This window comes from Mesoplodon mirus, assembly GCF_964341445.2.
Source record: "Mesoplodon mirus genome assembly, chromosome: 9".
Taxonomy (NCBI): Eukaryota; Metazoa; Chordata; class Mammalia; order Artiodactyla; family Ziphiidae; genus Mesoplodon; species Mesoplodon mirus.
In genome coordinates, this window is record NC_138985.1 from 85918481 (window position 1) to 86040376 (window position 121896).

Genomic DNA, 121896 nt, shown 5'->3' on the forward strand with positions numbered 1-121896 from the left:
GGTTAAAGGGCTCCTTATTGAAAATAATGCTTCAGTGATATTTCACATTACAGAAGTGTATGTATCTTTCTACAAGAAATAGAAAATGCTGTCAGAATTCTGTTCCCTCTTTTTGAAAACATCCTAAACATAGATAATCTATGACATTGGTGAGGTTTTGTCCTGTTCAGCTTTCCAGAGGAATAAGATGCCCAAAATATAGCCTAAATATTGAACGTGTGTAGGCAAAGATAAGGAATCAGTACAGGCAATTTACTGGAAATACTTCTCTCTTTATCTCTCCCTCAGCTTGTGAAAACCAAGAGATACTGATTTTGAAACTTTCATTTAGGTTTTTATGCCCCCTAGTGGGTATTTGGTATTTCTGCAGTTGTAAAATAATGCTGGGATTTTCACAGCATTTCCTTTGTGCAGTGTGTGTTCAAACTGTTTATACTGACAAAGTGATATGTCCTTAAATATTCAAACTATACATTTTAAACATTATTTGGACCATTACACTTTCAATAATTTTATAAAAGGTCTGACAACCTTCAGGAAAATGCCTATGAAGACAGAAACTATCATAGAGTTCCCTGATCCACCTGAATTTTACTCATGAATTCCTTAAGAATCCAGGGACTCCTGGCTAGGAACCTCAAATTATGGGAATAAGGGCTTACTCTAGCTGCCCCTTTCATTTAGTGGATGCTAAGATTATTAATGTTGTGAACAGTGGAAAAAGTAAAAACAAAAAATACACTTTAAAAAATTAGCTCAAAATTTGGTTTAGATTTAAAGAAACAGGAGAAGACACAGAATACTCTAACTAACTATATATGTTAGATAATCCAAAAAAAAAGGTCAAATTTTCCACACAGCTGGGATAGTATAGTGACCGATCCTGCAGGAAAAGAGGTGGAAACAAAATCAAGTCAGCTTTTTAGGCAAACATTGATTTTACCGTGTCAAAGTTTGCCAGGGCCCCTCTGGCAAACAAGTTCTGTACCATAACCAGGTGTCATATAGCAACACTTCTTAAAAAGCTGTTTGCTATTTGCAAACATTGCAGCTACTATAAAAATTATCCATCAAGCTGTGATCCTTCTAGAATACTAAGTTGACGGCAGAAAAATTCATGAATAACATAGCTACCGAGACCCTAAGGGGTAGAATTATTAATTGAGAAGAGATCCAGCTTACAGGTCAGAAGAAATTATTTCTCAGACTTCTCTGACTAGCAGTCAGGTCTAGGATAAAAATTCAAACACACACACACACACACACACACACATACACACACACACACAATCAGCTAATTGCTTTTGCCAGGATGTTATTATACATATCCCTTACCTTTATCTAATTATTTAATTAGATGTCTTAGTCCATTTGGGCTGTTATAACAAAATATCACAGATTAGGTAGTTTATAAGCAACAAAAATGTATTTCTCAGAATCCTGGAGGCCGAGAAGTCCAAGGTTATGGCGCCAGCAGATTCTATGTGGTGGCGGTTGAGGCCCATTTCCTGGTTCACAGACTGCCCTTCTCTCTGTGTCTTCACATGTCAGAAGGGGCTAGGGAGCTTTGTGGGGTCTCTTTTTACAAAAGCATGAAGCCCATTCGTGAGAGCTCCACCCTCATGACCTAACCATCTCCCAAAGGCCGCCCCCGGAAGCCCCCCCCCCACCTCCTAACATCATCACAGGGGGCACCAGGATTTCAACTTATGAATTGTGTATGGGGGTGAGGGAGCATGTAAACATATCATAATCATAGCAGATACCTAGTTTTCAAATACTTCTACCCCCAAATCCTGATTTATGTCCCATCCAAAGCTGTTGGGTTTTTTTTAATACTAACGTAGTAGCTGAAATATAGTATTTATTGAACTAGCACCTGCTGGATACAACGTACAGGATGTCCTGGACTTCAGTGCAACTGCACAGAATCCATTCACTCTGTCCCTTATACCTAGCAATTTAAGACTTTTTCATTGTAAAAAAGAAAAAGGGAGAGCAGGAGATTGAATTACAGTAAGCATCAAGGTTTATTTTCAAATCAGCATTTCCTTCCTGTTATACGAAGGTCTTTTCTACCTTTATAATTATTCTTAAAATTTCTGGGTTTTGTTTTCTTTCTTGGTATCCATGGGAAATAGTTTCACAGATGGAAAAGTCATACCTTAGCTGGGGAGGTTTGCCTTATATAACATTTCTCCTTTATCCAATGAGCCTACATTTATACTCTTCAAATAAAAAGAGAAGAAAAAATAGAACTGTATGAATAGGACTAGGAAGCTAGCAGTATTGTGTTCACACTGTTAAAAAATTCAAGGAAATTGTTCTCCATTTGAGATCTAAATGTTTTTAGCCATATGATTTCTGGAGACATGCCAAAAATGGAAAATTTGAGTAGATATTAGTAGAATTTGGTTTACACCATATTATGCTTAAAAATTATTTAGACTTTCTATCCTATTTCAGTATTACTTGATAAATTGGGAAGATGGATAGTTAGATTGATAGGTGGATGATATATTCATTCTATCTGATTGTCTGAATTAACCAGATTTACCACTTTTTGGCATTGAATGCATGCCAGAATTCAAGTACTTAGCATGAAACTTTTGGATAATATTAAGAGATTAAAATCTTCAGGAATCAACAATTGAAACTCTTCTTGAGAAATTGGTCCTCCACTCTATATGATCTTTAACATATGGCAAAATATGTAATTTTAACCAAGTATTTTGGGGCAGTAAGTACACATTTAGAATCAACATTTTTATGTGAATGACACCTCCATATTGTACCTTTTAACTGACCTAAGGAGGAAAGGGAGCAATAAACATAAAGTTTGGCAGATGTTCAGGGTGAAAAAGGAGTAGAAAGAAACTGGAGTGACTCTATATGGTGAATGTGGGAGAAAGAAGGAAAAGTTAGAAGAAGCAGAGGAAAGTAGAAGTATGGGGAAAGCCTCCCTTCCATTAACAAAGTTCAAGTCTACTCATTTTTCATTACGTAAAACTACTTGGTAGTGTTTCTTTTATATTATGCTATCCTCTCTACTGTTTTCTTCTAAATTTTAAGAATTCAAGATTTATCTTATTTGACTTTAGAGGCCCCTTATACTCTGAGTCAATTTTATTTAAATATAGAAAAAAAATGTCTCTGGAAACAAAACCACATCTATGTAATGTTGTAGTGTAACTCTTTTTGGAAAATGGATTTTTTTTTTTTTTTTCTTTTTGCGGTATGCGGGCCTCTCACTGTTGTGGCCTCTCCCGTTGCGGAGCACAGGCTCCGGATGCGCAGGCCCAGCGGCCATGGCTCACGGGCCCAGCCGCTCCGCGGCATATGGGATCCTCCCAGACCGGGGCACGAACCCGTATCCCCTGCATCGGCAGGCGGACTCTCAACCACTGCGCCACCAGGGAGGCCCCTGGAAAATGGATTTTTGAAGACTTGAGGCATAATATTAAATTCTGAAGAAAACAAGAAAGAATAGAATATATAATACTGCTGGGCTTAGCATAAATTTAAGAATAAGGAGTTGGGAAAAGTGAGGTGTGTTTTTATATGATAAATAAAATACCAACCAGTAAACGAGTTGCCTAGGGTAAGAATAATCATTAAAAGATGGCAGTACTGTAGGCAATATGTAAACTTTAAAATGATCATTTGGCCACGATAAGTGTCACTTCGCATGATGAACTTTTCTATTCTATGCCTTTCCTCCACTGAATTTCAGAGATATGATTCCTGAGGTCTGTAAGGCTATTTTGCTTCTTACTACGAGTTGGAGTTTGAATACTAGTTAAAAGATCCTTTGTTGAACAAAGGAAAGCACCTGGTTTGCCAGAGAGGTATTTCCCATCCCTAGCAGATTCTGTGCTCCGTTACAAGATTGCAGGTAAAAAATTACCCATTTCGATTCTCAAGGTCATTCCCAAGTGAGAAGAAAGACCAAATGGACAATGTAGGAACAGATACAAATCACACTGTGCATTTTCCATGATTCTCCAACAGAGTCAAATGAATGAAATGTGCTTCAAATATTACAAATATCAACAGCAGTTTAATCTTAATAAGGACAGGGGGCCACAGAGAAGAGCAGAGAGGGTAGTAGATTCAGTACCAAGGGGTGTACGGAAGGGGGCAGCAGGTGCTCCTTTGGAATCAGCCAAGCCTTGGGCTGTCCTTGCATGAGTAATCACAGGGCAGCCTGGACTACCTTAGTATCCTGCTGGTTCTGCTCCCTTGTACTTTCACCATCTCCCTCGGCTTTGGCTACCACCCTAATTTCCTGTAATGTGTGAAAGATCTGTCTTTCCACCCAAGAGTAGAAAGATGAGAGATATTCCCACCAATGGGCACTGTACTCTCACTGTCTCTTCCCACCATAATCATTGTGCTACTTGTCAGTCATCTCAAACGTTCACTTATACTTTCTTGATTGTGAAGGAAATTTGGTTTACAAAACAAACATGACAAAGGTAAATAACAGGTATAACTGTATTTGATGCAGATTAGCATGGCTATATGACATTAAACCACCCTTTTGTATCTGTTATCTCTTTCCCCTTATGGATCCTTCTAGATAGGAATTTGCTGCCTTTCAGCAAGCTGGTTTATATCCTTACTTTCTCCCCTTTTGTTACAACACGAACAAGATATTTCATTTTACCCATTTTTCCCCCCTCTGAGTAATGAGTTCAGTTTCTGCTTTATTTATTCAAATTATAATCTGGTTATATTCAAAAAGGATTTACAGTGATTATCTTTCTAGTTGAATTCCAGGCACCTCATCAAAAATTGCTTTCTCAGGGAAACTTGCTTTATCAATTGGCCCAGAATCCCTTTGACTGAATCCCTCAGAATCTATTTTCTCCCTTCTTCTTTTAGGCGTGGCCTTTTGAAGGGCATGATTACCCGCCTCCCTATCACCACCACCACCTGCCATCTGAGTTTACCAATCTCTCTTCTTAAAGCCTTACTGAACTTTGGGTTCGGTTTAGCCCTTAATTTTTTCTAATAATCACAAGTATGCTGACCTTGCCCACTGGATGACAGAGTGAGCCTAAAATACAAAAAGTAGTTAATAAATAGTAATTTTTAAAAATCTCTTAGAAAGAGGCAGGAAAAACTATATGATGGATTCATTTAGCTATTTTAATTTATTTTAAAAGGTTTACTTTAATTGTCGATACATGGACTTAATGCTTATCTTCTCTGGCTATAACAAATAGTTGAGTTTTATTTACTTTCCTTTTTGAGAGACACTTTCTAGATCCTAACTGTTAAATATTAAAATCAAATCTCTTTTTTGAAAAGCTGTTTTTAAGTATGCATGTACATATGGGGGGTATGTGTGTTATAGATTTCTTCAGAGCTCATGCATAGTCAGTGCAAAAGGAAAGAAGATATTTATAAATTCTCGCCGGGCACTCATGAACTGTGGTGAACATGGTAATTGTCTCATGTGCACAGCGTTGTATAAAAAGTTGATCTTCCACTGACCTACCCTTATGGTAAGAAGGACCTCAAGCCTTTTACGCTCACCTTGTAATTTCCTTCAGTTTTGACTGTTTCCTCACTAACATAATCTTCAGATTATGATTTAGCTTCCCCGATGGACTATGGAAAGAGACCCTGTTTCATATGGATGCAGCATTACAGTTCTTAGGTTGTTGTTGGTTTTTTTTTTTACCGTAAATTAATACTGTCATTCTGATGCCAGAACTGTGTGGGAATTTTAGTTACAGTGAATTAGCTCAACTGCTGATCAAACACTGACATGAGTGAGTCACTGAGCCTTCAAAGCAGAGGACTAGAGCCTGGAACAGGGTCACAGAATGAAGTGCTAGTCAGTACAACCTTCTGTCACTCTCAGCAGCCTTTCCTGGGCCAATTCTGCTGCAACTTCCATCTCCATATTGACATATAAATGTGTTCTCACAAAAAACAATGTTAATTAGAATGATCGTTTCCTAGATCACCCTTCAAGGTACAGTGTATCCCCAATACTACCAAACTCCCTAAGTCTGGATTCCAATATCTGTGCCCTGTTTGTAAGGACTAAACTCTCAGTACACTGAGCACCCTGGAGCCCTGAAGCAAGCAGGGAGTAGCTGGAGCTCCAGAGGTGCAGCTGGGCAACTTCTGCAATACTATGATCAGAAGATCTCCTTCTTGAAACTAATAGAATGTTATATGTCACTTATATCTCAATTAAAAATGCATATATCAAATCATTATGTTGTCCACCTGAAACTAATATGTTATATGTCACTTATTTTTCAATAAAAAAAGACCTCCTCCTTGCCCCCCTCTCTGGGAATGAACTCTTAGAAGAACTCTATATCAATAAGGTAGAGAAAATATATTCATTGAACTAATATTTATTAAGAACTTGCTTTGTGCTAGTGAGTTACAAAGTAGAACAGCTCCAGCTTTATCAAGGTTATATTCTCATGTCAGCAGGGCATGTGGGGAGCCAAAGAATAAACACATTAACAAATTAGGAAGTTTCATGTGTTAATAAGTCCTGTGAAGATAGTCAAATGGGAAGGTGTTATACAGAAAGACTGGGGGAAAAAAATACCACTAAGGGGAAGATGACCAGAAAATAACTTCTGGAATGGAGACAATGGAGTCTCAACCTGAATAATGATGATCTAGGGGCTGCACATGTGATAGAAATTCAGATGGCCAGTGTGGCCAGAGGATGGGGAGCCTGGTGGAAGATGGTGTGAAATATAGCCAGAGGCTAAAGGATGTAAGCCAGTGGAGACAAAAGTGAGGAGTTTGGATTTATTTTAGTTTCAGGTTTATTAGAAGGTTTAAGCAAAGTAACAAGAGCCCAATCTCCATTTTAAAAACTATAACTCTGGCTGTTATATTGGTATGAATTCTAACAAGGTAAATGTAGAAACAAATGTTCAAGTAAGAAGCAACATCCATGGCTCTGGGAAGCAATGATGATGTCTTAGGTTATTGTAAAATGGAGGTTGAGGAAAGAGACCTGGATGGAATATAGTTTGGTTTGGTCAGAGGCAGCAAGACTAGCTGAGAAATGAGATGCAGGGACGAAAGATGTGTGGCTCTTTCTGTGTTGATATATAAGCAACTGGGTGGTTTGTGGTTCCATTTAATTAGAGGTGGTAGACGATGAGAGGAACAGATTTGAGGGGGCTGGAGGAAGCTAGGGAAATAAGAGTTCCTTTTTGGCTAATTTAAGTCTTAATTGGTTCTTAAACGTCTAGCGGTAGGAATAATCAGAGCAGAGCCCACTGTCTGATTTTCAAGATAGACATGGGGTGTCGATGTAAATTAGTGTATCGGCAGCATGTAGATAGTTCTAAGCTTTGGGACTGGATAAAATCACATAGGAAGAGGGTTTATACGGAGAAGATAAGAGGCTGAGACCTAAATTACTCCAAAATTTAGAAATCAGATAAGGGAAAGGAGCCAGAAAAGAAGATGGAGAAGAAGCAACCAATGAGGTAGAAGGCCACTAAGGAAATTTGCTAACGTTGAAGCCAACAGAAAGTATTTTAAGGAGAGAGAAAACCAATCAAATACAAATAAGAGATTGAGTAAGATCATCATGGAGAAATGGCCATTGGATTTCACAAGTGAAGGTTAATGGGACCTTGGAAAGTTCACTTTTTTAAGATATTATATCTGATGACAGGAATATGATGTACCGCTTTTTCTATTTAAATTTCATAACCAGTCCAATGTTGAAAAAAATTAAGTGGGAAAAAAAGTGTTATCTAGACTATAAAATTCAGCATGGAAATGTTGACTATAAATAAATGTAAAGAACAATGCCATGTGATATAAAGGACAAATTAAACAGTTCTCATTACATCATCTAGCTTAAAATATTTTCCAGTCAAAGCAATTTGTAAATGTTAGAGTCAATTTCTGCAAAGTTGAAAGGTAATTTTTATACTCAGATATTCATAATGTCTAGTTTATTGAAGTCTTAAGCCATGTATATTTTAGCCATGAAGTAAAGATACATTGGTCCAAAAAATCATTTGAGTTAAAGCTGAAAACTATTTGTAGCAGATAGAAATAACTTTCTATGACTTAATATATTTTTTTCTCTAACCCAAGGTATGGTGACATGGTACCAAAAACCATAGCAGGGAAGATTTTCGGATCCATCTGTTCGCTGAGCGGGGTCTTGGTCATTGCTCTGCCTGTCCCAGTGATTGTATCCAACTTCAGTCGAATCTACCACCAAAATCAACGAGCAGACAAACGGAGAGCACAAAAGGTGTGTATTCAGTTCTGTGCAACCACGATTTAGTGTCTCCCATTTTGTATAGTAAGCTTTAAAATCCCCTACTGGCTATTCAGTGTTGTGGATTTGGTCGATAGTTGCATCAGTCAGCACAAGCTAAATTATACTATAGTAAAAAAGAACCTTAATACCTTAGTGGCTTAAAGCAACAAGGAGTATTTCTTAATCATGTTACAGATTGGTCTGGTGATAGAAACTCCATCTTGACAATGTGCATCTGCAATCATTCAAGCAGGGGTAAAAGGACATGATGAATCACACACTGACTCCTAAAACTTCCTCCTAGAAGTGGGCCAAATCACTCCCATCTCTACTGCCTTAACCAAATAAGTCACATAGCCGTGTGTGACTTCAAAACAGGCAGGAAAAGACAATCCTCCTGTGCAGCCAGAGACAGAAGGAAAGAAATATTTGGTGAACAGCACTAATGATAGTGGTAAAATCAAAGATAGATTCTTGGCAAATTTTATTAGAATCAGATTTCTTGATCTGATTCATTTAGTCTCTGTCCATCAGGGATCAAGCTGGTTCCAGTAGACAGGGGCTATTAAAGGGCACCAAAATATGTCTCAGATATCCAACATAGTTGACACAGGAAGTAGGAGAAATTTGATCATTAGTAGCTGAGTTTTATTTTTGGCCCAGCAGTTTACTGTTTCTCTGAACTTCACATCAATGAACTAATCTCAGAGTAAACAGGTTGTATACTCATTTGTGAAAGCAGGAAAACAATCCCTATATCGCAATAAGATTAAGATTATATGTAACTGTATATAAATATATATAAGCATATCATAATATTAACAAGATTTAACATTTACTGGTGGCTTACTATGTGCCAGGTATTTGTTTGATTTTTTAAAATAATTCATATAGTCTTCTCAACAAGCCTAGAAGTTAGTTACCATTATTATTCCTATTTTGTAGATGAGAATTCTAAACTACCCAGGATTTGAGAAATTCTAAGGTTGCATACCTAAAAAATTGGAGAACTCTCACTCAATCCAATCTGGCTTCCAGGTTCATACACTTGAACACTAAGATAGATGCCTCTCAGAAAAACTGACTACAAGAGGGAGAGGATATGGGGATATATGTATACTACAGCTGATTCACTTTGTTATACAGCAAAAACTAACACACCATTGTAAAGCAATTATACTCCAATAAAGATGTTAAAAAAAAGAAAAACTGACTAAATGTCAGCACACTTTCCCTCCCCATTCTTTGTCAAAATAATCACCTTGAGAGTCAGGGCCCTTGTTACTTAAAAATAATTATGGAAATCTCTTTTACAGTTTCCTTAAGGCTATGGTGCTAGATTTCCAGGATTCTTCATGGATACTGTATCATGTCCTTTAAGAATAGATTTATTTTTTTAATATCAAAAAAACAATCATAACCATGACTAAAGTGGATGTACAGTACAGGTATAACTCTAAAATATCATGAGAGATTTTGGTACAGTTCATAACTGGCTTTGTATGTAGTTCTAGAACAGGATTTTAAACATGCTTTCAAACAATGTTGATCTCTTTAGTAAAGCAAAAAGTATACTTTATACTTCATACAGTATAAAATATAAAACCTCATAAAGTAACTCTTTGGAAAGTTCAGGTTAATCAACGTGGTCACACAGCATGTTGTCCCGAGAATTTGTTGACATCCATTGTCAGAGGTCTGCTTCCTTTAGCAAAGAATCACTCTTTTAGCCTTGTAGTTTCTTGCTTTATGGAATGCCCCATTTTTGGACAAGTATCCAGCCTTTAACTAATTATTGTAGAGAATAATAATAAATAAAACTGATAATCCAATAAACAAGGCACCCTCTGGGCAGTTGTAGTCTCAGGCGGGGCACACTTTCACAAGCAGAGATGGAGGAATTTTGGCCACAGTTGGCCTCCATCAGGGCTTGTCATGTACCACAGCTGTGGCTCTGCCCACACACTACAGTCTCTCTACTGGGTACACACAAGTGCATTGTTTAAAAATAACAGAAATCCTACAAAAAGCATAGCTCTCCAGCATCCATCCTTCTCCAGTCTAGAAACTTCTTCTTTAATATGAGCCACCTATCATTCATTTTCTCAATGCCAAAAAAAAAAAAAAAGCTACCTGCATGAAAACTGTTCAAAGTACAAATCTGATTTTCAAATAAACCAGTCTTCAAAATATCTGTTCTTTTTTTAAATTTTTTCATCTGCCACAAGCAAATCAATATAGAAAATCTTAGAATGTTTTAGAAGCTTCTTTGTCTAAATAAATTTAGAATGCAAAAATAAATAAATATGATATTTAAAAAGTACACTAAATTGAAAAGCATGTTTTATGAATTTTTTATCTTTAAAGTATCTCCTGTATTCTAAGTTTCTGCCATAATGCAATGAATTTTAATATTGTGACTACTAGTATATAGAAAGCCAAATATAATAACCTAATGTGATATGTCCAGTAAATAGCCTGTGACCAAAAACTGAACATAGCCATCTAAGAAAGAAAGGTAGGTATGGAAATAAATAAGTTACTTACCGAGGGATATTTTCTATTTTCCTTCCCAAGAAATTTTTTTAAAAAACAATAAACATTTGTTAGGCTAAGATAGTTTCGATTTATCTGGAAATGGGCGATTTGACAAATATCAGAGTTATGCAAAAATAACCAGTTAATTCAGTCAAGCAAGATGTCCATTCAGTAAAAGTGTCAGTCAAGCTGAATAATAAATATTACAAAATGCTTTTTTAGACCAGAATTGTTTATGTTTAGTCCCATTGACAGCACCAAGCTCAAGCAAAACCTTATACACAATTAAAATAAGACAGTCTTGCATATCTGCACTTGCTCTTTTCAATTAAAATAGCAAGTGTTCAGTATCTGAAGAAAAATCCTCTTCTACACATGCACATGCACACACACACACACACACACAAACACACACACCAGAATATAATGGCAGAATATGGAGACATTTAGTCTCTTTTCTTACTCTCTTCAAATTTCTGAATCTTATGTCCCAAGTCCTGCATCCTCAATGTGACTTTCCCTTGACAGACCAACTCATAGTCATTTCTCTCTTCCTCCCAAATCTTACATCACTTGCTATCTCTATTCTCTATTTGGCAATTCTGTTAGACTTTATTTTGACTTTTATCTTTTTATGAGTATTATCTTCTTAGCCAAAGCCTAATATATCTTGAGAGCATTACCATGTCTCGCATTTTAATGCCTTATACTTATTTCCATTTTTTAATCTACTATTTCTGGTATTCTGGTTGAAGGCCAGCATTCAGCAGACATTTGGCATGGTGTGCCACAAGACCAAGTAAACCAATGAACTCATATAGTATTGTAGTAAAATGGAAGAAAAGCCGTGAATGAAACTGAGATGGGAGGTTCTTTTTCTAACACAGTACATGACTTAGCAAAATGGCTATTCTGTCTCTAAAACAACTGTTTCTTTTTCCCTAAACTTAGAACTACTTCTATGGTAGTGGTTGCCATAATATGTAGGTTTTCCATTATGGAAAATATGTCATTTTCCTTTGTTGGACAGTATTTTTCGGTAATGTACGTGTCTCATTTATGAAAGAAAGTAATATTTCCTAATACTGAGGCTAAATGCTTGGAGAATAACATAGGTGAGACTAGTAACTCTGATATAGGCAATATAATTACATGCAGTGGTTGCAAAAAAAAAAGAAAAAGAAAGAGGAGGGGGGGGGAGGAGGGAAGGTTGAGGGAGGAAGGGAACCAAAAAAGACATTGAATGTTCCAGGAGCCCAGTGAGACTTTAAGACTGAAGTTTCAACAATACCCCTTTCTGGAAACCAAATGTATATTTATATTACTTATTTCTGAATTATTACGTCAATTCTAAGTCATTTCCAAATGTGCTTGTCACTTCCCGTTGTTTTATTGAGTCTGTTCTGAAATCCTGGCTGCACCATACAGCTTGAAGTTAAGCATTTTCTACCTTCCAACTTCATTCTCCAGTACTGTCTCAGTATTTTGAGTCACCTAAACACTATCGTGCCAAACAAGAGTGAAATTTGTCTATTTTTCCCATCACTTATAAATATGATCTTTGTACAGAGTTTTATTTTAACCTGGAATCAGCACACACGAAGAAGAAATTCACAGAGGAAGAGAGAAGGGATGGGATTGAAGCCAGATGATATCTTAATGCTATTCTGAGTCCTTCCAACTCTCTGTGCTACTGTCAAATGCTGTGGGTGTGGGTAAAAGGGCACCTTGGTACAACTGTGGAGGGAAGTTTGGTAAAACCTTTCAAACAAAACAAACACACACGCCCTTTGATCCAGGAATAATGCTGCTTCTAGAAATTTGTCTTGCAGATCGGCTCATCATGATGTTCCAGGCAGGCAACATTGCTTGTAGTAGCAAAAAATGCCTTAAAAATTAATTGTGGTTGGCCTGATAGCTAAATGATGCTTCTCATTCCTACAATGGTATATTACACAACCCTAAATAAATGAGGTGGCTTTATGTAGATATGGGAGGAGTCCCACTTGTACTAAATGAAAACAGCTGAGTGCAGAAGAGTGTGCAGCATATTCTCCCGAGTAAAAATGTATGCGTATATACATAGGAATATATATTTGCTTTTATATGTCTAGAATATTTCTGGTAAGATTCTCTAGAAATATTGCCAGTGGTTGACTCTGAAGAACAGGAGTAGGTAAGTCCAGAGAGACTTACTTGTTTTTCATGTACTATTGTAGTCTCAAAATTTTTGTCATATGTATATATTCATTTTCCATTTAAAAAATCTAGATAATTAAAATTGTTTTATTAAAAAGAAGATTCCAGGGGCTTCCCTGGTGGCGCAGTGGTTGAGAGTCCGCCTGCCAATTCAGGGGACACAGGTTCGTGCCCCGGTCCAGGAGGATCCCACATGCTGCGGAGCGGCTGGGCCCATGAGCCATGGCCGCTGAGCCTGCATGTCCGGAGCCTGTGCTCCACAACAGGAGGGGCCACAACAGTGAGAGGCCTGCGTACCGTAAAAAAAAAAGAATATTTCAGGGCTAGAGACTGAGATAGTCTTCCTCTGGGTTGTTTAGAAAGGGGAAAGACGGAGTCATTACAAGTAAGTTCTTACCCAAGCCACTCCAGTTTCTTCCTTACATACACTTGTTATATGTGTCACACGAACAGAATGGTCACCAAAATAGTGCTTCCCAGGAAATGAAAACCAGACTCATACCATGACAGTCTGGGGCAGATATACAACAGCAGTTTTAAAGTAGAACAGAATATCAGAAGTCCAACCAGTAGACAAAGTGGATAAATTTAGGGTAGTGGTAATTTTTTTTTTTTTTAGAGAGCACATGGTATACAGCGTCTACACTGGCCAATTTAACAAAAGAATTGCAAAAAAACAGAATTTGATATTTGAGGATGCAGATACAACTGAATAGTTTTCTTTAAAGGAAGGCCTGAAGGAAGGGAGAGGGGAAGGAAGGAAGGAGAGCGGGAGGGAGGCAGGTAAGAAATAGAGAGGAGAGGGGAGGGGAGGGGTAGGGAAGAGAGGAGGAAAGAGAAAAAAAAAGAAAGGCAGTAGGTTCCTGGAACTTAATTACTAAATTTAAAAAGAACATTAGTTTAAATGAAAAGAAGTTGGCTGTTGGTTTGCTGGGTCTTCATTTCATTAAGTTACTCAGATTGGGATAAGTGAAAATATAAGCCTTACTGCTATTTTTCTCTTGATACAATTGACAGAAACAACACTGAAATAACGTGATCTTACTGTAAACACTTAATTACAATTCTTAAACGTATAACCCAACTCCAGAGTAGTTCATCAATCTCACTGATAAACGTTAACTAAAATAAAGCACTTAAATGGTGAAAGTTTACTTTTCAGTAGTTACATGTGAGAAGCTGGCATGCTTTTAAAAATGTGTATGCTGACAGTAGGATTATATAAGAATGCACTCAGTGTTTTAAGAAATCCAGTCATAGATCTTAATAGGACATTGCTTCTTTTTCTCTTACAGAAAGCCAGACTGGCCAGGATCCGGGCAGCCAAAAGCGGAAGTGCAAACGCTTATATGCAGAGCAAACGGAATGGCTTACTCAGTAACCAACTGCAGGTACAAGTCAAACATTTCTTTTCCTTTAATGTTCAAATTATTGGTGCAATATTGATTTAGTTCTACTTAACCATATAATTTTATTGTGGGTAATTGCGAAAATGGCTATGAAACAACAAAAGTGTCATCTTTTAATAACCTGGCCCTGTAACATCTTTTCTCTTTTTTTTTTAAGAGGAAAAAAATGTGTCTTTACTAGAACTATCCACGAAAATTGTTTTCTAACAGTGGCATCCCAGGTGGAATACAATGACTACGTATGTTTAGTATACATATTATGGTTTATAATACCATATTTCCACAAAAACAAACCAGGACTCCTTGGAAAAATAGCCAATTCCATGCCTGTCACCCTGGACCATCTTACTGGCTGGAGGCTAGAAGCTGGGCTATGAAATATTGCCAGTGAATCATGATTCCCATTCATGGTTGGGCAATATTTCTGCACTATCTCACAGAAACTTGGGAAAAGTCAAAAATTCTCAACGACTCAAATACCTAGTTTTTTTTTTTTATTTCAAAATTATGTACGCTCCTTAAAGTTCATTTGAGTGGCGATGTGGCGGCGGGAGGGTTGACATCCTGTCTTGTTTTACTTCTTACTGAAGAGGGAACACCATTCTGTGTTATAAAGTTCACATGGTATGAAATAGAATTTGAGAAACTTTACTTTTACCTCAAAACTCTCTTTTAATTTGTAGGATTCCAATCATCTTTACTTACATAATAGCTTTTGTGTAGGTAAGCATGATGGTGGTTTCAGGATTATCTAAGTACTAGATTAAATATAATTATCCCAGGCTTTCCAAGGTAGCTGGGAGATGAATGAGTAAAAGAAAATTAAATTTTCAGTTCATGGAGGCAAGTCTAAAAGGCCAGATCGCTAATTTGATGAAAACGTAAATGCTGATTATCAAACTCAAAAGCAACTCTTCATTTGATCCATTTTAGTTAAAAAAAAATAAAATGCTGCCATTTAATCTCAGGAAATGGGCAAGATCTCTCTGTGGAAATATGTGGCCGAGGTTCTCATTGTTTGCAAATAAAATAGAAAGCCCTTTCTTCTCCCTGTTAACAGTCCTCTGAGGATGAGCAAGCCTTTGTTAGCAAATCCGGCTCCAGCTTTGAAACCCAGCACCACCACCTGCTTCACTGCCTGGAAAAAACCACGGTAAGGAAAAGGCAGAACTGCCTGCCCCTGCAGCTCAGAGAGTAATCCCGCTGGTTTTTGTGAATATTTAATACATCCAAGCACAATTTCACCATCTGCATTACTGCAAAATATACTAAAAACCAAAAAAATCCACAATGATTGAAATTACTTTGAAAGACTGTAGTGACATTTCAACTTAGAAAGTATTTTAGAGACATTAAAATGTTTTCATCCTTGGTGGTAATCTTAACCCTAGGCTGAAATATCAGTTTAATGCAGATGGAAAATTGTCTTCCAATAGCTGACTGCAAGTCCTATAAAATATCTTCTCCTGATTCTTAAAATGCTGATTAAACAGAAATAAAAATAATGAAGTTTAAGTGTTCCTGACATCTGGATAAAGAGAATAGCAATAGCAATAGCAATAACAAAATAGAGAATAACTGAATATAAGCATTGCTTTCATTCACAGGTATAATAAACAGAGATTGATAATAAAAACTATCTGTTCTCATAAGAAAAATGACGCATTTAATTACTGGCATACCCCTTGGGGCTGAGGATTCAGTCTGCATTTCTCCACTTGTAAGCTCCCAGTTGGACCGCCTCTTTAACAAAGGCATCTGTTTCCTAGCTAGCTTGTCAAAAGGGATCACAGCCTGTGACCACAGAGCAGAATAAAACTTTCACCGTATTTGAATCAAGTCTGCTTGTTCACTCACCAGAGACACACATATGTATTCTCAATTCTGACATACTGTCCATCCACTTATTCATATACTTATATAGTCTTTCAACCAACATGTACTACTTGCCTATTATGTGCCAGACAGTGAGCCAGGCCCAAGATACACCGTGAAGTCAGGTATGGCCTCTGCCCCCCTTGAGCTGCAAGTTTGGGACAAAACATGGATGTTACTGGAGAAGGACAACTAGCAGGGGAAGCAAAAATGGGGCCCCAGTGGACTGGGGGCAAAGAGGGTGGAGCCAGAGGGTACCAGATCAGGCAAAGCTTCCTGGTGGAACTTGAGTTAAGAACCACAGGACGATTATGAGTTAGTTAGGCAAAGAAATGAAGGGGCTAAAAGTTGATGTAAGCACCTGAGGAAGACTGGAACTTGGCCTAAGAGGAAGTAAAAGAACTTGAGGGTGGTCAGAGGAAAGAGGGTACCATGGCACAAGCAGAGGAGCAGAGGAAGGCACTGGCCAGATTACCTTGTGTTTTGGAGGCACGTAAAGAATTTTGATCTTTATCTCGTAATAAATGGAAAATTATTTGAGGGCTTTAAACAGATTATATTAGTATCTTAAATAAAGATCTATACTTTATTAGGATAACTCTTTGAAAGTTAAATGATAACAATAATCAGATGTAGGTATCCCTATCTTTTTGTTTCTATTTTCATTTTTTGACTATTTTACCTTTTAGGGCTTTTTTCATTAAAAATTATTTAATACTAATTAATATAGTTTAAATTGAGCTACCTGCAAAAATATACGTTAACCAGCCACAGAATGACTTCTTCCCTTTCAATCACTGATGAGATAAATTAGAATGTCATGCCTTATGACTTGTATTATGTATGTGAAATGTGCATTGTAAAAGAAGAAAACAGATTGTGACTCCATTGTGAGCTATATTTTTTTCTATAGAGTTTAATATTTAACATGAAATTCTGTCTTAGCTGATCATATTATCCTCTGGACTCTAAACAGAATGTTAAATTTCATTTACTTCAAAATGCTTGTCTCAGCAAAGAAATGGCAAAATGAGTAACTAAAACAATATTTTTCCCATTAGCCAGTAAATTCCTTCAGTTGTTTTACTAATATTTTAGGATGAGAGATGGTTAAGTGAAATTTGGCATGAACAAAGCCTTCCATTATAAGACTATTCCCAGCCACACAAAGAAAAAAAATAGTAATTGAAGATATTCTTAGTAGTTCAGACCAAAAATGTTTTCCCTTATGTTTCTGAGGTAAGAGTATGGCATAGGCAATTTAGGAAGCAATTCTTTATTAAATATTTTAAAAGCAAATTTTACACTGTGTTTCACTAAGATGTGGTATGTGAAATGATGTCCACCACTGTTGGCTTCTGGGTTAGAGGAACATAGACAGAGATCATGGGTCCAGCCAGTGAGGTATCACAAAGATAAGAATGGAGACCTTAAAAGTTCAGTGCTAACCCATTCTGGGTCAAATATAAAGTGATGCATTCTGATAAATTTATTTTACTTATTGAATAAGTCTTATTTTACTTATTTAATAAGTCATTTTTCTATACACTGGGAATTTTAGAGGAGCATCTAAAGGAATGGGAATTGTCTTAGTTATCTCATTTTCTAATTAAAAAATATTTTCAATCCCATGTGAAAATATTTGCTAATATATAACAGACAATCTAACTTGGAACATTCTATTAAAATAATCTCTTTCTCATAACTTCACTCTGTCAGTTTGTTTAAAAATAAAGTACATGTGAATTTACACATTCCCCATGGGTATTATCTATATTCATTTTTGAGGGTTTCTAATATTTAGTTGATAACTTCCAGATTTTATATTTAACTTAATAAATGATATTTCAAGGTAAAGTTAGTCTATAAACGGATACTAAATCAGTCTGTGTATATCAATCTCAGGGTCTAACTAGAGGGATATTATTTTCACACAAAGGCCAACAAGAAGCTTTGATATTCTAATTATTATGAAAATGATTTTTTTTTTACCCATAAGATCGTGTAAATGTACGTGGGCATATCTCATTTCTAAAAAGAAAACTATTCACATCTTTTTTTCAGAGGTAAAATGCGATAATACTGTAAGTCAACCATACTTCAGGAAAAACAATAAATACATTTTTTTAAGTTAAAATGTGTTTCTGTGCTCTCTTCACATTTCTTACCACTATGGAACAGAATCACGAGTTTGTGGATGAACAAGTCTTTGAAGAAAGCTGCATGGAAGTTGCAACAGTTAATCGTCCTTCAAGTCACAGTCCCTCTGTCTCTTCACAACAAGGCGTCACCAGCACTTGCTGTTCAAGACGACACAAAAAAACTTTCCGCATTCCAAACGCCAACATATCAGGAAGCCACCGAGGCAGTGTGCAAGAACTCAGCACGATTCAGATTAGATGTGTGGAGAGAACCCCACTATCTAACAGGTACCTGAGATTAATCTGTGTGCATAACATGCCTGTGCTGCTTCTCAGAGCACATCTCCACCTACTGTCATGTTGCCTCTGTGGCAATTAAATCCTAGTTCCTCAGGTCTAGAATGAGACAAAACTGGTCTGAAACAAGTAGGAAAATTAATCTACTGTAATATTCATTAAGAGTCAAAGGTAGTAGCTGAATCAGTACTAGAAGAATAGAAAGAAGATAAGAAGGTCAGGCACACACAAATGTATTCTTACCTCTTCAACCTCACAACTTTTTCTTGAGCAGATACCTCTACACTCAGGAGTCCCCTAAGTCAACACACATGGCCTGAAATGATAGTCAACACAAGCAAAAGAGACAAATTAAATTGACATTGATATGAATGAAAGGTATTCAACGGCACCCAAAAATATTCAACGTAGTCAATGTCACAGTGAAAAATAAAACTATGCCCAAAGGAATCTTTTGAATCAGTATACAGTTTTGATCATAAAGGTATTTGGGGCCTCAACAAACACAAAACTCAATCCAGTATCAAAAAAAAGATAAGCAAAATGCTGAAATTGTTTACCTCTGGTGAGTTTGTGGACAATTTAAGTGAAATTTTTCTATTGGTATTTTCCCTTTGCTTCTGTTTACGTGCTGCTTGTTTTGACCAAAATCATACATGTGTAATAATAAGTATCAATAGTACATTTCAACTAGATAAATCATTATAAAGATGAATTTCTGTCCAAAGAATTTTCCTTTGTTCTTAAAATTAAAAAGCTTATCTTTTCAGATTAGCAATCTATTAATTCAGTGCTACTTCTTTGTGGGCATCCAACAACCTTTGTGGAAAAAAATCAGATGTCTCTGGGATTAAATGGAATATTATTATTCCATTATTATTTCATTGCTCCAATATTAAATGTTGGAGCAATGAAAGATTTCTGTCTCTAAGATATTCTACCTGTATGTTGTTTTACATTTATTCCAAAACAAAGTAGAAAATGAAGAAGTGTTTATAAAGAAAATCTTAGGACAAACATTTTAATTAAGTTTTCTATGGAAAAAAAGTAGTTTAAAGCTCCTATGTCTACCCTCCTTACTCCTACCCTCTTTCCCCCTCCCTACACACAGTATATAACTCATGCAAGAATACCACTTGGGAAAATGTTTAAGTATTAGTAATGACAAACTTGAGTTCTTAACATTTGGTTGTCACTAAGCTGAGAGCCTAAGGGCCTCATATATCCCAAAGAGACAAGGTAGTAAAGAGATTCTGTGGTCAAAAGAATCGAGGTTTATCCACAGGGTATGCCCCTTTCATGATGGTATCTCAAACCTCTCAGAGGTCCTGTCTGAAAGAAAACTGTTTTACTTTGCTCAACCTAGGCTTTCCAAAGCTCACCTGCTCCTCTTTTTTGCATTTTTGTAGAAAACACTTTGAGAAACACTGATTGAACCAAATTCAGCTGGCTTTTAGACATTTATTCGATGTTAATGCCCTAATGTTCACGTTAATTTATCTTAAGGTTTGGTGTTTCATTTTTTTAAACCTTGGTGATTGTTCTTAGCCATTTAAAATGTTACTTATAAACATGAAAACATGTAATCCTCCGTTATTGGGGAAAAAAATTAAGTAAACAACTCACTTTCTTAAATCTATTTTTTCCTCATCAGCCGATCCAGTTTAAATGCCAAAATGGAAGAGTGTGTTAAACTAAACTGTGAACAACCTTATGTGACTACAGCAATAATCAGCATCCCAACACCTCCAGTAACCACCCCCGAAGGAGATGACAGGCCAGAGTCTCCTGAGTACTCAGGGGGCAACATTGTTAGAGTGTCTGCTCTGTAAGACAATTGGAATCAGGTCCAAGAGAATTTGAGCCCTGGCTGTGGAAAGAATCCCAATGTGGAAGAAAGAAGAAACAATAAACGTTTCGCAGGTGAAAACGACAAAGCAAGGAGGTTGGTAGTGAAACAAAGACAAAGTTTCCAAACTTGAGGATGGAAATAAAACCACCAAATGGCATTTCTAGATGGAGTCTAACCTGTCAAACTGAGAAATAGTCTGTGGCCCTTTGACTTTGTGAATGAGCACAATGAAATGCCGCCTATTGATGCTTCTTATGACCAGAACTCTTTTTTAATAAAATAAATAAAATAAATCTTTGAACATAATGTTCCAGTTGAATGCAAAACAAAAAAATACGGAAAACATTTTGATAAAAATTTTTCCTGTTAAAACCATGAACATTGGCTATGATGAAGATTATTACACATTAAAAAAAAAACCTCATACAACACGTTTGTATTGACTAAAGGAAACCATCATAATGCATGCTAGAATTCTTTGGAGCCGTGATCTCAGTTTCCTTACGTTGTCTTCAGAATCGGCATGATAAACTATAATTGTAGAAAGAGGGAATTTCTGTGTACTTACAACAAGCTGATTGTTCATGTTCCATGGTGGGCTGTGCAAATAAACTCCTTTTAGAACTGCAGTATTTCTCATGGGGATGCTCACTAGTAAATCTAAAGTGTTCAGATAGTTCAGTATTAATTATTGTTTTACCTTGCACCTAGATACTGTTACAACTGCAATAATTCATTGTACACCTGTTGTATCAGGAATCAGGATTTTTTGTTGTTGTATTTCCAGATCTTCTTAGATACAGTGAGACCCACATTCCATAGAAAAACTTCTCGTGTCGCCAGGTTTTAGATACCTTTTTAATCCAAAACCCTTGTGCCGTAAATGTTTTTCTGTAATATTCTTTGGTCCACTGTATTCCTGTGACAGTGCATTATTTGTTCCTGTATTCCTATAGCACCTTTCTCTTAGATTTATCATCATCAGCTGGACTAATGTTTTGTAGTTCAAAGGACTTTCCTACTTTTGTATTCTCCAACAAGTTATCTTATAAGTAGATTATCATCATCATCAATCCCCTTGTCAAAAATCAGGAAAAAAAGGAGTTGACATCTATGAATTATCTCTAACCTTTCTGCTGTTATGGAAAAGCCCAGATACTGGATATATCATTGTATGTTTCATGAAAAGAATTGGCTGGGATTAGTATCACAGGATCAGTGATCCCAGAATCTCACTGGATGTATTATTTATTTTGCTTTAGATATTGAATACATTTTGAGAATAACTAGCGTGAATTGAAATGCAGAGATAATCTGGAGTGCTTTATGCAGCAATATTTGTTGAAAGCATGCTTTCTACGCCACTGGGGAAGGCAGCACAGATTTGTCTCAGAAAGGTTCCTGCATATTGCAAGGAGCAATTTTCTCCTCTAAATCAGGAGGACAGGAGTTTGATGATGCAAAATTGAGCTCTATGTACATTTAACTGAAAAGTCTTGATATCTTTTCACCTTTAAAATATATCAGCAGACATGTCTGCACGTGACAGTGTAAAAAAGTTTTATGTCCAGTGAAAAGTTTTGTTCATTCCAAACCACCACTGTAAGGAATAAAGTTTAGCTTCAATACATGGAAAGAGTTAATAATTATCCCTCTACTATAGAGATTTTAAAATGCTTGTCATAATTTATCATAAAAAGGAAATAATCCAACCATTTTCAAGTAAAGCCAGAAATTCTTGCTTCCCCTTTCTAGACTAGCTTCCAGAACAATGCTGTGCACACAGTAGATTTATAAACACTTGCTGAGTGAAAGTCAGATAAACTCTACTATCTCACGGCAAGAACTGGCTTTATTCCTAGTATGTCTTTTTAAAAGTTACTAATCTTCCTAAAGCGTGAATATTAATAATTATATTAACACCTGCCTCATGTCACTTTATGCTTCTAGGGCAAATATATAGTGAAACTTCTTTGATGGCATTTGTTGAAAAACTTTTTTAAAAGTAGGCTAAAGAAAACTCAATCAGGAATACTTAGGTCTTTTGATTCCCAATGAAAAGTTCTATTTTCATGTTCTTAATATTACATTTAAAAATGCAGTTAGATTATTTCTGTTGCAATTCTGCCTCCTTTTCAACTTATCATTTATCCAAAACTATTAATTTCTTTAGACTTTCGGAAAAGAAAAAAAATTTTTGGTGTTTTAGGTGATTTAAAAATATACTGTGTTGGTGGTGAATGACTACTGATGACTGTGCTAAGTGCATCTGTATTGTAAGTGAAATGTAATTATTTCTGTGTGCCATATGGAGTAACCAAGGTCATTGTTTTTGACAATTTTGTTTGAAATTCGTATATCTTATTTCAAAGGATAGCATAATATCTGCATTATGCTGGAAAAAATAGACCTTTGGAAAATACTTAAATAAAACATGTGCATGCTTGAACAGGACAGGGTTGACTGTTGCCCTTTTTTTTGTAGACTTCCTTCCTTTCCAAAATCTAGGGTGTACTACACTCTTCATGCATATTTTGGAGAAGCCTGTAACTTGGACAGACTCAAAGAACCCATCCATCGTGTGTGACACAAATCTACTCTAAATGGTGGAGATAATAATTTTCTGCCAACAATGGGAATTTAGGCAGAGACTTCAATAAGGAAGTTAATATCATTTAAAGATAAAAGAGTGCCACTGCTTTAAATAGTCATTTTTGGAAATATCTTGGCAACTACACCTCCATAGCTACTAACTATGATAATATAAAGTGTATTGCAAGGTTTTACTGGTTATTAAAAAAAGATAGTTGGGTTAAAATCAGTTGTTTTTTATATACGATATTTTCAAGTAGAATGCCTTCTTCAATGTGTGACCCACAGTTATTAGCCTGTACCCTAAACGCCGCTTGCCTCTTGCACAGTGTCGACCAGAGAGAAGTAAGGCTGATACCTGAAACTTACACACTTCTTGATCACCACTGCTTGAGTTAAGCGAAGAGAAGCTCTGGGGTAATAACTTTGGTCAGAACCCAATTAGATTCTTAGTCAAAGACTCTTTTCTATCTACGGAAACAGGCGATTTATTTGTCTAGCTATATGTGTGTGTGTGTGTGTGTGTGTGCGTGTGTATATTTATTTATTTATATTTATACACATACACAGATTTTTTATTCTTTTTTAAAAAATATACACATACTGATGGTTTATCTTCAACAGGGCACCAAAAGCAAGAAAATGTTAAGAGATTATTAGAAGAAGGAGAAAGAGTAAGTCATTTAGTTAGTACAGAGAGTGCTTTTAACTAGTGATAACTAGTGAGTCTCTTGAGTGGATAGTCTCCATTTTTTTCTTATTAATTATTTTCCTTTACAGTCCTTGATTTATTGAGATGCCAATCTTGCATTAAAAAGGTTCAACACACCTCCCTATTCCTTCAACTTTGTTATAGAGTTGACCTGAAAGTAGCCTCCAGGGAGTTATATCAATGACTGCCGACAACATTGCTCAAAAGAATAAAAAGGGTTCTTGATAGATGACTCCTCTGAGTTTTATAAGAAAGCCAATTCCTCTTCCCTAGGGTGTTATTAAAGTGTTTGATTAACTCACAGGTACAAGAATGGTTATTGGTCAGCACTGTGTAAACTTCATCAGAACTGTCAACACAATCATGTAGGTGACTGTAATTTTTTGAAAAAATAAGAGTTTAAATTATCCATCTGAGCTGGCTGTGTTTAGGGTGGTAAAACAGTCTCCCAAAAGTAAGAGAATTGTGACTTTTGAATACCACATTTGCTTAAGACAGTTATAATATATATATATATATGTAGCAAAAAGCTTTTAGAGGAAATAATATTAGATCCATAATGTACCTTCTAATCCTGTGTTCCTTACTGCCCACCTTATCTTTTACCTTCTTTCTCTTCAAGCACTAATCATTCTTTTACTAGATTATTCTCCCTCTTCCCTAATCATTTTCCTTTCTGGTTTTTCTATGGAAATCCAATAAGTAACTAATGTTCATTCTATTTATAACTCTAGTTATTGAGTGCATAGGATGGACTAGAGATTGTGATAGGTGCTAGAGAAATAGCACTCAGGAATCCAGACCAAATCCTCCTCAAGGACTTATGTAGGGGAAAGCAGCTTGAAGTACTCTCTGCTTCACTTTGCTATTCAGAATCCTACACGACAGGTATTCTCCCTTCTGTCATATTGACAGTCATTTTTTTACTTAATCTCCTGAAGGTATCTCTTCAACAGAGTTTACATCAGATGGTGTTCTTTGAAGTACTTTCTAAAATCTCCCCATCATGTCATTAAAATCCTCGTTCTGTAAGCTATGGTCCTCTTTCTATGGGGGGGAGGAGGAGCAGAAAAAGAGCACATGAGTATTTCTAAAGAATCGAAAGCAAGACAAGACAAAGCAAAAAGAAAAGGAGGTAGAACTTCACGTTAATGATTTGAGCATTGTAAAAACACAGCCTTTTCCAAGTATCCACTCTGCTCTTCCTACCATAGTTTCAAAAGGTGTGAAGAAAGCTACTAAAACAGTTTTACAGGAAGAGTACCACACAGTGCTGCTGTGAATCCTAACACCACACCTCAAATTAGTTCATCTGACTATTCCCATTGAGATGTGTGTGAGAATGGCACAACAGAGCAGTAAGTCTAGAAAGAAAGGGAAGTTTATAATTAGTGGCACTCACCAAAAAGGTGGGCCAAGCTGGTCTATGTTAGTTCCAAAACATGGGGCTGGCTGAAGAAGGGTATTAAAGGGTGGGACCAAAGATGTAGACAGAGATTTGGAGGAACCCTAGAAGACAAGGGTTGGGGGCATTGACAAGGGCTACAAGGTGATAGAGCAGCATCCTTAGGTTTTGATTCTAATTGACAATCCAACATTTTTTGGGTTTGATCAAGTTAATTCCTTTGTTAGAGCTACACATTACAACACCAAAAGGTATTTATCTTAACCTATTATCAGTTTCTAATATTTAAACATTGATAAATTGCTCAGAGATCTCCCAAGCTCCCTGTACAACAGAGAATGAAACCCTCAAATAGCAGAGTAAGGAACTGATACTAAGAAATGGGAGAGCTAAAAGAGCCGAAGCATGGACCTTGACCTTGGATAGATGAATCTGTTCGATTTCCTTATCAGAGGAACTGGATATAAAAATTTCAAAAGTAAAAATGTCACACACAACATTACATAGGGCTTAATGTGGACTTAATGTGCTTTATTTTTATTCTCAGCCAACCTCATAAGAAATCAATGTACAAACCATAGAGGAAAAATTCTAATGCATTCTTTTCAATATACAGGTTCTTTCTTCTATAGATTCAAAATGGGCACTAAATAGCAATGATTATAACAACCATGAAAAGATAACAATAATAATGACTGATAATTTTTATTTAGTCCTAAATATATGCCAGTCACTGTGCTAATCACTTTACATGCATCAATCCATTAATTACATGTATTAATCTAAGCTCTGTATTGGCCACATTCTGGTTGAGAAAACTTTAACACTGAAAACTGATGGATCTGGGTTTTCCTAGTTCAAATAATATAAAATTTTAAACTAAAGCACAGAGTTCTATTTTGTAGAAATATTGATGCTATTTCTTTTCCTAGAGTAAAAGAGAAATTTTTTTAAATGGAGGTAGGAGGAAGTCTAATTATATCCCTGCTCTAATGGCTATAATGTCATTATCAAAGATGATCAATTTTTCTTTCCATTTTCTTTGATCTAAGTTTTTTTTCTTATCTTGAAAAATGTGCTATTAGTAAATATTCCTGATTGACTCTTGGTGAATTAAAATAAAAATGGAACCCAGGTGGGAAATATAGTGCTGTCCTAGTTGACAAAGATTTTCTAACAACTCCGTATCAGCATAGCAAACATATTGAGTTAATTTTCCAGGAACAGAGAGACTTATGTGTTAGAGCATACATCATCTCTTGCTCACTCCCCTTCTTGAACAAGGCTTGCCAAAATTCTCAAGGTTGTTGATCAGGGCTGTAGTTACATGTGCAGCATCTAATTGGCCCATAGTCCACATCCCAGAGGCTTATAATAACAGAACATTTTAGAATTACGGTCAAAACCACAATTCCCACCCTTCAATATCTTTTGTATCTTCCTCAAATTCCTGCAGGCAAAAATTCTGGAGGACGATAATGAAATGCCTATTGGCATTTAATACCACATACAAAATAAGGCACAGAAATATTCAGATAGGCAAAGTGATGGCATAAATCAGTATTCCAAGTTAATATGATACGATTAAAAATATTTTTGGATTTTTCCATCCTCACAAAGAATTCCAAACTTTTTCTGTAGGTAGTTGATAGCTTTTATTTTCTCCTAATAAAATAGAAAGCTTTAGGAAAGGAGTAAACACGGACATTTGATTTATATTGAACTGTAGAAAATTTACTGTACCTTTTAAAATGGTACTTGGGATATTAAAATGGTACTTGGGATATAACTGTTTGTCATAAAACTTCTTTGGGTTTCATCGTTTGCATGTTTTATGTTCCAAAATAACACTGGCCTATTAATAATTTCTTTTTACCTTCCACTTCAATCTTTCCTTTCCTATTTCTCAAAAGGTAAATATTATTACTCCCTGGGAGTATTAATGTTGTGTCCAAAACTTTCTTTACATGAAAAATTAATGTGCAATTATTATTAAAAAGAAAAGTATAGGAATATTAATATTACACATGGCCTATCATTTTCAAATCCTACTGAACATGATAAATTATAAAAATTTGCTTCCATGAAATAGTAAAATTTCTCCAAATTGTCTTACAGGAGGATAAAAATTCTCATTTCTGTTTTTTCCAAAGTAGGAATATATAGCAGGTGAACTCAAATATAAAAGTCAAGCTATATTTTGAAAAGGAGACATATATATAGTATCAGACAGCTCCACTAGTATCTAAAACAAAATGCATTTATTCATCCAAGTGTGCACGAGCCCACTAATGAGAGACTAAGAAAGAAATGGGGCCATGAGTGACTGAGGAACCTGAAACTGTATATGGTTTGAAAGATATAGAGTTTGAAAGACCAGAAGAATTCAACGCCATGTCAGTTTCTTTCACTATCTTACCTAGAATTCAGGTCATTGGCAACGATTCTGAGAATTCAGTTCAATTACACTGCAGTTATTTACTATTAGATATAGACTATCAGTTTTGTAGGATTATTTGAAATTAATTCAAGACATTTCCCCCATCATTTATAGCCTCAAGTTATAATAAGTATCTCAAGCAAAATTTAGAATGAATGCAAAAATGATTATAATAAACTCAATTTAGGAGAAAAATGTTAAGGCCATAAGTCAAAAAGTGAGGTTATCAATGCTTCAGTTTATAGTGTCTGAGTGTCTCTGATTCTGATTAAATATGTTTTTATAATAATCCCTGACCATAGTCAAAATTTAAATACAAATGAACTTCAGAGTGACTATCGTTCATTTTTAATGAGCTGTACTTCCCTTCTCCTAATAGAGAAAAATTATGTTATTTCTTCTCATAACAGAGAAAAATATATTCAACGACCAAAATACACTTTAGAGCACAGCCTCAACAAACAGTTTTTCACAATATACGGGAAAGTCAAACAAATAAGTTAACTTAAGCATCCAGTGCATTTCTCATAATAGAAACATGTAAAGTAATATGAAAATATAAGTTCTTAGGAAATTTCTTATATATACATTTCTATTTTTAATCAATTTATGTAGTGGTTTTCTTATGAAATTTATGTAGTGGTTTTCTTATGAAATCTTTTATGTCTCAGATAAAACTCAGGAGAGAAAATGTGGGAGGGAGAGAGTGAGCACACACACACATACACACACACACACACAGGCAGAATGTGGAGTTCCATTTATTTTACTACCTGATGTATTTTAATGAAATGTGGAAGGAAACTTTTTCTTGACAGTAATCATTTCTTCAGGTATTTTTTTCTCTGTTGATTGTAGAAATTATAGTGTAGTAATGTCTAGGCTTTTTAAATGAATCTTCCTGAAAAGAACAACCAAAGAAACATTCTTAGGATTACCAAACAACATTGTTTTTTTCTAAAGCTTCAATGCATAAAATGCCTGAAACTGCAGGTTAGCTAGAACAGGGGGAAAATAAGATAGCAGATTTTGAGTATACACATGAAAAAGAGAAACTCCTCGCTTATTAACTTGCAAATGTATTGAGAATCTGTCCCTTTTTAGGTTACTTTAAAGTAAAGCAATAGATGGTTTTTTTTTTTAATGTTTTAATTCATTTCTTAGCTAAATTTATTTTAAACTTTAAGTAATTATGTCTGATATTGAGGTTGTGAAAAGCAAACTATCCTTCTATTGTATTACCATGAAATTAAAAAGGACACTAAGAACTTCAAATTCTTGTTTTCAAAATGTATCTATGAGCTCCTGCCTTATTCTTCCTACTTTTCAAGGGGCTAAGCCACTTTCTCTGGGCTTTATAATTTATAAGGTTCACAGATGTACACACATGCCCACATTCTCCAGTCCACGTTAGTCATTGTATATGACACTATGTGGAGAACTGTGGACACACCCAGAGGAAGGAAGAAAAGTCCCCTCACTCAAAGGGAATGTTAATGCATCCTGAATATTAAGCAGTGAAGATGCAACTCAAGAAAGTTGTGTGAAGCCCACTTAATGCATAGTATGCATAGTTTAATGGCCATAGCTTCAAATGATATAAATTATAAGAGATTTTCTAACAAAGAAGTGGGTTTTTTAAGGAATGATTCTTGCATTATACTTCAGCTATGGCAAAAACAGTTCTGCAAGGAGGCATAATGACTCTCAGGCTATCGAGGTAGCCATTCTATTCATTCATTTTCTTTGGGAGCACACAGTACGTTCCAGACAGAGTGTTAGGTGCTGGGATAAAACAATGACAAGATCCTGTTCTTCTTGGTATTGTAGGGATGGAAAAATCATTTCCCTCTACCCTTCTGAGTTCTTGGCTGAGACCCCTTGTAACAAAACATAGAGTAACAAGAGAAAAGCAAGCAAAGAAAAATAAAGAAGTTTCTTAACAGTATACCTCATGTATATATGTGAGATACTCAGAGAAAATGAGTAAACCCCCTACGTGGCCTAGAATTCAGGATTAAATACCATCTTAATAGGGAAAGCGGGGAGTGGGATGTAGGCCTCTTAGGGGACAGTAGACGATTTTTAGGAAAGATAAATGGGCCCTTAGAAGAATAGATGGAAGTGGTGATCGTTTATGACAAAGTGTGTCTGGATGTGGGGCAGACTTCTAGTCTCCTCTTCTGTGACAAGACTCAGTCCCCCCGGTTGAAGAAATGCCCAGGGAGGAGAAATGATGACAATTGAGTTGCTTTTGGAGGCTCTATCTTTTTTTTTTTTTTTTTTGCGGTACGCGGGCCTCTCACTGTTGTGGCCTCTCCCGTTGCGGAGCACAGGCTCCGGACGTGCCGCCTCTGCGGCCATGGCTCACGGGCCCAGCCGCTCCGCAGCATGTGGGATCTTCCCGGACCGGGGCACGAACCCGCGTCACCTACATCGGCAGGACTCTCAACCACTGCGCCACCAGGGAAGCCCCAAGAACCTATCTATTTGATTTCAGTAAAATTCATGAGTTTTAATTTTTCCCTTCTACTGCCTGTTATTTCAGGCCTTTATATGATCCCGGAGTGAAATTTTTCTGGGTATTTTAAAGAAATCAACAGTTTATCATTCTTGGTTCCTATTTCTTTTCCTTTCATAGTTAAGTGCCAAAATAAAGGTCTTTCAGTGAAAATGACAGCTAATATTTATTCATGAAGCAGGCAACATGAGCCATTCACTTCCTTTCAAGTCTCTGCAACAGCTTTGGAGTTGGAGTTAGGAAAAACATTTTCTAAGCAAGGAAACTAACTAGGCCTGGGCCACAGCACCAGTGAATGACTAAGATGGAACTAAACCCAGGTCGGCTACAAAGCCCGTGCACGTCCCCGCTCCAACAGAGTCTCTCCTTTTGTTAACAGTAAAATTAAATAGTATCAAATCTGCATGTAACACACAATTCTGGATTTCATCACTTAAAGGCAACCGATCTAGGAACAGCTTATGACTTGCTTATCTCTGCATTGTGTTTTCATCCCTGAAATGAAGAAGTACTTGCATCAGCCGTAGTTCATTCATTCACTTCATTAATTCAACAGATACTGATTAAGCACTGCTGTGCTAGACACTTGAAATAAGACAACGGACAAGACAAATATGATTCCCATCATCACAGTGTTTGCATCTAGTTGAAAAGACTATCATTAAGCAAATAAAGACACAGATAATATATAATTGCAAATTGTTAAGATTCAAGGTCCAGAAAAGTCCTCTTTGAGGACATATCTACTGGGGCTCAAAAGAGAGAAGTGGGAATTATCCAAAAAATGGGAGAAAAACATTCCAGGCAGTCCCTAGAAGCAAACTTGAAATGCACAAGAGAGTAAAGCTCTTGAAACATTTGAAAACCCGTTAGAAGGGCTGTGTGGATGAGCCACAGTGAGTGACAGGGAGTGATCACAGGTTGGCAAGCGGACATGGCAGAAGACATGTCTGAATTTATAGGCCCTTCCACTTAAGGATTCTGGATTTTGTTTTCCATCCAATGGGAAATCATGAAGAATTCTGAGCAGAAGAGTGACAGGATCCACTTTGTGCTTTTTAAAGATCACTCTAGTTGCTGTGTGCTGAAGAATCATTTGGAGAAGAGGGCAGGAAAGAAGCAGGAAGACCAATTAGGAACACATTTCAATAACTCAAGTGACAGACGAGGTGTGGCTGATTTAGAGTGGTGTCTGAGAGAACTGGACGACTTAAGGAACATTTTGGAGTTAATGTCAAAGAGACCTGGGACTTCCCTGGACGTCCAGTGGTTAAGACTTCGCCTTCCAGTGCAGGGGGTGCGGGTTTGATCCCTGGTTGGGGAGCTAAGATCCCACATGCCTCGAGGCCAAAAAACCAAAACATAAAATAGAAGCAATATTGTAACAAATTCAATAAAGACTTTAAAAAAATGGTCCACATCAAAAAAAAAATCTAAAAAAAAAGTCAAGGAGACTTGCAAATAACTGGTGTCAGCATGAGAAAATTCTAAGAAAGCTGTCAATTTCTGATTTAAGTAACTGAGTGGAAGAAAGTGTCATTTGCTGAGACAATCAGGAGTTTTGCTTTGAACATGTTATGAATCATGTAAGGAGCAGTAGAAATAATAGCAGTCAGAAGGAGAATTGGTAAATATTATTAAATGTTTACTATATGCCAGGCACAGTTTTTAAGTGCTTTAAATGTATTTATTTATTTATCATCAGAAAAGCCCTATAAAGTATATATAGACAAAAAAGCAGAGGCCCAGAATGGTCGCAAACTTATGCAGAGTCACATAGCAAATAAACTGAGAGATTGGGACTGAACCCCAGCTTTCTGACTCCGACTCTGAAGCCTGAACAACTCCAGGGATCTCTCTCTTTGCTCTTTAAGTAAGCAGTCAGATAGCAGAGTACACCCCACAATAGAGAATTCACTGCAGAGTTATTCACTGGGGAATCAACATCACAGAGGAGGTATTTAAATTCAAGGGGATGGAACAAAGTGTAGAATAAGAGAGGGATCCCTGGATTGATCCAGGAGGAGCTACAAAGTAGTCTGACAAAGAGCAGCCTGAGAGACAGGAGGAAGCTGGCTGAGTGTAGAGGGATTTCAAGAAGAAAAGAAGACTCAACTCACTGAATGCTGCTGGAATGTCTAGGAAGGTAAGAGGAGAAAGAGTTTGGGTGATCTGGCACCACAGTGGGCATCACTGAACTGAACAAAAGTACATGATGTGACATGGTGAGAGTAAAACGTAGACTGCGTTAGAGACTGGAACTGGAGAAAACATTCTGGAACTGCTTGGCTCCAAAGCACAGCTCAGAGATGAAGAGATTTCTAAGAGGAATATGGGGTAAAAGGAGGTGTTTTTTTAATTTTCTCAGCTTAAATGGATATAATACATGTTCCAGTCTTGGTAAGAAATATCTAGTAGATAGGAAAATAAAGGTTGAAGTTGCAGGAAAGAGAGGAAAAATGTAAAGAGTGAGGAAAGACCCTGGATGGGAGCAGGATGGCTTCCTCTGGGGCACCAATGGGCACCTCTCTGAAAGTTCCCCTGGGTGCCCATGGGTGACAGACACGGAATAGTGATGGAAAATGCTCCCTTGCTGTCCTCTTCTTGTGGACCCCAAGGAATTGCTGTGTCTCGTGGGAACAAGCTTGCCCTTCCATTGTTCTGAATAAAAGGAGGAATGACTTTCTAAAGAGCACCCAGAAATCTCTGAAGCACAAAACCATACCAGGCATGCATAGCACTCAGCAAAATTTGGGAACAACTGACTTTTGCATTGTTCTTTTTTTTTTTTTTTTCTATATTCCTTCTCTGTGCTCTCTTTCATTCCCCAGAGTGGCCCAGTTCTACAGATGAGAAGGAATCCCTGTGATCCAGGGAGATAATTCAGGAGATGTCACCTGAGTCAGCAAACCACCCACCCACCACCCAAGGGTCCCTGGGTCTCCTTTTCTGAGACCCCTGCACTCAGTCTTACCTCTGGCCGTTGTCAGCAAGTGCTGGGTGGAACACAGTCTAATTAATCATAACTCACAAGAAGATACAGATGATGGATGCAACTCCCAGGATATTTGCAATTGAAAAGAAACCACTTAAACTTAATGTATCTCTAGAGAAATATTAATATTGAGAGAGAAGATATCTGTGATCCCTGAGTTTTCTCAAGGGAGCCGTCTATTCTGCCTAATCTGTCTATCAGTCAAGATGGCCCCATATACACCAGACACACCACATACACACATGAAGGCGCACACACACAGAGACATGCATGTACGTATACTCAGACACACACTAAGACACATTTCCAGACACGCACTAACATATCGAGATACACATACATTATACACACCCACAGAGCATGCACACAAACACACATATACACACACAAACACAAATACAGATGCCCACAGTGTATGCTGACATACCTGGGTATGTGTATGGTGTATGGTGTATGTACTGTGTATGGTGAAGACCTGTGTGGCTGGCTAGTAGGCAGAGACAAGAAAATGTAGAAAATTCTAAGTCAGAGCAAACACTTTGGGTTTGTCATTCTAAGTGGAATAGAAAGCCATTGTAAGAGTTTTAAATGCAGGCGTGACAAGAACTGATTTTATTTTCAAAATACCACCATGGCTGGACTCCAGAGAATACTTACAAGGATCAGAGAAGAAGCAGAGAAACCTCTTAGGAGGCCATTGCAGTGGTCCAGGTGAGAAGAGAGCTATCTCAGACTAGAGTGGGAACAGTGGAGATGGAGAAAGTGGTAGATCCAGGAAAGACCCTGAAGGAAGTGCTGGCAGGACTTGCTGAGGGCTTAGACATGAGACAGGGAAAAGCTTAAACAACTGGGTGGATTTACTGAAAACGGGGAGGCTGGGAGAGAACTCTGAAAGCAAGACTTCTGTTAGCCATGGTACGTTTTAAACTCTTGGGATCATTGTGGAAATGTGAAGGAGGAGCTGGATATATAAAACCCGAACTACCAGGAGAGATCAGGGCTGAAGACAGAAACGTAAGAATTTTGAGAATAGGGATGGGGTTTGGAGCGTGGTACTAGAGGATGGTGGGAAGGTGAGCGTGCACGGAAAGCAGAGCTCTGAGTAGCTGGGGACCGTCCAGCGTTTTAAGGCAAACAGAGAAGGAGGGGCAGCAAAGAAAGGAGAAGAAACTCTCAGGGAAGGATGAGAGTTTCATCCTGGGTGAGTTTTCTCGCTCATTCTCACTCTCTCTCAGGCCACTTGCCCTGAAGCAAGCTGGCTGCTGTGCTGTGAGGTGACTGACATAGAGAGGACAGTGGACAGCTGGTCTCAACCTGCCAGTCATTTAAGTAAACCTACCTGGAATTAGATACTTTGTTCCCAGTCGAACCTCCAAATAACTGCTTTGTCATCCAATGTCTTCATGAGAGACCCTGAGCTAGACCCACCCGGTTGAGCAGCTCTCAGAAATTGTGAGATAATAAATATTTGTTGTTTTAAGCCACTACGTTTTTTTTTTTTTTGGAATTTTTTTTTTTTTTTTTTTTTTTTTTTTTTTGCGGTATGCAGGCCTCTCACTGTTGTGGCCTCTCCCATTGCGGAGCACAGGCTCCGGACGCGCAGGCTCAGCGGCCATGGCTCACGGGCCCAGCTGCTCTGCGTCATGTGTGATCTTCCCGGACCAGAGCACGAACCCGTGTGCCCTGCATCGGCAGGCGGACTCTCAACCACTGCGCCACCAGGGAAGCCCCCACTACGTTTTTTTAAAATTGAGGTATAGTTGATTTACAGTCTTGTTTTAGTTTCTGCAAAGTGATTCCGTTTTATATATATTCTTTTTCAGATTCTTTCCCCCTATAGGTTATTACAAACTATTGAGTAGAGTTCCCTGTGCTATATAGTAGGTCCTTGTTGGTTATCTATTTTGTATGTAGTAGTGTGTATATGTTAATCCCAAACCCCTAATTTATCCCTCCCCCACTTTCCCCTTTGGTAACTAAACCACTGACTGAGTTTTGTGCTTAGCATGTTAGGAAACAATAGTTAACTAATTCCTCAGCATAGAAGACAGAAAATGCTGTGTAACTGTGTGTAATAAGCTTCCCCTCTACTGTTCTTACTGCTTTACTCTGAAGAGAAAAAAAAAAATCATATCTGCTAAGCGTATTTGGAGGGACCAGAATTGATAACATCTTTTATCCACACAGAAATGAACCCTTGTGGCATGGATCCATGTGTGGGCAACATCTTCCACCTTCAGCTATTTTTGGTCAAAGTACTACCTACCTGAATCAGTATTTCTGGTGATGAAACACAACCCCATAGGGTCAATATACTGTGTTTCATAAAGGATTCCCAAAAGGAATTGCTTTAAACGTTTCCCAATCTCCCTAAAATTGGAAGGTGAAGACCAAGAAAACACGGAAAGAGTAAGGAGAGTGAAGAGTCGGGGAGATGGAAAGGAAAAACCCAGAAGCCCAGACTCTACCACCACCCGGCTGTGAGACCTGGGAAATGTATCCAGCCTTTGCGTCTCAATGTGTACATCTCTGAAATGAACTTCTGCCCAGAGAGGTGAGAGGATTAAATAAAATAAAATAAGTGCAAAGCCCTTTCAAATGACAAGGTTTTAGGACAATCCTGTCTACTCCCTCTGTTAGTGGTGCGTTGATAAAAATAGCTGATTAGAGGTCAGTGGTTTGTTTGAGGATAGAATACATTTATTCAGGTGACCCTGAATGTTCCTCTTTCAAATTGTTCATAATTGTATGAGCTCAGCACATTTTACTCCAAAGCACACACTTCTACCGAAGTGTCTCCATGTAGCTTCATGCACCTGATTCAGATATTCTTCTATTTTTCTTTTATAAATGATTATTAGAAGCTTTGTTCTTTCTGAGACTCTTTGATAATTCTTGGTCTGAACTATTTTTATCGAATTAAAGACACAGAAAATCTCAGGGAAGGGATGTCGGTTCCGAGTCGGGTTAACTAGAGTTTTCAGCATCAGTTTCTACTCCCATTTCTCTCTGTTAAAATCATCAAAAAAATCATAGTAATCATAGCAGTCAGTGGTAAGCAGATGATTGTATTAAAGGCCACTTACACATAAAACCCACACTTTGAGATGAAATGTGTATAAGCAAAATATATGTGCTCATGCTTGGTTATTGAGATAACTGTGGCGTTGGACTTAAATTTTTCTTTTTTATTAGCTTCTTCCTTTCCTAACCTTTAATATAAAGGAAAAAGGCATTCCTAGGAGAAGCTGCTGATCTCCAAGAATGAATGAATAAAGCCATCATAATGGCAAGATTGATCCATCTAACTAATCAAAGAAACATGGAGAATTAGCATTTCTTCATAAAAAATTTTAAAGTAGAACATAAATTTCATCTATTTTTGTCTTTGTCTTCTTAGTAAGTTAATTTTTTTGTAATCAATTCTTTTTAAGGGCCTTTATTTTAAGAATCACTTTTCCAAAACCCCTGTGATGTGATCTGTGCTACAAACGTGTTGACTTGCAACCGTTGGCTTCATCTTGATTGTTTGAGATTTTAGAATATTTTTAATATGAAATATTTTTAAAACACTGAAAAATAGGAAGAGTAAACAAACACTTGTGTTCTCACCACTAAGACCCAACAAATGCTAATGTTTTGCCTTGTTTGGTTCAGATATTTTTAAGAAATGAAGCATTAAAATGACAGGTGAAGCATTTCAGATTCCAATTTCCTCCTTCCCTTTTCAGGCACAAAACTTACCTGTGATTTCTAAGTTACACTGTCCCTTTACATATCAATAGTTTTTCTACATATATATATATATATATATATATATACACACACACACACACACACACACACACACACACACACACACAAATTAAATGAAGTTGAGATGCCAAAATGCCTTTGGTATATTGTAGATAGACACACTCAAATGCTTAGGGAAGCAGGAATTTGGAGTGAATTTGTCATGTGTGTCCCTTTCACCAACCCAATAAGTCTAGTGCAAGGGAGTGTTCAGAAAATACTACATTTACCAATGCATGGAGAAATATACTGGTAAGGAAAGGACCAACATCCTAAAAAGCTCAGGGTGCTTTAAGCCAGCGATGATGTTGAGAGATGCTCTCTTTGAAATGGGCTCCCTGATTCACAGTCTTAAGGGACAGCTGGAGGTGGCGATCCACCTGGGCAGCAGGATTAGAGAGCAGTCATCAAAATAGTTTAAACCATAGAGATCTTTGGTAGTGGCTAATTGATCTCCGCTTAAGCCACAGAGATCTTTGGTGTTCCTAGAACAAATATATTTGGACACTGTATAATATAAGAAAAACATTTTTAATCTTTAATTCTTGTGAGCAGAGTCTTGACTTTCGCTGACACCATGGAGAATCACAATTTGTCACTCAGTTCCCAGATTTGAGCCATTTGGTAAATGTGGCCCCATAATGAAAGGAGAACCGGATTCCCTTAAGGATCCCCCTTGCCCCATTACCACAAGAAAGTTGTGTAAATCTTCTTCCTTGAGTTTCCCAAAGGTACCTGCAGTCATTTACTAGTGTGGCTGTGCACTGGGGAAAGAGGAATACCAGACTCTTCAGAGATTATTGAACTGGCTCTGAGCTAACGCTAATCTGGGGAGATCCTATGCATCCCAGTACTCAAGAGGAGGGGCTTATGGAAGTCAGTGACCTACATTAAATGGGTTATAATACAGAGAAAGGAATGCAAAAGTCAGAGTGCATCTCACAGTGGACCAAGTGGGTGTGTGAACTCACCTGTGCTTACCTATGCAGCTTCTGCATGTAAATCGTGCTTCAACAACAGAAAATATATCCACTGTAGCTCTTTGATCCAAGGAGTAAGGACTGTAAAGCAGGAAGGATCAAATGACAGTGGTTGGAATAGTCCCTCCCTTCAAAAGTCACCAATAATATGTCAGAGTTGAGTGCCACTATCAAATTTGATAGTGTCCTCTCCATTTAATTCACCTACATGGCCTATGCCAAAGACACATGGATCTTGTAGACTTACGTGGACTTTTATAATCAAGTAGTGTTGCCTCTCGCACTGTTGGTCAAAATGTGATTAATAGCACGTTGATATTAAATCTGCTAAATGCTTTTTCTCTAGACCAATTAGTAAAGACCAAAGAAGCAATTTGCTTTTATATGGCAGGGTAGTACTATAGATTCAATTTATTAATTCAGGGCTTTGAAGACTCTGGCTTCTCTGTGGTAATCAAGTTCCAGGGATCTTGATCATCGGTTTGTCCAACCAAACATTATGCTGGCCTGCTATTTTGGTAATATCATTCTCATTAACCCTGTAATTAAATGTGTGGGAATACTAATACAGGGAAACTGAATTCCTTCAAGTTGTCCTTCACCTTGACAAATATGACCATTTTCTCAGCATGCAATCCCTTTTCTTTACTTTTTCCCTTTACCTGATTAAAAGAAAAATCACGTCTCTCCTCACAATTTTTCCTTAAGTAGCCTCTCTTACAAAATGTGTTCATTTTTTTCTTAATTTCCTGACCATTGCTTCTCTGTGTCTTTCACTGGTTGTTCTTCTCCAACATACACATAAATACTGCTCAGTCTCTGTCATTGCTCATAATCTCCTCACGTGGAATGTGCTTTTGTGTCAGAATTTATGAGGAAAGAGGACTCCCGTTCAGAAATTTTGAGTAGAAAAGGATTTAAGACAGGGAATTAGAAGCCTACCCAACTTGAGGGCTAGAGGAAGCAGAAGTAAGGCCAGAAGGTGGCCAGAAGTCTAGAAGTGATTGCTTACAGCAATGAGGCCACCAGTGAGAAGTCAAACTACAGCTGCCACAGGTGTAAGTGAAGACTAAGCTTTCTGAACATCATAAAAATAGCTCTCATTGGAATAATCTACCCAGAAGCCATATAAGAAGGAAATTTTGAGGAATGATCTCCAGACTTATTTCCTATGAAACATAGGAGAATGAGGAAACAGAGACGCTGCTGAGTTGACAGAAGATAATCCAGCTGTTTCCAAGGCTCTAAGCTCATCACTAATAAACATCTATCTCTAATTGGAGCTTCTCCTTTAAGAACCTGTATCATCCTGACTTTGCCATGACAATCTCAAGCTTGAATCCAAAACAAAATCTTTTTTACATCAGTTCCACCTTCGAGTTTTCTCTTCTGTCTCTGGGACAGTATTCTCCTGAATTTTTGACTTGCATGTCAGGAAGTCAAATTTTATTTCTTCTTCACAATTTGTGAGTTTCATTGTTTTCTACTTTCCATGACTGGTTTCTTTTTTCTCAACGATGCTGGACACATAATACTGCAAGGTGTCATTACCCAGTTTCTATATTTCTACATTCAGTTCTCCCACCCTTCAGAGTACTTTTCTTTCCATCTATCCTCCATGCTATATAAATGCAGATTTCAAAAATAAGGCTCTGCTGATAAATACCCATGTGGGGTTCTCCATGTCCTCAGAATCTTCAGAATACAGTCCAAAATTTGTACAAGGCCCTCCGTTATCTGACCCCAACCTACTTCTGTGTTTTTATCTTCTCCAGTCATAAAGGGCTTCTCTCTGTGGTGGACACACACGATGCTAACACCCATCTCTTTGATTTCCTTCTAATGACCCTAACCTGAAATATCCTTCTCATTTTTTTCTCGTTAAAATTTGCCTCATCACAAGTACAATTTTTCCATGATGTGCCAAAACTTCAGCCTACTTTGATGTCTTGTTATTTCTGAAATCCTGTATCTGTACCACACACTTTGCATTTAGCCTTACACTATTTTTCAGGGGTTTTAATTCAATTCACACATTAATGAGTACCTTCAGTTGCCAGGAACTGTACCAGGCACTGGTTAACTATTCCATGTCCATTTGCCTATCTCTCACTTAAACTGTGCATTCCTTGAGGCAGGGATTATAACTTATTTTGTTTTTCTGATCTTCACAGTGTCCAGTGCAACTTATTCTACATAGCAGATGTTCAATGGATCTCACTATAATTGAATTGAATTGGTCTCAAACTTGGCAAGAGAAAAATGAGAAGATGAATTCCAAAGAAAACAAGGAGAGAATAGAAGGAAATTAGGAACCATCATTAGACATCTGATTGTCAGATTGATTCATACTGAACCTCAAGCAGAATAATAGCACATTATACCTTCATCACAGCAATTTTCTTCAATTTTGCCAGAGCACAGCTTTCCAGAGGGAAATAGATTTCTAAGCTATGCATGTGTGGAGAACTTAACAACACAAGGGCAGTTAAATTCTCGCACACTTAGTCCATAATATATAAAAGGTAATAGCCCAAGGCTTAATTTTTAATTCTGGAAAATGCATCTATTTTTTCCCCTTTAGCTGTTCGAGCTACAGGACCCTGACCTTTGACAAGCATTTAAACAATGAATTCTAAAACAGGGGGAACTTTCTCCTTCCTCAGTAAGTAACAGATGCTTTCTGTCTTTCTTTACTAGATCAATCAAAGATCTTTATTTATAGGCCTATTTTTGTTAAACCTTCTTTTAAGTATAAGAAAAAGAATATATTCTGAGAGCACCATAGAAATGTTCTGGGCTGGAGCATAATGAAATCCCTGAGGAATGGAAGAGATGCTGCATCTGATTGCCTAGCTTGTTGCTGAATCATTGCAAGGTCCTAACTGGCCAAGCTTAAGAGCAGGCTCAACATTTGATTTACTCAGCTCTGTCCAGGCAAAGTTACCTTGAAGTAAGGCAGGAGAAAATATGCAAAATTCTAATAAACTATTAATGACTAGACACTAGTTTTCATAAATTGCTCAAATGGTTAACAAAGAAAATGTCAGCAAAACTCAGGGCAGGACTGAGAACATCCAGTTCAAGTAGGAGAAAGGTAAGAAGTGAACGACAGTCCAAACAGGCCAGTAGAGACGGAGTCTATGGGAAATGGGGTTCAAACACTGTCAGAGCTTAAGACACCTCCTAAATTTCCTAGCATCCCCATGACAGTTTCCTCATGCCCATTTTTATTCCCTCCCTCCATACCCTCTCAAAAGCAACCACTGATCTGCTTTTGTCACTACAGATTAATTTGCATTTTCTAGAGTTTTATATAAATTGAATCTCATAGTATGCACTATTTATAGTTTGGCCTCTTTCACTCAGAATAATTTGTTTGATCATTACCGATATTGTTTTGAATATCCATAGGTACACATTAGGAAAAGGAATATGCTTTGGTACCATATCTAAGAAATTGCCTGATCTGGGGTTACGAATTTTTTCTATATTTTCTTTTAGAAGTATCGTTTTAGTTGTATATTTATGTTTGTGATCAATTTTGAATTACTTCTGTTCATAGTCTGAGGTATGGAACAAAGTTGAAGGGTTGGGGGGAGGTTTTTTTTGTTTTTGTGTATGGATACCTAAATTTTTCAGTGCTATTTTTTGAAAGGAAGGACTATCCTTTTACCACTAAACTGTCTTTGCCACTAAATTGTCTTTGCACTTTGTCACTGAATTGCCTTTACACTTTTGTCAGAAATTAGCTGTTCTTATATGTAGGGTTTATTTCCGGACTTTTCATTCTGTTTCATTGCTCTATTTGTCTGTTTTGACATGAGTACCACATAGTCTTGATAGCATTATAATATTTTTTGAAATCCGGTACTATTCATCCTCGAACTTTGTTCTTATGTGTCAACTTCTAAAAAATATTTTAATTCTTTTGCATTTTCATATGAATTTGAGAAGTAGCTTGTCAATTTCTACAAAAGCACCTTCTAGGCTATTGATGGAGATTATATTGAATCAAGAGACCAATTGAGGGCAAATTATCATCTTAACAATAATAATAAGTCTTCTGATTCATGAACGTGCTATATATCTTCATTTACTTAGGTATTCTTTAATTTCTCTCAGAAATGTTTTATAGTTTTCAATGTATAGGTCTTTCACATCATTTTTTATTCCAAGGAATATCTTTAACTTTTAGTATTTTAATGTAATTGTAAATGGTACTTTTAAATTTCAATTTCTGTATGTAGTATATAGAAAACAATTTAGCTTTTCATATTGACTTTGTATTTTGCATTCTTACTAAAATTGCTTATTAGTTCTAAGTAATTCTTTTGTAGATTACATTGGATTTTCTACAGAGACAATCATGTGGTCAGCAAATAAAGAGAGTCTGGATTTCTTTTATTTCTTTTTCTTGCCTTGTATAATAAGAAAAAATTCTTATATATTTACTCACACAGTAGGCCCTCTATTATCCTTTGACATTTCTTGTAGTATGGTCTTCAGGCAATGGATTTTTTCAGTTTCCGTACGTCTGAAAAAGTCTTCATTTTATCACCATTGAAAAGATATTTTTTATGGGTAAAGAGTTCTAGTTTGATGATGTTTTCTTTCAACACCAGATATTGTTCCACTGCCATCTTGCATACATTGTTTTGTCAAGAACTTGACTGTCATGCTGATGCTTGTTCTTCTCTACATAAGACTGTTTACCTCTGGCTCCTTTCAAGATTTCCTATGTATCACTGGTTTCGAGCAAATTGATTATATTGTGCCTTGGTGTATTTTTTTTTCATGTTTTGGTTGAATATCAAGGTTGGGTCCTTTGATATTCTTGGATCTTTTAAAATCAAACTTGGGAATTTTTCTAACATTATTTCTTCAAATCCTGCTTTTGCCCCTTTCCTTTGAGGATGCCAGTTACATGTATGTTAGACCATTTGAACCGGTCACAGCTTGATGATGCACTTTTCACTGTTTCTGATTTTTTTTCCTCTGTCTGGCTTCCTTTTGGTGTAATTTATATTGCTATGTCTTGAAATGCATTCGTCTTTTCTTCTGCAGTGGCTAATCTGATGTTAGTTCTAGCCAACATATCTTTCATGTCACACTTATAGTTTTCATCTCTATAAATTTGTCTTTATTAAAAATATCTTCCCTAGCTCCATGTAATTTTTTAACACATGGACTACCACAATAATTATTCTTTTAATATCTTTGCTAACTTTAACATATATTCTGGATCTATTTCAATTTATGTTTTTCTCTTCATCAAGGGTCACATTTTCTTGCTTTTTAGCTGATAATCTTTGATTAGATATCAGATTTTATGAATGTTCCCTTGTTGAGTGCTCCATCAAGGAAACGTTTACATTTCCTTAAATATTCTTGAGCTTTGTTTTAGATGTAGTTATATTACGTGGAAAAAATATGATAATCCAGGGTCTTACTTTTTTAGTGTGTTTGGTGCCAGTAGAGCCATATTTATTCGAAGGCTAATTATTCTCCACTACTGAGGTGAGACTTTCTGAGTACTCCACCCACTTCACTGTGAATTATGAGGCTTTCTAGTCTGCTGGTGAAACAGCACAATTCCCAGTCCTATGTGGGCACCAGGCACCATTTACTCTAATTCTTTTGAATATGCTAAGCAGTACTCTTCTGAACACTCAAAGGGGACAGTCTACATATCCATTGGGCTTTTTGTTTGTGCATCTCTCTCTCTTCCATCACCCTGTCCTCCACACTCTTACTGCCCTGGTCTCCTGGTATTCTGAGCTCCACCTTTTCTCATTATGGACTTCTCTAGGCTCTACTTAGATTCTCCCTTCTTTCACCGCATCTTGGAAGCTCTCTCAAGGCAACGAGTTGGGAAAACCACAGCACTCACCTCATTTGTTACCAGTCTCTTATAGATCACTATCCTTTATTGCTTGATGTCCAGCGTTTTAAAAACCGTGTTTCAAATATTTCATTATTGTTATTTATTTCAGGCAGGAGGGTAAATTTGGTCCCTGTTATTCTATCTTGACTGGAAGTAGAAGTCTAATTTTGCACTCTTAATGTTGATAGGGTTAGACTAAAGAATCTCTTTTCTTATAGAAACAAAGACAGGGTGTATACCTTCCAAATTTTTAAACTAAAATAAAATTTTAATTAAATACATTTAAAGGACTCTAGCTTGTCCTTTAGATAATATCTATCAAAAAAGAATGTGTCAGGACTTCCTTGGTGGCACAGTGGTTAAGAATCTGCCTGCCAATGTAGGGGACACAGGTTCGATCCCTGGTCCAGGAAGGTCCCACACGCCGTAGCGCAACTAAGCCCGTGTGCCACAACTACTGAGCCTGTGCTCTAGAGCCTGCAAGCCACAACTACTGAGCCCCCCGTGCCACAACTACTGAAGTCTGCGAGCTAAGGCTCGTGCTCTGCAACAAGAGAAGCCACCGCAATGAGAAGCCCGCACACCACAACAAAGAGTAACCTCCACTTGACGCAACTAAAGAAAGTCTGTGCACAGCATTGAAGACCCAATGCAGCCAAAAATAAATAAAAATATTTTAGAAATGAATGTGTCACAAACATACGAAACAAATGAGTATAAATTTTGAATATACACAGGAAATCAGGAAGAAGTACAAGTTAGTAAAATCCAGCAATATATTAAACTGACAATATGTCATGACCAAGAAATTAAAAATAATTTAGGAAATTTGTTAATACAATAGCTCTCTTGTAAAGTAGTTAAGAGCATGGACTCTGAATTTATACAAACCTGTTAAAATCTCAGCAATCACTTACTGGTTATATTGCGTTGGCCAAAAATGTCGTTCAGTTTTTTCCGTAACATCTTACCCAGACGAACTTTTTGGCCAACCCATTATAATTCTGGGCATGTTCTTTAACATTGCTGATCCATACTTACCTTACCTTTATTATAAACCTGACTTCCTTGGAATTACGAGAAGAATAAATGAAACACTTTGACCCACTCAGCAAAAAAGTTTTGGATACCACATATTGTTTTAAAGTTACTTCCTGGAATTTGCATGGAAATTGCAACATTAGTAGTGATCTGCTCCAATCTCCAACTCTCCAGAGATTTCTTCAGGGAGGTGTACTCAGCTTTTACTCTGTACACTCCCAGTTAAACAAATGTAGATTTAAAAGTTCAAGGATTGCGGGTTAGGTATAAAAGCATTTTATAAATCTAAGACACTATTATATTATTAGGCCCCAGGTACAATTTAATAGTTCACTCAGATATTTATAAGACTTGGCCAAGCTCTAAATGCATTCTGCATATCTAATCTACATCCATTTATAGCTAAAAAGTACTTAGCCTTTGATAACCCGGTGTCCTATCTCACTCAAGAACAGGTGACCTCCTTTAGAGCAGTTCCTCCTTCTTGGAATCATTTTGGACAATAGCTTTTGATTCATTTAACCAACTCACAATTCATGCATATATTAAGTCGTATACACAGTGAATAGATTTATAACATACATAAGAAACACTGTCTGGGATTATGCAAAATGCTGAGTGAGATATGAAATGGCATAATATTTTCTCTCAAGAGAGACCAGAAGTATAAAGATAAAATACTAATACTATAAATGAAAAATAATAGAAAATAGAAAATGCAAGGACCAAACTAGCAACAAATAAATACTGAGCTCAGAGGAGGGCAGGTTGGTGTGGGGTGAAGTGGTAGAGGAAACCTTCACATAGAAAGTAGCTGCTGAGCTAGGACCTAAAAGGTTGAGTGCAAGGTAAACTTGTGGAGATGAAGGCATGTCAGGGAAGCACCACAATGCAAGCAAAATCAAGGAGGCACGGGATGTGTGGGATGATGGAGGCAATGAGTGAACCATGGTTGGCTCATCTGGCGGTGTATAGTGACAACTGGGAAAGTTTTAGGGGATAGGTTTGGAAGAATAAGTTCAAGTGGAAGATTTTATCCTGCAGGTAATTAGGAATGCAGCAGAGATTGCTGGTTGACACAAATACCCACTTTCCCCTCTTTCTATTGTCATCAAATTTCCTGGTTTAATGGGTTACATGGGTATCTGGAACACAGACTATTTCCCACCCACCCCTCCATCTATGAGATGTGAATGAAAGCCGTGTATGCTTCTGCTTCTGGGTATGTCCTCAAAGGGAAGAGGCATGCCTCTTCCCCTTTCACTTTCCACTTTTCTCCAGCCTGCTGCCTGAACTGTGAAAGTAGAATGTGCCACCTGAGACCAGGTGAATAAGGAGAACACTGTGGCACAGCCGAGTAGCCAGAGAGGAGTCTGAGTCCTTGACACCCTCAGGCAACTAAGACTTGGGCTACTCACACACGTATGTTTTATTAAATATAAAGTCACTTCTATGTTGTGTAAGTCACTGTATATTACAGCCAACCCTGTGTGCTGAACTATTGCTTCCCTGTAGTCCTCCCCCAGCCAGGCAAGACCTAGGCTGGCCAGTCACCTCTGACCTTCATGTATCCGGTGTGTTATAGAAATGACTTCTAGGGCTTCCCTGGTGGCGCAGTGGTTGAGAGTCCGCCTGCCGATGCAGGGGACATGGGTTCGTGCCCCGGTCCAGGAAGATCCCACATGCTGCGGAGCGGCTGGGCCCGTAAGCCACGGCCGCTGAGCCTGCGCGTCCGGAGCCTGTGCTCCACAACGGAAGAGGCCACAACAGTGAGAGGCCAGCGTACTGCCAAAAAAAAAAAAAAGAAGTGACTTCTACACTAAGGAATTGGGAAGCTCTGTCTTAGTTAAAACAGGGAACCCCTGGAAGAGTCTGAGTAAGGAAGTGACTTGCTAAAACTTGTGTTTTACAAGAATTAATTTGAGTAACATATAGCAGATCAGTGCTGCCTGGGGCTAGAGGTGGGGATTGGAAGAATTTATAGCAAAGGGGCATGATGGAACTTTTTGAGATGATGAAATGTGCTATATCTTGATTGTGGTTTTGGTTATGAGTATATATATATATATATATATATATATATATATATATATATATATTTGTCAAAACTAACTAATACTTAAAATAGGTTATATATATGTGTGTGTGTGTGTATATATATATATATATATATATATATATATATCTCCTCAATAAAATTTTTTAAAGACCTTAAGTTGGCTGTGTGTGCAAAATAGGTCAATAGGAGGAGACAAGAGGTAGGGAGAACAAGTTATGACTTCAAACAAACCTTTAGATCGTTTAGACTTGTTCTGGGGAAATAGTGGGAAGAATGAAATTAATAGACAAAAGACTCATTTTGAGGGAAGAAGTAGCAGAATTTGGAGACAAATTTGCCCTGGAAATATTGATTCACATGTGGGAGGATCTGGCTTTTCTATGTAAGGCATGAGCTTAGCCTCCCCACAGGCTGGTGAAGATGCCACATCACAAAATGGAGAGGGAGGAAGATTGAGCCCACTTACTAGTTAAATATACTTCCTCAGTCTCTCCAAGTCCCTCTTTTTCATTTGTAAAATGAGGTTAATGATGCCTATAGATTGCAAAAAAATGTTGTGAAGAACATAGAAAAAAATGTGTAGGCACCCTGAATGCAAGAGATAAAGAATGGTTGTAATCACACATTATAATAGAAAATAAATGAGCTTCCAAGATGATATCAAAGACTCTTCCATTGTGGTTCTAGGAGGTGCTCGGACGTGAGACAATAACTCAGTTAATAGGAAAGACAAATCCACTTGTAAATCATGGGATGATAGGAAGGGGCGTCAGGTGAGGCAACATGGCAGTTGGCAGTATTTTTTCTACAGGAGGAGGCTCCTTCTGCCACAGAAGTTTCAGTGGTGTATTCATTTCTCTTTACCTCCCTTGACTCACCTCCAGGAGTGGGAGTTGAGACGAAAAGAAGCTCTTGTAGCATGCTGCTTAAGATTCCCCTCATGTAAGATTTGGTTCTCAGCCCATTTTCTGTCAGGCTTCCTGAGATCTGAAAGCAATGCATAAAAATTCTCAGGCTCGACAGTGAACTCTCCTGAGCTCCAGACTGGAATTTACAGCCGCCTGTACACACCTCCGTCTGCACGTCCTGCAGGCATGTCCAACCCAGCATGTCCCAAACCAAATTAATTACCCTCCCACACACCCACTCCCCCTCCAGTCTTCTGTCCAGGTTAATATCATTGCCAATTTCCCAGGTACAAAATCTAGACATTTCAGTTCTTTTGCTTCTCATCTCACACTCCCCAAGATCAATCTGCTGTCAATTTTTGTGGATTCATCTGTGCTCTGCACTGTTTTTGACTTGCGTTGCGCTGGTGAGGATTCGTCCCTCTCCCGGACCACAGCAATAGCGATCTAGCCAGTCCCCCTCCAGAAGCTCCAATGTCCTGTAACTACAGAGCGCTCCTTACCTAGACTAGCCAAAGGATGGCCCACCCTGAAGAGCTGTGTAATGGATGTACCTGTCCCCATGCCCCCAGCTTCTCACTTGGCTAATCCAGATAAATTTCAGAAACACAAATCACTTCCCTTTCTGAAAATACTTCAGTGACTCAACATTGAATTTACGGAACAAAATCTCCAAAGCCAAATTTCACTCATTTCCTTTCCCATGGTATCTCTTCAAGCCTTCTATGCTCTGTCTAACCACCTTGAATGGCAGGACTTGCTCCCCAAATAATGTAACTTTTTAACCTCAGAGTCAGTGGCTCATGGAATACTCTGCACAAGCTAGCTAAGCTCTTCCTGACTCAGGTCTCCTCGATGTACCTACCTTCATTCCACTGTCCTCCATCTCATATTCCTAGGCTGAGTGTTCCTATACTAATCTCATCAGTGGATAGCACAAGTATCTCTCAATCAGATTTTACAGTGCAGGAGGACAAACACCATCTCCTGTTGTCATATCTGAATCTCCAAGGCCCTTTGAATTGACTGAGTCAATTATTTTCACCAGTCTGAAAATAATTTCTTACTTTAAGAAATGGTGATTTTTACAAAAGAAAGCTTTTAAAAATAGCAAAGAAACAGTTATTTGTTTGCAATGTATCCAAAGAGTGAATTCCCTCAACTCTACTATATTAAATACACTTTTTAAAATCCCTTGCAGTTTTATTATTCCAGGTGCACTGATACTATAAGAGGCCTTTGTATTCCACTGCTATAAATGTCATTTGTTCCCATTAAGCAAGCGTATAAGTGTATAAGATGGTTGTCTAAATTAATGTTGACTATTTTAGACAGTATTAAGTCAGGTAATATATCAAACATGTAGAAATTTATGGGCAACACCAGAAAATCTAGAAACAACAAATGCTGAAGAGGGTGTGGAGAAACGGGAAGCCTCTTGCACTGTTGGTGGGAATGTAAATTGATACAGCCACTATGGAGAACAGTATGCAGGTTCCTTAAAAAACTAAAAATAGAATAAGCATATGACCCAGCAATCCCACTACTGGGCATATACCCAAAGAAAACCATAATTCAAAAAGACACATGCACCCCAATGTTCATTGCAGCACTATTTACAATAGCCAGGTCATGGAAGCAGCCTAAATGCCCATCGACAGATGAATGGATAAAGAAGTTGTGGTACATATATACAATGGAGTATTACTCAGCCATAAAAAGGAACAAAATGGGTCATTTGTAGAGACGTGGATGGACCTAGAGACTGTCATACAGAGTGAAGTAAGTCAGAAAGAGAAAACCAAATATTGTATATTAACGCATATATGTGGAATCTAGAAAAATGGTACAGATGAACCGGTTTGCAAGGCAGAAATGGAGACACAGATGTAGAGAACAAACGTATGGACCCCAAGGGGGGAAAGCAAGGGGGGGGATGAATTGGGAGATTGGGATTGACATATATACACTAATATGTATAAAATAGATAACTAATAAGAATCTGTTGTATAAAAATAAATAAAATAAAATTTAAAAAATGTAGACATTATTTATAATTTGGGCTTTTTTTTTTTTTTTACTGAGCTCAATACAGTATATGCTTGTTCTTTCTGTGACTATAAGATATGTCAAAAGAGAAGCAGCCAAATTTGACTAATTATCCAAATAATTCAAATAATACTCACACCTGTCTTAATTACTTGGGCATTTTAGGTGAAATTATGGGAAGTTGAGTTGTTAAGGAAATTAGAAAAAGAGATGCTTTTGGTTCTGATTGAGCAAGTTATCTACTCAATTTTTATTTAAATTATGGAAGAGATGAAATCTAGCAGTTGATTTCAAATATTGTATTCCTTACACTCATTTTCTTTTAAAAATTACTTTAAGAAACTGGGATATGAAAACATTGAGAAGATAAATTGACATAAATGGGCATATGTTTATATTGTATCAGACAGCTACATTATCAATTAGCTCAAAAACCAAACTTGAAATGTAAATGGGCACCCCTTTGTCATTTCTCAGTGAAGGCACATACTCTTATAGATTACTTTTGGATTTTGGAAATAGTTATTATTACTTTATTCAATCATTTCTTCTCATATGTTCCCCCTTGCTAATATTTTTGAATGGTGAAAGTGCTTACAATGTATAAAAATTAGACACAAAGTTTTACTCTCTAGAAAATATTTATTGACACGTTTTAATTTTCTTTTCATTTTCTGAGAAATAAACATAATACACAAAATACAGTAAAATGCACTTTTCCCATTTCAAATAAATATAGTTTACTCTTATAAAAAATTTAATAATCTGTGTAATTCACCATAGTATCTTAATCAGTGAAATAAGGCAAAGAAAATCTCTATCTAAATTGTCACTTATTTTTATGATTCTCTCAACTTTTTGCTGGGGAAAAGGAAAACTATTCTCTGTAGAATTATATTGAGACTTGGAGACTGCCACTTCTTGTTTGGAGAAAGCAAAGATAAGTTCCTTTACAAAGTGTTTAGTGTCAAAAAGAGTCTCAGTTTGGCAGAAAGATAATATCCAGGTCTTTGCTGAATGAACTAAGTTATATGTAAACTTTTTTGTTAATACTTTCTAGAGACCAGACTACATTCTGAATTATAATGATTCCTTTGCATCACACTAGTCATTTTTCAAAATTAGTGGTTAAGTACTTAAATTAGCAGTTATGTATGTAATATAAACCCAAGACAGAATTTTAAAGCTCTATTAACAGGAAAGGTTAAAAACAATGCTTCTATACAGGACTATTGTATCCATTTCACAATTGTTATGCTTAAAGTTATAAGAACTGAAATCTACTGAATTATACAGACTTAACACAGACTCATATACACATATATCCCTGATCAGTTTAAGACAATGTTTAAGTTTGCTCTTGTAAGTAGTAAGAATATTTTTATTAACCAGCAAAAATCACGTTTAGGTAGTCACCAGTCTTCAGAGTGTACTTATGTATAGTCTATTTACCCTCAAAAGAATATATCACCAAGTAATAAAAGTCATTAGTATTGTCTAACTTCCTATGTTAGCAGTTATTTGGAACTTTATATACTAGCAAGCTTATGGAAGTGAATCAAATTTACTGTAGCTCCAATCCCACAATAACATGGCTCGTTTACATGGATGCAGAAATGCTGGTCGAACTATGCCAAAGCATAAACCTCAAATCATAACTGTGTCCAGTAAAAATCTTACACAGGTTATAAAGTGGGTATTAGATCAGTCCTCAGCATTATAAAGGGCATCAACTACTGTCCAGGTGGTGCCTTATAATATATATATACTTTTCCCACTTTCTTTTAAAGGCTGGAACATTATGTGCTTGGGTATCCTTTTATGGCAACATTTTTATTTCTACACATTTCTGAAACAGTTAAGTGTGTGCTCAAAAAATTCACAAGTCCAATAAAATAAATTTGTGGTTTCCTTCTTTGACAGTCCCTATAATTCCTCCATTTCAAAGTGTGTGTTGAAGCTGTTTGCCATGGATGTGTGTTCAAAGATCCTTGACAGGCTTGGTTTCAACAGTTCCACTGAGTGACAAGGCAGGTGCTGAGTGGTGTCATTCTTCAGGGCCGTCATTTGGTCTGTCCCAGGCTCCCTTCTATCATAGTAGAGAGCCCAGAGCAGAGTAATGGTGAGAATCATGGCCAGGATCTGTGTCACTCCAATGGAGATCCCCAGAAACCTGAGCACCTGCAGTTGTTTGGTTCCTCTCAAAAAAGAATACATCTTCTTCCCACAACCCTGTAAAAGAAATAACACAGTCAATGGTACTTTGGATGTGTTACAGAGGGTCAAAATAGTGAAAGCAAATCATCTGTATCAGTTAGTGGAACCGAACGACTTGAGTTATAAACTTGAAGACAGTGACTCTCAACAGGGAACCCCTATGAGCAGCTGGAGGAGAGATAGAGGTGTGCACTCTTTGAAAAGCCTGCCCATGTGATTCTGAAGAATCTATTCCTTCTGCTGGCTTCCTCACAATCTGAAATTGAGAACCACTGGTATAAAATACAACATCTAGGGCAGGGGTTGGCAAACTTCTTTTTGTAAAAGGCCAGACAGAAAATCTTTTAGGCTGTGCAGGGCACACGGTCTCTACTGCTATCACTCGTCTCTGCCACTGTCACAGGACACAGCTATAGACAGTATGTAAATGGATGGATGTGCCTTGGTTCCATTGAAACTTCACAGATAAAAAGACAGTAGGCCAGGGCTTCCCTGGTGGCGCAGTGGTTGGGAGTCCGCCTGCCGATGCAGGGGACACGGGTTCGTGCCCCGGTCCGGGAAGATCCCACATGCCGCGGAGCGGCTGGGCCCGTGAGCCACGGCCGCTGAGCCTGCACGTCCGGAGCCTGTGCTCCGCAACGGGAGAGGCCACAACAGTGAGAGGCACGCATACCGCTTAAAAAAAAAAAAAAAAAAGACAGTAGGCCAGATTTGGGGCTTAGGCCATATAGATGGCTGACCCCCTGATACAGACTGATCTGAAATTTTTGAAAATAATGTGTCGTTATTATTATTATTTGTATTCACTGTTTGATTATAGCTCATTTGGTCAGAGAATTTTTCCTCAAAGATCAAGAATGTTTCCCCAGTCTGTTGCTGAAACTTGCCAGTGAGTGGAAATCAATCAGTTGCCTTCCTTCTACTGCACATGTGTGCACACACTTCTGTCCACTGCCTGTAGAAGAAATACACATGGGGGAATTTCTGTCATGACACCAAGTTTTAATTCTACCAGGTAGGGGTTTGAAAGGTATCTTTAGCTCCCCTTCAGGCTAGAGACAGCTGACTTCAAAAGATTAGCAAGGTTTCTGTTTGTGCTTAGTTTTAAGTACAAATGCTAAGGAGTGCCTATGGTAGATATAGAAGAGAATTCTGAAAGAAGAGGAGAGGAGGGGAAAAAAAGTAAGAGAAAGAAGAGCCATGACTGAGGAAAATGTGGGGCAGGAGGAAGCAAAGAAAAGAAGGTAGAATGGGACTAACAATTGTCATAAGTTACCTATTAGGTGGCCAATGCATAGGATACTTGCCCTGTCTCTAGTGAGCCCACATCATAGAAAAGATAATTCACCCTTCAAAAGGGAAGCTGATTCTAAATTAAAGTGAAAATCTAGAAAAAGTTAAAATTATAATAAAATTCACGAACTTTGTAGATTCTGAGATTTTTCTCTATTTGGATGATAACAAATTAGCCTGCCACAGTTTCATGGATGCTGCAGAAGACAGAGACAAAGGGCTTTATTACTTATAGCAATAGCAATAGCCAGGGTACATGTCAGTTCCTCAAGTCCCAAGGGCAACATGAAGAAGGCCAGATGATGCCTGCACACACAGAGGATTACATTATGGGAAAGGAACTCCAAGCTTAGGGAACCCTAATATTTTATAATGGGCAGTAAGTGCACCTGCTCCTTATATTGGAGAGACACATTATCTTCATTAGACTAGACAGTAAACAAACCTGCCCTCTTCTCTGAAGGGAGACACTGTCTATCTTCAAGGCTTTTTTCTATGCAAACACCCTTGAAAAGACAGTCCAGAACAAAGGCAGCCAGTGTCTCTGCTTGTAAGACACACAGAAATGCAAGAGACCCATGGAAAATTATCTCCCAACAAGAACTCGATGTTTTGAAGCTTTTATTCTGAGTTTGGGGTAAAAGTGACTCAGTGCTTACTTACCCTGCTGAAGCAGTCACATGAATAAAAAGAAATTGACAATTATTGAAATAACTGCCTCCTTGTTTTATTCCCCAGATTCCATAAGTAACTAAATCTAGGAAAGCAAGACTATTGACTCAGTTGCTAATTTGTGCATTATACTGGAGGAGAGGAATGAATAATATGTAATTCTTAGATTTCCAAAGACACTGATCAGTAAGTGTACCCTAATAAGCCATTACTCTCAAGAAATAAAAATCATGTAGAATTAGTCACAGACCCATTTCAATAACTACCTTTTTTGGTATACTATGTAATGCAAATTAACAGCAAAACATTAACAAAGTTTTATCAATTTCACCAAAAAGGAAGTTAAGATATTTATAATTAATACTACTTAACACTGGTTTAATAAAATCACTTCTCTGGTCTTCATACCTATTTAAAACATACACACGTGTGTGCATGGATGCGTGCACACATGCGTGTGTGCACACATACACACACACACACACACACACACACTGTGGGAAACCAAAATAGATGTCACAATCTCCGAAATTCAAATATTTTTCAAAGAGATCCACTCAGGTAGTCTCTCAGAGCCCATTCACTCTTATGCTTATGTGTAATTCCAACAAGCATCCTTATAGGACACCATATAGATCATGACCTGCAGAGTCAGAATTGTGAATTCAGATCCATCCTCTGCTACTTATAAACTATGTGACTTTGGGAATATTACTTAATCTCTCTGTGCTTCAGTTTTCTCATCTGAAAACATGAATGATAATAGTGCCTACCTGTTTGGGATGTTGGGAGAATTAAATGAACAAGCACATTTAAACATTTAGAATGTGATCTCATATATGGTAAGAGCTCTAGGAATCATATGTAACTGGTACGTCAGCCCACAGAAGATTAGAAAGCACACATTAAAAGAGATGCAAAATCTATGAAAAGCAGGTATTAATGGACAAGGAGTACAACACCTTTTTAGAGTATAAAATACCAAAAGCACAGCATTGTGTCACCACCGAGTATTAATGAAACAGTCCTTGCCCACAAGAGCCAAGGTGGCAGTCACTGTTTCTCAAGACAGTGACGGAACTATCCAAAATGATTTTTGCCACTGAGATGATAGATCATGAGCCTCGTCATGAAGCAGAGAAATCTTTAACATAGTTTGAAAAGAGGCAACCAAAAATACTTAATTAAAAGGGTTTAGCTTCAAACATTTGGGAAATTAATTTATATTAACTTATCATTTAACATCGTTGCTAAGTAATGCAGCACCAGATCATCAAATCCATCTTTAAAGAAATTGATATAAAATGGCTTTGCATTGTTTAGTTGATTACTTAACTATGTTTTCAGTATTTATTACAAAGATGGTTCTTTAATGGATAAAGAATCAGCATGGGCATACCAATATGTTGGTAATAATAATAATAATAAATTCCACAATTAAAGCTAAACTACTCATGAAATACATATGCTAATGATTGAACCCTGTGAAATCCTGTAAGTCAATTATTGTTTGATTTCTACCTTTTCAGTAGTCCCTGGTGCTTAAATTTTACCCATATAGTTCTTCCTATTGGTATAAGATCTCCCACCCCTTTAGACTAATTCACTCTAAGTTGAATGTGCAGAAAAGGTAATATTTTTTTTAATCTGTGACTAAAACAAAGCAGAGATTGATAACTAAGCTACAGTCTACTGTATTTCATATTTTGGCATCAGGTAAAGTCTCTTTCAATTTTATTTTAAACAATCACGTTTACCCAAAATAAAGGCACAGTAAATAATATCATCTAGGATGGTTTGGGAATGTGATATATTAGATAACACTGAATGTTCTAGAGTGGGAGGGGAACTTGGAAGTCAATAATTCAACTTTCTAACTTGTAAAAATATGGCTAAAAAGCACTTCTACAGTGCCATCCACAAAACTGGCAGAGAAATGACCTCTGAATAGTCTCTCCCCTACATAAACAGTGAAAGCACTAGCAAAAATTGTAAGAATCAACATTTTTAGAACTCTGGAAATTATCCAAACACTTGCAGCAATCTGGGGAGCATTTATTCAAGAAAAGCACCTGAACCTCAGTAAGAACAGCAAGCTTTGTGGCATTTTAATTTGCCTTACTCCCATCTCCCCTCCCCAGCTCTGCAGGAGCCTTGAAAATAAACAGCCGACGATTATGGTAAAAACCCGTGGTCTGGCAGCCACCAAAGGCAACAGAGTAGGGTTGGAGCTCCTTCAAAGCCCCATTCTCAGAGAATTGTCATTATTTGTCCTATCTGGTGGTTCCCTGGAAGAGCTCACTTGCAAGGCTGTCTTTATTCGACTTGACTTGCAGCTCAACCAGGGCGACAGCCTTTTCCCCTGGGAATATTTGTCAAAAGCATTTAGAGGTAACTGTTCAACACTGAGGCTGCCTGAGGTAGTGGATAAGAGTTGCACACAATGGGCTAGTCAAAAGTTTAAAAGGAAAAACTGGAGAATGTGAAATCCATAGGGGGTTTGGCAGAGCTCTCACATATTTGTGGGGGTCTAGAAAGTTACACATGTGAGTAGAGCTCTGCTCAAGCCCAGGGCTGTGCACAGGCTCAGGAAAGACCTAAAAAGGCCCTAAGATCTCACTTCTGGTTAACCTTGAGGCTCTGTACACCCTTGGCAAAGGCTGGGAGACTTACTGGTTCCAGGTATCTAAAGGAAACTTCAGTTCATTCATTAAGTGACCACTAAGCTAAGTGAGCCAAGATTTCAGTGGCCACACAGGACAGAGAGTACAGACTTTACAGAATTAGTTCAGAAAAGTAACTAATGAGCAAACAACAAACTTTGGGGAGAGGGGAGAATCTGATTTCCAAAGTTGCCACATTATATATATATATATATATATATATATATATTTTTTTTTTTTTTTTTTTTTTCGGTACGCGGGCTTCTCACTGTTGTGGCCTCTCCCGTTGTGGAGCACAGGCTCCGGATGCGCAGGCTCAGCGGCCATGGCTCACGGGCCCAGCCGCTCTGCGGCATGTGGGATCTTCCTGCACCAGGGCACGAACCCATGTCCCCTGAATCGGCAGGCGGACTCTCAACCACTGCACCACCAGGGAAGCCCCACATTATATTATTTTAAATGTCCAGTTATCAACAACAACAAGAATTATAACACATACAAAGAAACAAAAATGTATGGCGCACACACACACACACACACACACACACAAAAGCCATCAAAAAAAAAAAAAGCTCTTCTAAAGAAAAGGACTCCCTGCTTCACTAGACAGCCCTTTCCACACGTGGACAACACTAATTCTTAACAAGCATTTCCCTGTTGAAAACTGTCTTCCTAATAAGGATGCACTAGTCCTAATTCTGCTCTTAAGTGACTGGTTTTCCATAAGGTAGAGAGCCATATTTGAAGTGTCATCACTTTCCCTTTAACCACTCACTTCCCTAGGCTAAATATTCCTAGCTCTTTCATGTTTTCCAAATATATACACTTCATCATCCTGATGATCTCTTTCTGGATGGTGTTGATTTTGTCAATGTTTCTTTGAAAATAAAACTGATTTCTAACTCTAAGAAACTAGAAAATGCAATGAAATATTAAGACAATCCAGGCTGTTGTGAATGGGTTTGGATGCCAGTGAAAAAATTTTTTCAGTTCCACCAGAAGGGTGGATGTGGGATTGTATCAATATTGCTCAGCAGGACCTGGCCTCCTTAGAGATCACTGGGCCTGAAGATTGCCTCCCTGTTGAGGTGGGCAAGGGTCATTTATTCAAAGCAAAGGTTATAGTTAGGCTCCTCAGTGTTTATAAATAAGTCAGTCTTATTCTTTCCTCAGTTAGTTTACAAAGATCACCCCCAAACAAGACAGAATTTTAGTATTTAGTTTAGTACTAAGTTTGTTATCAGAATTCATTACATTATATTTTATTATTCTCCATCAAGAACTCCTCAGAAAGAGGTGTTATCTACAGATTATTTAAAATAAATGAAATAAATTGATGTCTCTAGGTACTCTAAATTATATCCAAATGTCAAACCAGACCACCAAATTCTGCCACGCTGGAATGTATTAACCTGTGCCCTTGCATATTATTTTCCACTGAAGTGTATTTTAATGTTACTGAAGAACACCATAAGAAATTTCTCTACAAAATTTGTGGAAAATAATATTGAAGATATTTTCCTAGATAACTTAGAGTTGTAGATATAAAATCCCACTTGAAAAAAATATTTTTGGATTTTGCTCCCTTTGAAAAATTAGAATACTTGCCCTCCAAACATTAAAAATGATGCTGGTGATTATGTGTCATTTCACCTGGGCTTTCAGAAAGCTCAGGGGCAAATACGAAAGTCAACCACAGTTATCCCATTTGCCTTCACATTAAGCATGTCTAATTACTCTTTCCTTAATCCTGACTTTCCATTGCTCTTTATGTAGCTTTCCCTTCCAGTTTTATCCAGCTATAATTGACACACAGCACTGTATAAGTTTAGGGTGTACAGCATAATAATTTGACTTACATATATCATGAAATGATTATCACAATAAGTTTAGTGAGCATCCATCATCTCATATAGATACAAAATAAAAGAAAAAGAGGAAACATTTTTTCCTTGTGATGAGAACCCTTAGGATTACTCTCTTCACAACTTTCATATATAGCATACAGCAGCATTAATTATATTAATCATGTTGTACATTACATCCTTAGTACTTATTTATCTTATCCAGTGCTACTTATTTGTATTATTCATCCATTGTATCCTTTTGTTGTATGTTGCATTAAATCCTTTAATAAAAACAGATACAAAGTATAAATATATAAATAAAAGCACAAATCTCTCTACACGGCACACAATTTGATATTTCTTTGGTGACTTAGGAGGCACTGTAGAAACTTGCAGCATACTAAGTATCATGCTGAATTCCAATGAACTATTTACACAATTACTTAAAGTTAAGGATTAACTTTCCAAAAGAATATTCCTCTTCCTGAGAAGACAGTATTTTTCCAGATTTCTGTGTATAAAATAATTGTCTGCCTCAGCCACTCTTTAAATTCTTCGTAGAAGCAGCTCCAGGGTTTACTGTCCATTCTGCATCACCCTCTTTGAAGTAATTCAGTCTGAACACAAGTTGTGAGCTTATTTTGAGCCAGTCAAATAATCATGCATAATGTTTACACTTTTCACTGTAAACTCGGAAGTTTTTGTTGAAAAGCAAGACACTAAGTCTAGAGAAGAAAAAATGGAAATATGTCTCTGTAATCTATTGTACTGTTCATAGATATTTAGTTGCATAAACAAACATTTCTGTTGAGCGGGTCAAAAGGGGAAATAGAAATGTTAGAGTTCAAAACTGCATTCCATTTCACAAAGGTTTTTTAATTCAAAATAGGAAGGAACAGAATTGCATTTATTTGCTTTTCTCAAAATAAAATACTCTGAGTTGATTTATCCTGAATATGTTTTCTTCCTAGATAAAGCCACATTAATAACCTCAGATAATTCAAAGGTATGAATAAGACAAGTTAGCTAGTCTACTTTACTTGCTGCAATATTAAAATTCTGGTCAACTGTAAATAACAACACTACCTTTTTATCAGAGAAAAATCACTAAACCCCATATTTCCTGGAATCTATTTGAAGGCATGTCAGGATGCCTCATTTCACTTGAGGAAATTATACACTTGAAATTATGCTCTGATCTGTCTCCAAAATGAGTTTCTAAAATTAGAAGAACCCCCGTGGCTTTTCGGTACTCAATATTCACAAGCCACATCAAAAAATTAGGCAGACTTCTAATGTGCTTATGAAGATAAAGTATAAACAAAATCTAGGTGCCAATACATGCCAGTATTGATATTCCTGTCATTGATTTTTCATAATAAACATAACTTCCAAGTTTGAAATGACTGTGTTAATTATCAGGTACAAATATATAATATTCAGACCTATTTATTTTAAAATTGATAGCAGTTCATGAATTCATGAGCTTTAAAGAGGTTGGAACAAAAGTTCTCCACTGATAATCATAAGCTCTGCAGGGAAATAAATCCTTCCTTAAAAAAGAAAAATTCAACAGCAAGTAATAAAATTCACTACAGGATTTTCTGTTCTCTTAAGAGTAAAGTTAGCCAAACCCATACATAGGAAATGCAGTAGAAAAAGTCTTCATGTATCTCAAAAAACAACAGGCCTTCACATCTCATTTGATCCTCACAAGTTCCCCATTAGAGAAGCACGATCCTCAAGTTTAAATGACTGTGTTTATTGAACATTTGTCATTTTCACCAAAGATATGTGGTTATAAAGAAACTAGCTTCAGCAAACTCAGAAGGTGGTATTCTCCCTAGGGAGGTGAGGTCCAGGGGCAGGCATTCCCTGACTCACTGAGCAGAACATGTACAAAGTCCTCATCAGAGGTCTCTCACTGGGCCCTTCTGTCCCCTAAATATTTGTCCTTAAGAAGTGGGAAGGTGTGAAAACAAGCAAAGTGGGAAACCACATGAAGTCCCCAAAACCTTGACCTAAATTCTACCTTCAGCCAACACAAATAGAACTAGAAAATGTGTATTTTCCTGTATTACTAGCAAATTTCTGGGCAGTTTGGTTAGTTAAGAATCTAATCATAGATCACTAATTTTTCTATTTACTCTAATAAATATGTTAATAAGTTCCTGTTATTGTCATTAGCTATCACCATGCATTGAAGATTTGTGTTTATTATGTGCCTAGTGGTTTGCTAAGGGTTTCTTAAGTAGCTCTATTTATTTTTATAAAACCATAATGAGGTAGGTACTATTATTATCTCATTTAATAGACAAGAAAATTGAGGTTTAGAAGTGAAAAAAAATCTATAAACACTCAGCTTGCTTCTCACCATGTGCTCCACATCTTGAAATTTTAGTACCTAACTGAAGTATGGGCTTTGAAATCAAATAGATCTGAGTTTAGACACTTACTAGCTCTATGAAATTGGACTAGGTCACCGAGCCTTTCTGTGCCTCACATTTCTCATCTGTAAAATGGAAATAATAATACTGTACCTTCATAGAAATGTTTTAGGGCTGAAAGGATGTAATGTATGTAAAATGCTGCTCACAGAGCTGTGTATATGTCTCCTATTTGAGAAATCCAATGTGTACTTTTCAATCCCTAATTTACTTTAACTCTCAGCTATTACTGTAGTAGACACTACAAGCCCGCACTATTCTAAGGGTTGTAAACATGCTAATTCACTCACCAAACAACCTGACATGGGTACTCTGGTTATCCTCACTTTACAGGTAATAAAAATGAAGCAGAGAGGTTTAAAACTTGCCCGAGGTCACACACCTAATGAGTAGAGGGAAAGTTTAACCCAAAGAGTCTAGTTTTTGGAACCTAGCCTTAACGTCTGAACCACGTTTCCTCACTAAGGAAAACTCATTCTTAGAATCCTCTCCTTCTTTGACTTTCAGGACACTGCTTTCCATTCCTTCTCTACCTACAATAGGTGCCTTCTCCACTGCCCTTACGGGTTTCCATTTTCCAACTTCTGTCCTCAGCTGCATACCTTACACCATCTCTTTGTGTGGTCTTACCTCCTCCTGTGCATGTATAGCCTCGTACACACTGATAACACCTGTAAACTGACAGTTCCCCCACCTGCTCTAGGCTGTTCTCTACTCTTCACGGTAGGTAGCATTTTCTAGGGGAACACAGCCTCCTAGCCAGAGGCCACGTTTCCCAGCCTCTCTTGCAGCTAAGCACAGCCATGTGAGCCAAGAGAATGTGAGCAGAGGTGCTGAGGGCAGAGCTTCAGGCACTGGATGTTCTCCTTCCTACTTCCTCCTCCTCCCAATTGACTGGAACTGGAGGAAAACAGGGGAGACTTTGGAAAAGACAGGTGTCATAAAAGGTGACGCTATCTCACCCCTGGGTCCCTGGGTGAACTTGTGCAGCAGGGCTGCCTGGCAGCCTGGACCAGCTGAGTGGTGCATGAGAGAGAAATAGAGTCCTACCTCATCCAAGCCATTGTATCTGGAGTTAGCACTTTCCTAAGTAGTGCACACAAACCCCAGATCTCTGGTCGAGTTCTGTCTCCTGAGCTTCATACTTCCTACTGGTTTTCTGCACATGGAGGACTTGACAGGAACCCTAAACCCAGCATTTTCAAAATGGAACTAATCAAATCCTATCACTCCCCTCAATGAACAGCTTTCTCATCTCTCTAGGGTCCAAGTCAATGTCAGGTGTCCTTGTCCTTGTACCTTCCCTGTCACTCACTCCCCACACCCACCCCAATCATCATTCAGTTCATTCTCCCTCTTAAATATCTTTCATATTCATCTCCTCCTTGCCTTCCTCAGTGGCACACCTGAATTCCAGCCCTTACAATCCCTCACAGTGAATTACCTGCACAGTTTCCCACCTGATTTCCCCCCGTCAAGACCCAATTCTCACCTCAGCTTATGCTCCACAGTGCCGACCTAATGATTTTTTAAGCACAGATCTAGAATTGTTACTTTGTGCAGTACTTTTTCAGGTCAAAACATTATAATGGCTTTCATATCAGTACCTTCTAAAGGCAAAGTTTGCAAGTCTCTACTAATAAAGCACAAGAGGAAAAGTTGCTTGAATACTGAATAGGTAACAGGAAGCTCACAACTGAACTATGTTGAGAAAGAGAATGAAAGAAAAGAAGAAGGCGTTTGTATACCTGAAGCAAAACTGGCAGAATAGTTCAAGGCCTGATTAGATCAAGTGAAGCTTGAATATAAAAGGGATTCATCCCCCCTCCACCAAGACCAAACTCATCCTACAGGGCTTCAGATGATAAAACAGATATCACCCCAAGTCCGAGTCAACCTGATCCCTGCCAGCAGTTACGGGGGAGATAATGAAATCAGCAGAGAGGCACGAGGGAGGGTCTTTGCCTTTATACAAAAGAACCCTGAGAATGGAACTTCTTAGGTATATTCCATCTAAATAACCGCTGGGCTTGAAAGCTGCCTATGGTTCACTATCTGGGCAGGAGATTCTTTGTGTGTTTATCTGAGAATGGAGCTTCATTATTAATAAATCAGAATCCCATGACAACTCTGTTCTCAGTTTTACTTTCCTAACAATGTCTCAAATTTGTGAACCTGTTTGTCGCTTCATTCGGCAACTACTCACAGACTTCAGGATAAAATGCGTGTGTTAGCAGGACATACAGGGCTCTTCATAAGCCAGCGTCTGCCCTGTCCAGCCCTCCTCAGGCCTGTGCTCTTGCTGTGCTGTCTTGCTGCCAGCTCTAACTCTGCACCGTTGCCTCTGCCTGAAGTGCCCTTTTGGGCCCCATAACCCCCCAAATGATTTCTGCAACTGGCTAACACCTGCTTAGCTTTAAGATTGGAGGCCCAGTGAACTACTACCCACTCTGTGTGCTTTCACTGCACATCTCAATCGCAAAGACAGTGGCAATGAAGGACTGCCCACCCAGTGTCAGGCTCCTTCCTGTGTCCCAGTCAAGATCACCTCATGCCTACCTCTTCTTTTAGCCACTGATGTGAGGATCATTTCTATGCAGATGTGACCAACCTCATATCAGTGCAACTGGATGGTACCTGGCCAGGGGCCTAAGCTGTTACCTCTTGCTTCTTGCCTTGGGCTTCTCTTTCAACACTTGCCCCTAATTTTGTTTGTTTGGGGTGTGGAAATCTACTTGGTCCCAAGAAGAATCTCACTAGCAGCTTAAGAGCAGGATTCTCTGGGAGAAAAATAATCCATCCCACAACTAGGTAGACATTGCCATAAGGCCACACCCCCATTTCCCCACCATGTCCTTTTGTACCCACAATACTCTGTCATGTTTCTTCCTCTGGCTCAGAAGTGCTGAGATAATATTTCTACATGTAGGATGTTGTGAGTGAAAATTATAAAATAAAAGTTGTTTCTATTAGTCAAAGCAGACATATAGTACTGACTCACCTTTCTAATTCTAACAAAGATGTTGACAGGGGAAAAGTGTTAATAAAAAGTGTTGAGGGCTGAGATACTCCCCCCCCCAGATTGTACATGGATTATAAAACAAATATCATTTGCCAAGGACAGCAGCATGCAAAGGAGATGGGTGAAGAAGGACCTCCAACCTGGGTGAAGGCTGAATTCTTAACTCTCAGCTCACAGAAAGGTTGATACACAACTGAGAGAATAAAAACCTCAGACAAGCCATCCCACATGGTCACCATGAGCTGCCCCCAGCTTTAACCTGGGGGAGCACCCCTGCATGTCCATTTACTATCTGTGAGCATTGGAGACCTATACACTCCATCATCATCTGGGTTCTTCATCCGGGAAGTCAGGACTCAGAGAGATCACATCCCCTTCACATTCATACCCCTGCCCTGTTTCATCTCTTTATTTGTAACGTAGAGGTTTTCTGTTACTTAGAAAAGAAATAAACAACCTTCTAAAGAGGCAGAAATGGTGTGGAGCAAAATCATTTGCCGCAAAGGAAATTATTAAGAGTATTTGATATTCAAACCCAATACGCCATGGAACATATCAAGACTAAGCATCCAAAGAAAAAGTGTCCCAAAGGCACACAGCTTCGTAGAAACCATCTTTCTGACCGGCCCTTACATAACCTCTGTGAATAACTATTCTGAAGAAGCAGTCAATCTCTTTTAACAGTAGTTTTTCTCCTAACTACAAAACAAAGAAATGTGGTTTTGGAAGTATATTTTACTTGACTCTCTCCCTCTTGGTTTTACATTTTGAGTTGGTCCATTTGAAGTAGGGCCTGTTGTGAGCTTGTTTACATCCATTTATTTTTCTTGAGGTGGCATACAGAGGAGGAAAGTGCCATTTCAGTTTCTTTGAGGAGGTGTTTTTGCTTCATTTCCTATCTGAGAGCAAACACTGCAACTATTCCCTACAACTGTGGTTCTTCACACTTTTAGGTATGGAGCCCCAAGAAAAGCTGATGAAAGCTATGGATCCCACTCACTGAAAAATGCATATAAAACATCAAAAACAATTTCAACAATACCACTTTTCTCTTGAAGCCCATCCAAGAACACAGGTCCATGGGCAAGGGGTTAGAAGTCCCTGTTCTACCAAAACTTTTTTTCTACCAGGCTTCTTTATTCTTTCTCTCTTTTTATTCTCCAATCAAGTCTAGAACTTCAGTAACTGATAGGATGGAAAACTCGGCAGGTGAAAGAAGGAAGAGACGCATCTCAGTCCTGTATTTTACCAACTTAAACTCTGAGTCTGAGGTTTTGCTGAAGCCAAGTCTCACACCCACTATTTAGAGAGTGTGGTTACACAAACAGTCCCAAATTGCAGGGTAGGAAGCAGTCAGGAATCATTGGTCCAGGCCACCTCCAGGGGGGCTTTTACGCTGCAGTTCCCTAGGCTAAAAAAAACACTCTTCAGTGGATCTTTGCATGGCTGGATCCTTCTCACCAACTGGTCTCGGTTCAAATGTCACCTCCTAAGACAGCCTGTTCCTAAACATCCTATCTTAAATAATTCCCTCACCAGTAAAGCCATTCTTTAGCACATGACCCTGTTCAGAGTCTTCAAAGTGCTTACCGCCACCTGAAATGATTTTTTATTGCTGTTTTTTTTTTCTTGTTAAATGTCTATATCCCTAACTAGAACATAAGTTATACTGGAGGAGAGTTTTTTTGTCTGAAATATTTTCCATGGTATCTTCAGCGTTCACAATAGCACTTGGAACCCAGTAGGTACTCAAAACTGTTTGAATGAATGAATGGGATAGAACTAAATTGAGGGTCAGAGATAGTTTTATCTGTGGAGTTTTAAATCTATACTTTTATACGAGATTTTATACAATTTATACTTTTAAATCTATACTTTTATACAAGTGGATAGCTCATTATGGATATTTGAGGAGCTGTGTGCCAAACCCAACAATACCACTGATGGAAATGTTTTTAAAATGTGCGATTGTTGCTATATTTCCGCTCTGTCATTTTTCACAGATTTCAAATATGTCATAAAATATGACATATGGGTCAGGGACCATGCAGGCCACCAGATGGTTGAGAATGATTTATTTCCTTGATTTCAGACTACTGAAGAAAGACTACAGGAAGAAAGTCAGTTCTTATCTCTAAGCTTACAGAATATGAAAGATAAAAGGGACCTTGAAGTTCATCTAGTCCAGATTCACTCTTAATTTAAAAATCCATTCTACCCACCAATGACATAGTTATCTGACCTTGACTTTAATATTTTTAGAGATGAGACACTCACGATTTTACAAGAGAACCTTTCTCACAACTGGACGGATTTTGATGAGCAAGGTCTTCCGTCTATTGATTCAAAATTTCCTTCCTGTAACTTCTGGCCCTTGGAGCAACAATGAATAAGTCTAGTTCCTGTTCGGAATGATGAACTTTGAAATTTTTGAAGACCTCTAAAATATCTCCTTTCAGTACTTGTTACTTCAGAATAAATTTCCCAAATACCAACAGCTGTCCCTCACTTGTTCACCCTTTCAAACCCCTCATCTTTCAGGTGGATGATCTCTGGGCACACTGCAATGAGGAAACGTATGTTCTCCTGGGCAAAGTGGAATTAAGTCTTATTTTTAATGATAGATTTAATTGTACTTTTGCCATAAAGCTACTAAGTGATCCACTTTTGTAAGTCAGCTATGCACATAATTATGCACTATGTTACCAATATCAGCATCTGTTATTAATTGTAAAATGCAAAAGCATATTACTCTGATATAATGAACCTCTGTCTCTGCTGGAAGTCTGTCTAAAGAACATCTCATAACTGATAATGTCAGCTTGCTTTTCAAAGTCTTTTGATGAAAATATGAGAAAACTTTTAAGATAATATGGGCCATCAATTTGCACTTGCACAATAGTGTGGTTTCTTTTAATCTTAAAATTCATGTAACAAGCAATTATAGAATCCTGAAATTAAAGTGTCTCATTATGAATACTACTAGCAAAAGTGAATTGCATTTTTAAACAAAAAAATTTTATTAAATGTTTAATTGACTGCTTTTCAACTAAATAATAAAACTGAAGTGAATCTGTCCATACTCAGACTTTGTGGGAAGATACGGTAAATTCATTCATGTTTTGTCATTCTCAGGATCAATATTGGTTATAATCATGTTACCAGTATGAATCACTAAAGAAAGTAGAAATTATTATATATGTAACCCAATAATTCCCCATATTGACTTGCCACTCCTAAAAACTAACAAACGGATTAAAGTTCACACTAGGAAAGTAGACAGGTTTCAATTCACATGTCTACACTTACATCTATACTGTAATCCTCTGGGGTTTTTTGGTTTTGGATTTTTCTGCAAAATGGTTTACTATCCCAGGAGGAGGTTCTCCCTGGGGCTTACATCTTAATAAATAAATGTCTGTCTGTAATCATCTGTTTTTTAAAACCTAGTGGTAAGTTATAATGTATTTGAATATCCACAATTACATCTGCATCTAATATTATCTTAGAAATATTAAGCTTGATTTCCTGTTTTATGAAATCAATAGGACTTTAACTGGTGAACTTGTTAGGTAACCATCCCTACTACAGACACCAACCAATATTTACCTTTCACTCAGAAAAAAAACTATAACATAATCACTGAGGAACTCAGAGACACTGACTCAATAATTCTTCATTTAATATACAATATCTTGTATATTTCTTTTCATTCAAAGCCAGAATGCTACTAAGCATAATATGTTTTAAATGATAACATCCAAACACAATACTTCCCAGTAGTGTGAGGCATGACTATAAGTATTTTGATTGTCTTTTAAAGTAAACACCTGAGTTATTCAGTTGCTTCAACAATTCTTATGAGATCAATTTCATCCCCTCTAAATTCATATGTTAAGTCCCTAATCTCCAGTACCTCAGAATGTGATCTTATTTGGAAATAGAATCCTTGCAGATATAATTAGTAAAGATGAGGTCATACTGGAGAAGGGTGGGCCCCTAGTCTAATATGACTGGTGTCCTTATGAAAAAGGGAAATTTGGAGACAGATGCAAACAGGGAGAATGGCATGTATAGACAAAGGCAGAGATCTGGGTGATGCTTCTACAAGCCAAGGAACACCAATGATTCCCAGCAAACCACCAGAAGCTGAGGGAGAGGCATAGGCATAGATTCTTCCTCATATGCCTCAGAAGGAACCAACCTTGCTGACACCTTGATCTCAGACTTACAGCCTTTAGAACTGTGAGACAATAAATATCTGTTGTTTAAGTTACTCACTTTGTGGTCCTTTCCTGCCCTAGAAAGACTAACACAATTCTGAATCTCTTAAAGATTTTTGGCACTCCTCTTTGTGGCCTGCCTTCAGAGCCCAAAGCACTTTATTTTGGGTATCCATAAATGTGGCAAAGGCTTGTCCTCTAAGATGAATTTTTTAACAGTCAAAAGTTATTCATCTCTAAGACATGAATGAAATGAAACATTTGTGTGGGTAATCCAGCATCTTTTTCAAATTCATTAATTTACACTATAAATTAATAAAACTGATTTTCGTGCATCTCTACAACTGACTTTGGCAGACAGCCTAAAAGATGTTTTGAACAATAACAGTATTTCTAGGGAAAAACAGATGTGTGTGTGTGTGTATGTGTGTATTATATTATGAATGGTGTAAATTGTTACTTTATGTGAATATGATTTGTGGTACCCAGATACTTGACTGGTGATGTATCTGGGAAATGATCCCAGCCCATCAGCCTGAGCAGCTTTCCTTCCACCTGATTTACATTTTGAGCTTCCATTCTAGATCAAGACTACAATAAAGCCTTCTATAAAGATGGAACTGTCTTATATCTGTGTTGGCCTACACAAGAACTGCTAGTCCCAAGTGGCTGTTGAGCCCTTAAAATGTGGCTAGTGCAACTGAGGAAATGCAATTTTTATTTTATTTTATTTTAATTGAAATAGCCACTTGTAGCTATTGGCTACTCTACTGGAATGGTGTAGTTCTAGATTTTAATTTGAAAATAGGATTCCTCTGCTAACAAAGTTTGAAAATCACCATTAAAAATGAAGGAATAGGAAAACTTCTGCTAACAAAGGAATAACGGATGATTCTGATGAATTCTCCCCGAAAACATAAATATGCAAGTTTCTTAGCCATTTGATAACTGACTTTAATCCCACTGAGCATCTAACTTCATTAAATCAGCTAAAACTAACATCACTGATCATTAGCCAGCAGGGGGACCTGAAGAGACGAGGACAGCATTTTCTCTGGAGAGTAGAAGGGTTTTTTGGGGTTTTTTGGGTTTTGTTTTTTTTGGGTTTTTTGTCCACCCCCCACCCCCATGTTTTAGTCTATATGGAAGCCCTAAATACACATTCTGCTCAAGAACTGCAAACCTTGTCTTCCCGAATGTCCAGAGTTAGTCACACACTCTGCATGTCTGTTTTTAAAGCGCTCTTAGGAAGTGGCAATAGAGCTTGGTTCTAGACAATACAGTTCAAAATCCAATTAATTCTAAAACCTAGTCTTTCCAAAGTTACTTTGTTAAAATGTGATTAGTATTCAGATTTTTATATTAACTTTTAGCTTTGTCCTCTTTCTCCACATTTCAGAGGAAAAAAGTTTTCGGATCCCTCATATTTAGACAGAAGAGGAAAATTGCATTGGCATGTTGTTGATTCTTTACTTCCATGATAAGTTAATGACATATGGCCTTACCTCTTGATAAAGGTCACTGAGATCTTCCTGGTGGGCCTGTTTGGAACATCCTGGGAATTCCCTAACACAACAGGAATCTGGGGGCCAGTCCATTTCTGTCATTTCCAGCCAGTCGGTGAAATAGACAACTCCACAGCACTTGAACTGCAAAAGAATGACTGGTCAGGCTCAGAAACAACAAAAATATTTTCTTAACTTATGGGAGACTGAACGTTAGATTTCTTAAATATTTGTACCCAGAGCTAAAGTCACTTCTGTCATCACCTAATGATATGTGCACATTTTATGTTGACAACAGAAATGTAATAGAGGACTCCATAATGGAACAATTCTGAACAATAATGCCCATAACACATGAAGACAGATCAGGCATGACTGAGTCTTACCTCCCCCCAAATGTAAAATCCTCTACAAGTGATCATATAGCAGCAAAGTTAATACACACTAACAAAACAAATAGCTGAAATCTTATATTTAACACTAAACCTCTAGCTACTAGGGAATAGTTGATCAATCTATTTGCATATTGCCTAGTTACCAACTTAACTGCTTAACAAATTCAAATATTATATTAAAACTTTCCGTAATCTCTGTAGAGAGATTTTTGGCCAACAGCCCACATCACAGAGATTACCCAACTCGATTCATTAATCAGTAAATTTACAAAAATTTCTGAGATGTAAACATAGGTTTGGTCAACAAATTTTTATTCAACTGAGTGAGAATCTTGAAAAAAAACTGTCATATTCTATCACCATAATCTCAGAAGAAATGATGTGTCTTTAGTGTCAGTAAAGTTGGATTTAAGACAAATTATGTTGTCTTTGTTTCTTTTCAGTCTCATTTCACCAACTATTAACAAAAACCTTCTCTGGTCAAAGTTTAGAAACCCTGCTTAAGGACATATGTAGATTAGATTCAGAGTAATTAACTATGAAAACTTTCTGTCCTTGGGTAGAGGGCGGTTACTCTCCCATACAGTCAAAAAAAAGCGTTATGTACAGGCAGTCAAGAAGAAGAATTTTGCCAGGAGTGACTGGCTTTGCAAATTATGTAGCCCAACAAATCAACCTGTGCTCAGGATTAACACTGTATTGTAAAATATCACAAGCCACCATTTCAAAATTTCAACTAAAATAAACTAAAGAATTCTGAACTTCTTATGTAAAATGAAACAAGGAAATACAGAAAATGATTTTACATTTTTTCACTTGCTTAAATATCTAATTTTTAAAGAGAAAAAAAAATGGTCGTGAAGAACCTAAGGGAGAGACGGGAATAAAGACACAGACCTACTAGAGAATGGACTTGAGGATATGGGGAGGGGGAAGGGTAAGCTGGGACGAAGTGAGAGAGTGGCATGGACATATATACACTACCAAACATAAAATAGACAGTTAGTGGGAAGCAGCCACATAGCACAGGGAGATCAGCTCGGTGCTTTGTGACCATCTGGAGGTGTGGGATAGGGATGGTGGGAGGGAGGGAGATGCAAGAGGGAAGAGATATGGGGATATATGTATATGTATAACTGATTCACTTTGTTATAAAGCAGAAAATAACACACCATTGTAAAGCAATTATACTCCAATAAAGATGTTAAAAAATAATAATAATAAAATAAAAATAAATAAATAAAGAGGAAAAGATCATCTTGAGTACTATAAATGATGAAATACTGATGCTATGAGTAATACTAAGATTTTCCAAGAAATTTAAAAAAGAAGTTTAGTATTTCCCTCTTATAAATTTGTTCTAAAATCCACAAATATACCACAAACATCACCAATTAAGTCAAATATAAGTTAACTTCATGTATTTTATTTTATTTATTTATTTTTTTGTTGTTGTTATCTAAATTAATAGATTTTTTTTTTTGAGCAGTTTTAGTTTTACAGAAAAACTGAGCAGAAAATACAGAGTTCCCCTGTACTTACCCCCGGCACCCCCCACCAGTTTCCCCTATTATTAACATCTTTCATTATTGTGGTACATGTGTGATAATAGATGAGCCAATATTGATAATTATTATTATTTTTTTAACATCTTTATCGGAGTATAATTGCTTTACAATGGTGTGTTAGTTTCTGCTCTATAACAAAGTGAATCAGTTATACATATACATATGTTCCCATATCTCTTCCCTCTTGCATCTCCCTCCCTCCCACCCTCCCTATCCCACCCCTCTAGGTGGTCACAAAAGCACTGAGCTGATCTCCCTGTGCTATGCGGCTGCTTCCCACTAGCTATCTATTTTACGTTTGGTAGTGTATATATGTCCATGCCACTCTCTCACTTTGTCACAAATTACCCTTCCCCCTCCCCATATCCTCAAGTCCATTCTCTAGTAGGTCTGTGTCTTTATTCCTGTCTTACCCCTAGGTCCTTCATGACATTTTTTTTCTTAAATTCCATATATATGTGTTAGCATATGGTATTTGTCTTTCTCTTTCTGACTTACTTCACTCTGTATGACAGACTCTAGGTCCATCCACCTCATTACAAATAGCTCAATTTCATTCCTTTTTATGGCTGAGTAATATTCCATTGTATATATGTGCCACATCTTCTTTATCCATTCATCCGATGATGGGCACTTAGGTTGTTTCCATCTCCTGGCTATTGTAAATAGAGCTGCAATGACCATTTTGGTACATGACTCTTTTTGAATTATGGTTTTCTCAGGGTATATGCTCAGTAGTGGGATTGCTGGGTCATATGGTAGTTCTATTTGTAGTTTTTTTTTTTTTTTTTTTTTTTTTTTTCTTTTTGCGGTATGCGGGCCTCTCACTGCTGCGGCCTCCCCCGTTGCGGAGCACAGGCTCCGGACACGCAGGCCCAGCGGCCATGGCTCACGGGCCCAGCCGCTCCGCGGCATATGGGATCCTCCCAGACCGGGGCACGAACCCGTATCCCCTGCATCGGCAGGCGGACTCCCAACCACTTGCGCCACCAGGGAGGCCCTATTTGTAGTTTTTTAAGGAACCTCCATACTGTTCTCCATAGTGGCTGTACCAATTCACATTCCCACCAGCAGTGTAAAAGTGTTCCCTTTTCTCCACACCCTCTCCAGCATTTATTGTTTGTAGATTTTTTGATGATGGCCATCCTGACTGGTGTGAGACGATATCTCATTGTAGTTTTGATTTGCATTTCTCTAATGATTAAAGATGTTGAGCATTCTTTCTTGTGTTTGTTGGCAGACTGTATATCTTCTTTGGAGAAATGTCCATTTAGGTCTTCTGCCCATTTTTGGATTGGGTTGTTTGTTTTTTTGTTATTGAGCTGCATGAACTGCTTGTAAATTTTGGAGATTAATCCTTTGTCAGTTGCTTCATTTGCAAATATTTTCTCCCATTCTGAGGGTTGTCTTTTGGTCTTGTTTATGGTTTCCTTTGCTGTGCAAAAGCTTTGAAGTTTCATTAGGTCCCATTTGTTTATTTTTAACATCATGTATCTTACATAAGTCATTGAGTATCCATAAAAAATACATGTAGTAAAATGACCACTTTCTAAAAATCATGAACTACTACCTTTCCAAGTCAGTCTTTTTAAATCCTTGCACGCAGAAGAAACCTACTTCTCATTTTCTAATGTCATGTGTTTTTCTGTGTTGCTGACCGGAGGACAGTTCTTGGAACACGCTCACTCCGTCCACAATAGAACAGCCCATTTATCTGGCCTTCTCAGGAAGTGAGGTGCTCCACACAAATGACTTTTCCAAATAACTTATGCATAGCATGTTCTGTGCCAAATGCTTTTTTTTATTTTAATAAGTCACTGAGATATTGTTGTTTTTTACATAGTTGTTTTTCTTCATCAATAGAAGATATTGAATTGATACTGAAAATTTTCCTGGAAACTCCCTTAAGCAAACCCATTCTTAAGCCACACATGACTATGGTCTACATCTCCTTGGAGCCTTGCTGCCTCTTTTAGGGCCACATTGTGAGATGGGGCCACTCTTCTAACATGCTGTCAAACCGGAAAATTCCACCACCATTTTACATAAGCAGAACCTGAGGCTCTAAGGAACAGGACAAGTAAGTTGCCAAGATCACAGACCAGCCGGCAGTGGAGCCTATTTGTTCTCAAGCCTATACTCCAACCTCTATGTTAGAATCAATAAATAAATACAGTTTTTAGCATCAGTTTTTTTAAAGGTATTAGATAAACATCACTAGGGCTTAAGTGAGAGTCCACTAAAGTGAAGTACATGCCCAGAACTGCACTGAACGAGGAGTCAGGAAAACTGCAGCCTGACAAGGTTGCTCTACAATTTATTTTGGGAGAAGGTGGTTAGCTGAATTGTGTCTTTCCATCCCACCAACAAAATTCACGGTGAGGTTCTAACCTCCAGAATGTGACCATATTTGGGAAGAAGGTCTTTACAGAAGGAATTAAAATAAGGTCATAAGAGTGGTCCTAATCCCATCTGACCTATACCCTTATAAGAAGAGGAAATTTAAACACAGACACAGAGGTTAGATGACGTGAAGACACAGGGAGACGACTTCGGCTGTCTACAAGCCCAGGAGAGAGGCCTCAGGAAAAAAGCAATCCTGCCGACGCCTTGATCTCAGACGTCCAGCCTCCAGAGTTGTGAGACAATAAATTTCTGTTGTTTAAGCCACCCAGCCTGTGGTACTTTGTTATGGCCGCAGCCCTAGCAAACTAATACAAGGGGCTTTTAAAAACTCTTTCAGGAGGCCCGGAGGTCTTCACCACCTCCTCTGGAGTGAAATAAGCCTATGACGTAAAGGAGGGAACTTACCATACAACAAAGCTAAAAATATGTGTTATCATTTGTAGCGCTGTACATTGTCTCCCTAGGGTGGCGCCTTCTTTGTACCATTAGAAAAAAAACTCGTTTTGCTTTTTAACCTGGATTATCATGGTCCACATCACAATTGTCAGAAAATAAAGAGCTCTAGGAAGCTTCCACTCCAGGCAGGAGCTGAACACAGCTTATTATAAATTCCCTAACGCTTCAGTTATTTTCCCTTCACGTTGTTTTTAGTACAAATGAAGAGTAAACAAACAAAGTCAGGAAGCAGTTAAATAAACAGGAAATCTGTGCTGCAATGATAATTTTCACCATCTCAACAACTGTAACACAAAGAGCCAGATTTGGAGATTACCCTGGACTTGAACCTCTGCCTGTATCCAAGACAGAATAACTGAGCAGGGAGCAGGACATCTCTTGTCCAAACCCTGATTCTCAAATGCTTTGGAGTCCAGCTTTAAATGCCAGTAAAAGAAAGAGATAGACTTGGTCATCTGGGAATGTCACTGCAATCGCAAGGAAACTGCTTGGGAGAAGAACTTAGTTTGAATCAATGGTTAACTTCAAGTCACCAGATTTTAAACATCTAAATATAGTCCCTGTTTGAGAGGATAATGGGATGCAGTGCTATATGGAAGGTAGGTAAGAAAAGCTAAAAGCACTTAACTTTGTAATGTTACTGTTAATAATAACCATAAGCTAAATGAGGTCAAACTTATGATCCCATTTAATCTTCTCAGCACCTGGAGGAGATAGGTACCTTTATTATCCCCATCTTATAGATGAGGAGACTGAAGCTTAAGGAAGTTAAGTAAATTACAGAAGCTCATGTATTAGTAAGCAGCAGAGCCAGAATTTGAATGAAGGTCTTTCTGATTAGAAAGTTCATGCTTTTAATGATATACTGAGTCCTAATTTCCAAATGAGACCCATTATTTTAAATTTTCAAATGATGTTTAAATTACAGATAGCTCTAAAAGTCATGAAAAATTATCCATTCAAATAGAGCTTGGGTAATTATCAAGGAATTCTCATTAAAAAAGGAAAATTTAGCTTAGCAAAAGGGCTTTTAAAAGATTCTAAAATATATGTGAACCATGGGAAATGAAGTGGAAATGGTGGAAGAAAAGCAGGGCATAGAGCTACTTGAAGTATTTCTCAATAAAGAATTACACCAGTGGTAACTGAATCATCAGTTTAACTTTTCAGCACAGGGAAAATGATCAAAGCCAAAGCTTTGAACACTTGTTTTGAAAGTGTGCCATTTATTCCATACCCTCTACCTCAGAAAAGGTAGCACTTACCTCTCTCTGAAAAAAATTCCAAGCATGAGTAAGCCACCGGTATCTCGGTAAGCCATAATTTGTCATTCTGGCTTTCAAAGTGACCATGTCTGACCACTGTACTGGAACCTAGAGATAGAAAAAGACAAAGTATCAACAACTATAATGTGCAAACAGCCACATTCAGACACACATACATTCACAGATTCACACAAACACAACCACTCATAGACTCATCCACATACTCACACTTGGAATGTACTGCCATTGCCAAACACTACCTTAAATTTGTATTTGTTTGTGGCTTAAATTAAGCTCAGGGTTATTAAATACTTATCAAACAATCTCTACTTGTAGATTTTTGTATTAAATGAGGAAGTACTTCATATTAAGCAAAATAATGCAAAATCACTTAATGCCGATATCAAGTTTAAGGAAATCACAAACAAGTAAGCTATATGTTCTATAGATACACCTGAAGAGCTCCTCATAACAAGTGATCCCTGCTGCAAAATGCCCATTCATTTGATTTCGTAATGCTATGAAATGGTTCTCTGAAGTGATTGCAGATTATGGTACTAAAATAAAGGGAGAAGAATTAAGGGAATGAGTTCAGCTCAAGCCAAGGCTCACTCTAGAATAAGTCTGTAAACTTTTCAAAAATTGGATTTTAGAGGCATGTTAGAATTCTAGAAAAATTGTTCTGAAATTAAAGCATTTTTTTGTGCTCTGCCTCTCAAGGCACCTAGCACCATGTCCCTGAGCAGTGTTTAATCATGACAGAGCTTCAGGTACACAACACAACAGTTGGCAAGAAATCTAATCAGCATATCATGCTATGTTTTATGTACAGTGCTACAGGGGAAATGGGGTCACACAAATCCTAGTCTCTCCACACGTGCGGTATTAAAGTCACTCTTGGGAAACTAGACAGACATCCACACCTGATCTATGGAGCAATACTGACTGGGCTAAGTCAAGCAAATTTGACACGAACTCAAGATTCATATTATTTTGAAATCTTATTTTTAAAAATAGTAATATCAATAGTAGTTTAAAAATTCCTGGCCACAGAAAGTCTTCATTTTGTTCCTTTGTTAATTTTCTTTTTTATTACTTGGAAATGTACAATACAAAAGAAAACACCCCAACACCTGGGCACACAACTTTGTTCCCTAAATAATGGGCTGACTGGGTATACTGTGTGTTCATCTGGTTTCAACAAAGTTCAGAGAACTAACCAAAGTTCAAGCTATTCACTATAAATTCTTATTATCTCATATCCTTTTGAACATAAAATAGAAGTGAAATAAATTCTCTAGAAATTTATAATCTGAAACAGTTAACATTATTGACAGATTTCATCTAGAGAAGAAATGATGAATGGGAGGTGAACATGTATAAAAAAACAGAAATAATGGGAAAATAGGCTGCCTGATGCCCAATCTCTTGATTTGGTTATTAGAACAGACTTATTTTTAATTTATTTTCCAAAATAAATATAAGTTGTTTCCCACTTGTGACCACAATTGATCTGAAACCAAATATAACAAGAAACACAGGCGGTCACTGAGGTTCGGGCACAAAATACAGTGCTCTGGCCATAAAGGAAAACACACATGTATTGGCTCCTTGCATGGAACAGAGAAGAGCACAAAGCCCATTCTACGCAAAGGCTGGGTTCTGCAAAATTTCGCAGCTCATAAACTTTAAGGTCACTTTTCATTCACACTATTAGTGCAAAGGCAATAAAAAAAAAATCTGACAAACGTTTTTCCTAAAGGACTACTTTCCACATTTCACTTTTAAACAGCCCTTGTTTTATCCTGCTGACTTAATGGGAGAAGATTTACACAAGCAAAACAATGATGTATGCTTTCAGCGGGCACGGCAGTGTACACCCATCTAGTACCACTGTGATACGAAAAAAGTACTTGCAGATCACCCCTTCACAGAATAGAAGCAAGTATCTAAAAAGTATCAATTTCTTTCTGTTTCCTCAAGTTCCTTAGAATTATATTAGAGTCAAAATATTTCCTTTCAAATACCTTAAATTAATTCATTTCAAACTTGTTATAATTTAGGAAATTTATCAAATATTAGTATGATATAAACACTGTTCAAGGCATTTTTTAAATCCACTAGAAAGTAAACTCATTTTTAAAAACCTTTTAATTACCAAAAAGAACACAAAAGCTGAGATGAGGAGATCAAGAATTAATTATACAATTTACTACTCATTGCTTGAATGTTAAGGAGATCCATGTGTTTTTTGAAATTAGAAAAAATTAATAAGACACCGAAACTGAGTCCCTGGAATCAATCACTTTTTCATTCCCTTAATATACCAAGTTTCTAGGGATGGTGTGAAAATATGATTCTCAAAGACAACAAGAGCATTCCTATTGTAATAGGAGATTTTGTTTTGAAGATAGTGTTTAACTTTATATTAAACTAGTTAGAACCTGCCCTGACTTTTCAATTTTTAATAGAGAAAAAAATAACCATAAATTCTCTCTTCTTACTGAGAGTTGTCACACATTGAAAGCATGAGTGTTTTCAGAGGGGTTCAGCTGTGTAGCAGTGCCAAAGCATCGTTTACATGTAAATTGAAGTATGTAGAGTACCCACTATTCTGTAATTACCACTTAGTATTCAAAACAGTGTCACAGTACAGTAGCAGATTCACCATAGAATCTTTAATAACTGCATCAGTACCAGAGATGTCTTCAATTGTCTTACACAACTGCCAAAATGCCTCTCAGAAACAAATGTAAAAGAATCTGCTTCATGGGTGGTGGTGATGTGATGAATTGGGAGATTTTGATTGACATATATACACTAATATGTATAAAATAGATAACTAATAAGAACCTGCTGTATACAAAATAAATTAAATTAAATTAAAAAAGAAAAAAAAAGAATCTTCTTCGCTTCTTAAGAGCTCTTAAATTTTAAAATGTTGAAGACTGACCTGGGGAACTTGCCACAAATGCAAATACCCAGTCCCTGCCTTTTCCTCTATTCCGATCTAGGAGCTCTGGCCTAGAGCCCTATAATGTGCATTTTAAAGAATCACCCCGGTGGACTCCTGCTGTAGACAGTCCAAAGACTACATGTTGGGGGAAAAGAAACCATCATCTTCCTGAAACAGAATTACTCTACGAAGCTCACAGTGGAAAAATCTGACCTGCCACCACAAAAACAGCCAGACTTCACAGACATGCAAAGGTGCTCAACCTCATTGATAATCAATGCACCAATTTTCACCAAGGAAGTGAGCAAACATTAAATAAGTAATAATGTCCAATAGAGCAGAGGTGAAGTGTGAGTGGTATACCGAACATGACTGGTAAAATCTTAAGGTTAAGAAACTCTTATTCTCATTCATTCTAACACACACTTCTTAATTTGGAGCATGGTTCAGCTTGCTGCAAACAGAAGGTACATGTTTCCTAGCCATCAGTGTACAGCTGCAGTCAGCATTTTGTAAGGTTTTCATGTAGATTTTCAACTTTTCTCAAGTCCTGTTGCAAATGTGAATATTTCCTATTATACACTCAGAAGATGGTAACATTATTTTAGAACATATATTATTTTTAGTCTATTATATCCATGTTTAAGCAATCTGTGGAATTAAAGATATATATAGGCATAGAGGAAATGAAAAATTACAAATTATGCTTTGGAACTATGCTTTAGACACAGAAAAGAAAATGCTACATTTCAGAAGTATTGGGAATATTCATTGTTACCAGAGAGCATGAACATTCAAATTAATAATCATGTGCCTAACAACTCCAGAGTATCTGATTTAAAAGGCTGAATGAATATTGTTTCAGATTGTTGTTATATTCCATTTTGAACTCACCATAATTTCCTGCTCATATGTCCAAACACCACAAGCCAGTTCTACGCAGAAAATGACAAGTAAACTTCCAAAATACTGTAGAAGAACAGAAAATGAATGCTGTTAGGATAGAATCAAAGTAAAATATGGTCATCAGAGACAAGCTAAATATTATTCAGTGTTGCTTATTCCAAGGACAAGAAAACGGAGGCACATATTCAAGAAGCTCCCTCCCTTGGGAGCAGATGGGGAAAATTTCAGCAAATTTTGAGACATCGGCAGACAACATTCAATACTCACCTAAGTGGGTCATTTGGATAGTGCTCCATTTATCAAATGCTTTCATAATTAATTCACTCAATGGATAAGACTACCTCATTTTACAAATGAAGAAATTAATGTGAAAAGTATACAATATGACTTGCTTAAGAATGTGCATAATAAAATAAATTTTAGAGCCCTAAAGTGACCACTGCAGCCATGTTCTTTGTGCTCTTCCTTGCCACTTCTCCAGTTGTGGAGGTCACTTTACAGAAGTAAACAGTAAAAGGGTGAGAAAGAATAGGCTCTCTGAAAGTCCACCAATTTCAGCAGAATTAAAACAACTCCACTGCTGTCATGAATCCTCCACTCCATTTATGGTGCCAGTCAGGGTGGGAGGATCGGGTAGTGATGATTATTGATTATTCCTCTTCACTGGAATGACAGCTCTATCAAGGGCAGAAATTTACTGTGTTCCTTGTCACAAAGTAGGTGCTCAATAAATTTTTTTTACATAATATATGAATAGATAAGAATATGTGAAAACAAACCAGAATGAGGCGTGGAGAAAAAGGAACCCTCCTACACTGTTGTGGGAATGTAAATTGGTGCATCTACTATGGAGAACAGTATGGAGCTTCCTTCAGAAACTAAAAATAGAGTTGCCATATGATCCTTCAATCCCATTCCTGGGCACATATCCGGAGAAAACCATAATTTGAAAAGGTACATGCACCCCAATGTTCATAGCAGTACTATTTACAATAGCCAAGACATGGAAGTAACCTAAACTTCCATCGACAGATAAATGGATAAAGAAATGTGATATATACATACAATGGAATATTAGCCACAAAAAAGAATGAAATAATTACATTTGCAGCAACATGGGTGGACCTAGAGATTATCATACTAAGTGAAGTAAGTCAGAAGTGAAGTATTTGTCTAAAGACAAATATCATACACTTATATGTGGATTCTAAAAAAAAAATGATACAAATGAACTTATTTGCAAAACAGAACTAGACTTAGAGACATATTAAACAAACATGTGGTTATCAAAGGGGAAAGAGAGGGAGGGATAAATTAGGAGTTTGGGGTTAAAATATACACACTACTATATATAAAATAGATAATCAACAAGGACCTACTATATAGTACAGGGAACTCTACTCAATATTTTGTAATAACCTATAAGGGAAAAGAATCTGAAAAAGGATAGCTATATATACATATATATGTATAACTGAATCACTTTGCTGTACACCTGAAACTAACACAGCATTGTAAATCAACTATATTTCAATAAAAAACTTAAAAAATAAAAGTTTAAAAAAAAAGCAGAGTGATACAATGGAAAGAGACTGGGAGCTGCCTTGGACTGGGTGATCAGGAAAGGCTTCCTTATGAAGGTGACCTTTAAGATGACTCAATAGCGTCAAGAGAAGGCAAAGCTGATAAGATTTGTGGCAAAGCAATCCAGGAAAAGGAAAGATCAAGACCAAGGCCACCTATCAGGTGAGCTAGTTAATTTAAGAACTCAGTGGTAATGGAAATGCAGAAGCGGGTGGGATGGGGACAGGGGGTGAAGCACATGACACTGAGAGGTACAAAGAGCTAGATCTTCGTGGGCCAGAGAAAGGCTTTTGGATTTTATTCTAAGTGTATTCTACATGAAATTCATTAGCAAGTGACATGGTGTGAGGTACATTATGAAAACATAACTCTGGCTGTTTTGTGGAAAATCACCTGTAGGAAAGCAAGGGTGTGATCAGTGCAACTAAATAAAAGACTGCTGAATTAGGATGGTAGCAGGGAAATGGGAAAAAATGGACTGATTTAGGATTGTGAGCCATCAAGACTTGAATGTTGTTTCTTTGCTCATAATTTTTGCCAAAGAAGGGGAGGGAAAAATAAAAGAGACAGAAATTTGAGCTGATTTTCTACTACTTCCATGATATATCCCTTCTGATTTAAAAACATAAATTACTGTTATTAGTTTTAATATGCTTCCTTCATATAAAAAATAAAGAATATATGGCTATAAAATCTCTTAGACAAAAACATGCTTAAAATTATAATTTGATACAAAAGATAAAGTAATGTTTTCTTTCATTTTTATAATCCTTTTATTATTTAATCTAAATGCATAGTTACATGAACGAATGTATATTTTTCCAAGTATATTTTCGAAAAGTTTTCTGTGAACTACTTTTTTTTTTAACATCTTTATTGGAGTATAATTGCTTTACAATGGTGTGTTAGTTTCTGCTTTATAGCAAAGTGAATATCCCTATGCCACCCCTCTAGGTGGTCACAAAACACCGAGCTGATCCCATTTTACAAGCCCTTTTACTTTCAGCATATGTAGTACTCCTGGTCAGCTTCAGTCTACTCAGATCTTGTTTCCAAGTATTGCCTTACTTTGAAGATTTTAGCCTTAAAATAATTAGAGGAAATTTCGTGAACACAGTACTCCAAGTCAGTCTTTCTCCAAATTCACCTTAATACTTAAGAGATGTCTAGACATGAACAATACTATATCTGCAACTTACGTTACAAAAAGTCCAAAATGTTCAATAACTATATGCTAGATAAATGTTCTTATCTTTGTTAAGACCCTAGGAAAGAGTGAGACTCCAGAAAAAAAAGTTACACTATGGGATACTTTTGCTTTCTCAGGTCTCCAACCTAAATTCTTTTTAAAATTGACTTCTGATTACAATGAAAACCAAAACAGCCTGAAAAGGCAAGATGTCTCTAAACATGAAACATGGACATGGGTGAGAATTATGTGTGCTACTAGTAGAAAAAGGTAGGACATACCCCGACTTTGCCTTGGGGATAACCATGCAGATTTCTGGATTGACTTTGAATCCTTTTCAATCCCATTTCAGTCATCTCTCTCACTTCTTGCCTATTGGAGTTACTGACTGGCTTACAATGCCTGTGCTACACCGCAGAAAGGCCCCCAGGACAGGGTAAGTGCCCTGATGTACACAATACATGCAATACCTGAGTGGCTCTCCAGGCTAGTGGATCCAAACAACAGTATAATAACTACAGGCATGATGTCACCTTGACTTCCTAGAGTGAGCTTTACAATGGACTAGGAAAACCATAACTTAAGTATCTCCAGGGATGTATATGTAAAGCATATATATCTAAAGCAATTTCTCATTACAAACTCAAAACTGAGATTACCAATCATGGGAGATAAGGGGTAAGATCCATCTGAGTTGGACACTATTTCAACTGGGGAAATGCATCTTTCAGAGATTTGATGGTCTTACTTGATACAAGTTCTGCCATATAAAACAATTCCTCTGCCTTTATTCCACTTATACTCGGGGCACAGATTTATTTGACCTTGATATGGAAAATACAAGTTTCATAAACATTAGAAAACTTTCTTGGAGCAAATTAAATCTAAAATGTAATTCAGATAAAATATTTTTTTACAGATGGTGCTGCAGCTTCCTGGTCAGCTGTCTTTGCTTTGTTGTCATTGTATTAGCCTCCTACATCCAGTCTAAGTCCAAGGAAAACTTTAATTGTCAAATCTATCCTTAGACAGGAATAAAGACACAGACCTACTAGAGAATGGACTTGAGGATATGGGGAGGGGGAAGGGTAAGCTGTGACAAAGTGAAAGAGCGGCATGGACATATATACACTACCAAATGTAAGGTAGATAGCTAGTGGGAAGCAGCCGCATAGCACAGGGAGATCAGCTCGGTGCTTTGTGACCGCCTGGAGGGGTGGGATAGGGAGGGTGGGAGGGAGACGCAAAAGGGAGGGGATATGGGAACATATGTATATGTATAACTGATTAAATTTGTTATAAAGCAAAAATTTTAAAAAAAATCTATCCTTAATACAAGACACACAGATCAACTGCATTTACGCCTACATTTTCTTTTTCTTTTTTTTCTTTTATCTATTTATTTATTTATTTTTGCGGTACGCGGGCCTCTCACTGTTGTGGCCTCTCCCGTTGCAGAGCACAGGCTCCGGACGCGCAGGCTCAGCGGCCATGGCTCACGGGCCCAGCCGCTCCGCGGCATGTGGGATCTTCCTGGACCCGGGAACGAACCTGTGTCCCCTGCATCGGCAGGTGGACCCTCAACCACTGTGCCACCAGGGAAGCCCTACGCCTACATTTTCTTTTTCAGGGAGCTCTGAGTCCTAGTCATCCTCATGTTGATCACTGCACAGAGGATCACTCAGTCACTAGTTTAAGAGCTGGATCTGAGCGAGGCATCTATAAAACTTGGTGTTAATCCACAGTTTAAATAAAACAAAGCCAGCAAAGAATTAAGCAACAACTCCCGTTGAGCTCTGTTATGGCAGGTAGGGTACATACATATCACATTTCACTGCAAAACCGTCTGCTGTCCTCAGCATTATTGAAACACGTGTATATCTCTCCTAATGATGTCAGTATGTGTCTGTCAAGTCCTTACTTTCCCAACACACGTGGTTTGCTGAGATGGTCTGTACCAAGCTAGTCTGCAGGGCAACTCACCCCTCTCCTCCATGAGTGCTGTCCTAGAACAGTGGAAAGAGCTCTGAATTTGGAGTCAGCATACTGAAGTAACACACTCTGTGATCTCTGGAAAATCATTAAACTGCCCTGACTTCAGTTTGCTCATCTGTCTGATGAAGATAAAAATAAAGTCTTCTTCACTGTTATCATCAAGGCTGATTTGACACATGGGAAATTGTTTTGGAAAATTTTAAATTTTGAATTTGTAAAGCATTATACAAATGCAACTCTGAACTAGTTTGTGAAATACAATCCAATATGGACTTGCCCTTTCCTCCTGGATTTGACCTTCATTCCCTGCAGTGTGCTGCAGTTTCTTCTTCATCATTGTTTTCCAGTATCTCATCTCTTGTTCTTTACCATTTTACCCTTCTCCTTCCCCTTGTGTGTCAGGGTATCTCTGTCTCCTGTATATCAAGCTTCAGAGGCTTCAGCTTTTAAACCAGTCAGCTGCCTCACCCACAATTCACTGCTCTCACTAACCTGCCAGACCATCGGTTCTGGCTGGCAGGGATCTTGTTCGTAAACATTATTTTATTCCCAGTGCTGAAGCAGGACCTGTCACACAGCAGGTACTTAATAAATGTCAGTGGAAATAATGATCAGTTTACCAACTGAAAAAACCAATTTCAGGTTTCCTTGTATTTCTCTGACTAATTTGAGCTCTGAGTTTCTTGTTAACATTTGACTCCCCTTGACTTTGCTTACACATTTCTGTACTATATTGTCTCTCTGTTTCACTGTGTGTCTTTCTGGAGGATTATAGTATGATAGTTCAGTGTGCCTTTAAACATATAAGACAATTTACATAGTTAAAGAAAAGGAACAATATGCAGACTCTCCCCATCTTTCCTGAGCTACTATCAACTGAACATTTTAAATAAATAAAGCCTGAGAAAGTGTGTTTATACAAGGGACTTAGAATGCAATTATTTGCATTAACAAACTGTTTTATTTGCTTTAAAAATTATTTGATACAGACTTTCTTAAAATAGCTAAGTTTTTCTACTGTAATTAGACTAAAATTTGTGTTCTATGAATAAGTTTTATCCCTAAACATATGTTCATGCAAAAACTGCATCAAGTAAGGCAAGCTGATAAGATATACCCTCAAAATGATGCAATTAATCAGTGATTTTTTTTCACCAAATCTCTCAAGCTGAGAATAATTACCTTTCAGTTCAAAAATGAGTGTCCTCACTGATTTAGATAACAGAAGATTAGGTAAAACACTATAGGTGAAATTGCTTTGTTGACTTTTTTCAACTATACAAATGGAAGAACATGAGCTTTGAAATAAAATAGACCTGGCTTCAGATTCTGGCTCCTTCACATACCAGTTGGATGACCTTGGGCAAACCACTAAGCCTCAATTTCCTCATCTGTCAAGTGAGAGTGTTAAAATGGCCTTGCAGCGTTGCACTAAGGATTCAACCAGGTAGAGTGCTGTCCCACAGGAAGCATTACCTAAAGGGTAGCCACTATTAACCCTATCGTAGTATCTATTAGAATATAAACTCCATGAGTACAAGAGATATTATGTTTTAAATACTTAACATACTGCCTGGCATAGAACATGTACTCAGTGACTATTTCTTGAATGGATGTAACTATGACTGGAGGATGACAGCAAGTAAAACTGTTCATTTCCTCCTAAAGACTGTTAGTGTCACTCACTCTAAAGAGTCTTCTAAACCCACAAGTTATTTGGTAAAATCTTTAGTAAAATCTCTGTCCAGTGAGAAAATAGCTGGTATTTTTCAAAAGATCTTTATTAGGAAATGAGGGCAGGAAGGGCGTGGAGGGTGGGAAACCAAATTCTTTTTTGAAAATACTGAAATCAATTCGTCTGTTATTTTAAATAAAGCGTTGGCCACAGAATGGCAAGAATGGCGTAGTTTAACTAGTCCCTTTGTCTCCTGGATGTATTTGAGGAGGAAGGTAAAGGCATGAAATCCCACCTTCCTACTTAACCCTTGGTGACTTGTAAGTCAATGCATCCTCCAGTAGAAATAAGGGGGATTCATTTCCCGTATTAAAGATTATTTCATCTCATTATATGTGTACAGACGAAAGAATAAAATCTCCAGGAGGTCTTTTCTGAAAGAAACATTCATTTATAAAAATGAGCTGCTTCCCTGACACCTCCCCCACTCCCCAGGATCTCCCACTAAAGAAAGTAAATTAAGCACACGCCCTTATCCCTTCTCCCTGTTGAAGCTTCGCTAAAACAATAAAGGGATATTTTCAAAGACATAAACCCAGAGATAAAGGAAAAGGGAAAGAAGACAACAGCAAGTATATTTGGGAAGGTACAAAACAAACAGTTGAGTAGCAAATTTCTCAGCAGTCCCCCAAAAGCTGAATGCTTAATCAGTAGTGGAGAAAGTAGTGAACAACCTGATTCACATACAGAGTCGCTCCAAATGCTTAGGAGCTGGAAGCCCTGGATACTTGCGGAAATGGATGAAAGTAGGGCTAAAAAGAGGATGATTTGTTGAAAACTTGTTTAGGAAGAAGTTAGAGCCCTCAGGTCCCCTCCCCTACACTATGTAGCTGGGTACTACCCACCCCTACCAGTAAAGAAGTTAGGGGGTTATTCTGTGGAAACAGTAAAACAGAGTCTCAGGACTGGGGACACTAGGTATAGTCGAGGATAACAGGAAACAGAATTAGAGTCCAAATTTAAATACCTTTTCCGCAAAGTTTCAAAACCAAAAGAGCATTGGATTTCTCAATAAAATATTGGAAGCTAGAGGCAAGAGGAGGATGTCTTCAAAATTCTGAGGAAAAAAAATGATTTCCAACCTATAATTCTATAGCCATTAGAATGAACATGGATGGACCTGGAGATTATCTTACTAAGTGAAGTTAAGTCAGACAAAGACATTATGTATGATATCACTCCTATGTGGAATCTAATTTTTAAAAAAAGATACAAATGAACTTATTTAGAAAACAGAAACAGACTTGCAGATATCGAAAACAAGCTTATGGCTACCAAAGGGGAAACGTGGGGTGAAGGGATAAATCAGGAGGTTGAGATTAACATACACATATATACACTAATATGTATAAAATAGATAACTAATAAGAACCTGCTGTATAAAAAATAAAATTAATAAAATTCAAAAAAGAAAAAAAATATACACACACTACTTATATATAAGATAGATAACCAACAAGGACTTACTGTATAGCACAGGGAACTCTACTCAATATTCTGTGATAACCTGTATGAGAAAAGAATCTGAAAAAGAATGAATATATGTATATGTAGAACTGAATCACTTTGCTGTACACCTGAAACAAACACAACATTGTAAATCAACTGTACTCCAATAAAATTAAAATTTAAAAAAAAAGGAATTAACCTGTAAGGGTATTTAAAGCCATTTTTAGGCATGCAGGCTTTTTAAAAAATGTATTTCCTATGTATGTTTTTCAGGAAACTACTGGAAGATATGCTACCTCAAATGAGAGACTAAACAGAGTAGGACAATGACTTGGATTCCAGGAAACAAGGAATCTAAAACAAAAAGGAGGCAAAGGAAATCTCAGAATGGTAGTAAAGGGGATATCGCAAGACGGCAGCAGCTTCAGCAGTCTAGACTGGAGTGGGTCTAGAACGTGCTGAGAGATTTCTTAAAAAAAAAAAAGAAATCATCGATAGAATACCCCAAATATTTGAATATATGAAGAGAAAACGTACACCAGGGGAAGTTTAGAGTTGATTTAGACAGAAAAACATAGAAAACATGGAGAGTTACGAATTCCAAAAAAAAAAAAAAAACCCGAAGTATTATTCCAGAAAGAAAAAAGTAAACCTGGTAATTTACCTGGCCCATCTGTGGATAACATTTACATAGTCATGAGCATGTAAACACTGTTCTAACCAAAATGATAACGTATCTGTGTCGAGCTGAGAGAGGAAGTATGCATGGGGTGGGGCTGGGGGGTGGTGCCGCACTGAGGGCAGGAAAAGATACCAGTTCCTCACCTTGCACAGACGTCAATGGATAGGGCTTAAAACTGAAAGAATGAAAAGAGTTAGATAAATATGTGATTTAGAGATATGGAAGTAAATTCCAAGGGAATCTGCAGAAAACAAAAATTGAAAGCAGTTGCCTCTTTCTTAGCAGTGGAAAGTGATAAAGGTGGAGGACTACTATTTTTCATAAGAAGTATTTTGGAATTAAATTTACTCTACATTTTGTGTATGAAGCACTCTGATAAAAGTAAAAATAAAATTAAAACAAACAATAGCCCTGCCCCAAAGACTCGACAATCAACAAGAGAGATGCTGGTAGCTGGAGGATTTTACATGTTTTACACAGAAAAGGTTATTCAAAAAGGCTGAGAATTATAAATAGCCCAATTACACTTCATGGTTATTGGGAGTAAAGGGGGGGTGGCAATTGGAAACTTATACTCAGGTGCTGTCATCCTTTTCCTAAATGTACCTTCACTAGCTGAAAATAGGGATTCCGTAACAAAATACAAAAAGTTTATACTTAAATGTGATTTACAGACCCACCCCACCCCCACCCCAAAGGTCTCTTTCACTAGACCCTATTTGGAAATTTGAATGTCTCCTGCAATATTGCTCATAAAACCACACATGCAGTCTGCTCAAATCAATGTGAGCTGGATTATTTTCCAACTTGGAGAATTCACTTCAGTCACAAAATTTTGAAGTGTAGAACTCTATTGTTATGGGCAATTTCGTTCAAGGAGGGAGGCTTGGATTTAGTTTATTTGCTCAAGAAACACACATGTTTGTATATATAATCAAGTATTGTGAGTATACAAAATTAAAAGTATATAAAAAGTATGTAAAACATCAAGTATTCTTATAGGTATATATGTGTATGTGCAAATGTATGTATGTGCATTTATTATGTCAAAGGTATATATATACATTGCATAAGTTATTCCCCAAAACATATTACAAAAATATCATTAGCTGTATTTTTGAAAAGAGAAAATGGAGCTAGGTACATTGAGAGGCAACAGAACACTAAGTTTTTCAGAGCACAGTTCCTGGAGCCAAGCATCCTGGATTCAGATCCCAGCTCTACCACTTCGTAGTTGGGCAAATCACTTAACCTTTCTGTGTCTCCATGTCCTCATTTATAAAGTGGAGATAACAATCGTGGCAACCTTATAGTATAGTTTGGAGAATTTAATGATCCAATACACATAAAGCACATACAATAGTGGTTGGCACATAGTACATATTATATCACGGATGCTGGCCGTGGTGTTAGCAATACCTCATGATCCACCATCTATAGACCCCCCCACTACTGAACACAAATGCACACAAGTACATGTTCACACGGGTATTTACAAAACCTTTCTTGTCTTTGAATTAAAACACCTACATTCCCATCTCTGACCTTTTCCAGTAGGGAAAAAAAAAAAAAAAAAGACTACCAGTAATATCAAAATTTTAAGGATGACAAAAAAATTCCTTTTTCCCTTCTCCAAATAATGCCTAATTAAAGGCACAAATGTTGCTTTAACTACTATACCAATTCCTTGACACTTTATCTCAATAATTCCATCTCTTTTTATGTTTTGAGCTTACATTAAGTCAGTCAGATCAGCTTCTTTTAAAGTTAATAGTAAAATTAACTTTTGTTCTTATTCATATTTTATAATTTTTATAATGAAATATAATGTCATATAGCCAATGAGTGCTTAACAGTTCATTAAATTGAACTTTCATAAAAACACTAATAAATGAAATAAGTATTACTTATGTACTGTTAATAATTGATTTAATAAAATTTCAAAGAAAGTGATATTTGTTTTGTACAAAATATTTCAAATAATTTTCACTTTGGGGAAAATAGATTTATTTAAAATTTTTCCTTTCTAACTTCTATCAATCTAATGAAAAGAAGAAAGCAATCTGCCCTAACAAAGCCAATCAATTTATTGAGAATATTAAACTTTATAAGCAGTTGAGAAATATAGGAAAAGATACTTTCAATTACTAAGAGCTTTTTAATAGGAACTATGTTCTATTGATATAAAACTTATCCTCATCATATACAGTTTTATGGATAGAGGACTCTGCGATATGTACTCTCTAAAGGAAACAAAAAATCCTATATCCAACCTACAATAAATAGACAAAACAGTTATTCTCCAAACTGTTTTCCTGTATTAATGCCAACTGGAAAAGAATTTTTACATTAAAACAAAACTGTAATGTCTTCCATGAAACACTTATATACATAAGTTTCTCTGTGCAAGCAAAGCAGATAATAAACCACATATCACAGAACCTCCTCAGTGAGAATATATTTCACTGGGTGAGAAGTAAAAAGTATAAACACTGTAAAAGTTATTTTAATCTGCTAGTCTCTTAATTCATAACTAAAACCTCAGATTGTTTTTTCATAAGTAAAATTCAACATAATTTAAAACCACAAAAGTCAGATTTGCTTATCTTGGAACATTAATACAACCTGAGACTCACCTCTCCACAAATAAAAACTATTTCAAAATATAACATACTTTACTGGACATTTGAATATTTTAAAAACACGGTGCCTTTTGACTCCTACCTACATGCTACATAACCAACTCTTTTAATAAACAAAAAGTTTGATGAAAGGCCTGCATTCACTAAATGATAAATGATAAACTCCAGTCTCTACCCTGTCAAATGCTAAACTCTGCAAGCTTTCAGTGCTAAGTATCTCTATGTCAGTTGTTTATTTTTCCTTTCCCAGTGATTGGAGGTTTAAAAATATTATATTACTTAAAGTTAGTAAATAAGAGAATTCCAGTGCCAAATATTTGTACAAGATAATGGAACGGCTGACATTCTGTTAAGAATCCACCGGGACTAAACTACTAACAGTCCAAGAGCACTTGTGCTTAGAACACACATCCACACAAAGCCTCTGTTTCAGCCAAGTCTCAAAACGATGTCATAGCAGACACAGGCTTGGTACTTTCTGAAGGCCAATTATTCACCATGTTCTGTGTGTCTTTACAAAATTTTCCAAGAAAAGGCAGCATTAAATTTCCTTTCTTTTAAGAATTATAAATGAGATGAGTTCAGTCTAATTTAGAAAAAGCTAGAACTATAAACCAGTATTTGAAGAAACAAAGTCTTGGCATTCCTGAGCCCATGCAGAAAGGTGAGCTAAAGTAAGAAAGTATCGGTATGCTGTGGTCCTTTGTTCATGCTTACATTTGAATAAATACATAGAAGAATCTTTGTAATAATGTATCTTAATTTACTCCCCTTTCCCATTGTATTTACACTGATAATTTGTTGAGCTAGTTTCTCTATCAAAGATGTTGGTGAAGTTCAGATTAATAAGCGTTTGCTTCACATGCTGTTCAAACTCTGAGACAGAGAAACGTATTATGCCAAAATCGGAGGGACTTAGCCAGGGGCTACGGGTTCTCGGGGTCAGTGATGTATATCGTGACAGGTAACACATTAAGGGTAAGGCAATAAAGCAACTGGACATGCTAGACAGGTCACCATGTATATAGCTCCTGTTGCTTTGTAAGCCAGGTCAGCTAAAGTCTGCATGCTCGGCCCCATTGCAAAAGATTTATGGGGTGTTTCTGGTCTCGGAAGAGGTTGTCTCTATGTATTACTGGGCTATTCCTCAGAATGCAAGACAGGAGTCCCCATCACCAGAACCTCGGCAGGAAAGTACAGAGGAAGTATCCTAAGCAACACAAAGAACACCAGACTCAATTCTGATCCAACTCATGCCTCTCAGACGCAAACGCGGCCAGATACCTCACAAACACAAGAGGAGCATGAGTTCATTACCACCGGCATCTTTAGGACAACATCATTTACAAGACAACAGATTAGGAAATTGGAAATTTTAAAGGATTTTATTAGGTAGAAAGGGAATTCATACTTTAATATCTGCAATAACTTTTGAATCATTCTATAACTATATTTGTGAAAGTATCTTCTAAATCACTTTCTTTGTTTTACCCTTATTTTCAGACAAGATATACATTTTTTTTTTTTTTTTTTTTTTTTTTTTTGTGGTACGCGGGCATCTCACTGTTGTGGCCTCTCCCGTTGCGGAGCACAGGCTCCGGACGCGCAGGCTCAGCGGCCATGGCTCACGGGCCCAGCCTCTCCACGGCATGTGGGATCTTCCCGGACTGGGGCACGAACCCGCATCCCCTGCATCGGCAGGCGGACTCCCAACCACTGCGCCACCAGGGAAGCCCCAAGATATACATTTTAACTTACCTTTGTACATTCTCCAGAAAAACCTCAAACCTATTTGTTAAAAGAGTATTAAAGGGAAATGTTTCCATTAAATTTTATAAATCCACGAATACAAATATTTATTATAAGTGAAGAGGTTTATTCTTTTTTTTTCTTCTTGATAAATCTATTCCAGCAAAAACATTTTCTTCCTGAACCAAAAATATGTATTTTCTTTTCTAAAATAATAAAGTAGAAGAACACAAGCTGATCCACAGTCATGCTTAATGTTCAGGGAAAGGAAACCATATGTGAATAATGATAAAATCACTACATTGTCACCAAAGTTGCCCAAACATCAGTAATTCAGTCTAATTGGTAGAAGTAACTATTTGAATTAAATAGCATGAATTACAGACCAATTTTAAAGAAATGCATGCTTGTTACAACAAATATTTTAGCTATAAGAATATTGAAAAGTAGAGATCCTTAAAGACCTGCTTTTATAAACAGATTAATGATGATTTGAAAGGAGCATATCCATTATCTGTAGGTAAGTGCTTCTAACATGCTTCAAAAGTTTGTTCTCAAACAAGTTAAGCAGTTCTACAACAATCCTCTGCTACTAGTCAATTGTTTATGGAACGTTTTTTTCCCCTGAGTCTGGGAAGTTGTGGCAGCATTCCAAAGAACTACTGTTCTAACCATTCCACAAGACGCCTTAGCTGGCTGGTCTCCCTAAGGGCATCCTAGCCCCACACCCAGTTTCCTGGTGCCTACTTTAGCTTACTAACTATAATTTTGCTATTAAACCTGAATTAAACACATCCAGATTAATAAAATTGTGTTTACAATGTACATCTGGGAAAAAAATTCTAAAGCATTAGCTAGACTGCCCCATCTGAAAACCTTTATTCCTTCATCAGTAAAGGCACATTGTTAGAATAAAATACGTCTTCCATTCTCTCTTCCATCATTAAAAAGGGTTCTTTAAATGTGAAGCCCCCTTAGCCCAGAGTGGCAGGACCAGGTAGCTATCTTCTCCCAGGTAAATGAGAAAAAGGCCCAGAAGAAAGCAAGAACAGACACTGCTTCCTGGGTTATGTAGCAAAAGAACATATCACATCACTCTGCAGCTCGCAAAACTTCACACTGCAGAGTATGTGCACAAGATATATTCAAGACATCTCCATAATTTGGCCCTAGGTCACACAGCCAAGTCTCAGCCTTGTAAGCCTGGCACACGTCTATCCAGTGACCTACACATGCCCTTTGCCAAGCACTCCATGAGGTTCTGAGTCTTTTCACAACTGTTCCCTCCACTAGCCTTTCAATTCCTCCAAGTCCCTTGCTTCCCCTGCAAAGGCCCTTCTCCCACCTCTGCCCATGATTCACCAGCCACCCAAATTCTGCCCTCCCCCTCAGATCTCAGTTCAAATGATTCCTCATGTCTCTTTATTAAATGCTCTTGGTAGAACAAGGCTATCTATTGTTCCTTACAGTTCTTATAAAGTACTTTAATAACACAAAAGAGAACTTTTAGAATTAAAATATTTTAATTACAAAAGGCAAACTTCTCCAAGTCTTGTTAAAAGTTATCAGTCCGTGTCTTCAACTCGGCTGTGTAAACCCTGCACAGAACCTGAAAATTTATAATATTTTAAATGCTTGTTTCCTAGAAGAGGCACTGAAAAGATTCATATTTTTACTTAACTAGCAACAATTCTTACATTGGCACGTATCATCTAATAAAATTCCAACTTTCTTAAAGATGTTTCTAAAATGTCTTCATAGTTGTAACCATACTGCGGAAATTTGTAGTTTCCAAATTTTAAAGTTTTAAAACTAAAGAAAGTTCAGGGATAATCACTTATTTCCGAATAATTCAAATGTAGTGCTTAAGAGGAATACTAAGTGATACAACTACAGTGTTTATACATTTTAAATAAAATTTAAATTAGTGTTTCTGTCATGTGAGCTGAGAAGATTCATCTTAATCTGAGCACATAATTGGAGCCTGTAATAACCCTTTATCTGAATAAAGGGGGAAATGGGGACTTCCCTGTTGGTCCAGTGGTTAAGACTCCACGCTTCCACTGCAGGGGGCACAGGTTCAATCCCTGGTCAGGGAACTAAGATCCCACATGCCATGCAGCGAGGCCAAAAAAAAAAAAAAAAAAAAATCCCTTCTACGAATAAAGGGGGAAATATATGGATCACAATTCTGAAAAAGTAGGTGTTTTTAACTTATGAAATTTCATGAAAAAACCTTTAATTCATAAGCTATTATTTAGTCATCAAGTTCATCAGATATTGCATATTAAGTAAATATTCAACATCATTTTTCTATACAGGTTTTCTGAAAGCTACTTTCCTCATTATAGCTTAAGCAACTTAATTCTCTCGTCTTTTACATGTGTCATTTGTTTGTCTATTGATTTAACTCTGTTTCCTGAGTCATCTAGACACCAATATGATTTTGAATGAATAGCTACTGTTTTACCTTGGCCAAAGGAAGTCAATAGATGTTGGACTCAGATGTGGAAGCAAAAACTCTACACAGTTGCTGAATTAACCTCAAGGTAGCATTTGCTGAACCTGTAACCAGCATCCACAGCAGAATCACCCTTTCAGAGAACGTGCTGCCAGAGAAATATCTGTCACTGAACTCTGAACAGACTAGGGATATTCACCAAATCAATGGGTATAGATTTATATGGCTTATATTTAACCAAAGCTTAAAATATATATATAACAAAGCTTAAAATGCTTACCATGACAGAGTATACATAAATTATACCAAAGTCAGAAATACAAAACCTTGAGATATTCATACTTCAAACCCTAAAGTAAGCAAAAAGTCCAAAGAATACTCAAGATCCTGTCACAAAGACCCACCACTAAGGGCATGAATATCATGACATTTCCTTTCAGAGACATCTGCTTATGTGCTTTTCTGAGGTATAATTAGAGACAGTCAAACCAACATCACTTAAGAAACAGGTTAATGGAACTCTGTCCTGAGCTTTGTGCACACACAAAACCGAGATGTGCAAGCTGAGCCTCTGGATGCAGAAATGCCTACATCATCTTCAGTTTCCTCTACTTGAAATTTTTGTGAGTTTAACAACTAAATTTTAAAGCTATTGCTCTAAAAGAATTCTAGTTAACATGTCAAAATAAAACGCATATATTGAAGGGATATGTTTCTATTAGATGAAAAATGCATAAATATTGAATAATACCCCATTTCCTCATGTCAAGTAATACAAACATTATTATCATGTGCAAAAATTCTATCTCAGCAAAGTCTGCTGAATTCAGCTGCCTTCCACTCAGTCCCCAAAGTCTTAGTCTAGACCATTAAAAACGTACTTGATTTCTCTTAAGAGAATCATTTCAAATCTGGTTCAACCACTGGATATTTTAAGAAAGCTTTAAAAGTGCTTCCACACAATCACTAGCTATGAGCAAATTCTCTGGGATAATAAAAGTGAAAAAAAAAAGAAAAAGAAAACCTTCCCTTTTAAATACAAGGTACTGATCTTAAACATGTAAGGCACAGGCAACTTAATTTCTGACCAGTGCCTGACAAGTTGTGGTTTGCTGGCAGCTGAGCATATATTAGCATCACTCTCTGACAAATGATAATCTCCTGACGGTGACATTCAGCTGTTGTCGATATTGTAAACATGTCTGTTCAATCTGTTTACATTCCCCCTGAGCTGGCACTGCTTTCCTAATGCTTCTGTTAATAGCAAGGTAGAATTGCAATAACAAATGAATTTCATTTAGTCTACAGCTAAAAGCCTTGGGAAGTACCCATCTAAAGCTTGAAACCAATTTCCATTTAGCTTCAATTTCTCTTGTAAAGAGAAAAGGAATTTCTGTTACCGAAATTACTTTGAAAGTCATGGCACATTCAAGCTTATCTTCCTATTCATTTTGGCTTGTTTTCCCAAAATAATTAGAATTTAATTACTTGTAATATCCTCCTATATGTATATAAAAGTTTCTGTTCTGTGACAGTTTCATATTTATTAAGAACAAATCTGGTTAGGGTAGGGTTGCCAAATTCAGCAAATAAAAATACAAGATGCTCATTTAAATCTGAGTTTCAGATAAAAAATAATGTTTTAGATGTATATCCTAAATATTGCATGGGACAAACTTATACCAAACTATTATTTGTCATCTATCTGAAATACAAGTTTAATTGGATGTCCTGTAGTTTATTTAGGAAACTTAAATTAGGGTGTTTTAGCAATCTGCATCTATATTTCAATAAAAGGGTCAACTTCATGACCAAGATTCACCAGAAACGTTTTCCTACAGGTGGTCTCTTAGCCTGCAGTTGTTTATTTGGAGGGGTGAGCATGGGAAGGCAGGTCGGTTATAAAGATCTGTTTTGAGCCTCTCTCACTTTTTCTTGATCAGTCTGATGAATAAGGGCTTTTTGACTTTTGCTTAAACAGCACCATAGCCCAGTTACCAGACCTTTTCTTAGTAATCATTCAAGAGTTGTGGCAGCTCTCAGAGATACTGGTGGTCTTTTTAAAAAAAAAAAAAAAAAAAAAAGCTTTCTTCTCTAATCTGGTTTACAGGTCTTAAAAGTGAAGCGCAATTTTGAGTACAAGGAAATGGACAAGTTGGATTGAATGCATTGGGCTTATTTAAACATTTGCATCCAAATTAAGGAACCTCCTAATTAAAAAAAAAAATAGGATAAAAAGCTAAAGGACACAAAGGAAGAAATCATGTGAGTTTCATTGCAAATATTTGCCAAAGACCTAACATCCTGTCATAGCCTGCATTAGTGCTCACCCCTTTAACAGGCCACTGTTGTCAAAACCTATGTAACAGCCAGGCTCCTCCCTTAAAATCTCACATTCTTCACTGCCTTCCAGACACCATCCTCCCTATCTGATGTGCTGGCCACTTCTACTCACACTGTTTAATTTCCTGTCTATTACTTGATTTCATAAAAAGTTATTAAAGCAATAGGCAAGATGAATGGTTCATATCATCAAGTTGTTTGTAGTCTGGCAGTTTGGGCTGGTTATAAAAAAAAGGGAAATTTATAATAGGAGAAATGCACTGGACTTCAAAAGTTGAGACATGTCTGTTGGAGGCATCAGTAAAGGCCCAATGAGAATGGGCTTGGCAGTCAGAAACACAGAGGTCTGAATCAACGCTTCACCTGCTAGTGCTGAGTGACCTTGGACATATTACTGAATCTCTCTGAACCTCAGTTGTAATCATCTATCTTAGATGATTGTTGTTGAGTTTAAAATGAAAGATCATAGGGAAAATGTTTTATACAATGTGAGATACCTAATCCTTAAGATACACTAAGTATTAATCATTAAATAATACTAGGATACTTAAGCATTTAAGAAAAGGCAGCAGTTACAGAGTAAAATAGTGAAGCTGTTGCAAACATGTTGTTCGAACTAGACTGTGATGATCTGAATACCATATACTCCATTTACTAGCTATGCAAACAGGCAAATCACTGAGCCAACGTGTGTTTCCTTTCCTCATCTATGTTATGGGAATAATAATAGTATCTATCTCGAAATTGATTAATTAAGGTAAAGCCCTTCATATAAAGATTTCATTTAAACCTCTACGAGTCTGAAAGCGTTACAGTTTGTAAACACATGAGAAATGTTAACTACTTTGATTATCATCATCATCTTTGTCATTATTACAATTTCAGGAGGTAGCATTTCAGGCAAATTGTAATGGGCTGGTAGTACTGAAACAAAAGCATTAAGAAGAAATTCTCAGCTAAGGGACAGCAGGAATAAGAGCAGGAAAGAACAGTCAGAAAATGAAGTGGGTAAGAAAGCTAAAAATGGCAGATGAAGCTTTGATTGCAGAAGAGCTTGATGCAAGATTGAAGTGTCTGTAAACACTTCATTACCCAACCAGAAGTCTTTCAAGGTTTCAGAACAGAGGAGTAATGTGTACACTGTTGCATTGTATTAACCGGCAGCACTGGTTTGGGGTAAATTAGGAGACAACAGAGGCAGGAAGTTTAGTTACAGGGCTCTGCACTGTTTCAGCAAGAAGTCAGGAGAGGGACCTCCCTGGTGACACAATGGTTAAGAATCCGCCTGCCAGTGCCGGGGACACGGGTTCAATCCCTGGTCCAGGGAGATCCCACATGTCACAGAGCAACTAAGCCCATGTGTAACAACTACTGAGCCTGCGCTCTGGAGCCCGCGAGCCATAACTGCTGAAGCCCGCGCGCCTAGAGCCCGTGCTCTGCAACAAGAGAAGCCACCACGATGAGAACCTTGCGCACCGCAATGAAGAGTAGCCCCCGCTCACAGCAACTAGAGAAAGCCCATGCGCAGCAACGAAGACTCAACGTAGCCAAAAATTTAAAAATAACTAAAATAAATTAAGGGAAAAAAAAAAAGTCAGGAGAGCCTGAACGTGGGCATTCCAAATAAGAAAAGAAGGGACGGGATCCCGAGATTGTAGAACTAAACCTACCGGACTTGACAACTGTTTAGAGAAGGAGGCTATGGAAAGAAAGGCAGAGAAAAAACTGCCTGAGAAGCAGATCAGTTGCAGATCTGTTACGAGCAACAGGTAATTGGGAGCTGAGACCACAAATCATTCTTCAAGCAAAGGAAAGGCTGTGCTGGGTTTAGACAGAGTGACATCTAGGAACTTGCTAGGAGGAGACAGGCAGCCCGATGGGAATGGGGAACAAACTGCCACAGATAGTCAACGGGAAGGAACAACCAAGAGCTGACGGCAGCCAGGGACACATGGAACAGCGATGCACCAAAAGCTACTTTGTGGAAAAGAGTACATCCACCAAAAGGGGCGGGATGGGATAAAGCAGTATCAATCTATGCCAGTCATCCTCCTGGAGGAGAGGCTGACCCCTTGGGACTGTGCTTGGAGCTCTTCTCTAGCCTCAGTACTCAGAGTAAACCTTGTTAGAGGTCTTGTCAGACAGTAGTGAAATTGTCTATCCACTGTGTATACACTGGTCTGATGGCAAAGGCTAATAGTGCCTATATTCTCCATAAATGTTTGAAGAATGAATGAATGAACAAGTTTCTGGCCCTTAGAACCTCAGTCCTCCATGTCACCTTTGCATCATAAGGTTCTTTCCAACATCACAAACTAGCTCCCATGCACAAGTCTCTATGACTCATCCTGCCCCAAGGAGAGCCCAAATTACCTAGTTATTTGTCAAATTGTTTCACTTGCATTCAAGCAATCTAATGGAATGTGTACATAGTTTTCAAAATATGTTCCTAAAAGTCTTTGAAGTTCCTGAAATCCTACCCCACCCCACCTCCACAGTCCAGGGACCATCCAGAATCATACCAGCTGGGAGGAGGAAGAACAGCAGCCATGTTTAAATTGGTTTTATACATAGGATATCATTGTAAGGGAGGGGATATGGGAACATATGTATATGTATAACTGATTCACTTTGTTGTAAAGCAGAAACTAACACACCGTTGTTAAGCAATTACACTCCAATAAAGATGTAAAAAAAAAAAAGGATTCTGAGATTTTTTTTTGAGTTTCAATACCTATCCATCCTTTAAACTGTAAGTTTCATATAAAGTAAGTCCTTTAGTTTGTTTAAATTATTGTCCAAGTTTCTTGAATTGCAACATAGGTTCCAAACCCTTCCACCTCCTCTCCCCTGAGAGAAGAAAACTAACGACATATCATAAATAAAATACAGTCAAAAGCATTGTATACCAAAGTGAACAGAAGTAAGGCAATGGGCATGTCCCCTTTCTCTGAGGGTGGTTTGTTTTCTGCAGCGTTTTCTGTTTTCCAATCATGGACCTGAAGTTATCCTCCACAAAGCCAAGTGATACATTAACACAGGTTGTTCCTGTGAAATGCAAAGCTTTAGTTCAGCTTCACACTAAGAGTCTGTTTTAATGGGCTTGAGACGGGAGCTAGTCAAGCCCTGGCGTGCGGGAGCTGTCTCCTGAGAGCCAATCTGTGCTCATCTCTCCCCAGCTCTGCATTCAGTAACGGCAAGTTGGTAGCCTGAAATCGACCATGCTGGGAGTATTTACATCACAGAAATCTTCAAATGTTACAGATCAGGGCTTTTTCTCTGCTCAGATATCCAGCTTATCAGCACACCATAAAAAAACCTTTTTTTAAGTTCCCTACAAGAAATGAGTGCACAGATACCATTGAGAACTACTGCAAACAAAGGAATATACTCAATGAATTACTTTTTAGGAATCTGATATGTCTGCAATTACATGTTAGCAGCCTCAACCCCCTGGGGCCATTAACATATAATATTTTATGCACTCAATGAGCTTCAAAAATCTATATGTAGGGCTTCCCTGGTGGTGCAGTGGTTGAGAATCTGCCTGCCAATGCAGGGGACACGGGTTCAAGCCCTGGTCTGGGAAGATCCCACATGCCACGGAGCAACTGGGCCTGTGAGCCATAATTACTGAGCCTGCACGTCTGGAGCCTGTGCTCCGCAACAAGAGAGGCCATGATAGTGAGAGGCCCGTGCACGCAATTAAGAGTGGCCCCCGCTTGCCACAACTAGAGAAAGCCCTCGCACAGAAACGAAGACCCAACACAGCCATAAATAAAATAAATAAATTAATTTAAAAAAAATCTATACGTAAACTGTATTTTTAATTGACTCAAGTTTTTAATGTTAAAAGAGGGTTAGCTAATTTTTGAATTAAAGGCATAATCATAGATTTTGGAATCATAGAGTTTGAGTGCTGAAGGGAATTTAAGAAGTAATTTAGTCCAACTGTTCCAGAATTTTTTAAAAAACAAAACACTAAAACTATACAAACTGAGACTCATATCCACTAACCTATGTAGAGGCAGTGCCGGGATTATGATGTCTGTTTGCTACCTCACCACCTGAATTTCCACATGGGTTTAAGAAAAGAGAGAAAGAAACAGAGTTCCATTATGACGTCTCAGTTCTAGTCCCGAGGGGCCTGTTGGAGTGGTAATAAGGTCCGTGACACTAGAAAGAATTCGTACTTTCAAATGAAAATGTCAACACATGGCCTGAGTGAAGTAATTAAATAGTGTACATATTTCCGCACCTCATCTTCTGAGTACAGCAAATGCTTGTACTGAAACCGTCTCTCATGGAAAGAACGCTTCCCTTCTCACAGGATGTTGAACAATGACCACAGATTAGGGAACCGCTATCACAGTTCCCTAAGCATGTAATCTTGTGCACTGATGAACCAATAATACATTACTGGTTGGTCTTTTTAACCACAATAAAGAATAGATATAAACACCGTACCCATGCAAGAAGCAAGAGATTTCTTTTTACTGTTCCACAGTATCCTAACATCCCCACGATGATCAGGAAACAGCAAACAGCAATCATGACCGGATGAACCACAGGAAAATAAGTCAAGATGACAGCCTCCTCTACCCTGAAAGAAGAACAATAATATCATATTGTAAATAAAATATAACCAAAATGCACCCAAGACATAGTACAAGACACAACTGACTTGTGTTAATAATCCTTTAAATCATCACACCTCAAAGCTGATGACTGGATTTCTATTTCAAAATCACTGAACAATCACCAATTTGCTTGCTTGTTTTATTTTTTGTCTTGTTTGGTTTAGTTTTTTATACAAGTGGTAGCCTTCCTACCTCAGCTCATTTAAAATATAAGATAGGGGTCGTCAGTAAAAAGTCGATCTAATATTAGCTCTGAAGCCTTAACCTGAGGAAACCACATGAGACTTTTCACTATTTCTTTTTTTGTTTATACATTTATTTATTTATTTATTTATTTATTTATTTATTTATTTATTTATTTATTTTTGGCTGTATTGGGTCTTTGTTGTTGTGCACGGGCTTTCTCTAGTGGCGAGCAGGGACTACTCTTCATTGTGGTGCAGGGGCTTCTCATTTTGGTGGCTTCTCTTGTTGCAGAGCACGGGCTCTAGGCGTGCAGGCTTCAGTAGTTGTGGCGCACAGACTTAGTTGCTCTGTGGCATGTGGGATCTTCCTGGACCAGGGCTCGAACTCATGCCCCTGCACTGGCAGGCGGATTCTTAACCACCGCGCCACCAGGGAAACCCTTTTCACCATTTCTTAACTGAGAAGACTCTCCCTACTCTTTGGTCTGGGATTCCATATGCAGTGTGCACTTTCCCCCCAACAAATGACCTTTCCCAAATATGTGAAATACTGCTATGGAAGGGAAATTGGTCTGAATTAAAAGGAAGGGAGGAAGATGCTTTCTGCTAAGACTATGAAAAAATTATTAACTAGAGCCATAACAGTACGAGTAATAATTAAGATACCAAAAAATGACCGCTACAAAGTGCTTACTAAGCTCCATTGTGTTAAGGACTTTATAGAAATGTATCTCAGTTAATCCTTAGGAAAACTCAGAGTGGTATATAATACAATCCCCATTCAGAGATGAAGAAACTGAGGCTCAGAGAAGTTAAGTAATTTGCCCCTTGAGATGTTAGTGGGCCAATCCTTGAAACTGGGTAAGAAAATGACATTTGGGGTTTGGTTTTCATTAGCTCAGGAATATGAAGGCAAGAAGAAGTTGGCGATCATTTTCTTAAGGAAAAGTAGCTGTGTCGTCCTTTATACACAAATATGACACGGCTGGCACACCGTCAGAAGGACAGGCGAGTGGTATTACCATGACCAGAAGTGTCCTCTAGAACCAGTGGCACACCTTAATGAGATGCTGGAAAATGCAAGTGTTGCCATGGGCAGGAAAAACTTTCCAAACGATTGTGGATGAGCACTACCATCTAAACAGCCTAGGGCAATGTTACTTAGAAACTAGTGTCTGAGGAAACCCTGATGAAAGAAATCAATCATTAATTATAAAGCCTACCTTGTTTCTGCAGTTAAAGTCAGAACATTATTTAGGTAATCCCTCATCCAAGCGGAAACTGCCAACACGCTGATGGACATTAACTGGGGGGGAAAAAAATACAAACTGGTGACAAAGGATTTATGCACCATGCTCTGCAGGGCTCATAATAAAAAATTAAGGATTTTATTTACATAATCATTATGTTTTTTCCTAATTACCATTTACCACCTGTTGAAATTTACTATTACTATAAATATCTGCCATTCTGTTTTGTAATCATGTCATAGCTACTAAATAGAATGTCACTAAACAGTATACAGGTAGCGGAACTATTAGATACAGTAGTTCAGGACAGGAATTGTACAGGACAACTAAATTATTCAATGTACAACATAAGCCTAAAACACATCATATGTAAAAGCAAGGGAGCAATCAAATACTACTGATGTTGTCCAAAAACATCACAGGAGCTAACTTCAAAGGACTTCCATTGGCTAAAGTTAAACAATTTGAGCATGAAAATAATAGTCATAATAATAATAATAAATGCAACAGTTTAAAACATCCAATATGCTAAAATCTATGAATTCACAATAATAGTTCAACAAAACTCATTAACCAGCTTTGGAGGATGTTGGATATTCAACTCATTATTCAGAAAACTGATAAGAATCCAATGTTTATCCAATCTTTCCTATACAAACTAAAGAACCAAAGACTTAATGAAAGTTTTTAATGGAAGAATGTCTATTAATAAGTACAGAAAGCATGACAGAATGTCACTATTTGATCATCTTTTCTGAAATAATGGCTCTCTTGGCAAAGAGCCTCAATGACTGCCAAAATTATCAAGTCAGTGGCTTTCAGTCCTGTCTGTGCATCAGAATCAACCAGGACTCTTAAAAAAATTACTGAGCCCAGATCCACCCTGAATCAATTCTTGGAAGTGGGGCCTGGGCATCAAAAGTGGATAAAGGCTCCACAGGTATTCTAATGGGTAGTAAGGGCTGAGAACTACTGCATTAAGTGAAAGGCTGATGGGGACTTTTAGAATGGAGAGATAAGTTTGACATAAAATACCAGATGCTCTGATCAATCTTAGTATTATAAAAAGAGTCAACGGATATAATAATGTCCCCAATATGATGCAATCAGAAGTACTCAGAGACACCTTTGAGGTTAATTTAACCAAAAAGTCAAACCTGAATCTAATCAAGCCTCCAGCTCTATCAGTTTATAGGAAATACAGGGAACAGATTTAAACTTGTTAAATGCCACCATGCAGATGCAATCAACAAAATCAAGAATATAAGAAATTTTACAGAACAAATGATCTGGTTTCTTCAATTTAAAAAGCTCGCAGGTGGAACAAAAAGAAGGAAGGAAAACTGTTATAAATTAAAAGAGATTTAAGAGATTGTCCAAGGCAATGTCAGGATCTTGGTTTGGATCCTGATTTAAATGAACCAACCACAAAGAGCCATTTATGAGAAGACTGGCGATATTGGATATTGAAAATATTTACAATAGCCAGGTCATGGAAGCAGCCTAAATGCCCATTGACAGATGAATGGATAAAGAAGATGTGGTATATATATACAATGGAATATTACTCAGCCATAAAAAGGAACAAAATGGGTCATTTGTAGAGACGTGGATGGACCTAGAGACTGTCATACAGAGTGAAGTAAGTCAGAAAGAGAAAAACAAATATCGTATATTAATGCATATACGTGGAATCTAGAAAAATGGTACAGATGAACCGGTTTGCAAGGCAGAAATAGAGACACAGATGTTGAGAACAAATATATGGACACCAAGGGGGGAAAGCGGGGGGAAGGGGGTGGTGGAACGAATTGGGAGATTGGGATTGATATATATACACTAATATGTATAAAATAGATAACTAATAAGAACTTGCTGTATAAAAAAATAAATAAAATAAAAAATATTGACATCATAAAATAAATTATTGTTTATTATTTTAGATATGACAATAGTATTACTTTTTTTTAAGAATCCTTACCTTTTACAGATACATGCTGAATGGTTTAATAAACAATCACGATGCATGGGGGTTAAGTGAGAAGTGGAGGCTGTGTTGGTAACTGGGGATTAATTATACTGTGCTTTCTACTTCTGTATGTTTTTAACTGTCCATAATTTTAAAAAAACTTTTTTTTAAACAGCATCTATCTAGAACACATTCAAAATGAGTCTTCCTGGGAGGCTTTTCTAAAAGCTGAAGGTTAACCCTAAGTTCTGAAGGCCTTTCCTATTTTGATGGAAATTTTTCTCAAATGTGCCTTATACTTATCTTCTTAAGTGCAGTATAATGAATTTCAGCTTAATTTGATTTTTAATAATTTCTGGCATCTTAATGAACATTGATTACCATTATGTTACAGGTTTTCTGTAAATGCTGAAATAATGAACATACAAGATAGGAATGAGTCTTTACTGACTCAAGGAGTGGCTGTAAACATGCTTTCTGGATAAGGGCTCCCAGGTCAGCAGAGCAGGTGAAGCATGGCCACCTGCCTGGAAAAGCAGCTAGTGAATTCACGCATCCTTCATCCAGTTGCAAATACAGTAGATCCCCCCCCCCTTATCTGAGGGGGATATTTTCCAAGAACCCCACTGGATGCCTGAAACCTTAGAAAGTACCAAACCCTATATATACTAATGTTTTTTTTCTATAATAATGGGCGGGTAGCATCTACACCTTGGATACAGTGGACAAAGGGATGATTCACATCCTGGGCCTGACAGTGGGAGATTTCATCACGCTTCTCAGAACTGCACACAATATAAAACTTACAAATTGTTGATTTCTGGAATTTTCCATTTTATATTTTTGGAACACTGTTGACCGTGGGTAACTGAAACTACAGAAAGTGAAACCGAGGATAAGGGGAACTACTGTATTTTCTCAGCACCAACCATCTGCCTTGTACTGTCTGTGCTAGAGTCACAGACCCAACAATGCATAAAAGAAGCAAGATCTCAGCCTTTGTGGAGCTTCTTACAGAACACAAGGAATAAATATGTAAACCAGATAATGACAGACTGTAAAAAGTGACAAGAAGCACGGAAAAGTGAAGTAACCTGTTCAAGGTCTTGCAGATTCTAAATGGCAGAGCTGGATTCAAATCCAGGCCTTCATCTTTGAAGCTTCAGGGTTAGTCACTAACTACCTTCCAAGTTTAGAAACGAGCATTATATTCCCCAAACAGTGAGGAGATGCACCTGCATAGCATGCATGGTTCCTTAAAACAAGGGAGGGGTGGGGTTGCAGAGGGAGGTTCTCTGTAGGGGTCAGGCTCAGTCTGAATGTCTGAACTACTTTCTTTGCTGAATGAGGGCTCAGGGCTCAATGGCTTAAAACAGGTTAAGAACCCTGGGATCACAGTTCAGAGAATTAGGCCACTTACTACTATCCTCATTCCTGTTGGGAATGAAGAACAGATTGTAAACCTCACAAAAGTTACCCAGTGGATCAGCCACAGTGTATTAAACATGCTTCTAGCTTCTGTAAACTTGATGCTTTAACATCTGTTCTACATGCTTATGCTGGACACACCTTGGTCTGGACAAACTGATAATACGCCTGAGTCACCTTGCCTTGGCCACCTTCCACCCGCCCTTGCGAGAAGTCCTTCTTCAGGGCCCACAGTTTTCATTTTCAAATACAAACCAACCAATCTGGAGCCCACACTCCCAACCACCCCTTTATTGAGCTCTCTCATTCCAGGCCACTCCACCTACACCTGCCCGGATCACTGCAAGGTCCAGATGCCAGACAACTAGGGACAGAGGCTGCTGAAACTATTCAAACTAGCCAAAACCTACTTATCCTGCCTTGCCAGCTCCTCCTTGAAGAAGCCCCTATGAAAGCACTTGCTCAGTCTCCCTCTCTCCCTGCCTCGCAATGGACCCCACCATGAGGAGAACTGTACTCTATCTCTTGGGATCTGTGAGTGTAACAGACTATCTTTTCAATGGCAGTTGTCTCCTGATCTGTCGATCTAACCAAACCTCAATAATCACAGTACCTATTACAACACACAGGGCTAGCAGGGGACCATGGACTGCTTCATTAAATCTGAGGCTAAGTGGTCTCCCTCTACTTGGCTATATGTGGGTCTTCAAATACCTTATATGTTTCAGAGGAATGGGAAAGTCTACTAATGTGCTATTTTATTTAATTACCTTAATTCTCTTGCAGTTATAAATAATTCTCCCCTCTCTTTATCATTCTTCGAAATAATAACTGATCTTGATTTCTCCATCCTTTAATTTCTCACAGGCTGTTTAGCCAATTTTCAATATCATAGCTCTAAGACAGCTATCAATAAATAATCAGTTTCTTCATTTTGCATAACACAGTATCAGTGATTGTCATTATATACACAGTACTTCCATTCATAACAAAAATGTCATTTTTTAAAACAGCATACTCCAAAACATTTCTAGTACTGTAGAACAGTTAAGAGCATGGGTTCTGAAGTTATTCTTTCTTTCAAAAAATATGTATTGATCAGCTGCTCTTTGTCAGGTACTGTGCAATGTGCTAGAGATATATACTGATCGGCAATAACAGGCACCAGCTCAATCCTATGATGAAATTTACTAAGTGACGAGATCACGTGTTAGTCAAGTGTTAGTCAACTCATCAGAGACACAAATGTGTAACTGCAAAGTGTAATAAGTACTAGGAAGGAATAATACAAGTTGCTGTAGGACTTCTTTTGGGGGACTTCCCTGGTGGTCCAGTGGCTAAGACTCCATGCTCCCAATGCAGGGGGCCCAGGTTTTATCCCTGGTCAGGGAACTAGATCCCTTATGACGCAACTAAAAGATCGCGCATGCCACAACGAAGATCCCACACATGCAATGAAGATCCCGCGTGCTGCAACTAAGACCCAGCTCAGCCAAATAAATAAATAAATAATAAATAATAAATATTTAAAAAAATCCTTTTGGGGTGACTGATCTATTCCATGGGGTCAAGGGGACTTCTCCAGACAGCTAAGATCTGAAAAATAATTATCAAGTTCATTAGGGAAAGGGAGGTTGAAAAGAACACACCAGTCAGAAAGAACAGCAAAGGTCCCAGGGTGGAAGGCAGCATGATATGTGCAAGGAAGGGAAACTGGCAGGGAGCAAGAATGGAAAGCCAGGCAGGGGCCAGAACACACGGTCTTAGAGATCATTGTAAGGCATATTGTCTTGATCACAATGACCATAAGAAGCCATTGAATCAAAAAGCCTTGGTTTGAATTTGAATTCCCCTCTGCTCCTTTTCATCTATATGACTTCGAGTATGTCATTTAATCTTTCCTAAGCTTCAGTTTCCTCCCATATAAAATGTTATAATAGCAAGTCCAACTTCACAGAGGATTCACAGGATGAAAAAAGAGTAGGATTCTTACACATATTCCCTAGTACTATCTTATACATATTCCCTATTCCTTTTGACCTCAGGCCTTTCTCTTAATCTTTCTCAGTTTAGGAGACAACTCTTAAATCAGTTCATAAATGTAATCTTCGGATATTTGAAGGTCTAAAAATGGATGCGAAAAGCCACTCTGCATAGAACTGTCTATTGGACTTCCATAGCCATTCTTATTTTTGGTCTCTAAAACTGAACTCATTTTCATTCTTCTCAAAACCTGTGTGTCCCTCCCACTGTTTTTCCTGTCTCGGTAAATGGTATAATCAATGCTTCAGTCACATCCACTGGCACCTTGGCAAGCAGCCTGAACCTCTCCCTCTTCCTCAGTCCTACACCTAATTGCTTTCAAGTCCAACAGATTGTTCCTGAAACACACCTGATAAATTCCTCCCCCTTTCCTGCCACTCTGGCTAGTTCAAGCCCTCAGTCTCTTGCCAGGCAATTATAATCACCTTATAATAGAACTCTCCAGCTCACAGATTCCACGTCACATTCACCCTTCAGTTAGCTTTATAAAACACAGATCAAGCTCTTCTGCTTATAAAGCTCTAATAGCTGCCCCTTGTGCCCCCTCCCCATCTCTCACTTCCACTTCCCCCAACTCTCTCTTAGAGAATAAGTTTAAACTCTACAGCAGGACACACAGGCCCTCTTCAGTCACCCTTTGACCTACCTCTTCAACTTATTTCCTGCCAACTCCTTCCCACACACATTCTGTCCTTGGATGACAAAAGTCCTGCTTGTGCTTCTCTGATATGCACCACACAGACCTCCCAAACCTATGTCTTTGCCCATGCAGTTCCCTCTGCCTGTTATGCAAGCCTGCCCCAGCCTTTCCATATCATGAGCAGAGCAACCTTATCCTTAAAGACCAGCTCAAACATCAGCTAGAATGCAAAGTTTTCCCCCCAGCTCCCTCCTTACCCAGAGTCAACACTCTTGTCTAGACTTCACAGAGCAGTTATCTACCGTCTCCTATTTTTACCCACCCATCTCATTCCACTAGAGGACACAGACCACTGCCTCTAGCCCCATCTCACAGTAGAGTACCAGGCCCAGTAGTAAGACTGATACATATTAGATGAATAATGAGAAAATAATTAAAGAAAGATGATTTCAACTTGCCAGATAAGCTAACTATTGGAGAACTTGAGCAAAATTAGGAGATGCTTTAGGTAGAACTGAGCTTTCTATCACTGGAAGTTTTCCAGTAGAGAGATGCTTGCTGAATTACATGATGAAAAATTTATATATCAGGTCAGAAGCTGGCTTAAGTGTTCTCAAAAGTCCTTTAAACTACAAATGTTGCATTCTATTTAGCCCCGCTGTTTTTTTCACTGTAGTCACCGAAGCGTTGTAGCTGTGCACAGAACATCAGTAGAAATAAATAATATCAACACAAAGCTTTATCTCACAGTAAACAAGCAATTCTGAAAATACACTGTTTTTTATTATGACCCTATTTCCAGCCACATTAAATGGCTGAGAACAGTTCAATTCTCAAAGAGTGATTTTACTTACTGTTGAGAAAATAATAACAGTAACAACAAATACAGTGCATGCTATAGCAAGGAACTAAGTTAAAATGAGACAAGGTCACTTCAATAACTAATCCTAATGTTATTAAATCTAGAAGGACAAATTATGCAACCAATTCAGGACTCCTTACTGATAATGGTATTTTCTACTAACTTTCCAAATTAAAATAATTCTGGGCTTCTCTGGTGGTGCAGTGGTTGAGAGTCCGCCTGCCGATGCAGGGGACACGGGTTCGTGCCCGGGTCCGGGAAGATCCCACATGCCGCGAAGTGGCTGGGCCCGTGAGCCATGGCCGCTGAGCCTGCAAGTCCGGAGCCTGTGCTCCGCAATGGGAGAGGCCACAGCAGTGAGAGGACCGCGTAGCGCAAAAAAAAAAAAAAAAAAAAAAGCACTAACATTTCTCGGAGGGCTCTCCTTTAGTAAACTGGAATGCCTTTCATAGTACGAAGTTGGGGGCGGGGGGAGAGCATCAATTTAAAAAGTAGTATTTTAACATGAGTATATAAATGTTGTGTGAATGCAAATACCCACTTGCCAAGAAACTCTTTAGGGTCTACGGGAGTCAGACACCTAAGGTTCACTACAGAAAACTGGAGAAAAAGAAATAGAACATTGAGTCTTCTGTTTTCTTCATCTAGCTTGCATATATCCCAAAAGTGTGAACCAGATTTCCTGTCTGCTTTTTAGGCTTTCTTTTATAAACTTCTTTTCATATTTTGTCGAGGGTAGCTCCTCTCTCTTGCTACTCTTTGGTAATGGTAAGTGAAAGACAATGGCTCTTATCTGCTGGTGAGAAAAGAGAGTTTAAAACTACAGGTGGGATATTACACTTTTAGAAAATAATAAACAAACGTGATGAATGTTAAGTGTTCGCCAATTTCAGGAATTTCCAAAAAGAACCATGTGTATCCATTTTTCCAACAGCAGAAAATTATCATCTAAGAATGGCAAACACTCACATCATAAAGCCACAGAAGTTGTCTTTAAAATGGAGGAAAGCTTTCATTTATGAAATACTATGGCATTTAAAAAGTAAAAGTGTGATACATTTGAAGTAAAAATAACCCATTTCCTTGCTCTATCGTGGCCAGAATGTGAATCATGGTCTCCAAAGAGCTCTCAGGGCAGTTTACTCACGTGCACTGTGTCTCATGTGCCTTTTCCCATTACAAAGCCATAAAACTCATGACAAACCTCGAAGGTCCAGTATCTGTCTGCCAGCCCCAGTAGAGCTGAACCGGGATCATGCTTCTTTACAAGTGAAAGAGCCACTTCAACAGATGGCAAATCAAGGTGACCGGATCCACAGCAATGGAAGAATGCAGTGCATCTGTGATCTTGAATATTCTGTGGATTGTTTCCTCTTAGACAGGTCTATACCTCCCACTTAAAAAAATTAAATATGCAAGATACACGTTTTTACTGAAAAAAAAATTCACTGTTTGATATTCAACTCCCAGAACAGAAAAACAAAATTGTATAGGTCCTCAGTGTTTTACCAAATAAAATTAATTTTTCTTTCCCTAAAATCTTTGTTGGTAGAGAAGGGGAGAAGGTACCAGTACAGTAGAAATAGATAAGAAAAAGTCTATTTCAGATGCTAGGAGAAGAGTAAAAGCATACGGCTTTTGATCCTGCAGTTAAGGAGGGCAGGTATCTCAATCCCACAAAACTAGAGGCCAGTACAATCACCCTCTCCATACTCAGGATGAGCTCAGGTTCACGCCACACTGGTCTGTTCTCCTTCTAATTCCAATGAGAACTAAAAGCAAGGACTAAAGCCTTGCTCCTCCAGATGGGGCACTCAGACCAGCAGCAACAGGGTCACAGAGGGGCTTTTGAGAAATGCAGACTCTCAGGCCCAGCCCCAGACACACTGAATCAGAATTTGCATTTTAACGAGATGCCCAAGTGATCTGTATGCACGTGGAGGTTTGAGAAGCACTGCTCTAGGGGACTTGGAATGAGCAGGTGGACAGCTAATCCCTTCCTAATGAAGATGTTTATTTCTCTGCTGCAAATAAATTCAGCACCGTTTCCATTAGTACAACCTCTGCCGCACTTAGAGAAAAAAAAAATTGGACTTTGAATCCCTGTTCTGCTACTTACGAGCAAGTTAATGAGCTTCACTGAGTAACTTCTCTTTACCACCACCCGCCATTTTCCAGGCGGAAAATGAGAATTAGATGAGAATTATGAGAATTAGATGAAAGAGTAGTGTAAGAATGCCCAGGAATGTGTGAGGCACAAGTAAGGAAACATAGGATCAGCAAACATTGCTTTAACATTGAAAGAATAACACCAATGTCCCCAAAGTTAGCATATACATTTCATACAATTCCAAAAAACTCCTGACGGTTATTTTAATCGTATAAAATAATCTCAAAGAAAAAGAAACCTTAATCAAGACAAGAAAGGCAGGCGCTTTAAAAGAACAGAAGAATAAAAAAAGATTATATAAAATTCTAGAGAAAAATTCTACCGAAAACACATATAAAAATTTGTTTATATAAAGTGATGTTCAAGCTCACTGATAGTGGGGGAGGTAAAGAATAAAGTAACAGTGAAATAACACTTTAACCCTTTTAGATTGGTAAAAATTTTAAAGTTTCATAACACCAATGAGATGGCAGCAACATTAAGTGCATATGATGTACATATAATGAGGCATATTGGTGCTTCTATTTCTAGGGGATAGATTCCCAGGACAGGATTACTGGGTCAGAGGAATGGAGGAGCGGTAGCAATAGTAGCAGTATTAATCACAACAATAAGCATTACTACTATTACTACGACAAGGATTCCTTTGACTCATCGATCCATCTCCTGGTAACCTACTTATTACAGTAAACTATTAGCGAGCATCAGTATTGTAGTAGTAGTAACGACTGCGGGTACTACAGCTACCATTGCTACTGCTACGACGTAGATAGCGCTTATTAAGTGCCACTGTTCAAGCACTTCACATATATTGACTCTAATCCCCCAACAACTCTAAAAAACTCTAAAAAAATAGGAGCTACCGTTCCTATTTTGCAGACTAGGAAACTGAGACACTAAACGTGCCTGGCAAACATAGTAAAAACGACATAAATGTTAGCTATTTTGTTGTCATCATTACATATCCTCTGACATAGCAATCCCACTCCTGCAACTCTAACCAAATGAGAAAAACAACCTCACAAAAAATGTCATGAATGTCTATATGAATGTACATGAATGGGTATACGTGGACAGGTATGAGTAAACACATCTTTGGATGAAATAAAGAAAAATACAGAGGGATGCTGAGTAGGCAGGAAACTCGGATTATTTTGTTGGCGGGGAGATGATATTTGGAGAAAAGGAGGGCTGGAGAAAGGGGGAAGCAATTTTAATAAATCAGAACACACAGAAAGTGAGAATGTCGAAGTACAGGATAAGAACAAAGAAATAACATTTTACATTCTTTGGGGACACAAAGAGCCCTGCAGGAGTTTAAGGAATAGGCATTTTTAAGCAAATGTCGTTACTCAGAAGAGTAATATTTTTGTTAAGTGATTTGGGTTCCCCTCCACACACACACATAATACAAATTCTTAAGAAGATTTCCAAAACGTTATTCTATGTTGCACAAAAAAAGTCCTAGTACTTCCAAGGTTCGAACACAGTAATCGTCCATGTAAAGGCACTGTCTAGGGGCAAGAAAGCTGAGTTCTGCTCCCGGCACTGTCACCATTGGGTCATCTGACCTTTGGCTTCCAGTCACTAACCTACACTTAGTTTTCTCATTCCCAAAGTAAGGAAGTTCGACCAGATCATCTTAAATCCCCTTTTAGTTATAAAAATGTGATGATTCTGTAATTAAAAACAATAAAGTAGAAAAGTGAAAAACTAATAAACAGAAGTGACAATTATCACACATTTTAAAGAAACAAAGTTCAAAACTTAATACCTTATAGCTAAGCAGGTAATTTAATGACCTTAATTAAATTAAGCTTATACATTTAAATTAAATGTACATTTAATTTGTACATTTTTAGAATTAAAAACTGCAATAAGATCAGTTCGGTATTTTATATTTCCAAGTGGTGAATATAACAACTCAATGCTTTAAGTTTCGTGTTGAGAAAAAAAAGTTGCCAGTTTAGATATCTTTCAGATTACTTCCTGAAGTAAGGCTTAATTTGTCACCTTAAAATGGAGCCATCCATAACGAGTAGTTCAACCAAAATGTCATTCTCTAGAGACCACATGTCATAACCCTACAAAAAAAAAGCTGGTAAATGCCAGCCAGTCAGCCAAATAAATAAATTACTCATTAAAAATTGTAACAGAGCGTTTTGAATATAAATTATTAATAGAACACAAATTTGGCAAAAAAAATTAACTGCTTAAGCAGGACAGCTTCCTGAAGCAACATTCAACGTTTAAATTTTTAGTTTCCTCAAAAGTTTTGTAAATAACAATGTGATTATTAATGAAAAGAATGAAAATTTATGTCTGGGTGAAATGCATAAAAAGTCACTAACTCATAGGGCATAAAGATTTCCATGAGCTTGTTAAATTTTACGTATTTTATTTCCTTAAATGGTTATGGGATTTTCCAAAAGCATACACAAAATTCCTTAAAGCTTTGCCAACTTAGAAATAGTTACACGGAAACCACCTTTTCAGACTATATGGAATCTCCCAGAAAAATCTACTTAGTCTTTTGATAGGATATCTGGGCATGAATTCCTACAAAAACATAGTAAGACTTCTGCCCCCACCAGATTTTATAGGATGACGTAAGGAAACAATTTATGGCTTGCACAGTTATCTGAAATTCCTGAAAACAAGCAGTCCCCTAAGTAGTATGTCAAAATTTTCTTATCTACAAGCACAAGCACGTGCATTTATTTATATCCCCAGATTAACTTCAAGTCTAATTTTACTGCCACTAGTATCCAGCGGTGGATTTCTTTTTTCTAATTACAAATGGAACTTGAGCTAGATCAAAGGCATTTTAAGGTCAAAATTTACTTCTCTGAAAAATAGAGGGTGTGATCCCATGTAATTAATTAATGCTTAGCCATGCCCTTTGGCGCATTACGTGGTGGCTATAGGAAACCGAGTCCAGCCGTCCCCACCTGTTGGTGCAGTGGACTGCTTGACTTACCCAAAAGAGCAGATTGAGCGCGTAGAGCAGGCAGCGCAAACACTTCACAGAATCTTCTCTGGCCATTGTGAGCCCCGGGAGGGAGAAGCCCCATCCTTTCACCACATCCTACCCCCACGGGCAAAACAGCAGCGATCTGCAGAGGGCGGGGGATAACAGGGGACTTCTCACCACCGCGCTTCTCACCCCCAGCCCATCCCTCCTCTGCCAGCCCTCAGCTGGGTGCAGGTCTGGTCCGAAGCCTAGTTCATTCGAGACATCGCTTCATCGAAAATCATTTGTTAAAGTTATAATAGTAACCTAAACTCCCCAAAGTTCCAAACAGGCTTCAGATAACACCTGCTGGGAACAGAAAAGATTGTCTCCCCGGATGAATGAAGGCGCGCAGTAAACTCGGGTTCTCAGGGGACACGCGGCGGTGTCCTGTGAATTCTGATGAGACGCTCTTTAAAACTTCCCTCAGTCCACGCCCCTCCTCGGGGAGAGCTCTGCTCCGAACTGTCCCGAAGGTTGGAAACCACACTCCCGCCCCCCTCCCGACCCCAGAGATGTCACAGACGCCGCCGGCGACACCGAAGGTGAGAGTGTCCCTCTCACTGGGACAGTTCCTGGGCCCCCCACCTCCGCACCCACTTCGCCATCCCGCAGCTGGGGTGTGAACGCGGGGCACTGGAGGGGGCGCAGCGCTGAGCTGGGATTCCGCCCGGCGACTAGGGTTTCTCCGGGAGAACACGAGAAATGATGTTTGGGCCCCGGAATGATGGATTAGCCGGGGGCGGCGGGCGGGGAGCGGGGAGGGGCGCACGGGAATTAGGGCCGGTGCAGCTGTGCAGACGCCGGGTTACTCATTCACGTCCCCCTCCCCCGGCCCCGGCCCCGGCCCCGGCCGCGACCCGGCTCTCCCAGCCGCCCGAGGAGCACAAAGCAGAGCGCGGTCAGCCGCCCCGCCACCCGGGCGCGCGCCCCCGGCAGGGCGCGCGGGGAAGCGCCGGCGCCGGGGAGCCCCGAAGCCAGCACTCTAAGTAGTTTAGCACACAGCGCCGGGGGCAGCCGCCGCCGGCGGGCTGGCGGGACAGCGGGCAGGAAGGACGAGAGACGCGCGGCCACTCACCGTCGGCGCTGGGCTCCGCGCCCCGATCCCGCCGGGGGACAGTCGGGGACTCACTGCGGGGGCTCATCGGGGCAGCGACGCTCCTCCTGGAAAGCCGCAGGGCTGCATTGACTCCAACTGGAGACGCTTCCTTCTCTTCCTCTCCCCCCGCCGCCGCCGTCGCCGCCTCCTGGGAAAAGGGGGAAAAAAAAAAGTCCTGGGCAGCAGTTGCTGGAAAGTCTCTGCTAAGCCACCTCCCAGCGCCGCTGTCCCTCCCAAGTCCTCGCCAAGTCCGGACGAGGCAGCGGCGGCAGCCAGGGCCAGCTGCACGAACTCTCAGCGCATGCTCGGGCCGCCGGCTGCCCGGGTTGGATCCTAGTGGGTGTTTCTGGTCCCCTCGCGCGGCGTGAGCCCCCGAAGGGACGCCTCACCTCTACAAGGGCCAGAAGGAGAAAAAACCTAGGGACTTTGGAGAAGTCCGCGCAGCAAGCCCCTTAAAAATGGTGGTGTCGGAGGAGGGGAGGCTGGGTTATAACCATAGGGAACAGGCTTTTATTATATGAAAATATTTGTGTTTGAGAAGGGGGGTGAAGGAGTGGCCCAACCCGATTCCTGCAATGAGAAACTAGTTTTCACAACCTTTCTAGAACCACCTCCTGCGATTTGTCACTAACATGGTGCCCTGTGCTCCTTCTGATTGCTTTGTTGCCCTCCCTGATTTTTAAAAAAAAACAGTTCTTTCCCACTTCCATGGTGTACTAATAGCATTTACTTACACCCCAGGGTAGACGTGTGGAGAGCTGACGGCCAGAATAGGGATGTTTAACTCTTTCACAAGTAATGCAAAGTTTCACAAATTTTCTCCCAAAAGGATTGTTTGAGTTTTCACTGGGTAATTTATCTTGAATTGTGTATATGGTAATGGGTTTTGAATTTTTTTTACCAAAAAATTCAGGAAGTATTCATAGTAGGAGACTACACTTCTAAAAGTACCTTCCCTTTTGAAAGTAAGAAACTTCAGACATAAGATATGGTCGACTTTTGATGTTTTATGCCTTGTGATAGTCCACATTTCTGATTACTTCTGTGTGCATTGTGTGGCAAATAAAGCTTCACTAACAAATATGAATTACTTGAAATATAAACAACATCTCTGAGAAAACCTAATAATAGGAGTCCTCCTTAAATTTCCTTGTTGGGGGGGGAATAAAATGGAGTCCTGTGTCCATCACCTCCTGTCTAGAGTCAGTTGCTACAAGACCAGGGTGACGAAGAAACACACACTCTCATGTGGAGAGAAGTAAAATTAAGACATAAAGAGAATTTGAGTGTCCTGGGTTATGGGAGGAAAAGTCTTGGCAAGCCTGTCACTAAGCTGTGTGTAAGGCAGCAAGCTCCAAAGAGCCCGAAAGCCATCAACTCCAAATACCAAGAAAAATGTCCACTCATCCATCAAACGACACTACCTCTGGCAACAGAGTATCTTCTGGAGTCCTAGAGAAGAGCAAAGAAACCCACTTTTATCCTCGGTTACTGCTCAAATTAGGGTGTATGCCAGTTACAAGCAGAGGGCTGCTGGAACCACCCACCATCTGAATGCTGTCGGTGCCACACATTCCTCTGAGTGACAGAAAAATCCCCACATTGAGGGTAGTCTATGACTGCCATTAAAACTGACAGAAAGTGCAAATCATTCCCAGGTCTCTGAAGAGAGATCCTCTTCTATTTCTAGAAAGCAGTGAAGTACCTTTTAATTCATAAACCTTGAAGGGCCCTAGAATAATAACATTTTAGAGGAAGATGCTTTAGAAGTACATCTCCCACCACCCCCGCCCGCTTTTAGTAAATGAGGACTATACAGCCAAGAGAAGTTTTAAAAGTTGCTCATTTACTCCTTTAGTTAAATCAGATCCCAAGCTAAAATCCAGAATCATACTCTCTAACTAGTTCAGTGATTCTCAAAATTGCTGTATATTAGAACCACTTAGGGAGTTTTGGACAAATCCTAATGCTCAGGCTATAACCCACACCAATTAAATTGGAATCTCTGCAGATGTGGCCTGGGCATCCAGAATTTTCAAAGTTTGCAGGGTGATTCTAATCTGCAGCAGAGTTTGAAAACCACTGCAACTAACATTTTACAGATGCCTTAAAACGAGCAAAGGAGTTTTCTTCAGGTTTAGTTGGATCAAATCCCTCACCTGTGAATTGATACCTGGGATTATTCCTATGTTAGAAGTTAAGAAGAAAACAGAGCTGCAGTTACTGTTCTAATATTCCTGAAGAATGGTATATCAAAGTCTGTGATCAACATCTCAGCAGGGGAGACCTCACCACATTTGAGGCATTGCAGAACTGGGTAGTTTTAAGGTTAAACCTGGCCATACCTCCCTATAACTGGTACCACTCAATTCTAGTTCTTCTGCCTTTTGGAATCCACAGCATGAGCAATCCTTCTCCCATATGACAGCCCTTCAACTCCTGAGGGCAGCTGCTAGTCCCCTCCTCTCCAAGTCTTCTCTTCTCTAGGATCGTAGAAGCACAGTAAGACTTGACATCACAGCTGTCATTCTGTCGGCTCTACATTTTTCTCTGTGAGAATAACGTTTTTGTGCACAAAGGTAGGAAAGAAAAATCCCCAAATGGGCATGACAGTTTGAATGTAGAATAACACATTAGGAAGGCGGAATGGTCTGTTCATTGCCCGTGAAGTAGGAACCCAGTTCTCTGGCCATGTATACTTCACTCAGTACCTTTGAGTGTGTGGCCACATGCTGAAGATACTAAGAATAAGATGGGTCCCCGTCCTTCAAGAAAAGGCAAAACTCTTCTTTTCCGTTTAGAAAACAAAAGCAGCTACTATTTACGAGCAATCTCATGTGTATCATTCCTACAGTCAGGAGCAAAATTCAGCTAGCTAAGCAGTCATGTAACACAAGATCTTCACTCCACAAGGCAACTCATTTGTCTCCATCTTATTGCACTCATTCTGCTCAAGTTGTGCAGAGGGAAGGAGCTGCATAGGTATTTGGTAGGATGACTGAATTTCTATTGCTTCTTGGTATAATACCCTTACAGTACACCTGCAACGGTCCTTCACAATCAACACAGGAAAGAGACCTAATATGTTTTGAGAAGTACTATGCGTCTGACATAATAGGTGCTTCTCATAAACTATCTTATTAATGCCTCATAACGACACAGTTGGATACTGAGACTCGGAGAGTTGATTTCTCCAGGGCCATACTGGTAGTAAGAAAAGAAAGTGAGATTCTAAGATCGGTCTGACTCTTTCCACTGTTAATCTGCATTACAATAATATTTCAAATCTTGGTGGGAATTCACTGACAAGCTTCAAGAATAAAAATATTCCAGGCAATTATTATTACTTCTTGAGCATATGAGGCTGAATTTCAAATATGTATACTCAAACTATGACTGGCGAATCTACTTGCACCTTTTACTTCTGAAAGAGTATACTCAGACCTGAGAAAAGCCTTTCAGCACTAAATTACATAGACTTCACTCACTACCAGCTTAAGGCTGGCAAATATAAAATGCAGGACGCCCATTTAGATTTGCATTTCAGATCAACAACAAACAATGTTTTAGCATAAGGATGTCCCAAATATTAATGGGAAAAGTATAACGTTGGACAAACACATACTAAAAAATTATTCATTGTTTATCTGAAATTCAAACTTAACTGTGCATCCTACATTTTTATTTGCTAATGCTGACAATCCTATGCAAACTAGAAAATTCAACTCAAAGTACTACAACAATAATGATATAAGTAAATATATAATTTCACATAACAGTGTGTTCAAAACTAGCAATCTATCCAGTCAGCAATGACATCGGTTCTTTTTCCAGCATGCTCTTTTGATATACACAGTGTGTCCACTAATGTCCTTGGGCTACATCTTCTCACACTCACAAGATAACTGTGCAAATCCAGGCACTACATACAGTTATCACTTCTTCTAGAGAAGGAAGAAATGCTTCCCACCTATGGCTCTTCCTTATGATCAAGGAACCCTCTCCCAGAAGTTTTGCAGCAGGTTATCTGTTATGACTCATAGGCTAGAACCCTGTCACATACTGATGTATGCATGGATTATTGGCAAGGCTATGGGTCAGCCATGAGTGGTTTAAAGCAATCAAGATGCCTTCCCTGTGCCTGGAGCGACTCTCCTCTGAAGCACACGGCCAGACAGAGGAGGGTAGATAATAGAAAATAATCCAATTTTTGTTTGAACTGTGGGGTAGAGAAAAAAATGGGTGCTGCCGTCTTCTCTCGCATTCACTGCTGAAACAACCCAGCTCTCAGCCAACAATTTCTGTGGCACTACTCAGCAAAGGCCCTTAGTTCCTGAGAGAACCACTGAAGCAGGAACCTCCTGGCAACAGCGAAGAACCCTAAGAAAACCCAGGTCACATCATTTCCATCCCATGCCATCAGCTTACATCCTGTACCCACATTTGCCTTTGTACACCATATGATTGAATAGAGAACTGTCCAGGAGCGAGCGTGAGCATTTCAATGAGAAAGCAGGTTTTGGCAGCGGTGCCCCACTCTGCCCAGCCCATCCCACGGGTTCTGCGGGCCGGTGTGAAGAAGTGCCCTTCTGGGGGCTCTTCTGCCCCTCGACAGGGTTTTGAAGTTGGAGTCACAGGGGCCAATAACTCATCACGCCAGCACTTTGGAGGCTGCTGCTCTGCCGGCAACTCTGTGGAGTCCTTCATCTCCCGAACACTCAGAGCTGAGCAGGGAAGGAAACAAGGCTGGACAGAGTGTAGCCCTGGGACTGGGACAGTGGATTTGGGTCAGAAGACATGAACTTGCAACCTACTATTTTCTAGTAGCCTCTTTGAACTCATGCTTAATGATGTATGACTTATAGGGCTATTGTAAGGATCATTTTTTAAAAAAAAATACATGATATAAATGGAGAGAGACCTTCAAGATGGTGGAAAAGTAAGACGTGGA

At 38.1% G+C, this 121896-nt stretch overlaps 2 protein-coding genes across 4 annotated transcripts in view; one reads left to right on the plus strand and one right to left on the minus strand.

Moving 5' to 3' along the window:
- KCND2 (potassium voltage-gated channel subfamily D member 2) overlaps positions 1-20572 on the plus strand; it is a gene marked incomplete at both ends in the record, with an annotated part of 468862 nt that extends 448290 nt beyond the window's left edge. Inside the window, 5 exons of the mRNA XM_082631613.1 lie at positions 8110-8272; positions 14314-14409; positions 15488-15580; positions 18484-18731; positions 20395-20572. Of these exons, the coding sequence (XP_082487739.1) occupies positions 8110-8272; positions 14314-14409; positions 15488-15580; positions 18484-18731; positions 20395-20572 (778 nt within the window). The remainder of the gene's footprint in view (positions 1-8109; positions 8273-14313; positions 14410-15487; positions 15581-18483; positions 18732-20394) is intronic.
- Positions 20573-50598: 30026 nt separating this feature from the next.
- TSPAN12 (tetraspanin 12) lies at positions 50599-117353 on the minus strand. 3 transcript variants are annotated; one of them, XM_082631689.1, is made up of 9 exons: positions 117335-117353; positions 116925-117093; positions 115814-115949; positions 103695-103777; positions 102114-102249; positions 79806-79880; positions 75956-76063; positions 69866-70009; positions 50599-52208 (listed from the first exon to the last, which is right to left on the minus strand). In XM_082631689.1, exons 3-9 carry the CDS (start codon positions 115877-115879, stop codon positions 51903-51905), a joined length of 918 nt encoding a protein of 305 aa, XP_082487815.1. In that variant the 5' UTR covers positions 115880-115949; positions 116925-117093; positions 117335-117353; the 3' UTR covers positions 50599-51902. The 3 variants fall into 3 exon arrangements, with proteins under 3 accessions (XP_082487815.1, XP_082487814.1, XP_082487813.1); XM_082631688.1 differs by lacking the exon at positions 117335-117353 and adding an exon at positions 117191-117283; XM_082631687.1 differs by lacking the exon at positions 117335-117353 and having other exon boundaries at positions 116925-117291.
- Positions 117354-121896: the final 4543 nt, after the last annotated feature.

Coding starts and splice junctions, on each gene's coding strand:
- TSPAN12 (XM_082631689.1), bottom strand. CDS start 115,879: ATGGCCAGAGAAGATTCTGTGAAGTGTTTGCGCTGCCTGCTCTACGCG. Junction 103,778..115,813: donor CGCTCAATCTGCTCTTTTGG/GTAAGTCAAGCA, acceptor TTTCCCCCCCAG/TTAATGTCCATCAGCGTGTT. Junction 70,010..75,955: donor GGAATTTTTTTCAGAGAGAG/GTAAGTGCTACC, acceptor ATTCTTTTGCAG/TTCAAGTGCTGTGGAGTTGT.